The sequence below is a fragment of the Odocoileus virginianus genome, chromosome 21, assembly GCF_023699985.2.
Source record: "Odocoileus virginianus isolate 20LAN1187 ecotype Illinois chromosome 21, Ovbor_1.2, whole genome shotgun sequence".
NCBI classification, from domain to species: Eukaryota; Metazoa; Chordata; class Mammalia; order Artiodactyla; family Cervidae; genus Odocoileus; species Odocoileus virginianus.
This window is the reverse complement of record NC_069694.1, coordinates 16,502,653-16,646,831: the sequence shown is the minus strand read 5'-3', so window position 1 is coordinate 16,646,831 and position 144,179 is coordinate 16,502,653. Positions and strand designations below refer to the sequence as shown.

Here is a 144,179-nt window from a genome sequence, read left to right as displayed (position 1 = left end):
TGTCGCCCACCAGGCTCCTCTGTCCATGGAATTCTTCAGGCAAGAGTACCAGAGTGGGTTGCCATTTCCTTCTCCACATAAAAACAATAAATGGGTATTATTAATTTGATGTTACTTATCATCCTCAAAACAGCCCTTTATTACATGCTCACTCAAACATATTTTTTTTCAAACATATTTTAAATGAACGGTCTTCTAAGTTTTTGGACTAAAAAGAGATTCAGTTACTGTTTTCACCTGCCACCATATTAACAAGCCTTTAAGTAGCAAACTCCCCATCACATAGAATTTAGTAATTTACTAATAATTATGTACCTCAAGGGCAAAACTCTGTATTCTTATTCTTAATATAAAAATTGAGATCTCATTCTTTCTATTCTTTCCCTAAAAACATATAGTACATGCTTGAGTCTTGGTTGAACCCATGTTTGCTCTGTCCAGATGACACCTCCATCAGATATCCTTCATCCTTTGCCCTCCCACTTCTTTTCAAATTCTGTTTAGCATTATTTTCTCAGAAAGACTTTTATGGGTGATGTTATATGTGAAAAATGGGCTTCACGAGTGACTCAGATGGTAAAAAATCCATCTGCAGTGCTGGAGACCTGCGTTGAAACCCTGGGTTGGGGAGATCCCCTGGAGGAAGGCATGGCAACCCACTCCAGTATTCTTGCTTTTGAGAATCCCCATGAACAGAGGAGCCTGCTGGGCTGCAGTCCATGGGGTTGCAAAGAATCAGATAGGTCTGAGTGACTATGCACAGCACACATATGAAAAGCAAAGTAGGTCTCATATTTTTTTTTTAACCACATCTCCCTATATTAATTTTTCCAATACCCCTAATGCTCTCTGAAGATATTTTTCTATTCATTTATTTATATCATCTGTTCATCACTCTTGGGGCTTCCCAGATGACACTAGCGGAAAAGAACCAGCCTACCAATGAAGGTAGACATAACAGGTGCTAGTTCGATCCTTAGGGTTGGGAAGATCACTGGGAGGAGGGCACAGAGACCCACTCCAGTCTTCTTGCCTGAAGTATCCCATGGACAGAGGAACCTGGTAGATACAGTCCACAGGATCACAAAGAGTCAGACACGACTGAAGCAATTTAGCATGCACACATGCATTCATCACTCCCACTCCAAAAATAATAATGTCCTGTAGGGTAAAGATTTTTGTCTGTTTTCATCCTGATATTTCCTTAGTGTATCAAACATTATCTAACACATAGTAGATATTCAATAAATACCTTGTACCCACACTGTCAATCACATAAAATAATATTGAAATATTTTGAATAGGGACTATAACTAGTTGATATTTTACTATTTTTAAATGTTAACTTATTTGCAATTTATGCTATCCATCCTAAGTGCACAGATATGTAAGTAAAACATATTTTAATTTTGCTATTCATTTATAATTATAACTGCTGTTGTTAGCTCTTATTTGAAAGCAGTATCAAAAGTCTGTGTTCTAAATTTTTGCATTATGCATTCATAAGTGACATAAAATATAATCTAATGTTTTTAAAGACTGTTAGGAATTCATTTTCAAAAACTCCTACAAGATACCTGGGAGAGATAACCTCATTCTTTTCAAAAGAATATCAAGACAAACATTGTTTTGCTGTAAACTATCTAATGACAAAACATTAATTACTTTATTGGAGATGTTTATTATTAAATTAACCACTAGAGTTTCAGTATTTATAAGGGAATTGCAAGAATTCTTATTTTGGATTTAAAAAGAATATGTGTGTTTGTTTGTCACCATTCTTTCCCATGCCTCCTCTACCCATCTTTTTATTTTCTAATGAGATGGGACTCTTTAAACACAGAATAGGAAGGAACAGACATATTTAAGAGCTAACTAATATTTTTAATATCTTTTTACCTGGTGACAGAGTCTTTTAGAAAAATGTCTACTTAACTGTGCAGAAGATAGAAGTATTCTAGGACTATGTAAACTACTGCTTTAACTATGGTCATGAGTTGGTTGAATCAGAGTAAGTACCTGAGTCAATGGGATTGCAATCAATTTATTAGATGAGCATCTACCTCAAAAAGTTGTCTTGAGGAGCTATCAGATCTTTCTCTCGAAGAGGTAAAACAGAAAGCATGGAGATATTTAGAACACAGTGATAGATATTAAAGCTTTGAGGTTCATTGATTAAATATATATATATTTTTGAAATCTTACTACATGCCAAACTTTAAATATTGAGAGCATAATAGTGAACAAAACAAAACAGGAATTCTTTGCAGCACCATATTTAGATTCTAATAAAGACAGAACAATTATCAGATTGGTAAATTAAATCATAAGTATGTCAATTGGTTTTAAGAGTCATAGAATTAAGCTGAGCAAGGAAGGGAATTTCATGTGAAGACAGAAGGCATGACCTAAGAGTTAGGACTTTCTTTCATATTTCACAACAACATACAAAAGTGGTCACTTGCTTGGATGTAAAATGGCCAAATGTGTGATTGCATAATGATTTCTGGACTATAGTCAATGATTTGGCTAGATGATCAATGAAGTGGAAGAGGCATGAAAAATATTAGTGACAATGAAATTTAAGAAACAGATATTTGAATATATTAGGTTGGTGCAAATGTAATTGTGATTTTAAACTGTGAATTTTAAATCATTATAACCAGGCTCAAAACATCTTTACTAATCATAATAAGGACATTACAATCAACACATTTTTATCAACAAGAAATAAGTTTGTTCTGAATTCAATGAACTCTTGGAAAGCATTTTCTGCCTCCTGCTGGTTATGGAAGTGCTTTCCCTGAAAAACAAAGTCAAGATGCTTGAAGATGTGGTCGTCTGTTGGTGAAAGGTCAGGTGATAAGTAAAACTTCATAGCCTCATTTGTTCAACTTTTGAAGCTTTGGTTGTGTGACACATGGTCAGGTGTTGTCATGGAGAAGATTTGGGCCCTTTCTGTTGACCAGTGCTAGCTGCAGACACTGCAGTTTTGGGTGCATCTCATCAATTTGCTGAGCATACTTCTCAGATGTAATGGTTTTCTGGGATTCAAAAAGCTGTAGTGGATCAGACCATCAGCAGACCACAAAAGAGTGACCATGACCTTTTTTTTTTTTGGTGCAAGTTTGGGTCTTTCAGAAGAGATCTGGAGCTTCTTCTCGGTCTAACTTCTGAGCTGGTAATCTCCAGGTGTATAAATTCTACTTTTTGTCTCATAACATAATCTCATCAAGAAATGGTTCATTGTTGTTGATTAGGGTAAGAAAAGACAATACTTCAAAACAACTTTTTGATTTGTGGTCTGCTCATGAGGTACCCCTTATCGAGGTTTTTCATATTTCCAATTTGCTTCAAATGCAGAATAACCACAAAATAGTCAATATTGAGTTCTTTTTTGTCAACTTCTCATGTAGTTGTAAGAGGGCCTGCTTCAATGATCTTCTAAATTGGTCATTGTCAACTTCAATAGCTAACTACTGAGCTCCTCACCTTCAAGCCTCTCACTTCATTTGTAAAACTCCTTGATCCACCACTGCACCATACATTCATTAGCAGTTCCTGGGCCAAGTGTATTTTTTGATGTTGTGAACTGTCTGTTTCTTTACAACGCATTTTGAACTTAAATAAGAAAGTCACTTGAAATTATTTTTTTGTCTAACATAATTCCGCTAGTCTAAAATAAAACAAAATAAAATAAACAGCAAGTGATGTCACTAGCATAAAAACAAAGCAAGACATATGCATTAAAATTATGTATAACATAACCACATTTGTTTAAGAATGTATTCCAATATCAAGTGGCAAAATTCAACAATGCAAAGCCATAATTACTTTTGCACCAACCTGGAGATCCAACCAGTCCATCCTAAAGGAGATCAGTCCTGGGTGTTCATTGAAAGGACTGATGCTGAAGCTGAAATTTTAATGCTTTGGCCACCTCATGCGAAGAGTTGACACATTGGAAAAGATCCTGATGCTGGGAGGGGTTGGGGGCAAGAGCAGAAGGGGATGACAGAGGATGAGATGGTTGGATGGCATCACCGACTCAATGGACATGAGTTTGAGTAAACTCTGGGAGTTGGTGATGGACAGGGAGGCCTGGCGTGCTGCGATTCATGGGGTTGCAAAGAGTCAGACACAACTGAGCGACTGAACTGAACTGAACTGAATGTTTCTCTGAATGGGGAAATAAGTGACTATATTTGTATCCCATGTGAATGTTCACCAAAGACTGACCTCAGCAGAGGAGGATTTTAATAATCAAGTGGACAGAGTGACCCGTCTCATGGATACCACTCAGCCTCTTTGCACACTCACCCCATCATCCCAAAATGGACTCATGAATAAATCAGCCGTGGTGGCACCGAGGACTCTTGGGCTTTATTTGCCGCTGAGTGCCCAACCTGCCAGCTTCTGAGAACAACACTGAGTTCCTGAAATTATATATTCTCCAAGGTGGTCAGTTAGCTACCAGGTTGATGACACTGAAGTGTTCGCATCATGGAAGGAACAGTGTTTTGTTCTTGGAAACAGAACTTACTCTGTACATTGACTTGCCTTCTCTGCCTGCAGTATTTCTGCCATTCAACTGTCGGTGGACTTACAGAATGTCTAATCTACTGTGTGATATTCTGATTAGGGAATTAAGTCTTCCATTAGAACATATTCAAATGAGCTCTAGAGGATTAAAAGACAATTCTGATGTTGGAAACTAATGTTTTAAGAAAAAACCTCAAAAGTTTAATGTATAGATGTTGTTGTTTAGTCACTAAGTCATGTCTGACTTGTTGCAACCCCATAGACTGTAGCGCGCTAGGCTCCTCTGTCCATGGGATTTCCCAAGCAAGGATGCTGGAGTGGGCTGCAATTTCCTTCTCCAGGGGATCTTCCCATCCTGGGGATCAGAGCTACATCTCCTGCTTGGCAGACAGATTCTCTACCACAAGGGAAATCCTACAAGTGAGTAAAACTTTATAGATGATTTAAAACACGAATGGACCTTATAAGAGAACTAGGTTTTCAATAAATTGGAAAAATAATTATGCAAGTTGTATATTATTCTACTGTCCTTTATTTTTCTGGTTATTTTATATGATTTTCTAAGCACAGAAAGGCATATTTCTTTGTTCCCATGTCTTAAAGAAATGCTAGAGATATGGATGATGATGAAAAGAAATAGTCTTTGCTTTATATTTTACTTTTCTGTGCTGTCAAATGCTTTGCTGAGTCAAGGAGTTTTTTAAAAAAGTCACTCTCATAGTGGGACATAGGAAGGGGCAACCTGATGAAACAGAAGAGAAATAAAAATCCAATTGCCATATAGTTATGAAATCATGTACAAACTTTTAAAGGTTAATGAGCTCTAGAGAAGATGAATGACAGTTCTAAAATTAATGTCTGCCTACAATCCATTTTCAACATAATCCTTGTTGTGAAGATTTGACATATCACAGGTAATTTGGGGTGAATGTTAACTGTGAAAATGGTAATCTAGGTATTGTGAACCCAACTGATGTTAAAAGAAACATCACTTGGTCTAGAGAAGAAACAAGAGAATTTAGAACTTAGTGCCTAGAAAAACAAAAGCACATCTTAATGATAAAAATAAAAATAAATAACCAAAGAATTATTTTTGAATTTATTAATCTAGGTATAGGCCAAGAGAAACCTACCTTATGATTCTCCTTTTATGTAAATGCTTAAGTATATAATAAGCAAAACCTTTTTTTTTCCTAGTTAAATAACAACACATTAAGAAAGACAACATGAGACAAAGAGAAAGTACTTTGTAAAATACATTTGAAACACTAAGGATGCTTTTATAGCAAAGGAATATAGTATGATGATCTTTTGAGACAGAATTTTCTATTTTATATTTACTATAAGATCACACAGTTTACAAAAAATAAAGATTTTAGCATGGACACTTATGAGCAGTCAGTTCATTAATTTAAATAAAAGTAAAAAAATGTAAAATTAAAGTGGTAAAATTAATAAAATCAATTTTTATTTTGTATTTATAGGCAGATTACTCTAACATTTTTAAATGAAAAAAAATAATAGGTATTGCATATAAGAGAAACCTTGATAAAATACATACATTTCTTATTATATTTATTCTTGTCCTAATGTTGACTTATAGAGAAAGTATCTTAGAATTATAGGAGTAAATATTTACTGAAAATTTCCAAGTTCATTTTATCACTCTAATAATTGTGTTAATCACTTCATATGCATTATTTCATTTAAAAGTGTTAGCAACTTCATAAAGTTTGCATTATTGTTATTATCACTATTATATAATAAAATTACTGAAGTTTATCCAAAATAGACAACCAGTAAGTAGAGAATTTTGGAGAAGGCAATGGCAACCCACTCCAGTGTTCTTGCCTGGCAAATCCCATGGATGGAGGAGCCTGGTGGGCTGCAGTCTATGGGGTCGCTAAGAGTCAGACACGACTGAGCGACTTTACTTCCACTTTTCACTTTCATGCATTGGAGAAGGAAATGGCAACCCACTCCAGTGTTCTTGCCTGGAGAATCCCAGGGACGGGGGAGCCTGGTGGGCTGCCCTCTATGGGGTCGCACAGAGTTGGACACGACTGAAGTGACTTAACAGCAGTAGCAGCAGCAAGTAGATAATTTAGAGTTTAAATTCAAGAAATTTCTTTTTAGAAATTGAATTTTGGACATTATTGCTTTGATAATCTCATTGTATAAAAATTAAAATTAGACACAATATTTTTTTCTCTAAATTTTAATGCTTAATTAAAGTGATCAGAAATAGCTTTGAATTAGTACTCGGGAGCAAGTTATGCTAGATGTGTTTTAGTTCTCAAGAAAAGAAAACAGATAGTAGATATATAGATAAACCTATTCTTCAGTAGGCAGGAAAGTCAGGCAGGGTTTCCATTTTGCAGTCTTGAGAATTTCTTCTGTTTTGAGAATTCTCAGTCTTTGCTCTTGGGACCTTCAACTTATTGGATGAGGCCCACCTATATTATAGAAGACTATCTGTTCTGGTCAAAATCTACCTATTTAAATGGTAATCATATCTAAAACATAATTTCACAGTATCATCTGGAATAGCATTTGACCAAAGAACTGGGTGCTATGGCCTAAACACATAAAATGAGCCATCACAAAAGTTAAATTTGTAAACAAACTAAACTTTATCATCTGAGTAATCGAAAATAAATGAACAGTGATTCAACCAGTGTTCGGTGAGGGGTATTAGAATAAATAAATGAGAGAGAGATAGAGATGTTACTTCATTTCTACAAGTCACATCTCTTCCTTGACCACAGAATCCATGTAATATATCTTATTGTCTCTTAAGATAGGTAGTTTTCTTAGTTTGTTTATTCTGTTCTTTAAGCATCTATCATTGCTCAGTTGTGTCTGACTCTTTGCAACTCCGTGGACTGTAGCTCAGCAAGCTCCTCTGTCCACAGTATTCTCCAGACAATACTGGAGTAGGTATTGATTCCCTTCTCCAGAATATCTTTCCAACCAGGGATCGAACCCAGATCTCTTGCACTGCAGGTGGATTCTTTACCATCTGAGCCACAAGGAAAGCCCATTTATTCTGTTACTTGCCACCAAAGCCTAACCTCTATAGTTTATTAAGTTTGACAAAAAGTAAACAGACAAGTTACTAAAGTCTACAAAGTACAATTATAAACCAATGCATGTCTTCAAAGAACTATCTCAAGGGGGAAGAACTAGACAAAGAAATCCTACTTTTCCTTAAACTTAAACCCAAAGCTAAAATATGAATATGAATTAAAAGTTTTTCTACACCTCACAGAATAAAATCACAGTGCTTGAATGATTATGTTATTAATATGCTTGATTTAACTTAAAGATATCAAGATATGTCTACAGAAGATGTCAAGGCATGAACAATTATTTAATTTCATAATTATAGTGATTTAAATGTTCATGAATTAATTTCATACTCATTCTTACATTAAAATGTGCTGAAATCAATTTGTACCTGAGTTATTTTAAATGATTAGAATATACAAAAATCTGTATTTAATCTATTAAATGCTCTATTTATGATTTTTATGTTTGTATTGCTGTTATACATAGAGGAGGATCACATTGATTTTGTTCAACAGGCTGATTTATGATTTAAATGCTTTCTATTTTTCAAACACTTTAGAGTCCTTTTAAAATGTTAACACTGAAAAGATAAGTTAAGACACTTTCTTTTGGATTTCGGTTTTCTAATATGCAAAATATGAAGTTGTACAAAATTTTCCATAAAATAAACAACAGTTTTGAATTAAATTTGCATTATTACCCTGTAATATAAACATATATACATGCATAGATAAACTTATGCAAGATGAAAAGACTCAAGTTTAGTGAGTGCATGCAAATTTTAGGAAATAAATAGAATTAAAAACAGCAAAATCTTTACATTAAATTTGTTTATATTTGATTAATGCAAAAATTGCTCTGTGGATACTACTTTTATAAAACAAAGAAGAGACTCTAGGCATCCATAGGGCAGTATGAACACAAAAGCTTGTGGTACTGTCTACACTGATAATTGAAAAGGGGAGATATTGTGCACTTTGCTAAAAATGTTTGAGGGTAGAAAGGCTGAAAAATTATCATGAAAGACACTGAGTTTGCAAATGTTCTTCTCAGAGCCATGGGAGAAGTTCTAAGTATAAGGAAGGAAGCACATACTAGAAACATGATCAGAATCCCTGAAAGCCCGGAGGCAAATCTATCAGTGTTTTTGTGTACTTCTATAACAGATATCACATTTCCAGTAAAATGCTGAACTTTCCTGCTGCACTCAGGCATTTGGTATCTTTTCAGTGGTAGGTTAAAAAAAAAAATCAGCATTTCTACTCCAACTTTTGGAAGTCCTTCTGAAAGGGAAAACTTAAATAAAGAACCCATTGTGAATACTCAGGCAAGTAAATTTTCCAAACACTGTATCTTAGAATAGCAGAGCAGACAATGGAATGATGATTCTAAAAGAGTTTTTTTTTTTTTTCCCCCAAATATCTTTGCGCTTGTTTGGTCCATGTCAGATTTCTTCATATATTTGGCTAGCTATAAATATTTAGAACAAGTGATAGCAATCCCTTTTCATAATTTTGAGTGTGAGATTTGAAAGCTAAATTGAAATCTCCATACAAATGGAAGAAGCAAAGTTATTTAAAAGGGACCACAGAGGCAAAAGGAAAATGATGTACTTTTTCATTGGTTAGAAAATATTACAGCAAGCACTATCTTGTGTAAGAGCTTAGTAATAATTTTTCCATCCAAATAAATTCATAGAATACATTACCCATTCCTTCCAAATGTAAGTATGGTGATTTTTCCTAATACTGTTACTAGGATGGAATTGGCAAATGAGAAATGGTTGAAATTGGTAGAGGGCAATCTTGGATATGTCTTCCCATGTGGGTCAGGGGTAAAGAATCTGCCTTCAGTGCAAGAGACTTGCAGGAGACTTGGGCTCGATACCTGAGTTGAACATATCCCCTGGAGGAGGAAATGGCAACCCATTCCAGTATTCTTGCCTGGAAAATCCCATGGACAGAGGAGTCCATGGAGTCACAAAAATGTAAGACTTAGCTGAGTGACTAAGCAACAACAACAAACCTTGGATTAATTTTGGAAATATTTCACTAAAGGTAATAAAGGTCTTCCCTGGTGGTTTGGACGGTGAGGAATCTGCCTGCAATGCAGGAGATCTGGGTTTGATCCCCGGATGGAGAAGATTCCCTGAAGAACGGAATGGCTACCCACTCCAGCATTCCTGCCTGGAGAATTTGATGGACAGAGGAGCCTGGTGGGGTCGCAAAGAGTTAGACATGACTGAGTGACTAACACACACAACCATTAAATACATACTTGTAGTGAGACAGACTGTTCCTTCTTTGTCTATAATGAGCGTTCTTTGCTGTTTCTTTTTCTTTTTTTTTGGTTTTTATTTATTTATTTATTTTTTCATTTATTTTTATTAGTTGGAGGCTAATTACTTTACAATATTGTAGTGGGTTTACAATATTGTAGTGGTTTTTGCCATACATTGACATGAATCAGCCATGGATATACATGTATTCCCCATCCCGATCCCCCCTCCCACCTCCCTCTCGACCCTATTCCTCTGGGTCTTCTCAGTGCACCAGGCCTGTTTCTTGGTAACATCTTTCTTCTACTGATTTCTTCTTTTGAAGACAAGTTAATAGTTTCTCACAAACTTTTGTTGATATTATATGTTCCAGCACACCTCCCAAGAACTGTGAGATTAAAAAAAAATCATAATAAGGGAAAAAATAAACTCTTAGTTCAACTTGGTTATCTAAACATTAGTTTTCATAAAGATAAAATTTGTACATTCTAAACATATTTAAATAAACTTAAAATCAGAGAAAATGTTACCCCAGGATATGCAAGAAGAATGGGCTCTGACTCACAGCCACACTGTGGAAAAGGCTGCATAAACAATCACAAACTTTTTTGCACTAATAGTAGAAGTGAAGTGAAGTGACAGTCACTCGGTCGTGCCCCACTCTTTGCAGTACCATGAACTGTAGTCCGCCAGGCTTCTCTGTCCATGGAATTCTCCAGGCAAGAATACTGGAGTGGGTTGCCATTCCCTTCTCCAGGGGATCTTCCTGACCCAGGATTCGAACCTTAGTTTCCTGCATTGCAGGGAAATTCTCTATCATTTGAGCCACAGGTGAAGCCCACTTATGCGTTTATTTTCTGATTTGACTATGATAACTGTGCTCACTTTTAACTGACACTGTCATATCTTATTATAACTTAGGACACTGCCTTAATTATAGACAAATTGTCATTAATATAAGTCATTGGATAAAGATTACATTTTCCAAGTGACAGAATATATTATTCTCTGTACTTCCCTTTCTCTTTCACACACATGTGTCTGACCAATATAAATAAAATAATTTTAGTTCTACCTTTATGATATATAAATAGCTTATCATTCCTCATTACATTCACTGCTACCACTTGGGTCTAAGATGGGATCAGATTACCTAGTATCCTTGCAATAGCCTCCTAACTGATTTTGCAACAATCTATTTCCAGCACAGTAGCCAGTATAATCCTTTTTAAATGTTTTGGATCATATTATTCCTCTGATACAAGGCCACAATGAATTTTTTTCTGACCATTGTAAGCTAAATGGCATTGCCAAACTCACACTCACTCTGCAAACACCCTTTTTGGTTCTTTAATCTTCTCAAAATCACTCATAACCATGTGGCATCCTACATTTCTATGTATGTATTTGTTACTATTTGTCTTCTGAAATATAAAGGAGGAGTGAAGTCAGGGACTTTATTTTCTTCACTAGGATATCTACAGTGCCTAGAAACTTGTAGGTTCATTATAAGTGCTGAATAAATATCAGTTAAGTAAGTGAATGAAATTAAGAACATAGTACCGAGATTCATTTATCACAAAAATATAATTAGCCTAACAATTGTAAATTGATTAAAAACATAATCTCCTTTGCTGTAGATTCATTTCATCCCTCTTATATGATAATTATATTAATAGCTACATATTTCTTCTGTCTTCTATGTTGCAAAGTACTATGTTAAATCCTATATAAGCATCGTTCTACTTATCTTTGAATAATGCTATGAGGTAGGTGCAACTATGGCGAATTTTACAGATGAGAAAGCCAAGCCTTAGCAAGATTAAATTATCTTTTCAGGTTATGAAAGTGCTTACACAGCAGAGTTGAAGCATGTCAAATTGATTCCAGAACCTGCTTCATGCTGTACTGCCCCAAACACAGTTCAGATGTTTTCAGCTAAGTGGTATTGTATAGATCTGTCTGGAATTATAACCTGCACCAAATAGCATGTGGCAAATCCATGAACTATTTTCCCAAATCCTTTAGTAGTGCTTCATCTGAACCCTTTCAACACTCTCAAGAGCATAGCTTCTACCCATTCTGTTCATTTTTGCTGCATCCATTTTACTATCTGCATATGATCTTGATATTTCCAATGATGAGTCAGACTTTACCCTCGCATTATTTAAATCATCTCAATCAATTGTTCTGTCCTTTTATCCAGAACCTCAGAGATTTCCAACCTGTGATCTTCTTTCTTTGTGGGCAGCATCTCCATTTTGTTCATCTCTGCCTCATATTTAAAAAGACACTATTGTGATACTGACAAAATGTTTTGAGCTTCTTTCTCATTCTATTCAGGTGATTACTTTGTTCTTTTTAATCTGAAACTAGCTCATAAGATATAATATAATTCAGATTAATGTATTACTTAGAATTTATCTTACTAGAATAGCATACTATTTTGGATCTAGAATAACATTCAATTAAAAAAAAACAATAACACATTTAATTCAACTAGTGGTCTTAGTCTAGGCTTGTTGGATACCTAAAAATTCTCTAGATAAGACACTGATGTTCCAAGAAAAAAATCTGTCAAATATATGTGTATGTGTGTGTTTGTAAAACTGTGTGACCTGCAGGAATAGTATTCATAAACTTTATCAGATTGTCAAATGGACTCTTGACATGAAAAATTTTAAGAATTTTTATGTTATTAAATCATTTTCTTTTTAGAGGATGCCATCAAGAGAACATGACTATTGATTGACCCACGAGCTGGACTGAGGTAATCAGATGCTCTTTATACCCTCCCCTGACCTTGGAAAACACATTCTACCCATGCTTTCACAGTAGGAGTCATTTCCAAAGACACAATCTTAAGAGAGCACTCATCTCACATGCTAGTAAAGAAATGCTTAAAATTCTCCAAGCCAAGCTTCAGCAATATGTGAACCGTGAACTTCCAGATGTTCAAGCCGGTTTTAGAAAAGGCAGAGGAAACAGAGATCAAATTGCCAGCATCCACTGGATCATTGAAAAAGCAAAAGAGTTCAAGAAAAACATCTATTTCTGCTTTATTGACTATGCCAAAGTCTTTGACTATGTGGATCACAATAACCTGTAGAAAATTCTGCAAGATATGGGAATACCAGACCACCTGAACTGCCTCTTGAGAAACCTGTATGCAGGTTAGGAAGCAACAGTTAGAACTGGACATGGAATAACAGATTGGTTCCAAATAGGGAAAGGAGTACATCAAGGCTGTATATTGTCACCCTGCTTATTTAACTTATATGCAGAGCACATCATGAGAAACACTGGGTTGGAAAAAGAACAAGCTGGAATCAAGATTGCCAGGAGAAACATCAATAACCTCAGATATGCAGATGACACCACCCTTATGGAAGAAAGTGAAGAGGAACTAAAGAGTCTCTGGATGAAAGTGAAAGAAGAGAGTGAAAAAGTTGGCTTAAAGTTCAACATTCAGAAAACTAAGATCATGGCATCTGGTCCCATCATTTCATGGCAAGTAGATGGGAAACAGTGGAAACTGTTATTTTTCTGGGCTCGAAAATCACTGCAGACGGTGATTGCAGCCTTGAAATTAAAAGATGCTTACTCCTTGAAAGGAAAGTTATGACCAATTTAGACAGCATATTAAAAAGCAGAGATGTTACTTTGTCAACAAAGGTCCTTCTAGTCAAGGCTATGGTTTTTCCAGTGGTCATGTATGGATGTGAGAGTTGGACTATAAAGAAGGCTGAGCACCAAAGAATTGACGCTTTTGAACTGTGGTGTTGGAGAAGACACTTGAGAGTCCCTTGGACTGAAAGAAGATCCAACCAGTCCATCCTAAAGCAGATCAGTCTTGGGTGTTCATTGATAGGACTGATGTTGAAGTTGAAACCCCAATACTTTGGCCACCTGATGCAAAGCGCTGACTCGTTTGAAAAGACCCTGATGCTGGGAAAGACTGAGAGCAGGAGAAGAAGGGGACAGCAGAGGATGAGATGGTTGGATGGCATCACCGACTCAATGGACAGGGGTTTGCGTGGGCTACAGGAGTTGGTGAGGGACAGGGAGGCCTGGCGTGCTGTGGTTCATGGGGTCTCAACAAATCGGACACAACTGAGTGACTGAACTAAACTGATGTTGTTGAGGCCATCTTGTTGGTTACATATGACTGAACAGATATGATTCTGCTGGGAGGGTGGGAAGACACACTCATCTTGTAAGTTTCCTTACTATTTACCTTGAAAAGTGAAAGTGTTAGTTGCTCAGTCGAGTCCAGCTCTTTGCAACCCCATGGACTGTAGCCTTCTAGGTTCCTCTGTTCATGGGATTCTCCAGGCAAGACTACTGAAGTGTGTTGCCATTCACTTCTCTGGGGGATCCTCCCAACATGGAGATTGATCCCAGGTCTCCTGAATTGCAGGCAGAGTTCTTACTGCCTGAGGCACTAGGGAAGCAAACTCTGCCACCTACCAATCTAGATGCTTACCTCTTCCTTCAATATTTCCTTATCCTCTGTGTATTGGGGCTTGTTTGCAAGCCAACAGATGTTGAGCCAGTCAGCGGATCAAGAAATGGGCCTTAAGAAAGAGGCATCCATGAGGGAAATTCCAAGTTGAATGTTGACTGTTATGTGGGGAGAGGAGGCCTGTGTTTTAGATACCTGTGGGCTGCTTTTTGAGCATGAGAGTGTCCCCAAAATGCTGGCTGTTTTGATGCACTTGTCTGAGAAATTGAGCACAACACAGTGCACTTGGGCAAAGAAATGAAAAGAATAGCTGTGCAAGGGATGGCATCTACTGTGGTCAGACCAGGTGCACACCAAGGCCCAATAAGAGATTGAAGTTCCAGCTAGAAAATTGTAGGAAGAGCTGAGGACAGAGAAGGATGTGCACATGTCTACTGCCCTGACTTCAGGCCTGACAGACAATTTGGGAGAGCAGGATAATAAATTGGAGACCCTAGACCTTAGATCATTTGAAAATCCAGGAGGGAAAAAAATGCAATGGATTAAGGTTCGAGTGCTTGCGATAAATTCTGATCAGGACATTAAAGGGTGGAATCCCTGGGAAAGTGAAGCGAGTAAAGGGGAAGATGCTGTGGTGCTTGACAATTAAATGGCAGAAAGCCCCCTGCCATCTGACCACTGATGCAGAGGAAAGCAAAAGCAGAGCAGCAGCAATCCCAGGCAGGGGTGCAGCCCCCGACTCAGGAGACAATCATGAGAGACTACGCACCCACTGAGTTTACTGAAATATCCCCAATGTTCCAGCAAAAGATAGGGAATAGGACCCCTGCATGTTGTCCTGGCTATGCGGTGGGAGGTGAGCAATGACATTTACCTGATTGGGCAAGAAATAGAAAACAATGAGCAACATCACCAACTACTGCGCCCTCCTACAGTATCTACATGGTGTTCTGCGTGTTCAAGGTACTCAGTCCCTTATATACTGGATTATTCTAGACTGCAGGAAAGCTTGACCCAGTGAGGAGAGTTGCCCTGAGGATGTGACGCCCTGGAAATCTATAGGGAAAGTGCAGCACTCTTTTAGGGATTCGGGGGTGAAACAGATCACTAAGGCTTCTGTCTTGGAAGGCTCTGAAGGGACCATATTCAGAGAAGGAATGAGAGCCAAGATACTCTAGTTTGCCCTCATCTTTTACTTATTTGGGGAATCATCTAGATCTGTGTTCCTCTTTCAGGTGCCTATATTGTTGCTATGCAGCTAGACAGATGCCAAAAAAGTCACCTGCAAGTTAATGAACCCCCCTGTCAACCACTCAGGGCACACTGCAGAAGATGGGAGATGTGTAAGATTTTAAGAACCAGTTGGGAGGCATAGGGTGTTGACTTCTGATTGATTTCTGAGCTGGACCTGAGCAATTGGAGGCTTCTCACACTGTGCCATCCTTGGAATGTATGTTCTACTCACTGTTCCCACAGTGGGAAGCATCTTTAAGCAAGAAGCCACGAGAGAGCAAAGTATTGATACTATCTGGACAGTATATGTGATTGAACTCAGTTAAGGCCTCTATGCAAACTTTTAATATTCTGGAGGGCAGGAGAAGAGATCTGTGCATCTTGTAAGTTGCCTTGTTATTAACCCTGTCACCTACCAATCTGGAGTAGCCAGCCTCTTTCTTTAATCTCTCCTTGTCCTTTGTCGCCAAAGCTTTCGACTGTGTGAATCACAATAAGCTGTGGAAAATTCTGCAAGAGATGGGAATACCAGACCACCTGACCTGCCTCTTGAGAAACCTGTATGCAGGTCAGGAAGCAACAGTTAGAACTGGACTTGGAACAACAGACTGCTTCCAAATAGGAAAAGGAGTCCGTCAAGGCTGTGTATTGTCACCCTGCTTATTTAACTTATATGCAAAGTACATCATGAGAAACTCTGGGCTGGAAGAAGCACAAGCTGAAATCAAGATTGCCAGGAGAAGTATCAATAACCTCAGATATGCAGATGACACCACCCTTGAGGCAGAAAGTGAAGAACTAAAGAACCTCTTGATGAAAGTGAAAGAGGAGATGAAAAAGTTGGCTTAAAACTCAACATTCAGAAAACTAAGATCATGGCATCTGGTCCCATCACTTCATGGCAAATAGAGGGGGAATAGTGGAAACAGTGACAGACTTTATTTTTCTGGGCTCCAAAATCACTGCAGATGGTGACTGCAGCCTTGAAATTAAAAGATGCTTACTCCTTGGAAGGAAAGTTATGGCCAACCTAGATAGCATATTGAAAAGCAGAGACATTACTTTGCCAACAAAGGTCAGTCTAGTCAAGGCTATGGTTTTTCCAGTGGTCACGTGTGGATGTGAGAGTTGGACTGTGAAGAAAGCTGAGCTCAGAAAAATTGATGCTTTTGAACTATGGTGTTGGAGAAGACTCTTGAGAGTCCCTTGGCCTGCAAGGAGATCCAACCAGTCCATCCTAAACGAGATCAGTCCTGAATATTCATTGGAAGGACTGATATTGAAGCTGAAACTCCAATACTTTGGCCACCTCATGCGAAGAGTTGATTCATTGGAAAAGATCCTGATGCTGGGAGGGATTGGAGGCAGGAGGAGAAGGGGACGACACAGGATGAGATGGCTGAATGGCATCACCTACTTGATGGACATGAGTTTGAGCAAACTCCGGGAGCTGGTGATGGACAGGGAGGCCTGGCGTGCTGCAGTCCATAGGGTCACAAAGAGTTGGACAGGACTGAGCGACTGAACTGAAATGCCCTTTGTCGGGAGGGGTGAGTTTTCAAAACAAATACATATATGTACACACATACATACATATATGTGTTGTGTGCTCGGTCATGTGACCTCTTTGCAACCCTTTGGACTGTGGCCCTCAAGGTTTCTCTGTCCGAGGAATTTTCTAAGTGAGATTACTAGAGTGGGTTGCCATTTCCTCCTCCAGAGAATCTTCCAAACCCAGGGATCGAACCTGAATCTCCTGTGTCTACTGCATTGTAGCCAGATTCTTTACTACTGAGTCATCAAGAAATATATAAATATGTATATATATGTATATATATATATATGTATATATATATACACACACATGTATATATAAAGAACTTTTGCTTTTACCAATTACCTCCAGTGTCATTAGTAAAAACAAAAGTTTTTGCTTTTTGTTTTTAGTAATTACCTCAGCTAAAAATTATGTATCTTTTTTAAAAAAGTTTTATCCTAATGTGTATAGAGTTGCTATTATTTTCCCTAACTGGCCTCATTCTCATAAAGTTTTGACTCTTGTCTGCCAGGCAAAGCTGAGCCTTTTGTATCGTATTTTGTTTCTTGAGACACGGTTGTTTTCTGTGGAGGAAATAATACATCAAACACACGGAGTGTGCATCTTTGTTAGGGAGGGGTGACAAGACTTGTGAGATGTGAATTCAGTTCTGCCCACAGCTTTGTCAGCCAGCAGAGAGGGGAAAAAATGGATATAAAAATCTATTGCTCTAGAGGAAAAGGAATAGGTAGCAAGTACTGTTACTTAAAAAAAAAAAAAGTGATAGCAATTTTTGTTACAGTTTGCAGCTGTGTTTTTCTGCCAAAATAAACATGGCTGTGTTGTGTCTCATGATTTCTCTTCCTTATCTCTTAGTGAAGACAAAGGACAATGCTCACTTTACTGATGAGTTGAATCATCATTTTCTGAGGCAAAGAGAGGAGGGAAAATGCTCTCAACTATTTCCATGGATGTTAGTCAGCATTTTCTTTTGCTATTAGAAAGTTGATGGACAATATTATTTTTCTTGACGAGCCATGTTATCTCCAATTTGCCAGTTTCTGAATCACAAATCAGCAATTTCACTGGCAATAATTTATCACATTTACAATATTTTCCTCAACATATATGTATGTATTAACATCAAGAACATCTAGCATCTAGAACATTTGGCAAAATTATGTGTGTGTGTGTGTCAGAGAGAGAGAGAGATAGCTGTTTTAAAATATCGATGACCATTCAACTCTGACCAGTAATTCATAACAAAACATCATCAATATAAAGCTGATTATCCTTAAAAGTTATTGTGTTGGTTATTTAAAGTATACTGAATGTTGATAAGTTATTTGGCAAAGGAAAAAGCAGAAAATACTTTTTACTTTTGATAAGCACTTTCAAGGTAACACAGAAGTAAAAAATGCAAAAAAGTGAGGCTTCTAATCGGGATTATATTTACTGACTATTGTTTTAGTACTTTGTTAGCTTCCTGTCTTTGCTGTAACAAAGTACCCCAAACTCAGTGGTTTAAGGGCTTCCCAGGTGGCACTAGTGGCAAAGAAACTGCTTGCCAATGCAGGTAGAAGTAAGAGACCCAGGTTCAATTCCTGGGATGGGAAGATCCCCTGGAGGAGGGCATGGCAACCCACTCCAGTATTTTGCCTGGGAAATCCTGGGGACAGAGGAGTCTGGCAGGCTAAAGTCCATAGGGTCACAAAGAGTTGGACACAACTGAAGTGATTTACCATGCATGCACAGTGATTTGAAACACACAAATTTTTATCTTACATTCCTAGACATCAAACGCATGAAGTGGTTTCATTAGACTAAAGTAGAGGTGTCTGCAATGTTGTGCTCCTTTCTAGAAGCTCTGTGGAAGAATCGTTTTATTGTTTTTTTCGGGTTCTAAAGGCCGCCCAAATTCAACAGCTCATTATCCCCTTCCATCCTCAAAACAGCAATGGCGCAGTAGGTAGATGAGTCTTTCCTCATCAGAGACATGGCAGGGGTTTTTCCCTGGTAGTTCATGGTAGAGAATCCACCTGCCAATGCAGGAGACTGGATGCAATCCCTGATCCAGGAAGACCTCGCACGTGGCAGAGCAACTAAACCCATGCACCACAACTCCTGAGCCAGCACCCTGGAGCCCAGGAGCCACAACTCATGAGCCAGTGCCTTGGAGGCCATGAACCCCAACTGCTGAGCTAAGAGAAGCCACCACAATGGGAAACCCACATGCTGCAACTAAAGAAACTCCATGCAGCAATGAAGACCCAGCACAGCCAAATGAATAAAATTTTTAAAATATCTTTTTTTAAAAAGCAAGAAAACCTGAACCTAAACTTTAAAAACAAATAAACAAACAAAGTCCAATTAAGCACACATCGGTGAAAAACCAGCCAAGCCCAAAATCTGATGATAGAGAGCTAGGTGTGTGTAAGAAAGAAAAAAATAAAAGTACATATGAAAAATATACATATACATAAAGTAGCAAATCATGCTAGTATGCCCTTTTGGCATATGTTCTTCAGCTGATTATTTTTGGGAAACTATAGACACTAGAGAAGCTCTGAAAACAGAGGCATCCTTTTGGAAGAGACATTTGCATTTATGAAGGAAATCACTTTTAGGAGCAGCTCCTCCTCTGTGCCAGGGACAAAATGTTGGGTGAAATGTGTGTGCTCAGTCCTGTCTGACTCTTTGGCACCCCTTGGACTATAGCACACGAGGCTCCTCTGGTCCATGGGATTTCCTCGGCAAGAATACTGGAGTGGGTTGCCATCTGCTTCTGAGAGTATCTTCTAGACCTAGGATTCAAACCCACATTTCCTGCATTGAAGAGGGATTCTTTAAATATTTAATAACTTATATGTTTATTTCACCTGGTGGCTCAGTGGTAACTCTCACTTTATAGGTTTTATAGAGTATAAATATCCCACCAGATACCCCTGACTGAGAGCTTTATCCTCAGTTCAGTTCAGTTGCTCTGTCATGTCCTACTCGTTGTGAACCCATGGACTGCAGCATGCCAGGCCTCTCTGTCCATCACCCAAACTCATGTCCATTGAGCCAGTGATGCCATCCAACCATCTCATCCTCTATCATCCCCTGCTCCTCCTGCCCTCAATCTTTCCCAGCGTGAGGATATTTTCAAATGAGTCAGCTCTTCACATCAGGTGGCCAAAGTATTGGAGTTTCAGCTTCAGCATCATTCCTTCCAATGAACACCCGGGACTGATCTCCTTTAGGATGGATTGGTTGATTCTCCTTGCAGTCCAAGGGACTCTCAAGAGTCTTCTCCAACACCACAGTTCAAAAGCATCAATTCTTCGGTGCTCAGCCTTCTTTATAGTCCAACTCTCATATCCATACATGACCACTGGAAAAACCATGGCTTTGACTAGATGGACCTTTGCTGGCAAAGTAATGTCTCTGCTTTTTAATATCCTTTCTAGGTTGGTCATAACTTTCCTTCCAAGGAGTAAGCATCTTTTAATTTCATGGCTGCAATCACAATCTGCAGTGATTTTGGAGCCCAGAAAAATAAAGTCTGACACTGTTTCCCCATCTATTTGCCATGAAGTGATGGGACCATATGCCATGATCTTAGTTTTCTGAATGTTGAGCTTTAAGCCAACTTTTTCACTCTCCTCTTTCACTTTCATCAAGAGGTTCTTTAGTTCTTCTTCACTTTCTGCCATAAGGGTGGTGTCATCCGCATATATGAGGCTATTGATATTTCTCCCAGAAATCTTGATTCCAGCTTGTGCTTCCTCCAGCCCAGCATTTCTCATGATGTACTCTGCATATAAGTTAAATAAGCAGGGTGACAATATACAGCCTTGACGGACTCCTTTTCCTATTTGGAACCAGCTTGTTGTTCCATGTTCAGCTCTAACTGTTGCTTCCTGACCTGCATACAGGTTTCTCAAGAGGCAGGTCAGGTGGTCTGGTATTCCCATCTCGCAGAATTTTCCACAGTTTATTGTGACCCACACAGTCAAAGCCTTTGTCATAGTCAATAAAGCAGAAAATAGATGTTTTTCTGGAACTCTCTTGCTTTTTCGATGCTTTTTATCCTTATAGCAATCAAATTCTCATTAAGTTTTCGGTATGATTTTATCCCAATAAAAACAGAGAAAAGAGAATCATCCATGTCTTTAAGAAGCTTGAAAGAAGTATTATTTTTATTACCCCTTGACATTTCATAAGTCCCAGGAGGACTTGGAATACCAAATTGTTTTCATGTGGTGTGAATCAGCCTAACTTCATTTTGGAGGAAATGCATTGAAGCATGTATATTACCATATTTAAAATAGGCTACCAGAGCAAGTTGGATGCTTGAAGCGGGGCACTCAAAGCCAGTGCTCTGGGACAACCCAGAGGAGCGGGGTGGGGAGGGCAGTGGGGCGGGGTTTCAGGATGGGGGACCCACGACACCGCGGCTGATTCATGTTAATGCATGGCGAAATCCACCACCGCATTGTAAAGTAATTATCCTCCAATTACAAACAACACTTAAATTTTAAAAAGGAGTAAGATTAATAGAGACCAAAATTCTTTAAAAGGGGTAAAATTAATTTAAGATGAAAATGTTGGGAATACTGGGTTAATGGCATGTGAGCAGAGGGAGTAGAATGAAGAAAAAGCATCCCAAAATTGTAAAAATATCAAGGTGAGGTAAGATTTCTGAAATCTGTACTTTCCAGTGGTGTATCTATAAATGGAATGCAAATAGATTATAAAACATTACTAAATTATTGCTTTGTAAGTAGTCTAGTCAGTAATAAAACTTTAAAAAAATTCTCCATTTATTTACATAGATAATGATGATCTGGAATAGATGAGCAACTTTTATTTTCTCTCTCAGGTAATAATTATACCAGGTAGAGCAACAAAGTATGGAATGGTACCGAAAAATCCTTTGCTATTGATCCATGGCAGTGAAAGGAGACAATACACAAAAACGTGATCAGATGATTTCAGATAAGAAAACTAGCAATGAAAAAAAAATAAAAAAGACAATAAGATATATTGTGACTGATGAAAGGCAGAGGTCTCCTTTGAGTAAGGTTGTTGTAATGAGAAGAATCTAACAATAAAACTAAGGAAAATGTTAACCATTGTAAGGAGAATCATAAAGACCTACAACTACATTAAAATGATAAAATTTAATAATTATACATACAGCAGGTGTATATTTTACTGTTCAAACCAGGATATCTTATGAGTGAAATTTTTTATTAAGCTATTTATTCACTGGCTGAATGATTTGGTCTTATTTTATTGGTGGTCAGCTACCATTCAAAATTCATTTTGAAAATAAAATTATTTCTAAACAACTTTAAATAATATATATTCATGTTAATTATGTATACATTGCTACAAATGTATATCAATTAAAGCAAAAGGTGTCATTTATACTAAAAGTGAAATAAGCATACTTTTTCCTAGTTACATATTAACACACTTCAGTTCCTTAGTATGCCTTGCAACTGTCACTTTTATTCCTGCAAAACACTTTCTAAAATATAATTCTTCTCCTTCTTTTTATAAAATCATCCATAATCTCTCCAAAATTGCTTTTTACTTAATAAAACTGAAAATGCTGGTATATCTAATTGCCAATTTTCTTTATACCAAGAGGCTTTTAATTGAGATAATTATTTCTTTCTCTTTCTATTTTACTCTCTTTTTCTTAGTACCTAGTAAAAAATAACCAAACATTTAAAAAATAATGAGCAGCTTCAATTTCACTTTTTTTTGCAATGGCAGGTGAATAAGCCTCAACAAGTTCATAGGTACTGTCTTATTATCTTCATTCAGAACACTACTGTTTTTAACTAATATAAGACAAAATTGTCTATTGTAACCCCATAAAATGACTTACTTAAATGTTTTTGTTTTGCCTTTTGCCGAACATAAGTGCTTCAAAATCATAAAATATCTTTATTTGATTCCATGCCAGGGTAGAATATAAATTAAATATGAAGTATTCCATCAAAAAGTCTGTCTACATATAGAGATATGCCATAGTACACATGTAGATGTTCAAAATTAAATCTATATACCACATATATTTTTATTGTTTAATTTGTTCAGTACTTCCAAAACACAAGTTTTGTGCCACTCAATTTATTGAAAAATTTTATTAATAGATCCCACTTGAATTAAACAAAATATATTTAAATTTCAGAAGATTTATTGACAAAAAGTCTTCTTATTCTATATGTGGAGGCCCATTGTAAAATATAGTTATTCCAAAGCTGTATCTGATGTCTGATCACAGGCATCAAAAGTCAAAGCATGCACAATCAACAGCAGTTTCATTACTATTTATTTTTAGTTCAAACACTCTAATTTTGTATACATAATATGTTTATAAATATTGAAAGCTACATTTGATTAGTAAAATGCCACAACTTTCTGTGAGTATTTATAAATAATGTTTTTACTCTAATCATTTTGCTTGTGTGTGTGTGTGTGTGTGTGTGTGTGTGGTGGATGATATCGAGTCATAAGTCATAATGTTATTATATATTACCTAATATATGTGATGATAATATCATTTCACCACTGCTGAATCATAGCCACAAACGCATAACACCAGACTAAACAAAAGAAAATGTAGACCAACATATATCAAGAGATATTCAACAAAATACATTACAAGAATGCATCAAAATTTTCAAAGTCATGAAAAGCAAGGGAATGCTGAGATTTCATCACAGATGGGAAGAGATGAAGGGGATATGATGATTAAACACATTATGGTATCCTAGACTGCATGCTTTAATAGTAAAAGTACATTAGTGGATAATATACTAAAATCTGAATAAAGTTATATATATATATATATATATATATATATATATATATATGGACCATTTTTTAGTGTTGGTTCTATTTGTTACAATATCACTTCTGTTTTACGTTTATTTTTTTGACTGCAAAGCATGTGGGATCTTAACTCGCAGATCAGAGATTGAGTCCGCACCACCTGCATTGGAAGGCAAGGTCCCAACCACTGGACCACTAGGGAAGTCCCTGAATAAAGCATTTAAATGCTAAGAAAATGTGAGTAAAGTCTGATAAGTTTATAGTTTAAGTATTTGTCCGCATTGCAGACAGTCTGTAATGAATCTGCCTGCAATGTGGGTAAATCTACCTGCAATGTGGGAGACCTGGGTTTGATCCCTGGATTGGGAAAATCTCCTGGTGATGGAAACTTCTATCCACTCCTGTGATCTGGCCTGGAGAATTCTATGGTCTATATAGTCCATGGGGTCACAAAGAGTCGGACACAACTGAGTGACTTTCACAGACAAGGTTAGCATTAGGGAATGTTGGGTAAAAGTTTTATGGGAACTTATTAAACTATCTTGACAATTATTGAGTGAATTAAAATGATTTCAAAATAATTTTTAGAGGTTGACAACTGGTAGGGCAGTTTAATGGAGAAAACAATTGGCACCTCATTCTCATTTTAGCTCTACTTCAAACAACTTGTGTTTCTTTGATTCTCAGCTTCCTGATTTGTAAAATGCAGAGATAAGGTAATTCCCTTGTGATGATTTCTTCTGTATTCCCTAATGTTATGTATAAAATTTAAACTATGCTAAGCCGTGATTTTGGATTTTTGTCAAGTGGATTGGTAGAAGCAGACATAGGGATTAGTGTGGCAGGCATCCTATAAAATGACCCCCAGTGACTTCCACCTACTGGTAACCCTTCTGCTTGCTTGTTCTGGATTTGGTGTCTCACTACTAGTAATTAAATAGTGCATAAACGAAGCAATAGGGCATTATTTATGTGACTAGCTTATAAAACAGTGCAATTTTCATCTTGAACCCTCCCTCTCTCTTATTCACTTCCTCTCTGTCTCTAACTGGCCTAAAGAGGATCCAGATGTCATGCTGTGTGGCAGCCATATGGATAGTTCCAGCTGATGAGAAAATAAGGGACTGACTATCTGAAATATTGATTTTCATTTCAATGAGGGTTTATAAACTATTATGTTTAGTCTAATGACATTATTAGTGGTAAAAGATAATCAAATATTATAAGGTAAGATGCCTGATCTAAATGTGCATCTTTTAGGAAGTGTGACTTGCCTCTAGCTTCTGATTTCAATATTTATTGGAATAGAGTATGGCTCTGACTGCTTTAGTGGTGGTCATTAACTTCATTACTATAAGCAGATTACTATAAGCAGATTTTTCTACACTTGACTATCAAACAACTTTTTTATGGGTTCCTCAAATTAAAAAAAGCCTCATTTACATAATTTCACACTTTCCCTGCTTTAATCTTACACTAATTTCATCCTTTTTCTTCTTCTTACCCACAAATATTTTTGGCCCAGCCATTAAATATTAAAATATGGTGAAATGAAAAAAAAAATAAATAAATAAATAAAATACGGTGAAATGGAACATTGGCATAATCTAATAATTATACCAATATAAATAGTTAATAACTATTAATAATATTTATTTTTTCTAAGCTGATATGCATCTATTTTAATTATACTTAATCAGTATAAAAATTTCTCTTTAGGTTCATTCTAATGATACAAAATATAATACGATTAACATTGAACAAGAAAAAGTATAAGAATGTTCTATTTTGTATGATGATGAAACATCAAGGTGATTTACAACATTTCATTAAGAAATAGATACATCTAAATCTTGTCAAAAGTATATTCTAAACCTTCTCAGAAAGAGTTAGCTTTTTCTAGGTCAAGTCTGAAACAGTACCTTTTGCTATATATTTTACTTCAAATATTGAGATTGATAGTTTGAAGATAGTAATCTTAAACTTTCAAGAAAATTGTAGTTGAGCTAAAATAAAATATCATGTCATTTTTTGGAATTAGCTATTTAATTAAAATTTTCATTCATCTTCTTGAAAATAGAGATGACTGACAGGCAAATTTTAACCTTCAAGAAATTACTATTTATAATGAAATTATTAAACTTAAATTAAAAAATTTTAATTTTCCATTTGTGGATATTTTAGGTATTTTATTTTCACAGTTGAGATTTAATTGCATGAGAGACAGTTCATATCTATACTCATTTAAAATGAAGTTGACAGTGTTTATTGATTGATTTTAACTAATAATCACAGAGCTTCCCTGGGAGCTTACATGGTAAAGAGTCTGCCTGAAGTGCAAGAGACACAGGTTCTATCCCTGGATCAGGAAGAGACCTTCTCCAAGAGATCTCCTGGAGAAGGAAATGGCAACCCACTCCATTATTCTTGCCTGGAGAATCCCATGGACAGAAGAGCCTGGAGAGTCCCAGTCTATGGGGTCACAAGGAGTTGAACATGACTGAGTGACTAACAACTAGCAATCACAGAGCTAATATTTTAATTTATTCTGGACATTAAAATACGTCTCTATTAAAATTTTCCTTTAAACTTTTTCGACAAGCATAAAACATTTTTTTTAATGCTCACTCAATAATTGGTAATATTTAATACTATTTAATTTTACTGAATTAAGTATCTGACAACAACACATTTGTTCTTTAAAAATCTATAGATTTTTGTCTCATAAATTAACAACTCTAAAACCAACTTTCACATTAACTAGCTCTCAGAAGCATCAGCAAAAATAAAACATTAGGTAACTTTACAAAGTCAAGGGCTTATGATTTATTGGAAATTTTGCTCTTTTAATCATATCATAGGTTGGACTGAATGACTTGTTAAGAAATGAAATAATGAGTCTAAATTGCAGATTCCAAATCCATTCAAACATATAGAATAAGATATTCATTTTTCTACACATATATGAAATGTCCTTTAATATGAAGGAAAATAACTTGAGAAATGAGCAAATATCTATCCGTAACTGCTAATTCTGCCTCCTCCTGCTGTTACAATGATTCTAATAGTGGAGAATATCAAATGAAATCCCTAAGTAATGGAAAGGGTGATTGTGTTAAAAGGGCAAAAGGGCTGAGACATCAGTCAACTGAGACTCACAATGTTATTACCCTTCTTCTTGGCAGTGCCACTGAGATGTGATAGTGACTGCAGAGTTCAGCAGGAAAGAAGAACATGTAATGATGATTCTAATTTTCATGTAGATTTTCTTTGTGCTGGAAGCATATCCTGCATCATACTGCTTCCATTTTGTACTCTGCCACTTGCAAGTGTGAAAGTAGCATTTTAAAGACAAGCATTCAAGTCTGATTTAAATAGTGAATAGAAAACCAGAGTGGAGATAAAGATCAATAGTGTTTTAGTGCTGGATAGTAGATTAGCCAAGAAGTATAAAAGTGTTTTCATTGTTTGAAGTTCCGCTGCTGCTTTTTAGCTGTGATCTTAAACAAGTCATTTAACGTCTCTGTTCCTTAGCTTGTCAACTGCAAAATAATGATAATAATAAAAATGATAGTTCTACTCCATCAAATTATTGTGAGGCGCAGAACATCAAGAGCAAATCACTTAAAATGGCATCTGGGATATAGTGGGCAAAAGTTCTTATTTTTTGGTCTAAAACATTATCCACAAGGCTGTTTTTATGAAATAATAAATGAAATTGTTTCCTGTTTAGGAAAGGTGTACAAGTCAACTGTAGACAATTTAGAAAATTAAAAAAAAAAATAGAGTCAAAGGGTTTTCCCACATGGTTCAGTGAAAAAGAACCCACCTGCCAATGCAGGAAACACAGGAGACGTGGGTTGAGCCTCTGATTCCTGGGTGGGGAGGATCCCCCCGGAGTAGGAAATTGGCCTCCACTTCCAGTGTTTTTGCCTGGAAAATCTCATGGACAGAGAATCCTGACAGGCTATCATCCGCGTGGTCACAAAGAGTCAAACACAAACGAATGATTGATCACAAAGTGTCAAATATTATTCATAATGTCAAAACTCACTAATAGTTACTGTGATTTATTTTAATTATTTATTTACCAATTAGAAATATTTTCAATAAATTAAATATACCCCTATAATGTGATTTTTAGTGACTGCATTGTATTTATTTAATCATGTTTTTGCATAATTTATCACCCTTTGAGGACCTGAATAGGCCTCTCAGTATATGACTTCTAAAGTAAACATAATAATAAATACTGACCACTTAGTTTAATAGGGAGAGTTTGGTTTGACAATATAATAAACAGAGTTAACAAAATTTGAGCACAAAACAAATACTAGCTTTTTTACTATTAAATAAATACAGCTAAAAAAAAAATTCCAGTTTTTTAAACTCCTTTTACATACCTAGTGATGTATTGGAGAAGGTGTGTATGTTGAATTACTGAAGCACACATTATACATGCTATTAAGATTTAAAATCTAGGAATCATTTTTAAATTGCAGTTAAGCACAGCTATCTTAACTAAATTTTCCTTGTTTTTCCCCCAAGCAAATTAAATTCCCAGAATCCCTTCTCATTTTTCTCTCATATCTTAAGGTTCCAATTCAGTAGTTCTCCAAGCAAAGACTTAATACACCCTTTCAATTACATGATTACAATATGCACACAGTCTCATTTATCACCCTTTATAGAGCTAATAGGGTTCTTTTGCCTTGAACCATCTATTAAGATATTTAAAGGTGATTTTATAATGCAAATAATTTCAATTTTATATCTATGACTGTAGGGAGATTATTCTAATTTGCAATGATATTAAATGCAAAATAAGTGTAAAGTATGAGCTAGCAACTCTGCAGAATTATTCAGTTTTAGATTTTTTTCCATAAATATCTCTTCTGAGTTCTTCGTTGGATGAAAATTGCATGGAAAGTTAATATATATCTGCAATTTTAAATTATTGATATATTCTCTAAAGTTGCACTCTCAATTTTGACCAATATGTCATGTTTTCATGTAAGGACAAGGTTAAAAAAATTGAGGGATTTTGGTCATGTACTGCCAGTTTAAAATCTTGGTAATCAGAGCAAAAACTCTGAAATACATTTCTTAGACTATGGCCCTTCAGCATCTGAAGAACTGAGGACATGTTCTCCTGAATGATGGAAAGCCTGTTAGAATTTACTTGGATCTTATAAGTTCCATTGAGTTTTTAATTTATAGCATGTATAAATATATTGCTTCTATTTTAGAATTTGTTAGATATCTTAATAATCCTCTAATATTAAGTAATATTCACATCTATTGTCATAGAACTATGAGAAATTATTTTAACAAATAATAAATGCCTACACATAACTATGACACTTTTAGTCACCAATAAAATAAATCATAATATTCTTCTGATATCCTTATCTTTCTATTGTCCCAAAAGTCTATTTTGTCTATAAACAAATTAATCCTAAGAAAATAAGGAGCAGGCAGTAATGGTAGCTAATTTTCTTTTACTCATGAATATTATCATAACCATGCAAGGAATGGAATAGGTTCCGAATTTTATGCTAAATCTGGAGAATTGCAGTGAGGATCTTAAACTGAACCAAAGTGAAGAAATCAGTTAGCAGTGTTTGCTGAAAGAGTATTAAGGAAACTTAACGATCACCTATGTGCTGTGCTATGCTTAGTCACTCAGGTATGTTCAACTCTTTGGGAGGCCATGCACTGTAGCCCACCAGGCTCCTCTGTCCATGGGGATTCTCCAGGCAAGAATAATGGAGTGGGTTGCCATGCCCTTCTCCAGGGGATCTTCCCAACCCAGGGATCGAACCCTGGTGTCCCATATTGGAGGAGGAGGATTTACCCTCTGAGCCACCAAGGAAGTTCAAGAATATTGGAGTGGGTGGCCTATCCCTTCTCCAGAGGATGTTTCTGACCCAGAAATTGAAGCGGTGTCTCCTGCATTGCAGCTGAGCTGCCAGGGAAGCCCAGTGATACATACATTAATCATACCCAGCGAATTCACATTCTCAGACTAAATTTTTCCTCATTTTCAATCTCTCTTTTGGTTCACAGTTTCATTATTAATCAAGCTTCTTGCAGTTGCACAAAATAGAACCAAATTCAGAATGGTATAAGAAAAACAAATTTATTATTTGGCTAGTTGACGTAACTGGAATTCTCAGTGTCACACGTTCAGCAATGAGCAGAGACGGGAGCATCCTCAAATCTATCTAACCTCTCCTTGAACTCTGTGTTGCTTTCATTTCAATGTGTAACCTGTCTTTGTAGTGGTAAACATGATCATCTATATCATCAGGCTTTTATATTACCAGTTTTTAAACCCCAGCAGAAACAGTTTTCTTCCTTCACTGTTGCAGAATGAAATACATGTTGACTTCTCAACCCATAATGAGGTCTGTAGTGAAGAAGGGTTAATTAGATCCAACAGAGTAACATGGACTTATGGTAGGGAAGAAGTGAAACACCAAAGAAAATTAAGAAAGCCTTCACCGAAAGAAAGCTGAAACAACAAATGGTCACAATAGTAAGAGGTATAAACCACAATGTTACTTTGATAATCTCCACGGTATTAGTTTTCCACTATTGTATTAAAAGTCACTACAAACTTAGTGACTGTCAACAACACCTCTTTATTACTCTATAACATCTATAGGTCAGAAGTCCAGGCATAGTACACAGATATGTAGTGTTCAGGTTCTCATAAATTGGAAACAATGCATCTCTCTGGATGGTAATCCAATAATTACAGGCTTCTTCCAAACTCAGTGATTGTTGATATAAATTCAGTTTCTTTCAGATGTAGGACTGAACCATTCAGCTCTTAATGGCCTCCCATTGTTACCTGCCATGTGACATGTTGCTTTTCTCTCTCTCTCTCTCTCTTTTTAAAATTAATTTATTTTTTATTGAAGGATAATTGCTTTACAGAATTTTGCTGTTCTCTGTCACACCTCAACATGAATCAGCCTTAGGTATACATATATCCCCTCCCTTTTGAAACACCCTCCCATCTCCCTCCCCATCCTACCCCTTTAGGTTGATTCAGGGCCCCTGTTTGAGTTTCCTTAGCCTTACAGCAAATTCCTGTTGGCTATCTATTTCACATACGGTAATGTAACTTTCCATGTTCCTCTTTCCACACATCTCACCCTCTCCTCCCCTCTCCCCATGTCCATAAGTCTATTCTCTATGTCTGTTTCTCCATTGTTGCCCTGTAAATAAATTCTTCAGTACCATTTTTCTAGATTCCATATACATGTGTTAGAATACGGTATTTATCTTTCTCTTTCTGACTCACTTCACTCATAATCTTCATTAGCTACAATCTGTTGAAAACATCAGTATTTGATATTGTCCATCCTCATTATGTAAATCTTCAAAAGAAATCATTTCTAGTTTGACTATTTAAACTTATATAGAAACGCACACATATGTATATACAACCAAAGAATTTCTTTCTGCAAACATTTTAAAACATTTTTAGGGGGTCATGTTAGCTATTGCTATGGTCATACATTTTAAAATCCTGTCCCTAAAAGCAGCTTATAAAGAAGGACAAAATTGATAAAAGACAACAATTTCAATGTCCAGGAAACAGACCATATATTTCTATGAAAGCTATCTAACTTCGATACATACTGAACCTTTAATTAAGCTAACAGGAATCTGTGATGGTCTACCCAGAGGAAGAGGAAATAGAGCAGAAATAATAATAATAATAATAATGATCATGAATTTGATACAAACATGTTAATGTACACTTGAAGAGAGCTCTAAATTAGGACAATTGCAAATAAATCCACATCCAAAGAAATCATAGTTAAACTGTTGAAAGAGAAAAATTTGTATAAAGGAAAGGGAATTATGACTCACTGTGTACCAGGACAATTCAATATAATTAATGAATGACTTCATCTGAAACCATGGAAACCTTCAGAGAGTGGAATGACATATTCAAGGGACAGAAAGAAAAGCAAGCAAACAAAACAGCTTGTCAACACAGAAATACATATACAGAAAAATAGCCTTCAAAAATGAAAGTAAAATTCAGATGCTCTTAGACAAACAATGAAAAACATTGTTACTAGTAGACCTGCCTTACAAAAAAATACAGGGACTTCTTCAGGCTATAGGAAATTATGTGAGAACATACTTCAATCACAAGAAATTGAAAAAAAAAAAAGATAAACTGATCAACTAATATGTTTGATTCTATGAATGTTTTAGTCTCTTAATATCTTAAAATTATTAAATTTTATAAGGCAATGATCATAACAGAATTATTGGGTTGTATTATATCCAAATATATATAGATAATTATATATATATACACATACATATATATATGTATATATATATATACACACACATGGGGAACTGGTCCTAGGTAAGAACAAAGTTTCTATATTATACTGGAATCAAGTTAGCTTTAATATGAAGTGAATCTAATCAATTAAGCTTCATGTCATAATCCCAATAGAAACCATGAGAAAATAACTAATACAAATATAATTTTAAAAAAAGAAATAAATGTAACATTAAAAAACATTTATTTAGTGTAAAAGCCAGTTGTTAAGGAAGCCTGATGTTGTTGTTTAGTCACCAAGTTGTGTCCCATTCTTTTGTAACCCCATGGACTGTAGCCCACCTGGTTGCTCTGTCCATGTGCTTTCCCAGGCAAGAACACTGTGTGGGTTGCCATTTCCTTCTCCAGGGAATCTTCCCAACATGGAGATCAAACCTACATCTGGTAGGTAGTTTCCTTACCACTGAGCCACCAGGAAAGCCCAGTTAATGAAGCCTTTAAAAACACACAAAAAGCAAAAGACATAAATAATGTAAATCTAACTGTATCAATAATTGTTTTAAATGTGAAATTCTATACAATGCAATTCTGTCAGGATAAAAAAATGGAAAAAAAACAAACAAAAGCAACAAGATCTATATATAGGCTGTCTGTAAGAGATAAAACTTAGATTGAGAAAAACCCACAGATTGAAAGCAAAAGGGTGGGAAAAGATATCCCATTTAAAAAAAAAAAAAAGATATCCCTTGTAAATAAAATTAATAAGAGAGCTGAATCAGCTATATCAATATCAGAAAAAAAAAAAAAGAAAGAAAGATTTTAATACTCTTCAGTTCATTTGCTCAGTCATGTCTGACTCTTTGTGACCCCCAGGAATGCAGCACGCCAGGCTTCCCTGTCCATCACCAACTCCTGGAGCTTGCTCAAACTCACATCCATCGAGTTAGTGATGCCATCCAACCATCTCATCCTCTGTGGTTCCCCTTATCTCTTGCCTTCAATCTTTCTCAGCATCAGGATCTTTTCCAGTGAATCAGTTCTTCCCATCAGGAGGACAAAGTATTGAAGTTTCAGCTTCAGCATCAGTCCTCCCAATGAACATTCAGGACTGATTTCCTTTAGGATTGACTGGTTTGGTCTACTTGTTGGACTCTCAAGAGTCTTCTCCAACACCACAGTTCAAAAGTATCAATTATGCAGTTCTCAGCTCTCTTTATGGCCTAAATCTCACATCCATGCATGACTAATGGAAAAATCATAGCTTTTGCTAGACATACTTGACATACTGCTTTCCCAATTTTGAACAAGTCCATTGTTCCATGTCTGGTTCTAACTGTTGCTTCTTGACCTGCATACAGGTTTCTCAGGAGGCAACAAGGTGGTCTGGTAGTCCCATCTCTTGAAGAATTTTCCAGTTTTTTGTGATCCACCCAGTCAAAGGCTTTAACGCAGTCCATGAAGCCGAAGTAGATATTTTTCTGGAATTCTCTAGCAGTTTCTATGATCTAGCAGTGCTGGTAATAGTAGTAGTAATTTTTTAAGTCATATTTTAATTTTATTATGGACATTTGCACTTTTACATATTTTCTACATGGGGTATTCCAAATAGCAAGTCCTAAATGCTCAGTTCATTTTCATCTTGCTTTTTCTGGATCTGATTGTGATTATCATGGTAAGTATCCATCTAAAGGGGAGGTTGCACATTCTTAGAAGAAGTTGCCACAAAACATTATTTTATGAATCTTGTGATTCTCAAAATCTATGCTATATGGTCATAAAGAAACTCAAAATTCTGTTTATCAAAAATTGATGTTATGAATTATATATTTATATTTAATAATTATCACTTCAATGAGTATCATAAATATCTGATTTCTTGCTTATTTACATTTAGCTGATAATTTTGCATTCTTCATTCTAGAGATCTGATATTCCTTACATGAGACACAAATCTGATGAAAAAAAAGAACCTGTAAAAATTTGTGGCTCAATTAAGGAGAGTTTACAAGGCAGAAAGAGAGAGAGAGGGAGACAGAGAGAAAGAAAGAGAGCTTCTAAAGCGAATGATGAAAGGCAAACAAACCCCACACCTCTTTGAGGGAATTGGTTAATTTTACAGAAAAGAAATCCCAATAAGAAGAAATGAAGTATGAGATGAGTGTATAATTGCAATTATACTCTGGGTTTTCACCAAAAATCTTTGTTTAACAGCAGCAAAGTAAATTGGTTTTACATGAACAGTGAAACTTTTATTGTAAAATTTTTAAAATATGTGATTAATGGAATAACATACTCTACTCAATTGGATGTACTGAAAAAAATTTTCCACACAAACTAAGTTAATAAATTAAGATACTTTATGTGGATGGTGAAGGGTTTAATTAATGAAGGCTAAGCAAGAAGCCTAGGCTTAAATTACTCTGCTCTAGAGATGCAATCTTTTAGATTACTATAAAAAGTTAGTATGTCAAGCCGCTTCCTTTTCTGCAATCATTTTCTTTCAAAATAAAATAATGTATTTCTTCTTCTTTTTTTTTTTTTTTTAGCCTATTCATTTTGCAAAACCAAGTCTATGGCAAAAGCAAAATTCCTTACTTCACATTTTATGGGCAGTCTCTTTAATCTTCCTACATTTTGTACCTTTCGGCACAAGACACTTAGTTCATGCTTTTCCAGAGAACTAATTCCAATTAATGTCAGTAATGCTGTGAGGAGATTTCAAGTGATGGATGTACTCATATTAGAAACTATCATGCTTTTTTTCATAGAAGCACAAAATCTTCATATTAAATGACAAGACTTAATCTTTTATTTGCTTTCTAAATAAGTAAACTTTTGCATATTGACAGAGAATCAAATTTTATTAGTGATATCAGCTGATCTGATACTGTCAGGGAAGAACTGTAGTTGTTTTTATAATTTTAATTGAAATTAAAATTTTATTTTTTTTAATATTTTATTTGCATACATCAACATCAACTTTTTCCTTTTCATGTCTATTTGCAAATTTTATTTTTCACAATTTTTTCTATTTAGAATACTGAAGGCAGTTTTCATTGTGTGCATTTCATTTTAATTGGATAAATTTGTCATTATATGAATATATTTCAATTTCTGCCTAATATGTGTCCAAGTATAATTCTTTAAAAATCACTGATATAGATTTAGTATCATAATGATTCATATTTTACAATAAAAGAAATACATAAGAAAACTCAAGCAATAAAAACACTTCATAAAAAGAATGTTAATAATGTTTACATTTTTGTCACCACTTGTCCTTTCATCCCTTCAGCCATTTCCACTATGAGTCTCTACAATGAAAAATTGTATTTATATAATTTCAGATCTTCTTCCACAAACACACATATACACACAGAGTTTAAATGATAATTTTAGGCTTATAGATCAGTTAGCCACTTCACTCTATAACTCATCAAGCTAGCACAACAAATGGCATATCTTTTTTTAGCTCCTGTATACTGTCCCATATGACAAATATACCGTAAGACCCTTATGAAGGTCTTAGACTATAATCCATGGGGTCGCAAAGAGTCAGACATGACTGAGCAACTTCACCTTCACCTTCTTATGAAGGAACATTTAGGTAGTTAGGTAATTAAGCAATACATTAGGTAATACATTACTAGTATTTTTCACTATTGTAAATAGTATTGCAATAAAAATAATTTATATGTATGCATTGCACTTATGTAAATAAGTGCTTAGGATAGATCTCTAGGATTAAACTTGGTCAAAATTATGCACATTTCTATTTTTCATAAGTATTTTCAAATTGATCTCCAAAAACTATGTAAATACAGTAACTATTTTCCCTTACTTTTATTCATTTAAAAAATTATAAGGACATTTTATAAATAAAAGAGAGTGTCAACACCCTAACTTTTGTTAACATTTTAGTACAATGTTAACCGGGGCTGGGGGGAGATGCAAGGTTAGGACAGTTGCTAAACCTACCAGCCTGTCTTGAGAGCAGGGTTTATCTTTTTTACTGGAGACATCAGTCTACCCTCTTAACTTCACTTCTCACACTATATACATATAACTTGACCTATAATCTACCTAACTTGTTCTCGGTTAGATTGTTCAGGACCACTTTTATCTGCAATGGACATAAATACCTAGAATTATAACACTTAATGCCAAATTAAATAACTTTAATGAACTGTAGGTATTTGTCCACTCTGCCCATAATTTTACCTTATCAAATGCATGTCCATTGATTTTTATAATAACACCATTGAGTTTAGAATCATAGGTTATTCATTTTTATTTTGCCATTGTGCTGTTTCTTTGGGGCACTACTTCGGGTCTCCCAGGTCGACTCATTAAGTTATTTCTATCCTGCCACTGTAATCACTATAGCTTTGCCCCTACAGGTGTCCATGTGCTTACTTAACTTGTTGATTATTCACTTTCAAAAGTCATTAATAAAGGTGCAATACAAGGTCATTTCACCTCATTCAGAAGAAATCAGTAGTGTCCCTGCTCAGTGCTACCTCTCTAAAATGAAAGAGGCTGTCACTCCTGATCTCTAACCTCCCTCCTGCTGGGTTTTTTTTTTTCCATTACTAACTTCTCAGGCTCAGCTGTGTTTGCCTCCATTTCCAAAAGCACTTTTATGCCATGAGAGGTTTGTGTTTCTATGAACGTTTCATTAGAAAGCAGTTCAAAACACTTTTCTGTCATCATTTCAGTTAATTTCTCATAGTTCTCTGTAATGTCTCCAAGTAATCAGTTCTATAGTGATAGCCTCATTTTACACTAAATCCAAGGAATAAAGAAGTCAAGTATATTGAAAAGGGCATCACAAAAAATGTCAAAAATACGTACTCATCTCACACATTAACAAAGTAATGCTCAATATTCTCCAAGCCTGACTTCAATAGTATGTAAACCGAGAACTTTCAGATATTCAAGCTGTATTTAGAAAAGAGAGAGGAACCAGAGGTCAAATTGCCAACATCTGCTGGATCATTAAACAAGCAAGAGAGTTCCAGAAAAATATCTACTTTTGCTTTATTGACTACACCAAAGCCTTTGACAATATGGATCACAACAAACTGTGGAAGATTCAAGAGATGGGAATACCAGACCACCTGACCTGCTTCCTGAAAAATCTGTATGCAGGTCAAGAAGCAACAGTTGGAGCTGGACTTGGAACAACAGACTGGTTCCAAATCGAGAAAGTAGTACGTCAAGGCTGTTAATTGTCACCCTGCTTATTTAACTTGTATGCAGGGTACATCATGTGAAACACCAGGCTGGATGAAGCACAAGCTGGGATCAAGATTTCCAGGAGAAATATAAATAACCTCAGATATGCAGATGACACCATCCTTATGGCAGAAAGCAAAGAAAAACTAAAGAACTTCTTGATGAAAGTGAAAGAGGAAGAGTGAAAAAATTGGCTTAAAGCTCTACATTCAGAAAATTAAGATCACGGAATCAGGTCCCATCACTTCCTGCCAAATAGATGGGGAAACAATGGAAGCAGTGACAGAGTTTCTTTTCTTGGGCTCCAAAATCACTGCAGATGGTGACTGCAGCCATGAAATTAAAAGATGCTTGCTCCTTGGAAGAAAAGCTATGACCAACCTACACAGCATGTTAAAAAGCAGAGTCATTACTTTACCAACAGTGGTCCATCTAGTCAAAGCTATGGTTTTTCCAGTAGTCATGCATGAATGTGAGAATTGGATTATAAAGAAAGCTAAGTGCTGAAGAATTTATGTTTTTGAATTATGGCATTGGAGAAGACTCTTGAGAGTCCCTTGGACTGCGAGGAGTTCCAACCAGTCCATCCTAAAGGAAATCAATCATTGACTATTCACTGGGAGGACTGATGATGAAGCTGAAACTCCAATACTTTAGCCACATAATGTGGAGAATTAACTCACTGGAAAAAAAACCCTGATGGTGGGAAAGATTGAAGACAGGAGTAGAGGGGGACAGCAGAGGCTGACGTGGTTGGATGGCATCATTGACATGATGGCCATGAGTTTGAATACGCTCCAGGAGTTGGTGATGGACAGGGTAGTCTGGCATGCTGCAGTCCATGGGGTCACAAAGAGTCGGACACGACTGAGCAACTGAACTGGACTGAAGCTTGTAATTTTGAACTGATTCTTCAATAGCTATTTGCTGAGTGTCTCCTTTGTCAGGGCTCAAATATGAAAAAAAAAATTTCCTTTATTTTTCCCAAATAAAGACATGGTATATTTGTAATCACATACAGAGACATCAAGTATTAATAGCATAGTTTTATTTTTATTTATGATGAAAGACATTTACTTGGGCATGTTTTTCCTTCTATATCTATTTCTAATTAGCAATAAAATATGTTTAAAATTCACTTGAGAGAACATTTGCTTATATTTTGCCACAATTTTCTTGTCAGGGAACTCTGACAGGGTGAGACCAAAAAAAGAAATATATTATATCAATAAAATTACATGCTGTTACTGAGTTTCTACCAACACTTAATGAATTTAAACAATTCTTTAAAAAACTTTAATACTCAAGGAATATAAATTATACTTAAAATTTTCATAATTTTAGAGTTTATAAGATATTTTCATATGTAGTATTCTATTCACCTCAGTAGCACTTTAAAATGCAGTGTGTGCTAAGTCGCTTCAGTCAGGTCCAACTCTTTACAACCCTAAGGACTGTAGCCTGCCAGGCTGCTCTGCCATGGGATTTCCAAGGCAAGAATATACTGGAGAGCATTACCTTGCCCTCCTCCAGGGAGTGTTCCTGACCCAGTGATCAAACTCATGTCGCTTACATCTCCTGCATTCGCAGGTGGATTCTTTACAACTAACGCCAGGTGGGAGTCACCTTAAAATGCATATAATTATTCACATTTTATAACAGAAGACATTAGGATCAAAAGACTTAAAATACTTTTAAAGGATTAAGGGTATTTTAATCCTTGGGTAGAATAGCAGAAATTAAAATCCAAGTTTTCTTTTTCCAAACTCAGTAGCATTAACTCATAATACAAATAATATTTAAGGGTTTATCATATGCCAGGAGCTAGGGATTTTATAGGTTTTGCCTCATTTAACCATCACAAACACTAAATTAAATAACTTTTAATGGTATTATAGGCTTACAGAAGAGGAATCATAAGCATGAATCCCACAGCTAGTTAAGAGTGAAGATGGGACTCAAATCCAAATGTCTGATTGTGTAGTCAAAACCCATAACCATGACATCCACTTTCTGTCACTTTTTGCCATTAATTGAAACCAAAAGGACTCAGCATTAGTATATCCTTTATTCATGTAACTGTAACCACCATAGAGCAGTAGTTTTTCTCTCCTTGAAAACTCTTGAATATTACGTCCTGATTGAATTCAAGGGTGTGCCTTTAGTGAGTGGCTCACCAAGATGAGACCAGCACTATAGGAAAAACAGTTTTACCTAAACATCTTGGGTGGAAATTAGCACCTGGGTTCCCACCAAGAAGATATACTGCATCACAATCTTTCTTTGACTAAGATTCTTGTGACAGTTTGGAAAACACTGCCTTGGTGAAATGGCAATGACCAAAAACAATTTTGAAAACTGAAGATATATTAAAGAATATATTTTAAAATTATTTTATTTTAATCAATTTTGTGAATATTATTTATAAAGGTAAATAATACTTTCCACATAATGTTTTTGAAATTGGTGGTGTTTTGTGATTTCATGAATAACATTTAAGAAGGCATTTTCTCTATTTAGTTTTATCAAACTTTTTTTTTTGTTGTTCGATCCAGCCCTTTATATGTGTTTGTTTGTTTTCAGTTTCATGCAGATCTAGGTACTTTGTGTATTTCTGTGATATAGACTACATGTTGGAAAAAGAATGAAGGGAATGTTAACTTAGAAAATGAAGTATAAATCAGAAGCATGTCTCCTAAGGAACATTCAATAATATCCAAGTAAATCATTGAAAACAAATATGCATACTGCAGGTCTTTTTTTATTTAAATACTATAAAGTAACAGTACTACACTGTTCTATAGAGTGTCGTGGATTTTTAAAAATTTCATAATATCCTTACTCTGCATCTGTCTCAGTTGAAACAGTCAAAAGAAATTTTGTCTGTATATATGTGACCTGTATCTCTTTAGAAAATAAAACCAAAAAAGTATCACATATACATTTTATGGACTTCCCAGGTGGCACTTGTGGTAAAGAATCCGCTTGTCAACACAGGAGATGTAAGAGACACAAGTTCAACCCCTGGGTCGTGAAGATCCCAAACAGGAGAACAAAGCAACCCGCTCAAGTATTCTTGGCTGGAAAATCCCATGGACACAGGCGTTTGATGGGCTATAGTCCATAGGGTCTCAAAGAGTTGGGCGCGACAGAAGCAACTCAGCACAGCACATACATTTATACCTTCATAAAGCTTGCACACCTAAAGGAAAAAAAAAAAATTAAGGGGAAAAATATGGCAGTAATATCAATTCAGTTGATTGTAATGAATCTTCCTAATCCACTCTATTATCAAGGTTATGTCTCTAAGTGTGAAGTGGTTTACCTTGATACATTATGTCCTTTAATTTCTCTGTTTGGTATCATTTTGAAGGATTATGAAATGTGAAGGAGTGTATTACCTGTTGAAGTAAGACTAGTTTTCTGTCTACATTTTTATCCTTAGGCAACAAGTTGACAAATGGACATGAATTTTGCCTCTAAGTGTTCCATAAGCTGGTATTGTCCTGACATTTCAAGTGTTTACCGCGAAAATCCTCTACATTCATCACCCAGGGCCAGCCTTTGCTTGATCCTAATTCCAGTGACATTGAAATCTGAAGCTCCCTGCGAGTCATTTATCACACTTATTAACATGTTCCACTGTGGATTAGAGTAGCAATCCACTATTATTTCAGAGAGCTGCCCAAGGGGCAGATTCTATGCAGAAATCTTAATGCTTTATTGAAATAGTACTTTGGTTTTAATAGATGACTCTTCACAAAGGTACTCTGCTTTCAATTATGAAAGGTTATGTTGGCTTTTGAAATCTGGCATCTGTGCCTAAGATTATGTAAATCCCTTAGTTTAATATTTCATTTTTCTGCTCTCTGTATTCCACCTTAATATTTCAACATGGCTATGTCAATTGGATTAATTAGACTATTGTATAAAGAATCTCTTTTTAAATTCCCTTTTTGAAATGGGGTCAGATAATCAGCATATAATGACAACTTCAAAATAATAAGTATATTTTATATGAAAAAAAAAATACAGTTTTGTTCATAAAAAATAAGGTATTTGCACAATAGATAAATCATTTCTGAGTAGAACCTATTATTATGTTAGCAGATTTCTCTCAAACCAAGATGTTTTACTTTTTTTTCAGAAAATTTTGAATATATTGTAGTCCAATTCATGGTTCTCTCTTTCTCCTTTTCTCTCGTCATTTTTTCTTTCTATGTTTCTCTTTCGCACTCTCATTCTCTAGCTGGGAATGACATTATCTCTTTGATGTCTGAGCAGGAAAGAGATAATTTTGTACAAATTCTAATTCTCTGCTCCTCCTTGAAGATACAGTTACTGTGACTCTGAAGAAACAGTCTTTTGTTTGGGGGAGAAAAGATTAACTTATAATTTTAAAATATTTGAATAACATATAAAATTATAGACTATAAATTTATGTTGCATTTTCTTTTTTATTTTTCTTTTCCATTATGGTTTATTAGAGGGTGCTGAATATAGTTCTTTGGCTCTACAATGTTGTTTCCTTAACAGTTGAAATACACTAGGATGGTATATATTTCCTCCTTAGATGTATTTCTTCTTCAGCCAATAAAAGTGATGAATCTTCAGGGTAAGCTATTCAGCCAAAGCTACATGAAATGAGAGAAAGATACAGAAGCATAGCTTTAAGCTGAGAAATCATAAAAAAATTCTCTCAATTCTGGATTATGCCTACTTCTTAATTTTACACATCCTCTTAAATACTTGAATATAATTGTTTTTTTCTTAAATGAGGATAATTAAGTTGGAAATTAAATGTATTTATATTTATATCTTTATGTAAGTATGTGCTCAGTTGTGTCCAGCTCTTTGCAATCCTATGGACTGTAACATGCCAGGCTCCTCTGTCATGGAATTTTCCAGGCAAGAATATGGGAGTGGGTTGCCATTTCCTACTCCAGGAGATTTTCCCAATCAGGGATCAAAATTCAAGTCTCTTACATCTCCTGAGTTGGCAGGCAGATTCTTTAGCAGTGTGCCACATTTATATAATAAAATATATATATATATTTTTTTTTCTAAATTCAACTCTGACTCAGTAACTTCATAGCAATTTATCATACTGAACCAATGAAAATTTAAGCTTAATGGGGACTTTACTTCTTTTACTCTGCAGTCTGATAAATTTTAAAAATCTTGATGAAAAGTTCAGAGGTGAATATGATCCCCATTTATTTCAATAACCAAGAAAAATGGCATAGAATCAGATTTCTTATGTTAGGAGGGGAAAACACTAGACAGCAAAAGTTAAAACAGATCTTAAGAAGACAATAGAGTGAATAGTGTGTATAGAGAGGTAAAACAGAGAAGCAGGTGGAAACAAGAACATTTGTGTCTGGATGAAAGTGATCCAGTTTTCTAAAACCATTAAATTCTGGCTATGTCCCCCATTGTTATCCTGTCTTTTGTCTTCAGAGTGGAAATTACTGGATTCTGTTTCAGAAGATTGTTCCATCTAGAAAACATGATTCTAATTTGGTCCCATAACTCACTTAAGGAACTTCTGCTTCAAAGTAAACACAGAGCAATGGAGTTTGCCCTAAAGATTTCGTACATTCACCCTAGTTTCACAAGAGAATATCCAGAAATTCCACAACTAAATTTAAAAAATAATCTGAAGAAAAGACAAGTATAAACAGCTCATAACATTGCTTTTGTGATGTTTATCAGTATGAACTGAAGTTTTCATTTCCATATTCTGAATTTGGACTTCTGAGAAACAGAGAGTTTTCAAAAAGTTTTACACAGTTCTGACACCTATACCATCTCCTAGTTGTGAAAATTAAAATAATGATACATTTGATACCATATGTATGTAAAAACCTGACCATAAATAACAGGAGTAATTACATACAATTTATTAGAGAGGAGGTTGAATAGACAACTAATCACAGTTCAAATAGCAATTATAAAAGTAGACAGGATACTGTTCTCTTTTCTGAACGGGCTAGTTGTATCTAGAAGCTGTGTTTATTAAAAATTATTTTCCTATAATTACATTATTTTATTTTGTCTATAATTATATAATTTCCTATAAGTTCTACCTTTACAGGATGAATGAATTCACTACTTCCCACTCCCAGATAAGGTGGCTGCAACATGCATTTTAATTTACACTATGTTAAAACTGTCAAGTTGAAACTTTTTCTATCTGTGCATATTCAAGGTCCTCTGAGAGCATTTGAATGGTGATAACTCCAATTATAGCTAATTAGATACCCGAAAGAAAATGGAGATTTAAATAAGAAAACCTGATAAAATGGGAAAAAATTGCCAAACTGAACTCAAAGTTTGATATATGGTGTCTTTCATGCAACTTCCAATTATACATGTAATTATTAAACCCAGCAACACTTTCCTTTTAAATAACTAATCAATGAAAATTATAGTTAGAAATGTCTGCCAGTCTTAATAAGAAAACATGAATTTAGCCATACAGTGCTAACATATTTTTCCATCTCAGCTGCCAACATAATGCCCATAAAAATATGGAATTTCCTTCTTTTGTTAAGTATCAGCCTGAAGTTGTAAGAAATGATTTAATTGATTGTAAATACCAATCTGGGCTTCCCAGGTGGCTCTGCTGATAAAGAACCTGCCTGCCAATGCAGGAGATGCAGAAGACGCAGGTTCGGTGTCCTGGTTCAGAAAGATTCCCTGGAGGAGGGGATGGCAACCCATTCCAGTATTCTTGCCTGGAGAATCCCATGGACAGAGGAGGCTGGAGGGCTATGGTCCATAGGATTGCAAAAAGTGGATAGGACTGAAGTGATTTAGTATGTCCACATGCAAATACCAATCTGGATGAATTTTTGGATGTTTTTCATGCTTCTGTTTCACAATTCAGTTCAGTTCAGTTCAGTTGCTCAGTCGTTTCCGACCCCATGAACTGCAGCACCCCAGGCCTCCCTGTCCATCAACAAGTCCCAGAGTCCACCCAGACCCATGTCCATTGTGTTGGTGATGCCATCCAACCATTTCATCCTCTGTTGTCCCCTTCTCCTTCCCTCAATCTTTCCCAGCATCAGGGTCTTTTCAGATGAGTCAGTTCTTCACATCAGGTGGCCAAAGTACTGTAGTTTCAGCTTCAACATCAGTCCCTCCAATGAACACACTGGACTGATCTTTAGGATGGACTGGTTGGATCCCCTTGCAGTTCAAGGGACTCTCAAGAGTCTCCTCCAACACCACAGTTCAAAAGCATCGATTCTTCAGCAAGCAGCTTTCTTTATAGTCCAACTCTCACATCCATACATGACTACTGGAAAAACCATAGCCTTGACTAGACGGACCTTTGTTTCAAAATAAATATGTCCATAAAAAAATTCACTTACCAGACACCCAATTGCCTCTGCAAGAGAATAAAATAAATAAATTGGCTTCCAGACCATTCAAATCGTGCAATATGTAGGGACAAAAGGCCAGAAATATAGTATTGCAATTACACCACAATACAAAGATGGACTTCTGAATAAAGCTCTCAGATTTTTGTCTATACTCTACCACACATTAAATATGATGGGAGATCTACTTGGTCATTTTCAAGATTTATTGATATTTATAGACATTTATGATTTATAGACATTAGCACATGGAGAACTACTAAATCTTTGCTTCATGCTTCTACTTATTTGGAAACCTCTCAAGAGATATATTCCAAAGAAATTGTAATCACTAATTGTTAAATTGGAAATTTCATAAAGTCATATTATAAATAATAAGAAAAGCATGCAGCATAAAGATATAGCAGTGCTAACTGGAAAATTTATAGCTTGGATTTTAATTTTAATAAAAAAAATGAAAAATTTTTTTTCACTATTAGATTGGAAAAGTTAAAAAATAACATATTGTATCAGTATTCTCTTACTTTGAAGGTACTGAATCAGTAAACTTCTACAACAATTCAATTTTTTTTAATTTACCATTTCTCCTCAACCTCTCTTGTCAGGAAAATATTAGAGTGAAATTTCTTTATACCTTACATGTAGTATCCTGTTAGAAATGACATCTCAATATCCAACACATTTATGTTTAAATTACATATGCTAAGAAATACCTCATCCTAAAAGAAACTTGTGTATTTATGAAAATAAATTAAAAAAAAAAAAACTAAGTAGAACTTTTTCAGGTACTGTTTTAGAGTAAAGATATGCTAGGAGTAACTTACTGAAAAAATGACTCAAACTCAAAACCCTCTGTATTTTTTTCTTTAAGAGTGTGTAAGTTAATATGTTTTATCTTTATCCTTGTGAGTAAAATGAATTTCTTTGCTTTACTCCATCCAAAGGCAAGACAGAGGATTGTGGGCAATTGACTGAGATAACCCCGATTGGTGTCCATACTATACCACTTATTAAGAATGTTGAGACTTATTAAGAATTTTGAGTAATTTACATAATTTCTATAAACCTCAATTACCTCTTAGGTTTGTTTAGAATTTAAAATATGGTACAAAGTTGTGTCCAATGCATGGTAGCTTCTCAGAATTTAGAATGTGAAAGGGTATACATTTGTTTTTATGCTATTTATATCTTCTCAGCACTTTCTGTTCTTTTTTTTTCTATACTTCCTCATATTCCTACAAGGTTTAATTTAAAAAATATTATGTTGCATATTTCCTTCCATGCTCATTCACGTCAGTTGTGTCCGATTCTTTATGACAGCCCACAAGGCTCCTCTGTCCATGGGATTTTCCAGGCAAGAATTCTGGAGTGGGTTGCCATTTCCTTCCCAACCAGTGTCTCTTGCATCTCCTGAATTGGCAGGCAGATTTTTTAACAGTGAGTCATCTGGGAAGACTAAATATAAAGTCTTTTTCTTACCCTTTCTTTTACCCTTCCCTCTTTCTTTTTTTCATTTTTCTTCTTTTCTTTCTTTTTTTCTTTTTATGTTTGTGTGTGTATTCCTATAGAGGTATTTTTGTAGGTATTTCTCTGTTCTCTTTAATTGAATTCTTTCTGGGTTAATTGCTGTTAAACACACATCTATTTTAGTAACAATAAGCATAACCTTAAAGACAAAAAAAGGCCCTTAGCAACAAATTAGTAGATTTGGCTATGAACGTTTGAAAATTGAAAGAAAAAATGAATCAGAAAATATATTCAACATGTATGATATATTCATAAGAAAATGATTAATCACAGCAGCAGAAAAAAGAGATTAAAATATATATCAAAACAATTTATGAAAATTGGAAAGTGTCTAATTTGGATGTACGGCTATATGCTGACACTCAATTTTATGAGCACTTACACAATTTGTATAAAAAATGACAATGAATTGTGATTTTTAAAAAATCTTGTCCAATATTCAAGGGTACCATGTACACATTTTTATTGGAATAATCACATTGAGTCAATTTATCAATACTCCTCAATGTTTAAAATTATTTATACAATTTACTGAATCTTTTAACATTTAGAATCTTAGTCATCAAAAATATTTGGTTTGTTTCAGATAGGATATTGAGAGACTGTCTCTCTGAATTTCAAATCATAATCATTCTTTCTCAAAAGGCCAGTTGCTCTCAGTAGCTTTCAAAAAGTGGGAAGTCCTTTGGAAATATTCTGGGTTCTTCATAATGTACTATCAGTATCAGACACTATCATTCCACATGTATTATGTGTTTCTGACATAACATCTCACTTAAATTTTAAAATAAGTTGTATTTTTAATCTTTCCTACCATGCTACCATTTAGTCCATATTTACTCTATTTTTCTCTTTGCCTAGAATCTTCTTTTCTGTATCCATTCCTTTCTTCCCCTTCTGATTTTCTTTTTTTTTTTTTTTTTTAGTCAATTGAAACAAGCTTCCCACAGTTTGTACATCTGTTATTGACCCTTCCATCCTTTTAACATCTCAGATTAAAAACTCTTGAAAGTACTCTTCACTCTTCTTCTGTCAATAAGTAAATACAATCTATCAGTAAATCCTGTCACCCTGACTTCAAAGTGAATTCTCTATCTGACCACAGCTCACAGCCACCACTTCTAATAATGCTGGTCTAAGCTACCATCATCTCTTAACTATACTATTAAATATACCTCTTAATGTGTCTTTTTTTTTAACTCTTCAATTTAGCCCTTGGTGGCAGTAAGAATAAAACTGATAAAACATAGATTAGAGCATGCTATTCTTTTAAAGCCTTCAAATACATTCCTACTTCACCCAACAACAACAAAAACAAAAACCAATGTTTGAATAAGGCTTGAGAGTGAAAGTGTTAGTCATTCAGTCATGTCCCACTCTTTGAGACTCCATGGACTGTAGCCCATCAGGCTCCTGTGTCCAAGGAATGCTCTAGGCAAGAATACTGGAGCGGGCAACTGCACCCTTTCCTAGGACATCTTTCCTACCCAGGGATCAAACCAGGATCTCCTTCACTGCAAGTGAATTCTTTACCATCTCATCCCCAATACGAACTGATGCTATTCTCTTTGACCCTCCCATCAACCCCTTGTCTTCCTTCCTCTCTTACATTTAGTAACACTGCATTTCTTGCACATTTGTACTCAGGCTGGTGTGGTCCCACTTTAGGGACTTTGAGGCCTAAGTTGCTGCTTTTTCTATACTCTAGTATTCAGTCAGTTCAGTTGCTCAGTCATGTCCGACTCTTTGTGACAACATGAACCACAGCATGCCAGGCCTCCCTGTCCATCACCAACTCCCGGAGTCCACCCAAACCCATGTCCATTGAATCATTAATTGCATCCAACCATCTCATCCTCTGTTGTCCCTTTCTCCTCCTGCCCTCAATCTTTCCTAGCATCATGGTCTTTTCAAATGAGTTAGCTCTTTGCATCAGGTGGCTAAAGTCTTGGAGTTTCAGCTTCAACATCAGTCCATCCCATGAACACCCAGGACTGATCTCCTTTAGGATGGGCTGGTTGGATATCCTTGCAGCCCAAGGGACTCTAAAGAGTCTTCTCCAACACCACAGTTCAAACACATCAATTCTTCTGTGCTCAGCTTTCTTTATAGTCCAACTTTCATATCCATACATGACCACTGGAAAATCCATAGCTTTGACTATACAGACCTTTGTTGACAATGTAATGTCTCTGCTTTTTAAAATGCTGCCTAGGTTTATCACAACTTTCCTTCCAAGGAGTAATTTAATTTCATGGCTGCAATTACCACCTGCAGTGATTTTGGAGCCCAGAAAAATAAAGTCAGCCATTGTTTCCACTGTTTCCCCATCTATTTGTCATGAAGTGATGGGACCAGATGCCATGATCTTAGTTTTTTGAATGTAGAGCTTTAAGCCAAATTTTTCACTCTCTTCTTCACTTTCATCAAGAGGTTCTTTAGTTTTTCTTCACTTTCTGCCATAAGGGTGGTGTCATCTGCATATCTGAGGTTATTGATATTTCTTCTGGCAATCTTGATTCCAGCTTGTGCTTCCTCCAGCCCAGAGTTTCTCATGATGTACTCTGCATATAAGTTAAATAAGCAGGGTGACAATATACAGCCTTGACGTATTCCTTTTCCTATTTGGAACCCGTTTGTTGTTCCATGTCCAGTTCTAAGTGTTGCTTCCTAACCTGCATACAGGTTTCTCAAGAGGCAGGTCAGGTGGTCTGGTATTCTCATCCCTTTCAGAATTTTCCACAGTTTATTGTGATCCATACAGTAAAGGGTTTGGCATAGTCAATAACGCATAAATAGATGTTTTTCTGGAACTCTCTAACTTTTTCGATAATCCAGCAGATGTTGGCAATTTGATCTCTGGTTCTTCTGCCTTTTCTAAAACCAGTTTGAACATCTGGAAGTCTACAGTTCATGTATTGCTAAAGCTTGGCTTGGAGAATTTTAAGCATTACTTTACTAGTGTGTGAGATGAGTGCAGTTGTGCAGTAGTTTGAGCACTGTTTGGCATTGCTTTTCTTTTGGATTGGAATGAAAACTGATCTTTTCCAGTCCTGTGGCCACTGCTGAGTTTTCCAAATTTGCTGACATATTGAGTGCAGCACTTTCACGGCATCATCTTTCAGGGTTTGAAATAGCTCAACTGGAATTCCATCACATCCACTAGCTTTGTTCATAGTGATGCTTCCTAAGTCCCACTTGACTTCACATTCCAGGATGTCTGGCTCTAGGTGAGTGACCATACCATTGTGATTATCTGGGTCACAAAGATCTTTTTTGCACAGTTCTTCTGTGTATTCTTGCCACCTTTTCTTAATAACTTCTGCTTCTGTTAGGTCCATGCCCTTCCTGTCCTTTATCAAACCCATCTTTGCAAGAAATGTTCCCTTGGTATCTCTAATTTTCTTGAAGAGATCTCTAGTCTTTCCCATTGTGTTGTTTTCCTCTATTTCTTTGCATTGATCGCTGAGGAAGGCTTTCTTCTCTCGCCTTGCTCTTCTTCGGAACTCTGTATTCATATGGGTATATCTTTCCTTTTCTCCTTTCCTTTTCACTTCCCTTATTTTCACAGCTTTTTGCAAGACCTCCTCAGACAGCCATTTTGCAGTTTTGTATTTCTTTTTATTGGGGATGGTCTTGATCCCTTTCTCTGGTACACTGTCATGAACCTCTGTCCATAGTTCCTCAGACACTCTATCACTTCTATTCCCTTAAATCTATTTGTGACTTCCACTGTATAGTCATAAGGGATTTGATTTAGGTCATACCTGAATAGTCTAGTGCTTTTCCCTACTTTCTTAAATTTAAGTCTGAATTTGACAATAAGGAGTTCATGATCTGAGCCACAGTCAACTCCCAGTCTTGTTTTTGCTGACTGTGTAGAGCTTCTCCATCTTTGGCTGCAAAGAACATAATCAGTCTTATTTCAGTGTTGACCACCTGGTGATGTTCATGTGTAGAGTCTTCTCTTGTGTTGTTGGAAGAGGGTGTTTGCTATGACCAGTACATTCTCTTGGCAGAACTCTATTAACCTTTGCCCTCCTTCATTCTGTACTCCAAGGCCAAATTTGCCTGTTCCTCCAGGTGTTTCTTCCCTTCCTACTTTTGCATTCCAGTCCCTGATAATATAAAGGACATCTTTTTTTGGTGTTAGTTCTAGAATTTCTTGTAGGTCTTCATAGTGCTATTCAACTTCAGCTTCTTCAGCGTTACTGGTTGGGGCATCAACATAGAATAATATTTTTATTACTGTGTACCTATTTTTCATGTCTACCCTCCTAATTGGCAGGGACTGAGTCCTGTTTCCAAGTATCCCTCACAGAAGCAATGACCACTATATATAATTTCTAACCTTAACATAAAATATCAAATTCACTTTAAGTGAAATAGGGTTCAAAGTAGCTAATGTGTAACCAAAGATCCCACACAGAACTAATAGTAGAGAGACAAATGTGTCTTGATCACTTGATTGCAAGTCAAGCAGCTGACCTGTTCTTTCACCCCTTGTAGGAATTCATATATGGAAGAACTGAGTCAGATTTACCGAGTGGTTCTCATCCAGCTGATTATTCTTTTCTTTGTAGAGGGGTACATATATATATATATATATATATATATATATATATATATATATATATATATATATGTTACTATAGGTTTGCACACAATTTGGTATGTATCCCAATATATTTAAGAGAGAAACATGTTTAAAATATTAGTTTTTTCTTGAAGACAAAAACTATAGAGTGAACTACCTATGTGGAATTTCAAAATCTACCACCATTCCTCCATCCCATTTTTTTTCCCCTGGTTCTCTCTCTTTAGATATTTCATTTATTTTTTGCTTTATTTTTAACCTTATCTTAATTTTTTTTTCTACATTTAGTTCATCAGAATCCCTTTTGGTAATATCATCAAGATAGTTAAATATTATAGAAAAATATTTCAGACTATTTTTTTATTATCGAGGAAAACACACTGAGTAAGAGATGTTCATCATATCATCATCATAATGGTAAAGCGTTGAGAAAAGTCTAAATGTCAGGGAGTTAACTAACTATGTCACTGCTTTATTGAATGGGCATAATAAGAAAATGAAGTTTTTCTAGAATTATTCAAGCATGATCTATCAGATTCCTCTTGCTGTTACATAAAGATACTTTGAGAAAGTGGAATAAATTTTATTTTTAACTTTTAAAATTTTTCATATGTGGAAAGAAACAATTTGCTTAAATTTCAACTTTAAATTCAAATTCAGTATTAAGTTTTTGCCTTTCCTCAAATTTAAGTCTGATCATGGATTCAAGATAAGCCAACAAGAGAAGAAAAGGATGTCACCTGATGTCTGTCTATTCCTGACATTACTCTTTTTCAAAACCCTTCAATTCTGTTTCTTTTAGGGTGAAGATAGTTGGAGTTAGGAAAGCAAGAATGAGAGTGAAAATGTCAACCAGGTGTTTTATTTCATTTTGATTTTTACTTAGTAGAGGTCAGTAGCATTTCTCTCCTGCCTATCACATGCAATCTGTCCAATCTGTCCACGCTGGTATCTGAATGTTGACTGTCTAGTAGGGTTCATAAGTGAGTTCTTCAGAGAGCCTTCAGAAGATCTCTCTCTACAGTGCACAAGTTCCTGCTTTGAACCATGACTTATTACATCTTATTTCCCTACACCTTTATAACAAAATATTTCAACTTTGCTTCTATTTGGCCAATTATCAGCCGAGATTGTGCCTTGATGGACTCAGGGGGAGGGAGGAACCTGGCTGTTCTTCCACTCATTTCATTTCTCAGTCTCCACTCGAGTGTAAGGAGCAGAGAGCAAGAATAAAGGAAAAGGGGCAACTGACAGCCTTTTCACAATCAGGACTTAACAATTAGGGCAACTGTCCCGTGCCTTCATACCATACAAAATACACACAGAATAATTTAAAAATGCAACAAACATATTAAAGAATATATACAGCCTGCTTATTCAAGATCTGGCTTCAATATTGACTTGGCAAAACCTGTATCTCAAGGCATTTACACTTCTAACACTGCTGAGAACTCAAGGAAACACTTTTCCATCTCTCTTGCTGTGTATCTTTCAAGGGAAAGGTACCTACATCCCAGTGCCTTGAAAGTTTGTATATTCTATTTCAGTGTCAGAGTCATTCAATGAATAGTTTGAATTTCAGATATTTGCATAATGGAAATGCTTCAGTAAGCAAAAAAGACTTATTAAATTGTCACACTCTTTGTTGCAAATAGCATGAGTGCAATAAATTATTGCTTAATGAATCCTTCCCCAAGAGTGAAAAATGTCTGTTTTCTAGGTTTTCTTGGTGTTTCTATTTGTGATTTCAGAATTAATAAAAATACACTCAAAGATAACAAATAAAGAGTAAGAAACATTTTAGTATTAAAAATACATATTGCCCTTTACATTTGTTTATATTATATGTGTATGTCTAAAAATAAGCATTATTTCTAAAACATCAACTTATTAAACCTGGCAATGCATTGCTAATTTGATATATGTTTTAATTGTTTGAAATATGTCAGAGAAATTTTTTTAATTTATAGTTAATGTCTTAAAATAAAACATTTTTATATTCATTACTGATATTTAGTTTTTTAACATTAATAGAAAACTGTGAACAATTTAAAAGAAAAACAACCTTTTGAAACCTATACATGTGATTTAATTACTCACTTTAAGCCTAATTTTCATTTGTATGCTTATTCACATTTTATACTCCATACAATCACATCTTATTTTTAAATTATTTTAAACTTTTATTAGTATTTTAAAATAAGTGGGAAATTTTTGATTATAATATGTATTTACTGTTTTTATGAAAAGAGGCAAACAAGACAGAACATGTGAAATAAATATAAAAATTATGAATTATGTGTGTAACTTATTATATTAATCACTTACACATAACTTGCCATCTATAGACTATTTAGACAGGCACAGTTCAGTTCAGTTCAGTTCAGTCCCTCAGTCGTGTCCGACTCTTTGAAACCCCATGAATTGCAGCATGCCAGGCCTCCCTGTCCATCACAAACTCCCGGAGTTTACTCAAACTCATGTCCATCGAGTCGGTGATGCCATCCAGCCATCTCAGCTTCTGTCGTCCCCTTCCCCTCCTGCCCCCAATCCCTCCAAGCATTAGGGTCTTTTCCAATGAGTCAACTCTTCTCATGAGGTGGCCAAAGTACTGGAGTTTCAGCTTCAGCATCAGTCCTTCCAATGAACACCCAGGACTGATCTCCTTTAGGATGGACTGGTTGGATGTCCTTGCAGTCCAAGGGACCCTCAAGAGTCTTCTCCAACACCACCATTCTAGACAGGTTCAATAATCATTAAGTTCAGTTTCTTTTGTGAAATACATAGCGTCATCCATATTTAAAATTTTTATCATTATGAATGTATACTTATCAAGTAGAAAAATAGAACAAATGTTATTTAACAATTTATTACCCTGGCTTGGCATGCTTCAGTCCATGGGGTCATGAAGAGTCAGACATAACTTCATGACTGAACAGCAACAACCCTGATTTATGACTTGATAACACTTATATGTGTTTTATTTGGCTGTTTATTTTTGACCTTGTCCCCTACTTGAAGACGAGGGGGCACTTATAGGGGCACTATTTCTTTATTTAACTAGAAAAGCTTGCAATTCTCTCATTCTTTTTTTTTTTTTTTCTGAATCTCTGGTTAATAATGATTCACTGTCAGAGCCCTCTATGAGGCAAGCATCCAAATGCTGGAACATTTTTAGAAGTGCGCATAAGTTCTTCAAGGCTTTCCCACTCTCGATGTCTTTGTCAAGGTCTGATTTATGCCTCCAATCAGTGTTACTGTCTCAGCTACAAGTGTCATCTTTGTATATGTATGTATTTTTCTCTTGGGCAAGTAGGCAGTGGTCCTGAGACAGGTGCGGATAAAAGTTTCCAACTAAGTCAAAGAACTGATGCTTTTGAACTGTGGTGTTGGAAAAGACTTTTGAGAGTCCCTTGAACTACAAAGAGATCAAATCAGTTAGTCCTGAATATTCATCAGAAGGACTGATGCTGAGACTGAAGCTCCAATACTCTGGCCACCTGATTCGAAAAGCCGACTCATTTGAAAAGACCCCGATGCTGGGAAAGATTGAAGGTAGGAGAAGGGAACGACAGGGAGGAGGTGGTTGGATAGCATCACTGACTCAATGGACATGAGTTTAAGCAAGCTCCAGGAGATGGTGAAGAATAAGGAAGCCTGGCGTGCTGCAGTCCATGAAGTAACAAATGACTCCATGGATATGACTTAGTGACTGAATAACAACAAAAAAAAACAAGATTCTGCAGTAATAACTATTGATTCACAGAATTTCCACACATTCTTGGTATATCTCAAACGGAGGGAGAGCAACCTGTCAGGCTCAGACAGTTACATTCAGTTTGCTATTTCTCTCCAGTTCATAGGTGAGTACAAGCATAGATCATCGTGTCGACTGCCTTTCAGAGCCACCCACCTCCAGTTGGATGGGGAAAGAGTGAACTCTTGCTACAGAACTGCCCTTCCCTTTTGTATTTCTCTGTATGAACAGGGAGGGTGGGCATTGAATTGGTGACCAATGACAGTCTCTTCATACACATGTTGTTAATTCTTAGAGAAAGTCGTGTCCTTGATGTTGGCAAGTCTGTATAGACTCAATTTGGAAGACTATTATTTTCCTTTTTTCTTTTTAAGTAATAGTCAAAATTAGTGTCAAACCATCTAATATCTTTTCATAATGGTAAAGTGTGAGATTACTTGTAATGCAAATTACCTTAAAGGAAAATGTGGCTTATATAATCAGTTGATTTATCACATTATAATCTCACAAATTTAACAAACAACTATACATTTTTTATCATTGGGAGCTGCTTGTGAAAAAGAAAGTTCTGTTACAAGGGAAGAATAAAAATCTTAATAAATGAATATTATAAATGACAGAAACATAAATACTAACAATTCAAAATGCCAATACTAAGAAAATCACCAGGGCATGACTTGGGCTCTGAAAAGATCTTTCACTTTAAGAAAAAATAAATTTATTTTGCACTCAGAAAGCAATTTCCTATTTTTAAAACTGCGTGTCTAGCTTTGACATTAAACTAATATGTATTGATTCCTATCTTTCTGTTGTACTAGAGAATATTGATTCATGTGGTAAAAAATTATTGACACCCTTATCATAGTGTTTCTGAAATTAATATTTTAACATTTTCATGAAAGCACTAATCTATTAAATCAGTAGATTAATATTCTGATGTCAGAATTCACATTTGTGAGGAAAGGATAAGGAAAGAAGACCTCTAGTATATTGTAGAATTTTGTCTACTTCTTAACTTTTCCTCTTTCTGGTTAATCATTTGTCCTTTGGACTCTTTTTACTGTGAATCATCAATGATATGTAGAATAAGTCAAATAAGTCAAATATGTGGGTATTTGACTTTGACTTACATGTTCAGAAACATAAAATCCTTTCCTAACTGTTTATATAGGCATGGTAAAGCATTTTTTGTAAATATGATATGCAGTCTCTAAATGTCTACTCTCTATTAACATTAATTCTCACAACAACCTTATTATATAGATATCATTTAGAGTTGGATAACCATAGTATGGAGATATTAGCAAAATTTCCTAAGTAAGAGCAAACAACTAATAGAGGCAGCTTCTGTATCCAGGGATTTGGGTTCAGAATCTTTTTCTCATCACAAAATAGTCTCTGTTCTAGTGAACAAATGTTAAAGTATTAGATAAATACTTTTGTCATGGTGTGGTGATGATTATGGATTTTTATTTTCTAATTAAAAGAGAAATTGTTTTAAATAATTTATTTGGCTAGGATTTAGAAAAATCATTAGACAAGGGGAAGTGTAGGAGGAAGAAGAGGAGGAGGAAGAAAGAGGAGGGGAGAGGAGGGGGAAAAGAAAGGGAAGCAGAGGGAGGAGGTGGGTAGAGGGGAAAGTAAAGGCGGGGGTGGGGGGATGAGACCGTCCTGTTAACTAAAGCTAAGCAGTGCGTGTTCCCAGTTACATCTTCTTTCAAGACTCAAACCGACTGTGCCTGCTGTATTCGATTTACAGAGAAACTGGCAAATGTATACACTATTTAAAAAGCAGACAGAAATCTGTTTAGCTAATAAGTCTCAGAATTGGAGACCCTCAGATTCTTATGAAACCACTGTACTTCTCCTTTCATGATGGCTGATTGCTTTGATAATATATATATATTTATAATATATTATATATATATATTTCACTGATGATGGAGGAGAGTAAGACACCTTGCCTTGATTAACTGAATTCTGACAGTAGACATTTGTAACATATTAGATAATTTGGGTCAGTTATAGTTTTGCTGAGCATAAACTTATTTCAATCTCAAAGGGTTAGGTAGCTTTGAGCAAAAGAAAATTTTGTTCTCGGTATACAGACTTACCCTCAGTCACTTTATATGCAGTATAGTGGTCCTGAATTGGGCAGAGCTATATTATAAATGTTTCATCAAAAGGCATACTCTGACAAAAATGAGAACAATTAGCAAGGTTATCTCAAGAACTAAAATATAGTGCCTCAGAAATACATATAATTTGGACATAAAAAATGTAGAGAGAGGAGTATAGATATATGTTGTACTCTTGGCATATTACTTTTTCTGTGTAGCTTCACCACAAAGAATCTAGAGGCTAAGTTGACACGTTAAAGTCATTTTTTAAAAGAAAGATAATTATAAGACCATGTCTTTTACTTGGCTTATTGGACTAGCTCATTGAATAAACCATTTTTGAGTTGAACTTCTTTATGTTTATCTAGCACAGGATCTTTCAGCTTTCCTTATCACCACATACAGTATGTGTATCTCAAAGTTTCTACTCCCTACTGGGATACTAGCCTCCTAAGAGCAGGGAAAGTATCTATTTAGTTCTATATCCTTAGTATGTAAGGATTTAATATCACATATAGTGAGTACTCATTAAATACACACTTAATCTATTTGAATTATTTGAATATTACTTACTGTCAAAATATACTAATGAGAAAATGTGAAAAATACAAGCACATATATGCTTTACTATAGCAATATCCAACAATTATTTATTCATCCATTTGACATATACTTATTAAGACAAATTACCATTTGTCAGATGCTATTCTTTGCAGCTAAAGATGGAGAAGCTCTATATAATCAGCAAAAACAAGACCAGGAGATGACTGTGGCTCAGATCATGAACTCCTTATTGCCAAATTCAGACTTAAACTGAAGAAAGTAGGGAAAACCACTAGACCATTCAGGTATTACCTAAATCAAATTCCTTATGACTATACAGTGGAGGTGAGAAATAGATTTAAGGGACTAAATCTGATAGACAGAGAGCCTGATGAACTATGGACGGAGGTTCGTGACATTGTACAGGAGACAGGGATCAAGACCATCCCCATGGAAAAGAAATGCAAAAAGGCAAAATGGTTGTCTGAGGAGGCCTTACAAATAGCTGTGAAAAGAAGAGAAGTGAAAAGCAAAGGAGAAAAGGAAAGATATTTCCATTTGAATGCAGAGTTCCAAAAAATAGCAAGGAGAGATAAGAAAACCTTCCTCAGTGATCAATGCAAAGAAATAGAGGGAAACAACACAATGGGAAAGACTAGAGATCTCTTCAAGAAAATTAGAGATACCAAAGGAAAATTTCAGGCAAAGATGGCCTTGATAAAGAACAGGAATGGTATGGACCTAACAGAAGCAGAAGATATTAAGAAGAGGTGGCAAGAATACACAGAAGAACTGTGCAAAAAAGATCTTCATGACCCAGATAACCACGATGGTGTGATCACTCACGTAGAGCCAGACATCCTGGAATGTGAAGTCAAGTGGGCCTTAGAAAGCATCATTATGAATAAAGCTAGTGGATGTGATGGAATTCCAGATGAGCTATTTCAAATCCTGAATGATGATGCTGTGAAAGTGCTGCATTCAATATGCCAGCAAATTTGGAAAACTCAGCAGTGGCCATAGGACTGGAAAAAGTCAGTTTTCATTCCAATCTCTAAGAAAGGCAATCCCAAAGAATGCTCACACTACTGCACAATTGCACTCATCTCACACGCTAGTAAAGTAATGCTCAAAATTCTCCAAGGCAAGCTTCAGCAATATGTGAACCATGAACTTCCAGATGTTCAAGCTGGTTTTAGAAAAGGCAGAAGAACCAGAGATCTAATTGCCAACATCTGCTGGATCATCCAAAAAGCAAGCGAGTTCCAGAAAAACATCTATTTCTGCGTTATTGACTATGCCAAAGCCTTTGACTGTTTGGATCACCATAAATTGTGTAAAATTCTGAAAGAGATGGGAATAACAGACCACCTGACCTGCCTCTTGAGAAACCTGCATGCAGGTCAGGAAGCAGCAGTTAGAACTGGACATGGAACAACAGACTGGTTCCAAATAGGAAAAGGAGTACATCAAGGCTGTATATTGTCACCCTGCTTATTTAACTTATATGCAGAGTACATCATGAGAAATGCTGGGCTGGAAGAAGCACAAGATGGAATCAAGATTGCCGGGAGAAATATCAATAACCTCAGATATGCAGATGACACCACCCTTATGGCAGAGAGTGAAGAGGAACTAAAAAGCGCCTTGATGAAAGTGAAAGAAGAGTGGGGACAAGTTGGCTTAAAGCTCAACATTCAGAAAACAAAGATCATGGCATCCGGTCCCATCACTTTATGGCAAATAGATGGGGAAACAATGGAAACAATGGCTGACTTTATTTTTCTGGACTCCAAAATCACTGCAGATGGTGATTGCAGTTATGAAATTAAAAGACACTTCCTCCTTGTAAGGAAGGTTATGACCAACCTAGATAGCATATTAAAAAGCAGAGACATTACATTGTCAACAAAGGTCCGTCTAGTCAAGGCTATGGTTTTTCCAGTAGTCACGTATGGATGTGAGAGTTGGACTATAAAGAAAGCTGAGGGCATAAGAGTTGATGCTTTTGAACTGTGGTTTTGGAGGAGACTCTTGAGAGTCCCTTGGACTGCAAGGAGATCCAACCAGTCCATCCTAAAGGAGATCAGTCGTAGGTGTTCATTGGAAGGACTGATGCTGAAGCTGAAACTCCAATACTTTGGCTACCTGATGTGGAAGGTTGACTCATCTGAAAAGACCCTGATGTTTGGAGAGATTGGGGGCAGGAGGAGAAGGGGATGACAGAGGATGAGATGATTGGATGGCATCACCGACTCAATGGATATGAGTTTGGTTAAACTCTGGGAGTTAGTGATGAACAGGGAGGCCTGGCATGCTGCGATTCATGGGGTCGCAAAGAGCTGGACACAACTGAGTGATTGAACTGAACTGAACTGAACTGAGTTTCAGCATAACTTCTTCTCTGCAAGTAGAGTGTCGAAGACAGAGAAACTGAAACATTGTCCACAGGCTCTTCATTATCTCAGCAGAAACACATATGTCTGTTCATGGTCCCAAGTCTGGCCCCACCACCTGGGAGGAGTACAGTGATTGGTTGTTTCTCATGCTGCAGCATAAGGTCTGCAAACTATACCCACTGGTCAAATTCGGCCTGGCATCTGGTTTTTAAAATAATTTTTCATCAAAACCAGCAATGCAATATATTTACATATATTTTATGATGCTTTGTGCTATAAAAGCAGAGTTGAGTCATTGAGACAGCTACCTTATAACTGATCCTTCACAGAAAATGTTTGCTGAGCCCTGCCTTATGAGTATCTTTACAATTATTGTTACTTTGTAACTTGTTTAATAATGTATGACCACATAAATCAATATATTTAAAAAGGAAAATAAAATAAGGACTTTTAATTTCAGTCTCTGAAATTTAAAGAGAAAAATAAATGGCTACTTTGCATAATTAATAATTTGATATTTTTTCACTTTTGTATAATACACTGCAAACTTTAGTAGTTCTTGGTAAAATTTAAATGTAAAGTCAGTTATAAAACATTGGCTCAGTCTTTATCATATGTGCATTCTCATTGTATGATTAAATAGTAAAGTCTTCAAAAGGGTTTTAAAACTCAAATATGGTTGACTATACATTTCCTCATTTCTTTCAACTTAGATAATATAGTTTAATATTTGACCAGTATAAATATATGACAATATGACTTTGTGGAAATAGAATTAGACAGCATTCATAACAAATAATACATTATTGTCTTTCCATTAGTTTGGTTGTGTCTAACAGATCACATTAAAACTCTCCATTTTAACTTATTAAATTAACATAGTAAAACTTGCTTGGAAAAATAGATCAGTATGCATGGAATTATTTGAAATATTAGGTATTACATGAATTTGCATGTCGATTTACCAGCTGTGACTACTAAGTACTATGTTTTGTGTGTGTTTGTATAATATGTGTGGTTTGCATGTGATAATATGGGTATAGTCTTAACAACCTACATTTTATCCATATCAGTTTTAAATTTTGAAAGATACATCTCACTTTTAGTCCAATAATAAAGGAAAACTTTTTAAAAATGTAAGCCAGATTGTTTGATCCCTTTGATCAAAACCCTCTTCTGGCTTTCATGGAGCAAACATCATGGTGGCAAAATTCTCCCGTAACCTCATCTTTTATTAACCTCCCAATTGTTTATTCTGTTCCAACCATAATCTTTCATAAACTCATCTTAAGGCTTTTGTATTGGCTAGGTTCCAATGCCTAGAGTACTCTTCCCAAGATGTTTGCATGACTCACTTCCTGATTTGTTCAGATGTTTGATTTAAAAATAAATTTGTCTCAATATTTCTGTAGGTGAAGCTTTGCAGGTAAGTGATTCCCTAAGTTTGTGTTTACATACATACATGCATCCTTATTTTGACTTCACTTTTCAGTATTATTTGCTACAGATGTAAAATTTTAGTTTGATACACATTTTCTTTCCATATTTAAAACATTTTACTCTATCATTTGCCCATTTTCATTATTTCTATTGATGTCAGTTATTAATTTTACTGATTCTTCTTGGTAATAAAATGTCTTTTATGATTTTTCCCTCTGCTTTTGATTTTTGGCATAATGATGAGCTTACATGGCATTCACAGTACTTCAAGTCTGAAGTGTTCCAACAGACTAATACCCCAAGGAAGGATGAAGTTGTGACCAATTGAGAATTGGGAGATGAATGCAGTGGCTGGTGATGGAAATCTAGATAGGGTACCAGTTGTTTTTACTCCAAGCTTGCTATATACAATATTTTTTGAAGCAGGGTTGCACACTGTGCCACATGGATCAAATATGGCTTACAGCTTGTTTTACATAGTTTGCAATATAGTTTGCAAAGTCGAAGTATTCATTATCTCACCCTCTATAGGAAAAGTCTGCAGAACTCTAATTTAGAAGAAGAGTATAATCTTTCAAGTCAGGCCATTATGGTTAAAAAACAAAGCAAAAAATTTGGTTTTAATAATACTAAAACCCTTTATATTTTATTTAACTTTTCTGAACTTTGCTTGATCTCTGTATACAGTGGGAATAAGATTATCTAACAGAATTATTATGAACACTAAATAAGAGAATGCGTGCCAGAATCCAAACACCACAATGTGGTACATAATAGGCACTTAGAAAGTGTTATTTAATTAACTTAATATTCCTTTGTATTGTTCACAACAGACAATCTCATGGCTCAAATACCTCAAGTCTAGAACTTTGTAACAACTAACTAGATATCCTTTTATTTTTCCATTCTCTTTCCTCTTCTAGCTAACTTTGGTGTTCAGTCACTGCAACCTGTCTGACTCTTCATGACCCCATGGACTGCAGCAGGCCAGACTTCCCTGTCCCTCACCAACTTCAAGAGTTTGCCCAAGCTCATGCCAAAGCTAACTTTATATGACTGTATTTAATTATGCTATGTGCTTTTATTATCCAAAGTATGAAGAGCCATTATGTTTTTTTAATTGGAAGTTTAGTTCATATACAATGCTGTGTTAGTTTCAGGCAGACAACAAAGTAAGATATATATATATACACACACACATATATAAATATATATATATATATATATATATATGTAACTTTTTGGATTATTTTCCCTTATGGGTTATTACAAAATATTGACGATAGCCCTCTGTGCTGTACAGTAGATCTCCAAGAACATCCTGCATACTACATATCTATTTTATATATAGTAATGCATATAAAACTACTTTCGCACACACTATTATATATATTTTTAAAAAGACACTTTTCCTTTTCCTTTGTTTCATTCAAAAGAGTGACTTTGCCCAATTTAGAATGAAAGTGACTTTTTCTAGTGCAGAATGAATCCACACTGAATAACCAAATGTGTAATATGAAGACTTAATACTTCCAATAATACATGAAGGGAAATATAGTTTTTTTGTTTGTTTGTTTTGGCTGTTTTTAATAACTTGGTGCATTAAAATGCCCTGATTTTAGCGGGCCATTAAGGAGTTCTTTGACTGAACATGAAGGGCTTTTGTGACAGATGTATATAATGAAAATTATAGTTATTCAAGGGATAATTAAAAAAGAAATGACCTGCCCCAATATTAGGAGATCTCAGCCTGGGATATCATCCAGTTAAGATGCCAAGAAGAGTAACCACTGCTTGAATCTTGCTGGCTCAGCATCCATTCCAGCTGATCTTCTTATACACAAAAACATGGAAAATTAAACTTGCCTGGAATCTAAGAGTGACACTAAATGCCTATTCTTTTTGTGAGTGGAAAATTCATTTTTTTAGTCAAAGTGTTCTTTGACCCAGTCATCTGCTCAATGGAAGTGATGCCTAACCTATGTCATGATTTACTTATTTACTTTTAATAATGTTACCTTTGGGGTATTTTATAAAGATTCTACCCAAAATCCTCTTTCTGTAGGAAGTTTTAAGAACCCTTGTTACTGAGGAGGAGCTCCTTAATTTAAATCTGCTAAAAGCCATGAACTAGAGCATTATGGAAGGGCAGTACCATTATGTTTGTTGCAGGCTACTTTATGTGATACTGCACGTTTTGCATCAAGCTTCTTTATAATATTTTTTGGGGCATTAGTACATCCCAAACTATTTTATAAGGCTTTGGTTTCCAATTGTAGCATGTGTCAAAATCATCAGAAGTGTTCATTAAACCCCAGATCACTGGACCTTGACCACAGAGTTACTGATTTAGCAGTACCAGAGTGAATCCTGATATTTATATATCTAACAATTCCCCAGGTGTTGCTGTTGCTGGTGGTGGCACAATTGGAGAAACATTGATATAATACAGAAAACACAGAAAGATTATTTTATTATGCAATAATTCTGTGGGATGATATGCTTGAGTTTTCCATTCTGAGTACCACAGTCTTTGGTGCAATGGCCTCAACTAGTGTACTTCATTCAAATATCTATATAATGTCTTTTGCAGACATTTTTAAAAGTTAAAATGGGTTCTTCACATATTGTCAAATCCTCACAATCAAGTTAGAATGTATGATTTATCTGTTTAAGGGCTTATTTATATATATACACACACATATATATATGTATGTGTGTATGCATACATGTGTATATATATCATATTTATAATATTTTGTACACATGCATGTTTTTCAAAAATTACCAAATGTAAAATTAGTACAATTTATTTCAATTGTAAGCTCAGTTAGATGTGATTTAAATTGTGTCTAATCAGTTTTCATTTTCTCATCTGGTTCTGGATAATACATTGATGCCATGATCTGAATAGCTACTTAAAAATGTAATGATCTCTTTATCCTTTTTCCTGCCTCATTCCCTTCTTATTTTTATAAAACACTTTTTTATTTGATTGCAGAGAAATCTTCCTCTTTCTTCAGTTGTTATTCTTTTCTATTTCAAATGTGAATCTTGTTTTGATAGTTCTAATCATTCATCTTTTGTATTAACACAGCTATTAACCGTGCTAAAATTTTCAGTTTGCACTCTTCAAAACGCCAACTTCAGAGTGTTTTTGCATCTTTTTCAAAAATATTTTTCCGGTCTGAAGTATGATTTGAAGGAATTGATCTTTGTAGTGCTGTACTGGTGGGAGGGGTTTATAGCCCATGAAATTTTGGTGGAAGGCAAACTTCTTCAAGTTTTATATGAATTGAAAAATCTTTCAATCTAGTCATAAATAATTGACTGATATTTTTTCTTCTAAGATGAGCAACCATCCCCTCTTGTTGAGGTCTCTTATGATTAGTTATGTTAATAGCAAAAATACATGACCATACTAGACACTGTTCTTATTGTTGAAGAATTCTTCAAGTCATAACCAAGTTGAACTGTCATTAGTTTTGTCAAAGGCTTATATAAAGTATTTTTTTTTTGAAGGTCTAACCAGAGAAGAAAATATTGAAGAATTGACTTGACATGTGGCTTGAATAAAAGAAATAAGAAATCAGTACATGGATTATAAATTCTTTGGAAAGGATTTTGCTGTCTTTTCTCCACTTTCTTTGAACTTTTTACAGTTAGAGAAATAGATTATCTTTTGAATAGTTCTATTCAAAAAATTTACTTGCTGATGAATATCATATATGAAACAAGAATCCATTTTCCTTGACACTTTGTAATGTCAATCCATTAAAACTATTTGTTGTTAGTTAAAAAAAAAAGCAGATAAACAAGGCTTGCATTGCTTTTTTAAGAAAAACTTTTTTTTTTTTAGAATGGAAATGCTATCTTGGCTATATAAACATATATATGTATATCTGAAATTAATAATATATGTTCAATCTCTGTTAACTGGATTGGTCATTATATTGGCTGGGAATGGAAAAATCCTTAAAAATGTTGTAAATAATAACTTACAGTGTCTTCCTCACCAGGTCCCTCAGAAATGAACTTCTTCCCAAGCTGTCCATAAACATGAACTCTCTCAACATATAATTTATTGATTTTTTTTAGTCCAAATTTGTAATTATAAACAAGCTTTTCTTCATGGTTTTTATGTCATTAGAATAATTGTTGTTTAACTACTGCCCTCTTTATAAAGTAGAAAATAAATGGTTTCAAACAAGACTCATCATTCAATTTGTGGTTAATTGATATAATTAGAGTATATTTTGTCATTTATCTTTCTAAACTGATAATACTGTGAAAAATGTGTAGCTTCTTTGCATTCTCTTTCTTGAAATATTTGACAAGTTCATTTATATTTTTGAGAAAACACATTCTCTGGGTTTTAAAATTTACTTACAGAAGTTTTTCAGCTTTTCATATATGCTAGTGGAACATTCACACAAATTTGAAAATTTTTATTGTAGTGTTTTTCAGAAATTTTTGGCAGGCTCTATGTGGATGTTACATGGTGTTCAATTGTGTCCCAGTCTCTTGCAACCCCATGGACTACAGCCTGCCAGGCCCCTCTATCCATGGGATTTTCCAGGTATGAATATTGGTGTAGGTTGCCATTTCCTCTTCCAGGGAATCTTTGAGACTCAGGCATCAAACTCATCAAACTCATGTCTCCTGCGTCTCTTGCATTGCATAAGTCCATGGCAGACTTAGACCTGTATATTAATTGTCTCAATAAATAATGATTGTTGAAGAAGTGTGTATCATATCTGTTTTCTGACAAATCTAACACAGCATTAATTTCATCATAATTTCATATTTAATGATACCATGAATTTCATAGTGTTACGATTAATCCTTAGTCACATGGCTTAGCTTTTAAGATTAATTTTGGAATTATTCTAAGGCAGTGGTTCTACAATGGATTAATTTTCCCCCTAGGGTTAGTTTAGTGATGTATACAGAAAATTTTGGTTGTTATAACAAGTGTGGAGGGAGGAAAGGGGTGGTTGCTATTGCCATCTTTGAGTGGAGGCCAGGGATGCTGCTAAACATCTTATAATGTACAGGACATTCCCCCATACTAAAGAAATATCTATCTCTAAATATCAATAGTGCTGATGTTTAAGGCCTTATCAAGAGTATCTAACTCAACACAGTCCATAAGCATGATAAAACTTGAAATTTCATTTGAAACTGTCCTTTCTGTATATTCTTGCATTAGCATCAATTTATGATGAGCTGATTAGTCATTCTACTTTACCCTTTCTAATTTCCTTGATCATTATGATACATGTAATGATCCTGGATCTTAGCTGTGAAGACAACCTGAAGAATGGAAATAAGACCTCACCCTTTTGGAATAAGTATTTACTTTCTGTGGGTCCCTAGTGACTCAGATGGTAAAGAAACTGCCTGCCATGCAAGAGACTGGGTTCAATCCCTGGGTCAGGAAAATGCCCCAGAGAAGGGAATGGCAACCCACTCCAATATTCTTGCCAGGAGAATTCCGTGAACAGAGGAGCTTGATGGGCTAGAGTCCATGGAGTTGCAAAGAATTGGACATGACTGAGTGACTAATATTTTCTTTCTGTGGGTTGGTAATGCATAATTGTGCTGTCTGCTACCACTGTTGGCATTTTTTATTTGCTTTTCTTTTCTGTGTGATTACATGGTATGTGTGATTTTTAACTTTTATAGGCTAGATGATTTATTTAAAGCACAAGAAACATCAAGTTGCCCTCTCTTTTATTAAAATCCAATTTATGAATAAGGATGTAATTACTTGGAAAAAATCAAGATTAGTCTTAATTTATTTACAAAAATGCAATTCATTTTCCTTCTATCTCCTCTTTGAGTGAACAGGAAAAAAAAAGGAGAACAAGATTAAGCTGACAATTCAAAATTACACAGAAATATATAATTAATAGAGGGGAAATATGTCTTGTTTGCATGAAGAGAGAGAAAGAGCAATTGATTATTCTATTCTGAGATAAAGTCTGATGATAAAGTCATAGTCCTGATCTGGAATCCAGGCTTGGGACTTTGCCATGGACAATAGAAATGCATAACTACCTAGACTTTTATTTAAAATGAAGCTTAATGTCACTGGTATTGTGTTGTTATACTACACTGAATTTTTTCCTTACCTGTCTTCAATATTAAATTTGAAGTGGTATAACCTTCACTCATTTCCTATGACAATTAGATTTGTTTGGCATGGAAAGAGGTAAAGGTTTTGAAGGACAGGAAGTTTTCAGCTCAGGAGCTTTCAGTGTCTATACTACTAATGAAAAAATAATATATGTCTTTGAGTACTTTATGCATCTATCTCATCTGCTTAAATGACCCCCACAAACACCCTAAGCAGGAGGCCGCCGTAGCTCTTATTCAAGGATTAAAATTTTAAGCCAAATAGGGCCAATCAGTGCTTCTTAATTGAGAGTTTGTAGTTGTGACTCAGAATAACCAAGAAATGTGTCTAGGAGCTGAGAAAATACCCAAAGAGAAAAGACTGAAGAAGATGCTAGGGGATAAACAGAAAAACACAATAGAGGAGAATGTCCTTAATACTTGTGGGTTCTTCGGGTTTCTGAAGCCAGATGAGCACACCTGCTTTGTTTTCAATGAAATCCTTTAAATCTTTATAACAATGTTACTTCACTGTTTAAGTTAGACCATGATACTTTATGTTACTTTCTAACAAAAAAAAATTAATAAAGTCTACAATAACAAAGTTAATGATAATATTTAACGAATGATAATATTGCATGAATGATAATATTTAATGGCAGCTGTGCAGCGCTGGAGGGGCAAGCTCCCAAGAGGAGAAACCCCAGGTCCAAGGTCAGGAGCAGTGCCTGTTCTTCACTGGACTGGCCATGAGGAGACACCCCACGTCCAAGGGCAAAGGAGAAGCCCCAGAAAGATGCCTTTAGAATCAATCCGCATTCCCACCGGAGACCCTCAGAGGGTTCAAACAAACCTTGTGTGCACTGGGACCCAGGGGCCCCACAGAGACTGAGACAGAACTGTGTCTGAGCATCTCCTGTGAGGTACAGGTCAGCAGTGGTCTGCTGCAGGGACAGGGGCTCTGGGTGTGGGTATGGCATAAGTCCTCTTGGAGGAGATCGCCATTCACCCCACTATAGAGCTGCCAGAACGTACATAGGGCTGGGAAATAGACTGTTGGAGGGCACAACAGCACCTTGTGCACCAGGACCCAGGAGAAAGGAACAGTGACCCCACAGGAGATTTGCCTGTGGGGGTCCAGGAGTCTCTGGTGAAGGCATGGGTCCATGGTGGCCTGCTACAGGGTTTGGGGCATGGACTGTAGCAGAACATGCCTGGGATCTTTTGAGGGGTATCATCATTTTCATTGTCTCCACCGTAGTTTGGCTCCAGGTAAATAGCATGGAGGGAACACATCTCCACCCATCAACAGAAAATTGGATTAAACATTTACTGAGCATGGCCCCAACCATCAGAACAAGACCCAGTATCTCCCTCAGTCTATCCCATGAGGAAGCTTTCATAAGCCTCTTATCCTTCTCCATCAGAGGGCAGATAGACTGAAAATGACCATCACAGAAAACTAACCTATCTAATCACATAGACCACAGCCTTGTCTAAGACCACAGCCACTCAAGACAGTCTGGTCATGGTGGAGAGTTCTGAAAAAATGTGGTCCACTGGAGAAGGGAATGTCAAACCACTTCAGTATTCCTGCCTTGAGAACCCCATGAACAGTATGAAAAAGCGAAAAGATAGGACACTGAAAGGTGAACTCCCAAGGTTGGTAGGTACCCAATATGATACTGGAGATCAGCAGAGAAATAACTCCAGAAAGAATGAAAAATGGACCCAAAGCAAAATCAACACCCAGTTGTGGATGTGACTGGTGATAGAAGCAAGGTCCGATGCTGTAAAGACCAATATTGCATGGGAACCTGGAATGTTAGGTCCATGAATCAAGGCAAATTGGAAGTGGTCAAACAGGAGATGGCAAGAGCTAACGTTGACATTTTAGGAATCAGCGAACTAAGATGGACTGGAATGGGTGAATTTAACTCAGATGACCATTATATCTACTACTCTGGGCAAGAATCCCTTAGAAGAAATGGAATAGCCATCATAGTCAACAAGAGTCCGAAATGCAGTACTTGGATGTAGTCGCAAAAACGTTTCCAAGAAAAATCATTCAGTATCATGGTAAGTCAAGTCTATTCCCCGACCAATAATGCTGAAGAAGCTTAGTTGAATGGTTCTATGAAGACCTAGAAGACTTCTAGAACTAACAACCAAAGAAGATATCCTTTTCATTATAGGGGACTGGAATGCAAAAGTAGGAAGTCAAGAAAAACCTGGAGTAACAGGCAAATTTGGCCTTGGAGTACAGAATGAAGCAGGGCAAAGGCTAACAGACTTCTGCCAAGAGAACGCACTGGTCATAGCAAACACCCTCTCCCAACAACACAAGAAAATACTCTACACATGGACATCATGAGGTGGTCGACACCGAAATCAGATTGATTATATTCTTTGCAGCCAAAGATGGAGAAGCTCTATACAGTCAGCAAAAACAAGACAAGGAGATAACTGTGGCTCAGATCATGAACTCTTTATTGCCAAGTTCAGACTTAAATTGAAGAAAGTAGGGAAAACCACTAGACCATTAAGGTATTACCTAAATAAAATTCCTAACGATTATACAGTGGAAGTGACAAATAGATTTAAAGACTAGATCTGATAGACAGAGGGCCTGATGAACTGTGGATGGAGGTTCTTGACAGTATATAGGAACAGGGAGCAAGACCATCCCCAAGAAAAAGAAATGCAAAAATGCAAAATGGCTGTCTGAGAAGGCCTTACAAATAGCTGTGAAAAGAAGAAAAGCCAAAAGCAAAGGAGATAAAGAAAGATATACCCACTTGAATGCAGAGTTCCAAAGAAGAGCAAGGAGAGATAAGAAAGCCTTCCTCAGTGATCAGGGCAAAGAAACAGAGGAAAACAATAGAATGGGAAAGACTAGATATCTCTTCAAGAAAATTAGAGATACCAAGGGAACATTTCATGTAAAGATGGGCTCAATAAAGGACAGAAATGGTATGGACCTAACAGAAGCAGAATATAGTAAAAAGAGGTGGCAAGAATAAAAAAAAGAACTATACAAAGAAGATTTTCATAACCCAGATAATCACAATGGTGTGATCACTCACTTAGAGCCAGACATCCTGGAATGTGAAGTCAAGTGGGCCTTAGAAAGCATCACTATGAACAAAGGTAGTGGAGGTGATGGAATTCCAGTTCAATTATTTCAAATCCTAAAAGATGATGCTGTGAAAGTGCTGCACTCACTATGCCAGCAACTCTGGAAAACTCAGCAGTGGCCACAGGACTGGAAAAGATCAGTTTTCATTCCAATCCCAAAGAAAGGCAATGCCAAAGAATGCTCAAACTACTGTATAATTGCCCTCATCTCACATGCTAGTAAAGTAGTGCTAAAAATTCTCCAAGCCAGGCTTCAACAATATGTGAACCGTGAAATTCCAGACATTCAAACTGGTTTTAGAAAAGGCAGAGGAACCAGAGATCAAAATGCCAACATCTGCTGGATCATCGAAAAAGCAAGAGAGTTCCAGAAAAACTATTTCTGCCTTATTGACTATGCCAAAGCCTTTGATTGTGTGGGTCACAATAAACTCTGGAAAATTCTTCAAGAGATGGGCATACCAGACCACATGATCTGCCTCTTGAGAAATCGGTATGCAGGTCAGGAAGCAACCGTTAGAACTGGACGTGGAAAAACAGACTTGTTCCAAATAGGAAAAGGAGTATGTCAAGGCTGTATATTGTCACCCTGCTTATTTAACTTATATGTAGAGCACATCATGAGAAACACTGGGCTGGATGAAGCACAAGCTGGAATCAAGATTACCGACAGAAACATTCATAACCTCAGATATGCAGATGAAACCACCCTCATGGCAGAAAGTGAAGAAGAATTAAAGAGCCTCTTGATGAAAGTGAAAGAGGAGAGTGAAAAAGTTGGCTTAAAGCTCTACATTCAGAAAACTAAGATCATGACACGTGGTCCCATCACTTCATGGGAAATAGATGGGGAAACAGTGGAAACAGTGGTTGACTTTATTTTTGGGGGCTCCAAAATCACTGCAGATGGTAACTGCAGACATGAAATTAAAAGGCCCCTACTCTTTGGAAGGAAAGTTATGACCAACCTAGACAGCATATTGAAAAGCAGAGACATTACTTTGTCAACAAAGGTCCATCTAGTCAAGGCTATGGTTTTTCCAGTGGTCATGTATGGATGTGAGAGTTGGATTATAAAGAAAGTTGAGCACTAAAGAATTGATGCTTCTAAACTCCGGTGTTGGAGAGGACTCTTGAGAGTCCCTTGGACTGCAAGGGGATCCAATCAGCTTATCCTAAAGGAAATCAGTCCTAAAGTTCATTGGAAGGACTGATGCTGAAGCTGAAACTCAAATACTTTGGCCACCTGATGTGAAGAGCTGACTCATTTGAAAAGGCCCGTATGCTGGGAAAGATTGAGAGCAGGAGGAGAAGGGGATGACAGAAGATGATATGGTTAGATGGCATCACCGATCAAAGGACATGAACTTGAGTAAACTCCAGGAGTTGGTGATGGACAGGACACCTGGCGTGCTGCAATCCATGGGGTCATAAAGAGTCGGATATGGCTGAGTGACTGAACTGAACTAAACTGAACGAATACTAACTGAATGACCAGCAGCAGTCTAACATATTTCCAAGATTTTTTTCTCATTTATTGATCTCCAAACTAATGTAATAGAAAAGTCTCTATTTCAGCAAGGTATTAAATACTTGTATCATTAGGAAAGGAAATGAAATGTACCTCTAAATCTTGGTATTTATACTAATTTTATTTTTTGCCTAGGCCAGAGATAGATAAATATCAGTGCTTATAGCTGGAATGTTCAAAAGTTATTAATAGGTTTGCATGAAATGTAAAATCACAAGAACTTTATCAGCAGCTTTAAAAATTTTTTTGTTTTATATTAGAATATAGTAGATTAACAATGTTGTGTTAGTTTCAGGTAGGTGTATAGCAAAGTTATTCAGTTATATATATATAATATGTGTATATATATATATGTATATATATATTCTTTTTCATATTATTTTTCCTTTTAGGTTATTATAGAATATTAAACAGATTTTTCTGTCCTTGTTAGTTATCCATTTTAAATACAGCAATGTGTGCTGTAGTCACTATAGTATTATGTATTTAAAATTAGAGTAAAATCAATGTGAATTCAGGCACAAGCATTTCTTTAGCTCTTCTAAGGAACATACATTCATCTCCTGGCAGTAAAAACAGATATATTTTATATAATGTACATATATGTGCACATATATTAGAAGTTGTATATATAATATTTATAATATAAACATAATGTTTGTAATATAGAAATAAGATTGCATTATATATATATGTAATATACACAATAAAAATTGGAGCTTGGGAGATATTTCAAAATTAAAATGAAGAGAATTGCTCTTAAAAAGACAGAACTTTTTTCACTCTCCCAATTCTTTTTTTCAAATAATTATCCTATGATTCAAAACATTACTTAGAGGAAATTGTTCATAATGAAAGGCCGCAGCAAAGTTTTAAAGTACATCCTGTTCCCAAAACATAGTAAATAGTGCCTCATGTGGCTTCAGTTTACACTTGAAAGGCTAAGGAAATTGGCTTTTGAAAAAGGATTCAAACTGATGCTACTGCATAATTTTGATACAAGTTTTTAAAATAAAAAGCAATGTTATAATAATTCAGTAGCAAAGGTACACAAATGATTCAGAATTCAGGTAAACCACAAAATAGTCACCCGGAAATGTACTGAGCATTCATTCTGAGGTATGAGTACTCTTGAGTTGGAGTTGTATCTAAGAAAGGCAAAAGCCTGGTCTTCATTAGGCTCATGGTGTGTCCTCTGGTCAAGATACAGTTAAAGCAACAGTGATTAGAAACCTAGGAGGGGAGACCACGTGTAAGGCATATGTAAATCCAAGTGTGAGAAAGTAGAATTTGGGAATCAAATTGAAGAAATAACCACGACTTTTTACAGCTCATAGTGGAAACTTTCTTTGAATTACTGACTACTCTGAGGCTCACAGAGAGAGTTGAGTTGAACTAGTTGACTCAAATTATGGGTGAATTATTAGATACATTGGCTGTATTAAGCTGTATAAGTCAGGAAATGTTATTTTAAATCTTAGATCTTTTAAATTTTAATGGCCATGATGGTTAAGTTGTCAGCTTAGCTAGGCTAGGTGCTCAGTTGTTTGATCAAATACTAGTCTGGATGTTGCTTTGAAGTTAGTTTTTGGTTAGAATTAGCATTTCAAACACTACTACCAAAAAAAAAAAAAAAGCTAGAGAAGATGATGGAATTCCAGCTGAGCTATTTGAAATCCTAAAAGATGATGCTGTTAAAGTGCTTCGCCCAATATGGCAACAAATTTGGAATACTCAGCAGTGGCCACAGGACTGGAAAATGTCATTCCAGTTCCAAAGAAAGGCAATGCCAAAGAATTTTCAAATTGCCACACAATTGCACTCATTTCACAAGACAGCAAGATAATGCTCAAAATCCTTTAATCTAGGCTTCAGTAGTACATGAACTGAGAACTTCCAGATGTTCAAGCTGGATTTAGAAAAGGCAGAGAAACCAGAGATAAAATTGCCAATATTATTTGATTCATAGAAAAAGCAAGAGAATTCCAGAAAAACATCTACTTCTGCTTCTTTGACCTTGCTAAAGCCTTTGACTGTGTAGATCACAACAAACTGTGGAAAAGTCTTCAAGAGATGGGAAAACCAGACCACCTTACCTGACTCCTGAGAAACCTGTATGCAGGTCAAGAAGCAACAGTTAGAACTGGACATGGAACAATGAACTGGTTCAAAATTGAGAAAGGAGTATGTCAAGACTGTATATTGTCAACCTGCTTATTTAAATTCTATGCAAAGTACATCATGCAAAATGCCGGGCTGGATTAAGCTCAAGCTGGAATCAGGATTGCCAGGAGAAATATCAATATTCTCAGGTATGCAAATGAGACCACCCTAATAACAGAAAGCAAACAGCTAAATAACCTCTTGATGAAGGTGAAAGAAAAGAGTGAAAAAAGCTGGCATAAACTCAACATTCAAAAAACTAAGATCATGGCATATGGTTCCATCATTTCATGGAAAATAGATGGGGGGAAAAAAGGAAACAGTGACAGACTTTATTTTCTTGGGCTCCAAAATGACTGCAGATGGTGACTGCAGTCCTGAAATTAAAAGGTACTTTCTCCTTGGAAGAAAAGCTGTGACCAACCCTGAGAGCATACTAAAAGCAGAGACATCACTTTGCCAACAAAAGTCCATATAATCAAAGCTATGGTTTTTCCAGTAGTCATGTGCAAGTTGGACCATAAAGAAGGCTGAGCACCAAAGAACTGATGCTTTTGAACTGTGGTGTTGAAGACTCTTGAGAGGCCCTTGGACAGCAAGGAGGTCAAACCATTCAATCCTGATTTCAAAGGAAATCAGTCCTGAATATTCATTGGAAGGACTGATGCTGAGACTGAATCTCCAATATTTTGGCTGCCTGATGCGAAGAAGCGACTCACTGCAGAAGACCCTGATGCTGGGAAAGATTGAAGGCAGTAGGAGACGGGGATGGCAGAGGACGAGATGGTTGGATGGTATAACTGACTCAAAGGCCATGAGTTTGAGGAAACTCTGGGAGATAGTGAAAGACAGGGAAGCCTGGTGTGCTAGAGTCCATGTACTTGCAAAGAGTGGACTTATTGAGCGACTGAACAACAACAACATTTCAATAGTGGTCTTTGAGTAAATCAGCTTATACTCCATAATATTGGTGGGTCTCATCCACTCAGTCAAAAACCTTAAGAATAAAGACAGGTTTCCTAAAGAAGGAATTTTCCCAAGACTGGAACATAGGAGCCCTCCCCGAGTTTCCAGACTGGCACCCTCTGGATTCATATTTAAGAATGCAGCATTAATAATTTCCTGAATATCCAACCTGTGTTGGAAATATGCCTTCCCTATCTATTTCAGACTTGCCAGTCCCCATAATTACTGAGACAATATATTAAAATAAGTTCCCTCTCTCCATTATGTATAATTTTTTTCCTGTAGGTTCTGTTTCTATCATATTTCTGTTTATCTGGAGAACCTTGAATAATGCAATTGCATGTGTTGCTACAGTCCAGTATGTTCATGATAAAAATCACTGTATCAGTGTCCACACTTTCTCTTCCCTGTGCCTTCCAGCAAGGTGAGATATAATATTTCTAGTCCTTTGTGCCTTTAGCAAAGAACTTCTCACTAGTCTTCGTCTCCCCCTGGGTCTTGATTAAGAAGATCCTCTTGCACACAATTTTGTGCCTATAAAACTGTATCCCCAGTTGCTCTCAAAATACTTTTTTGATAACTTATAGAGCCATTTTTGAAGAGTTGGATCAGCTAGTGTTGTGAAGGTTTCTAGTCCCATCCCCAGTGACTACCCTCCAGCAAATGCTATCACTTTTATACCAAAAACTTCTGTGACTTGCAAGAGCTCAACAAAAGATCCTTTAGCTCAATGATTTTAAAGAGGTAAAACCATTTGATCTAAAAAATACAGAACATTTAAGTTTACCAAAAAGAAAAAAAAAAAGAAAAAAAGAACAAACTGCTAATACCCTTTGCTATTTTGAATGTCTTTGTGTTGTTAATATGACAGTAGCATTAGATTGGAAGGGGAAAGAAGGGAAGAGAAAGAGAAAAGTCTTTACTCTGTAATATTATTTATGTATTTTTCAGTGGAAATACTGTTTCAGGTTTTTATATCCTACTCTCAGTAATTGTTCTCTACTGCTTAACTTTTACAAATAGTAGAAAATGTTCAGAACATTCATATGTGGACATATACTGATATTTGTGTGGCACATTCCTTGATGTTTGGGCAGTATGCTAAACAGTTTGCACAATAAATAAGTTGAAATTGGTTCCAGTATATGATTTATTTTCTTAACTCAAGATGGCTGTTTCTGGATTTGAGTCTGCAATTCTTAAAGAGTATAATTTTATATGAAATATCATTGCTCAAACATCTCCATTCTTTGTTGACAGAAAACAGAATAGAAAAATATGTTGCTTGGTTGACAGTTGTCAGCAGTTATTAAGTTTTTGTTCAGAGAAATAATTATATGTTTATGGAGAAAAGAAAAGGATTTATAATTAAGAGTACTCAAAATTCAACCTTTAATATTACTTCTAAAGCTGTAAAAAGAAAAAAGTAAAGTCTTGCAGAGTTTTATAGTAGATTCACTTCCCATTTAGGTAATCTTGGTCCCAATTTTCTCTCTCCTCGTATGTGAATACGCATGCCAATATGTACCCAATAGATATAGCCCATCTTTAAGCTATATTGACCTCTCTGTTCAATGATTATTGCACTCTCAGATTGTTTTCTCTCAAAATGCTTTCGGCCCTCTTTTGTAACTAATATATTTTAACAATGAATTTCCTAATGTGTAAGCTTACATAAAACAATTCTGTCGCTTTTGATACTGCAACAGAATATGCCCACATTGTAAGAGTGCCTATTTCACACGAGGCTTCTATTCAAAGCACCTCCCTCCAATGAATTATAATGTCTTTGAGGAAAGGGAACAAATCTTCCTTGTCATTATTTATGTCTGAAATAGTATATGCTCATCAAACTTATATCACCTTGATATATTGAATTATCTCACAGAAAATATATAAAGTAAGCATATTAAGTAAAATATCAGTAATAAAAGTATTAAGTAAGAAAGTCTACACAAACTACTTTCCTATATCTTTATTGCTAGTTTATCAGTCGTGTCTGACTCTTTGTGATCTCATGGACTGTAGCCTGTCAGGCTCCTCTGCGTATTGGATTTTCCAAGCAAGAATACTGGAGTGGGTTGCCATTCCCTTCTCTGGGGGATCTTCCCAACACAGGTCTCCTGGTCTCCTGCCTTGCAGGCAGATTCTTTACCATCTGAGCCATCAGGGAAGTCTCCTTTTCTATATTTTTTATCTTAAATTTTTGTGAATTTTCTTTCTAATTATAAGTTTCACTGATATTCTTGTCCAAACATGTATGTTTATTTCTCTAATAGAAATTCCAAAGTACTTTTTTGATATGTGTACGTGTAAAATATAGCAGGTTAAAGAGGAAATCACCTTAGGATTTGACAATTAAAAGAACTAATTAACCTGAGTTTACTATAGAATCACTTATGAAGCTTTAAAAGAAAACACATTTCTCTGAGTATTGCTCCTGTGTAGCTTGAATCATTGGAGATTTACATCAAAGAATGGTTCAAATGTTAGAAGAAGCTACAACTGTGTATTAAAAAGTACAAATATTTTTAATAAGGAGAAACAAAATGAAATGGCATGCCACTATAAGTCCCATGGTAACAGTGAGCAATCTGTTAACTTATACACATATTAAAAATATACTCTATATGAAACATTGTTCTTTGGGGGCATATGCCAGTAAAATAAAATTGATCCTCCCTCTAATGGAAATTTTACTCTGCTAGTGGAAATTAGATGATTCACAATTAAAATAACAAAGATATCAATTTTCAGTTGCTAGAAATTGGAAAGAATGGTGGGATAAAGGTGAAGAAAGAAGTGCTAGATGAATCGTATATGCTATATCAGGAAAGGAATTTCAGATTTAAATATGATGCTGTAGGTTGATATCATCATATAGTGACAGTTGGGTCAAGGCTTTCGTAAGTGAGGGTGTCTTTCAGGTGGATAGCTGGGGTCAGTAAATTCTGAACAGAAGAGTATAAAATTAAAACTCTAAATCAAGGATGTGCCTGAAATGAAGGATCAGCAAGGACAGTTGTGTAGCTAAGAATGAAATGAGTGGAATGAATGGGGAGAGGGGTAAGAAAGGCGATCAGAGTTCTGGGATGAGAAGAGGATTATGTTGGATTTGTGGACCACTGTAGTGACTTTGTTTTTATACTCATTAGGAAGAGGAGTTCTTGCAGACTTTTAATTAGTATATTGCCACAACCTGCCTTAAGAATTTAAAGGATGACTTTGTGTATTAGAATTGAATGCCTCTAAAAAAGAATTACTGCAGATGGTGATTGCAGACATGAAATTAAAAGAAGCTTACTCCTTGGAAGAAAAGTTATGACCAACCTAGATAGCATATTAAAAAGCAGAGACATTACTTTGCCAACAAAGGTCCGTCTAGTCAGGTTATGGTTTTTCCAGTGGTCATGTATGGATGTGAGAGTTGGACTGTGAAGAAAGCTGAATGCCAAAAACTTGATGCTTTTGAACTGTGGTGTTGGAGAAGACTCTTGAGAGCCCCTTGGACTGCAAGGAGATCCAACCAGTCCATCCTAAAGGAAATCAGTCCTGAGTGTTCATTGGAAGGACTGATGCTGAAGCTGAAACTCCAATACTTTGGCCACCTCATGCGAAGAGCTGACTCATTGGAAAAGACCCTGATGCTGGGAGGGATTGGAGGCAGGAGGAGAAGGGGACGACAGAGGATGAGATGGCTGGATGGCATTACTGACTCAATGGTCATGAGTTTGAGTAATCTCTGGGAGTTGGTGGTGGACAGGGAAGCCAGGCATGCTGCGATTCATGGGGTCGCAAAGAGTCAGACACGACTGAGTGACTGAACTGAACTGAAACAAGAATACAAGCAGAAAGATCAGTTAAGAAGCTGCTGCACTAATCCAGGTAAATATTGATAGTGGCTTAAACCAGTGCAGTAGAGGACTGGAATTATTTTGAAGGTAGAGCCAAAATAATTTGCCAACACACTAAATGTGGAACATGAGAGACAGGGAAACCAAAGATGATTCCAGCGACTCTAGTCTTAAATTTGGTGACTGGAGTTTCTATCAACTGGAACTATAAATGTCAGCATATATAAGGAAAAGGTTTTGTACATTTTGCATATTCCATTAAGAATCTTGAGATGGGAAAATTATCCTGGTTTTTCTGGATGAGACCTAAAGGCATCTATCATTAAAATGGGGGGGTGGGTGATGGGGAGAGTTTTACACACAAACACACAGAGAGGAAGTGAAGATGAAACAGAGAGATATTTGAAGATGCTAGCCTTGAAAGACTGCAGAGATTCACCTACAAGCCCAGGAATGCTGGCAGTCACAGAAGCTAAAAGACCTAGAAATGGTTTTCTCTGAGAGTCTCTAGAGGGTATATTTCCCTACCAATATGAATCACATGTGCTATGCTGGAAAAGGAATTTCAGATTCCCTCATTTGGGGGCCTTGATTTTGCCCAGTGATGTTTATTTTGGACTTCTAGCATCCAGACCTGTGAGATAATTTCTGTTGTTTTAAGGCACCAAGTTCCTGGTAATTTGTGACAGCAGCATAGAAAATATAGGTACGAATAGATTGTACTCCAAATTGGTAAAAATTGAAAATTACAAGCAGTATATGAAAGTTCACATTTTTCTACACTGTTGTCAGCATCTGACATCATCACATTTAAAAATATTTGCTAATCTGACTAGTGAAAAATTCCAATTACTTTAGTTTTAATTACACTTTCTCTGTTAATATTTAGCTTGAACTTATTTTCATATCATTACTGGTCATTAGGGGCTTCCCCCCTAGGTCAGTGGGTAAAGAATCTGCCTGAAGTGAAGGAAACCTGGGTTTGATCCTTGGGTTGGGAAGTTCCTCTGGAGAAAAAAATGAAAACCCATTCCTGCATCCTTGCCTGGAAAATCCCACTGACAGAGGAGCCTGGTGGGCTGCAGTCCATGGGGTGGCAGAGTCGGGCATGACTGAGCTACTAACATTCACTCACTCACTGGTCATTTGCATTTCCTCTTACGACATGCTTTTCAAACATCTTCCAATTTATATTTTGATTTATAAGAATTTTTTATGTATTCTGCCTGATATATAATTCAAACATTTTCTCCAAAATTGGGTTGTTTCAAGATTGAAGCTTTGATTTATTAAATGTTGTTGTTTCCTTTCTAGCTTTTGAATTTATTGTTTTCTTTTGTTTGTTTTAGATGGCCTGCCCAAAAAATATATTTATATATATATATATATTTTTATAATTTTTTAAATGTTGAGATCTTACAAAATTATTTTTTTGGAAAATAATATGAGCTACTGATGTGAATTTTTTACATCAGAAATACAGTAATAAAAAAAGTTTACTGGATAGTATACTCCTTCTGCACTAATTTAAGATACCAACTTTATCATATAAAATTGATATATATATATTTTTAAGATTGCTTCACTGGTCTTCATATTTATCCTATCACCAGAATAACAATATGTAATTTTATATAGATGCATGATGCATTTATGCAAGTCCTTGCTCTTGTTTCCCCTCTTAAAAGAATTGTATTTGACTACAATTTTGTTATTTACTCTTGCATAGAAATATTTCTCATACATAAAAATTTTAAAGTGTTATAAGAAGCACAGGAGTTCTAGAGAAAATTATTTGGAGGTACTATTGATGAAGCATTTAATTTGTATATTAACTGGACAGGAAAAAAAGTTTATTTAGCCTGTTATAGTCTAAATTAGAATATTTAATGTATTTTTAAAGATTCATATTTTTAAAATTTTTTTAAATATTTTTAAAAATTCATTTTATAAAAAATAAACATGCTGATTTTGTTATAATTTGTACATTTTATTGCCTCTAAAGTAAACATTAACTTTAATGGCCAATATTATTTTAAAAACAACTGAATAAAGGGAAAAGTTCTGCCAACTAAACTATGAGATAGTTTCTTTTATCACATATTTTATTTTCTGAAAGAATTCTTTTCAACTTAATTAATTACATTGATACCATATAGTGGAGCAACGGTAAAGAATCTGCCTGCCGATGCAGTAAACACATGGAGATATAGGTTCAATACCTGTGTTAGGAAGATCCCCTGGAGTAGGAGATAGCAAACCACTCAGGTATTCTTGCCTGGAAAATCCCATGGGCAGAGGAGCTCGATGGGCTTGCAGTTCATGGGGTCGCAAAGAGTAGGACATGACTGAACACACCGCACCATACCATATAAGACTGTTGCATTAGCTTTAAAAAGGCAATGTAAGCAAGTTAACTTAGTTAAGATTTCTGAAAACTCTCACCTTCAAAGTACAAATTTCTGAAAATCTTTAACTCATGCACTTCATATCCATACTTTTAAACACAATGCCATCCTGAATGCTATCAAGACCACTAGGATAAAGCTTTTCTTAAAATAATCCGTAAAAGGGCTGCCGCCATTGATCCTGTGTCCTTAGATAATTTTGTCTTTAAGGAGATCTCATTATCCTTTGGTTCCAACCTTGACATGTTTCTAAATAGGTCTGATTTATCACCTCCAGAAACCAATGATTCCTATGTGATAAAAGACAATTCCACCATTAACCATATAATTTTTTTGAAACCATTAGAATGTAATTTGAATATTTGGGTACAGATGGTTTTGATATTCATACACTCACACACCCACTTATATTCGACTGCCACCAGGGCAGAGCCATTGTATATCATAAATTGCAAAATGTGCATCTTAGAATAAATAAAATGTAGAATTTATTTTATTTTGTTTAATGTATCCTGAACTCTAAGAGATCAAACTGACAATGGGCACTTTTCATAAACATTTTAAGGCAAAACATTATAGTACTTGAAATATAACCATTCAGTGTGAATTCAAAGAGATTCAGGGATTTAAAAAAAAAAAAATGAGATGGAAATGCAAGGAATGCATAGCAGCAAAATTAAATCATCAGCAGAGGCAGAAAAAAAAAAGTAATTTCTTGCTGCAGAAATTCAAATCAGCAACATGTAGAACAAATTTAGAAGTTCCCCAAACAGAAAAAAAAAAAAAAAAAAAAAAGCCATTAATTGGAACTTGACCATTAATGAGTCTTTTGGGTTCTGATTCTTGCTTCTTTCCTTTCCAAAAATAAGTGTCTTTCTTCCTTTTATATTACAGACCAGCTTCTTTAATACAGAAGGATGCAAAAGCACTTGGCTGTTGATTTGTCAGGGTTTGCTTTTTCTATTTGCAAGTTACTTGCTGTGTCAGCTTCACTACTTAAATTTTAAAAATTTCTCTCTATGGATTGATGCTAAGGGATTTGAACTACATCATTTTCCTAAATCTGGGCCACATACTCCTGGTTCTACAATATATTAAGCCTCCTTTAAGACAACAAATGTTGTGATTAAATTAGTTAAGAAACTTTATCTTAAATGTCTCTCTTAGAGATTTAAAGAGTGTGTTAAATACACAGAGAAATTCCACAGTGAAAATGAAACCTATTTAAGACTGTGGTTCATTTCTTAAACAAGAAAGATATTTCTGCTAAGAAAGGCTTATTTATTTACATGGCAATTAACAATGTCCCTTAAATCTGGTCTAGTTCTTGCTTCTCCAGCAAAAAGAGACAATTCCTTTCTAATTCATGCTATGTTAAACAAGGATTAAAATAACTGGGAAAGAATTATTTAAATGATGGAGGAAGTTCAATTGTCTGGTTTACTTATACAAGCACCGCTATGTAGTCTCTAGCAGACAAGTAATCCCTATATAAGAAGACACTTTATATAATGTTCGTGTGTGTCTGTGCATGTGCACGTGCTCCGTCGTTTCTGACTCTTTGCAAACCCATGAGCTCTAGCCTGTTGAGCTCCTCTGTTGGTGGAATTTTTCAGGCAAGAATTACTGGAGTAGGTTGCCATTTCTTACTCCAGGGGATCTTCCTGACCCAGGAATTGAACTTGCTCTCTCACGGCTCCTACATTGGCAGGTGAATTCTCTACCACTTGCGCCATGTGAGAAGCCCACTTTACATAACTGTAACTGGAAATCCATGATTTGAAAAAAAGAAAAAATCAGCTATGCTGAGCATAATTCACCTTACACAATCAAATATTAATAGAAGAGCATAGAACAGTGTGATTTACTATACAAATTCCAGGCCTGTCTAGCTTATGACTGTGAAATAACTTGGTTTTCTTTTTGTCTGGTTTAATTGTTGGATTGTTAGTAATTCTCTGCCCTACTTATTCCTGAAAGTACCCAAAGAGTGTTTCACTGTAAGTCTAAAAGATTGTCTGTCAACACAAGGTCCTAGAGTATATTCATAACTCTTCTCTCTCTCCTAATATGGCCTCAACTTGTGAGTGGTCTCTACCAGCGACCAGCAAAGCTACCAGCAGAATCTTAGACAATGGTCTACACCAATAATACTGGTTATAATTCCTGAATGTTCCCCTTGATGTAATTAAAACTGGGATAGCTTTCTTCCTGATTCAAAGTCTTAACCTCTATTTTCACAGTGTTTTCTCTAGTAAATTGTCATTGTAAATTCCCTTCCCCCTCTTCAAGAGACCTCTTTTTAAAGATCTCTTAGAGTTTTACAATCCCTACATGTCTTCCATGAGGATCTGAGATACATTTCTTTGAATGTAAATATTAAGGGAAAGTGGAAGTCACTTAGTCATGTCCCACACTTTGCGACCCCATGGACTATACTGGAGTGGGTAGCCTTCCCTTTCTCCAGTGGATCTTCCCGACCCAGGAATCAAACAGGGATCTCCTGCATTGCAGGTGAATTCTTTACCAACTGAGTTACCAGGGAAGCCTAAATATTAAGGGAGATAACCTCTTAATCTTTCAGTTTGTGTTGAAATGTAGGAGCCTAAATTTTGTGGGCATCTTGCTCCAAACTGTACAGCAAACTACCTCCTGTCACAAAGACACAAGAAAATTTACCTTTTCTGTACAGAATGTTAATTAACAAACAGGTGGCTTGTGTTTCTGCTCATCCCAGGACCTTAAAACTTCTCCCAGTCTCTGTTTCAACTGAGTTCCAACTGAGATAGCTTCTCTCTCCCAGATTTCGATATTCTGTTTAACTTTATCCAGTTTAACTTTTGCTTTAATGACACCATCTCTGGATTCTCCAAACTATTTACTGGATCCCCTGGAGGAGGAAATGGCTACCCAACTCAGTATTCTTGTCTGGAGAATCCTATGAATACTCTTAAAAGTATTTTCATTATTACCCAAATTGCAAATAATAACAATGAAAAAATAAAATGACACAAATGCTATCTTCTATTGAGAGACATGGCTAATAAGGAAGGTACCTTTTAAAATGCCAAAATATATCTAAACTTGTTCCCGATTCCAGGTGTTTGGACCTTTGCTCTAGTGCTCCTTTTTCCCCCTCTACATTTCATGAGCACTCATTCTAAAAGGTAAAAACATTTTTGCACAATACTGCATACAATTGCATATAAGTCTATTTTGAATAAATCAAATTTGTCACAACAGAATGCTTTAAAGCTTTTAATATATGCTGTCACTGAAAATTTGGCATATATGTGTGTATGTAATATATACAATGTATATAATAAATATAACATGCATTTAACATTTACAAGCAAACTTTGTATATACGCCTCTTCTCTGTATAATAATTTGCTGTTTTTAACGTGTGAAAAAATCTGTTGAAATAGAAGTCAATTCTTTAGCCTAAGTCTTTTTATTAGTTTTCATAAATTCTGCATCTCTGAACTATGAAGTAAAGTTTTATTTTTCAAAATTGAGTCTATTCATAATGTACTTAACTCCTATAGATTTTAATAAAATCTACATCTGTTACTTTGCTAGATATGATAGTGATAGATAGTTAAGTTAGGTAACTCAGGAAATTACTGAAGAAGTAATATTACAATTTGAGGTTAAAATGAAACAAACAAACAAAAAATACTTTAATGTAGTGTTACACTAAGATAACTAGACATTCAAGTAAAAAGATATTTATCTAGCCAGAATTGTTTTTCTCTCACTCCAGTTTGACCTGCTGGAATTACTGAAATCAACTTCATAGAAACCAGAAACTCTCATATAATTTTGAAAAAAAAAAAAAAAAAAGAAAAGACTTTCAGTCAATGCTTGAATCCCATTCACTTTTTCACTTGTCATTATTTTACCTTTGATCCAATCATGTCTTTGTAAATCATTATGTCCTAAGCCTCAAGCTCTTATAGGCAGTAACAGCAATTCTTGCTATGAACTGTTCTACTCCATAGTTTCAGTAAAGTCAATAAACTTTTTAGACAATAATTTAAAAGTGTAGGTAAAAATGAAGTAAAGGAATAAAATTATTTGCTCTTTCCAGTTGGACAGCATCCTAAATAAGCAGGAAGAAAAGACTGTGCTTGATTCTGTTTTTGATTAGGCATTTATATATACTATTTATATTAGACACAATTCTGTATTAAAAAAGAGAAGCACTAAGACTCATGGGAAAACAATGAGTAGAATTATTCTGTTAGTCTCTCAATCATGTCTGACTCTTTGCAACGCCATGGACTATAGCCCACCAGGCTTCTCTATCCATGGGATTCTCCAGTCAAGAATTCTGGAGGGGGTTGCCGTTTCCTTTTCCAGGGGATCTTCCCAACCCAGGGATCAAATCCAGGTTTCCTGAATTGCAAGCAGATTCTTTACTGTCTGAGGCACCAGGGAAGCCCTGGATTTCCACACATAGTTGCATCCCTCTGAAAGTCACTTCCACTAGTTTATTTATTTATTTATTTATTTGCACAGTTTTAGACTTTATTCAAGTTGTTCTCTTTTTTTTTTCATTTATTTTTATTAGTTGGAGGCTAATTACTTTACAGTAGTGTAGTGGTTTTTGCCATTGACATGAATCAGCCATGAATTTACATGTGTTCCCCATCCCGATCCCCCCTCCCACCTCCCTCTCCATCCCATCCCTCTGGGTCTTCCCCGTGCACCAGCCCCGAGCACTTGTCTCATGCAACCAACCTGGGCTGGTGATCTGTTTCACCCTTGATAGTATATAGTTTCAATGCTATTCTCTCAGAACATCCCACCCTGGCCTTCTCCTACAGAGTCTAAAAGTCTGTTCTGTACATTTGTGTCTCTTTTTCTGTTTTGCATATAGGGTTATCATTACCATCTTTTTAAATTCCATATGTGTTAGTATACTGTATTGGTCTTTATATATCTGGCTTACTTCACTCTGTATAATGAGCTCCAGGTTCATCCATCTCATTAGAGCTGATTCAAATGAATTATTTTTAATGGCTGAGTAATATTCCATGGTGTATATGTACCACAGCTTCCTTATCCATTCGTCTGCTGATGGGAATCTAGGTTGCTTCCATGTCCTGGCTATTATAAACAGTGCTGCGATGAACATTGGGGTGCACGTGTCTCTTTCAGGTCTGGTTTCCTCGGTGTGTATGCCCAGGAGTGGGATTGCTGGGTCATATGGCAGTTCTATTTCCAGCTTTTTAAGAAATCTCCACACTGTTCTCCATAGCGGCTGTACTAGTTTGCATTCCCACCAACAGTGTAAGAGGGTTCCCTTTTCTCCACACCCTCTCCAGCATTTATTGCTTGTAGACTTTTGGATAGCAGACATCCTGACTGGCGTGTAATGGTACCTCACTGAGGTTTTGATTTGCATTTCTCTGATAATGAGTGATGTTGAGCATCTTTTCATGTGTTTCTTAGCCATCTGTATGTCTTCTTTGGAGAAATGTCTGTTTAGTTCTTTGGCCCGTTTTTTTATTGGGTCACTTATTTTTCTGGAATTGAGCTGCAGGTGTTGCTTATATATTTTTGAGATTAACACTTTCAGTAGTTTAATGGTAACAAACTCAGCTCCATGTTCCCTGTCAAGCACATCACAGGCAGTTACCTCAAAATATCCAGTACTCATTCTCCCATTGTATAGTTAAAGAAAACTAAAACTAAGAAAGGAAATCTCAGGCTTTATGACTGTAAAAACCAAGCTTAAAACCTTGCCTTAGAAAAACTGTCTATATATCAACACACACTTACTAAGTAGATAACTGTGTCTTAGGAAACAAATTTAGGAAAATTAGAAGACATGGATTCAACTTAGGACCACTGGAATCTATTTTTTGCCTTCAACTGAACAATAATAACAGTACTAAATTATCTAGTCTTTGCAGAGAAGGCCAATCTTCTCATTTTCATTTATTTCTTTTAGAAGCTAAGTGTATCATAATGCAGTATTTTCACATTAGCTAGGTAATAACAACATGTACCCTCTGTTGCTGTTAAGTCGCTTCAGTTGTGTCTGACTCTCTGTGACCCCATAGACAGCAGCCCACTGGGCTCCTCTGTCCCTGGGATTCCCCAGGCAAGAACACTGGAGTGGTTCCCCCAGAAATATTAGCTGGTTAAGGGATTATAAAAGTGGGTAGAACACAAATAAAAACTTGTGAATGCTGATTTCTTCTGTGTATAAAATTTGCTTATACAAAATAATGTAATTCTCTTTCAGATTTCTATAAAGCCCTGAACTATGATCAATAATCTTATATACTAACAAAAGAAAAGTTTCTAAATGTCAGCATTGTCTGTTGCAGAGTCCCTGCATTTTAGACCATTGGAGACTTCATAAGAACATACATACTTAAAGGTGATTCATCTTTCACAAAATTTTGACATGTCTGACTAGTTTGTTTTCAAGTCAAAAGCAAATTGCACATAGGAAAAGGAAAGAGGTTTGAGATTTGAAGAGTTGTTAGATCTATATTAGGTTTCCCCAGTGCCTCATAGGATAAAGAATCTACCTGCAAAGCAGAAGACCTGGGTTCCATCCATGGGTCAGGAAGATCCCCTGGGAAAGGGAATGGCTACCCATTCCAGTATTGTTACCTGGAGGATCTCATGGAAAAGGAGCCTGAAATGCTGCAGTCCATGGGATCACAAAGAGTTGGACATGACTGAGTGGCTAACACTTTCACTTTCTATAGATCTGTAATAGTCATGCTAAAAAAAAAAAATAGTAGACAAGTATGGAATAAACTGTTCAAAAAATACACAAGTACTTCAATAATCTTAGAGCATTTAACCTAAATCCAAGTAAACTTATATACTTTAACATCTTAATGTAAAGGGGGCTTCTCAGTGGTAAATAATCTGCCTTCCAATGCAGGAGATGCCAGTTGGATCCATTCCTGGGTCAGGAAAATCTCTTGGAGAAGAAAATGGCGACGCAATCCAGTATTCTTGCCTGGGAAATCCCATGGACAGAGGAGCCTGCTGGGCCACAGTAGGCTAACTCAAAGAGTTAGACAAAACTGAGCAATTGAGCACACATGCATATGCACTTAATGTAAAAGTCAGTCCTATCACATTTTAAAATAAATTATGGTGTTAATGGGGAGCTTATATGACTGAATTATCACTTTTAATCAATTTTTTATTGAAGTATAGTTGATTTGAATCACATTTAATATGTCTCCTTTACATTTAAGATGGCTCACATTGTGAAATATATTTTCATCATAGCTTGACTTTTAAGAATCTTTTAAATTAATTTGTTGATCCCTGAAGAAAGTTGAATTCATTAAAAATGAAATGTAGAAGAATAAATGGATTAATGTTAGTCAATTAAAACATTTCCAAGTAGTGAAATTATTATTCTTTAATATTCAAATTTATAATAGCCCTGGAAAAAATGAGTCTGTATTTCCACACATTCTTACTTTTATGTGGTGTTTTTTTACTATTTTGTAAAATACAGATTTTCATCTGGTATTGCTTTTCTCCCATATGAAGGATTTCTCTAACTTGTACTTTAAAGATATTTGTTCCACTGACTTCTGGCATGTATTTTCTCTAATGAAAAGTCAGGTGTCCTTCTAATCTATTATTATTATTTTTTAACCTGCTCTGTCTATTTTCTATGGTTTCATGTGTGAGGGCAGAGGTTATTTGGGACATCTCCATACCTTCATCTGAATTTTATAGGAAACTTAAAATGATGTAAAAATCCTAGTTTTAATGAAAATAGCAACCAATATCTCAGAATTCAAAATAATACATTTGCTAACTTATCTTGCTATGTTGTTGTTTAGTTGCTAAATCATGTCTGACTCTTTCGCAACCCCATCGATGGTAGCCCACCAGGCTCCTCTGTCCATGGGATTTCCCAGACAAGAATACTGTGAGCTGCCATTTTGTTCTCCAGAAGACCTTTTGACCCAGGGATTGAACCTGAGTCTCCTGCATTGCAGACAGGTTCTTTAATGGTGCCAAACACATAGTGCTGTCTTCCCCATCAACTTCAAGTAAACAGCTGGGCTCAGATCATCTCCCTAAAGTACAGTGTAATATGACAAGCAGACATTATCAAACACTCATTGTCAATGCTATGGTAGGCACAATAATGGCCCTCTAGAAACGTGCACATCCAAATTCCCAGACCATATGAATATATTACCTTACACTGAGAAGGAGACTTCAGTTTGCAGATCAAATTAAATTTGCTAAGTGGCTAACCTAAGAAATAGAGAGTATCCTGGATTATGCAGATCTGCCCAATAAGATCAGAATAATGTGGTAAGAGATGACTCAGGCTGCTGGTGCTGTCCTTGAAGAAAGAAAGGGCCATGAGGCAAGGAATACAGATGGATTCCAGAAATAAGAAGGACCACAAAACAGAATCTCCTAGAATTAATGGATAAGTAGGAAGAATGACCCACTGGGAGAAAGAAAGCTGGGAAACTTCAAGCTCCTTCCCACATACCTTGCCTTGTGCATGTCTTCCATTTGGCTTTTCCTGAGTTATATTATTTTATAACAAACTGGTATAATTCAGTTCAGTCACTCAGTCATGTCTGACTCTGCCATCTCATGGACTGCAGCAAGCCAGGCTACCCTATCCATGATCAACTCCTGTAGCATGCTCAACTTCATGGCCATGGAGTCGGTGATGCCCTCCAACCATCTCATCCTCTGTTCTCCTTCTCCTCCTGCTTTCAATCTTTCCAATGAGTCAGTTCTTCACATAAGGTGGCCAAAGTATTGGAATTTCAGCTTCAGCATCAGTCCTTCCAATGAATATTCAGGACTAATTTCCTTTAAGATTGACTGCTTTGATCTCCTTGCAGTCTAAGGGACTCTCAAGAGTCTTCTCCAACACCACAAACTGGTTATCTAGTAAGTAACACATTTTTCTGAGTTCTCTGAGAAAATTAATTGAATCTGAAAAAAAAAAAATGCTTATTCAGTTGGATAGAAGCATGGATGAGAACCTGGATTTGCAACTGGTGTATGAAGTGGGAATTTGGTGGAACTTAGCCGTTAACTTGTAGGATGTGATGCTATCTCCAAGTAGAGAGTGTTAGAATCAAGGTAAATGCTTGGTGAATTTGAAAAAAAGAAAAAGAAAAAAAAAAAAAACACATGTATGATCATAGAAAAGTAAAAGAAAAAAACTTGGAGCTAAAACACTATTGGAGATCAGATGGAGATCAGTTAGAAGCAAGGCTGTTAGAAGCAATATAAATCATTAGGGAGATGCAAATTGATATATAGTTATTTGACATAGACACATATTTTCAGCAATCTTTGCTAAGAGGACTGTTCTTCTTTAAATTGCTATTAAATACATCACTCTGTGTTCTGACTGATATCCAGAACACTGCAGACAGAAAGAACTTTTGAAGACTTATTGTGTACAGTGCTTATGTGCTTTGAAAGAATGCTAAGTTCTCTTTCAGTTCAGTTCAGTCACTCAGTCGTGTCCGACTCTTTGCACCCCATGGACTGCAGCACACCAGGCTTTCCTGTACATCACCAACTCCTGGAGCCTACTCAAATTCATGCACATCGAGTCAGTGATGCCATCCAACCATCTCACCCTCTGTCGTTCCCTTCTCCTCCCACCTTCAATCTTTCCCAGCATGAGGGTCTTTTCCAATGAGTCAGTTCTTTGCATCAGGTGGCCAAAGTATTGGAGTTTCAGCTTCAGCATCAGCCTTTCCAATCAACACCCAGGACTGATCTCCTTTAGGATGGACTGGTTTGATCTCCTTGCAGTCCAAGAGACTCTCAAGAGTCTTCTCCAACACCACAGTTCAAAAGCATCAATTCTTCAGTACCCAGCTTTCCTTACAGTCCTACTCTCACATTCATACATGACTACTGGAGAAAATATAGCTTTGACTAGACAGACCTTCGTTAGTAAGGTAATGTCTCTGTTTTTAATATGCTGTCTAGGTTGGTCATAACTTTTCTTCCAAGGAGGAAACGTCTTTTAAATTTATGGCTGCAGTTACCATCTGCAGTGATTTTAGAGCCCCCCAAAATAAAATCTCTCACTGTTTCCATTGTCTCCCTATCTATTTGCCATAAAGTGATGGACCTGGATTCCATGATCTTAGTTGTAGTTGACAAGTAATTGGACTATTTTCTTCTCCATTTATAATAAATAAATAAATAAGATTTGAGAAAACTAGAAATTATTTCTAAAATTTTAGCAAAAAATTAAACTGCCTTCAGCCAGTACCCATATAAAAAAGAAATACTCTATTTTGTATTTTTGTGACCTCACTATGTTATTTCTATGACTTACAATGATGTGATTTCAAGGCATGTAAAACTCACAAAAGCACTCTAAATCTTCACTACAATCATTAACAAATAAGCAAACAAACAAACAAACAACAAAAAACTAAAGTGACATGAAAGGTTGCCTATAAACCAAAGGAGTGTCTATCTGCTCAATTTATTATTATTCATTTTATTTTCCATTATCCCCATTTATAGTTCTTGTGTCATACTGGCAGAGAGTATTGATTTTTTTATGCATCGCTTTATTTAACAAAACACAGTATTTTGATGACTAAAAATAATTTTTAAATGTTAGGTTTTATTCTAGACCAATTATACTTCCTATAGGACTTTTTTTTTTTCATATCATTATACGTTTTGTTTGCTGCCAGCACTTTTAAGAGTCAAATGGTCTATCATGTCTCTTTTCATTTACCCAATAGTTCATCACTTTAGGTTGGCCATCATTTATTTATAAAAGAAAAAATCATATCCTGAGGCACTACACCACAAAAAGCTTTAAAGTTTAAATGATAAAAATGGTAAGAAAAAGAGGAGATACATAGCCATTGAAAGAGATTTTCATTACATGAATATATTAAACTGTTATATTTTCAAGCCTCTTTAATGTTCACTATCATTTACCATCCACATTATCAATATGAAAATTTTATTTAGTGACTACCAAATGACTATTTTTAACATGTCATGCATGAAATTTTAAAGAAATAAATTAAAATTTTCACTATACACTTTATAATCAAATGCAAATCCTTTAACAAGAGAAGAATATAGACTCTTCTCTATAATATCATGTGTGTGAGGGGGTAGTGTGTTGTTCATAACACTAGCTTAATCAATATGGAAACTATTTCTTCCTATATTCATAGCACATTCCTTTTTGAGTGAACCTCAAATCAATATGCTTTATCTAAAACAATCTTAAATAGCAAATGAAGTATTTGGAGTCAGACAATATTAAATAGCTATCATAACAGTCTTTCATTCAATCAACTCCTAAGCTTTATTGAAATTCCCCCCCTTTTTTTTTTCATCTGTACAATTTTCCTCCTCTAAACAAATATATTTTGACTGTTCTAGATGCTTGGGATATGGAATAAAAAAAAGTAAAGGTTTTGCTTCATGGGTTTTCTACCCCAGTTGTGGAGGAAATTGCATAGGGTAGATATATTGGCAGGTAGGTAGATAATTAAATACATAGATGGATAGAGAGACAATTTTTCCCATATGGTAAATAAAATATGAAAGAGGGAAGAGTAATATTTAGGGAAGTCAGGTAAAGCTTATTCAAGGAGAAACTGATGTAGGCTGGAAAAATGAGGACCAAGTAGGCACAAAAAAACTATGGAAAATGAGCTTTCAAGAAGCAGGGAGCAGGGAGTAAGATCTTTGAGGCAGAAAAATACTCTCTGTGATAATTAGACAAAAAAGAGGAAAAAAAATTGGCAGTTGAGCTCATACATGTTCAGTGTTTACATTTAATGTCAAGTGTGATTTGAGTTATTAACAGAATCATCCTAATTTGAGAGTTTTTTGAGAGTATTAAATTACAAATGTAAATAGATATCTGAAATATTGGTTTTCAATAAGCTTTTGACACTCTTTTATTCTTCAAGAATTAATGTTTAAAGATTTTGCCTAGGCAGTTTGGAATTACAAGAAGAGCATTGTATGCATCAAAGACAAACAAACTTGTGTTTGACTACTTTCTCAGACCCCAGCTGGACTTTCTAAGTGGTGTGGTGGTTAGGAATCTGCCTATCAATGCAGGAGCTGCAAAAGACACTAGTTTGAACACTGGGTTAGGAAGATCCCCTGGAGAAGGGGATGGCGCCCAGTACAGTATTCTTGTCAGGACAACTTCGTGGACAGAGGAGCCTGGCAGGCTATAGTCCATGGTGTCACCAAGAGTTGGACACAACTGAGCATGCACATGCATACACACACACACACACACACACACTGATACCTACTAAATATGATGTGATTGTGAGCCTAAAGGGATTGAAAACCACTTTAAGCAACTTCCATATCTCTTCAAAAACACTGATAATCTCATTTGCCTTCATTAGGAGTATGTATCACCTTTACCTTACAAAAAAGAGGGTTATATGCAAAAAAAAAAAAAAAAAAAAAAAACAACACAGGAATATTAAGCATATAAATAAACATAAATATAGAACAATATCACAACATTAATATATTGTGATAAGAAACACTGTAACTGCATTATCATATACAAGTATTCAGAACTTTATTTAAGAGATTTCTAAAGCCAAAGGCATGGTGGCAAAATTTATCCACTGAAAAAACTGATTCCCATACTCCATTTGTTCAGAAGAAACTTGGAAAAAGCCAGAAAAAGGTTAGTCTCTTTAAAAGATTTCTAATTTTATGAATTTCATAAAGATATATAGTTAGTTTAATTTGTATTGATCCCACATATCCAGGTTACTTTTATATTATATTTGACATACTACCCATAATATTAGCAAGTTTTGTATGTAGTTATTTGTGTGATGTGAATAATATTGACCACCTAATATCAGCCTGCAAGGACTCAAAATGAATCAAAATAGATTAAAAGAAGTAGAAAAAAAAACATATTTTTACATTCACAAGTGGAAGATTTTTTAAGCTTCCATAACCATGTTTATCTCCAAAATAGCTGTTATATTAAGCAACATTTTATAGTCTAATATATTTTTAATACAAGTATTCCATAGCGGCTGTACTAATTTGCATTCCCACCAACAGTGTAAGAGGGTTCCCTTCTCTCCACACCCTTTCCAGCATTTATTGCTTGTAGACTTTTGGATAGCAGCCATCCTGACTGGCGTATAATGGTACCTCATTGTGGACTCTGGGAGAAGGCGAGGGTGGGATGTTTCAAGAGAACAGCATCGAAACATGTATATTATCTAGGTTGAAACAGATCACCAGCCCAGGTTGGGTGCATGAGACAAGTGCTCGGGCCTGGTGCACTGGGAAGACCCAGAGGGATCGGGTGGAGAGGGAGGTGGGAGGGGGGACCGGGATGGGGAATACATGTAAATCCATGGCTAATTCATTTCAATGTATGACAAAAACCACTGCAATGATGTAAAGTAATTAGCCTCCAACTAATAAAAATAAATGGAAAAAAAATAAAAATAAAAAATAAAAAAATCTCTAAATAAATAGTATTTAAATAAACCCATTACAAAAAAAAAAAAAAATAAAAGTATTCTAGCTAATTTTCCCCATAAAAGTTATATCAAAGGTTTTAAATAGCCAATAATAGGTGGAAAAAATTGCTTTCCCTATGTTCCATATAAATGTGGGTCAGGTCAGATCAGTCGCTCAGTCGTGTCCAATTCTTTGTGACCCCATGAACTGCAGCATGCCAGGCCTCCCTGTCCATCACCAATTCCCAGAGTTTACCCAAACTCATGTCCATTGAGTCGGTGATGCCATCCAACAATCTCATCCTCTGTCATCCCCTTCTCCTCCTGCCCTCAATCTTTCCCAGCATCAGGGTCTTTTCCAATGAGTCAGCTCTTCACATCAGGTGGCCCAATTATTGGAGTTTCAGCTTCAGCATCAGTCTTTCCAATGAACACCCAAGGCTGTTCTTCTTTAGGATGGACTGGTTGGATCTCCTTGACCAACCTAGACAACATATTAAAAAACAGAGACATTGCTTTGCCAACGAAGGTCCATCTAGTCAAGGCTATGGTTTTTCCAGTGGTCATGTATGGGTGTGAAAGTTGGACCACGAAGAAAGCTGAGTGCTGAAGAATTGATGCTTTTGAACTGTGGTGTTGGAGAGGACTCTTGAGAGTCCTTTGGACTGCAAGAAGATCCAAGCAGTCCATCCTAATGGAGATCCATCCTGGGTGTTCATTGGAAGGACTGATGTTGAAGCTGAAACTCCAATACTTTGGCCACCTGATGATAAGAGGTGGCTCATTTGAAAAGACCCTGATGCTGAGAAAGATTGAGAGCAGGAGGAGAAGGGGACGACAGAGGATGAGATGGTTGAATGGCATCACCGACTCAATGGACATGAGTTTGGGTAGACTCGGGAGTTGATGATGGACAGGGAGGCCTGGCATGCTGCATTTCATGGGGTCACAAAGAGTTGGACACGACTCACCAACTAAACTGAACTAAACTGAATGGTTTATTATATTTAAGTCCCTTGGACAGCAAGAAGATCAAAGTGGTCAATCCTAAAGGTAATAAACCCTGAATGTTCCTTAGAAAAACTGATGCTGAAGCTTCAGTACTTCAGCCACATGATGCAAAGATCTGATTTATTGGAAAAGACCCTGATGTTGGGAAAGGTTGAGAACAGGAGAAGATGGCAGTAACAGAGGATGATATGGTTAGATGGCATCACCAACTCAATGGACAGGCTTTGGGAGTTGGTGAAGGACAGAGAAGCCTAGCATGTTGCAATCCGTGAGGTTACTAAGAGCTGTCCACAACTTAGAGACTGAACAACAACAACAAATATCGGTGGCACAGTGGTAAAGAATCCACCTGCTCAAGCACGAGGCAAAAGAAATGTGAGTTCTAACTCCTGGTTGGGAAGATCCCCTTGAGGGGGAAATGACAACCTGCTCCAGTATTCTTGCCTGGAAAATTCCATGAACAGAGAAGCCAGCCCATGGGGTCTCAAATGGTTGGACACAACTGAGCATGCACACATCAGGCATTAGCAGTTTATTATATTTAATGAAATTCATAAAGTCATAATCAAGAATTCTCATAGGAAGCCACAGATTTCTACAGGACACATCAATCTAATGTTATCGATTTCCATTCTTGAACAGACTGAAAAAGTGAAGAAGATAAAAAATGTAAGTTCGGCTGCAAATTAATTTGAACCTATTTGGAGTTTCTCTGTATTATGCAGGATCAATGTAGTAATGAATTTTCCATCTGTTATTTGTTATCTTACCTATCTACTATATATGCATGCCCTTAAAACAGCTGAAATAATTTTTTGCTGGAGACTGCAGTGTGCTTTTGTAATGCAGGGGATGATTTTGAGATATTTTCAGTTTCTATTGTAACAGTCTAGAAGTGTCTGGAGTGACATCAGATTTCACATTCACCCTTGTTCACTCAGAAATCCATTTAGCTTTTGGCAAATGGGACATATTCTTTCACATTGCTGACACTATCAAAAAGTCAAATGATGAAAGATCCTACAGCTTTTGTTCTTCAGTTCCCCAAACCCCATGTTTAGATCCTTGCCTCCCCCCCCCAACCCCCACTGAAGAAAGGTTGATTGCATTAAAAAAAAAAAAAAAAAGCCCTCAGATTTCCTATCACTACCACTTCCTGATGCAAATCCCTTGAGTTTGCAAGCTGAAATCTATCATGATTTTTGTTTATCCTTTTCAGCGCTTTAAAATTTTCTTTTCTAAACAAGCAAAACCAAAATGTAACTAATACTTTGTTATCTATCCATTGGTAAATTGAAGCTTTCAGTGACAGAAAAAAAAAAAAAGTTGAGTATACCTCAGAACTCTTTTCCCCTCTCTTTTAACCACTTTTAATTTAAGTTCCAACTACCCAATGTTTGTAATAATTGGCATCATGTTCCTTTTGATTATGACCATGATCATCTAACTATCTCTTTCAATGCTACTATTAAGACCACACATTTAAGGCTATATCAATAATTTCAACTGAAGAGTGCTCTTATCTTATCCTCTTAAGGATTCAATGTTATCCTTGTTGACATTCAAGGTCTAAAGAAATAACAGAGGTGTAAACCAACTTATTTACTTATTATTTACTTATTTACTTATTATTCACTTTCACTGAAAGTGACGTAAGAGTTAAATATTAACTGAGCAAAGTTTCCAGAGAGCTTTCAGGCAGGAATTTTTCAAAGGACAAACAACCTCCAAGTGAGTGAGACCACAATAAATAAGAATGAGAAAATATCATCTGACTTCTGGCTGCAGTCTCCTACTCCAAGCAAAGCAGATTCCCAAGGTCAAATCTAGAGAAAAACAACATTTGAGCTCACTGGCCAGATTCTCCACTGGAAAGCAAAGGTTCAAGCCTATTGCTGGCAGAAACATAGGGAGAATGCAAAATAATCAGTGCCAAGGGCAAAGAATAAAATACAAGGTAGAAAATGAGCATCTTAATCATATCAGGTAATAGGGGCTACAAAAACTCACCGAATTGAAAAACAGGTTTTGAAAGCATGTTGAAAGGACAGATTCACTGAACTGTATGTATGCATGCTAAGTTACCTCAGTTATGTCTAGTCTTTGCAACCCTATGGACGGCAGACTGCCAGACTGCTATGTCTATCAGATTCTCCAGGGAAGAATGCTACAGAGGGTTTCCATGCCATCCTCCAGGAAATCTTTCTGGCCCAGGGATCTAACCTATGACTGTTCAATCTCCTGCATTGGCAGGCAGGTTCTTTACCACTAGCACCACCTGGGAAGTCCACTGAACTCTATAAACTCCATGATTTCCAGTTCATGTTTGTCTTGGTTCTTGGATTCCCCTGAGGAAGAGCTCAAAATAAAAACATTTTTAATATTCATCTAAATTATTCCTTTTGAATTATCTTATTCCATACATTCTACATTGTTTCCAATTTTTCATCTTTTGACAAGTTGGAAACTGTCTTAATTTATTAGACTTTTGGCCTACAATAGATTAAGGCATTGATCTTTTGTTTATACAAATCTGGCTAATCCAGTCATTACTTAAACTTCAAGAAACTATAGGATCCTTATGAAAAATGTGATGTAATGTTTTGGAAAATAATACAAAGCTTATAAAAATGATGATTGCCACTCTTCTTTCCCAAGTCTTTGAAAATTATATTAACGTAAATGTACTTTTTCCAGTGAAATTTGAACTCAGCCACAATTCACACACTACCACAGCGTGTACATTGGCACTGAGCTTGAAATCTTTGGCTTGTATCTGTATCTGTTAAAAGCATGACTGTGTCATCTTAAGGTATTGGCGGACTATTCTCCCTATCTTCTGGGAAGATCAAAATATGTAGCAAATCTACAAGCACAAACTACAGCCTATTTCCTCAGTTTCTCATAAAATTTTTTTTTTTTCTAAACTTATTCCCATGTGTTAAATTCCTTTCTGTTTAAATATTTAAATCAATTGTACTGAGTACCATAGGACATTAACGCGGGCTCCACTGAGAGGATGGCTTGTGATCAAAGACTGTGCTGATGTATGAGATAGTGCTTTCCAAGAAGATGGAAGGGTTAGGACTAAGAGCCTGAGGTAAGAGCGCACATCACATGTTCAGCACCCAACAGAGAGTCTGAGGAACCAGAGCACAGTGAGCAAAAAAATAAAAATTATAGAGGAGATGAACAAAATTGTTCATGGAGAAGAATGCTAAATATTGCCAAGCTGTTAAGTCCTTCTCTGGTTTATTTATAGATTCATACAACCCTAATCAAAATCCTAGCAAGTTATTTTATGGATATCAACAAATTGGTTCAAAAGTTTAATATAAAGAGGCAAAAGATCCAATATTGAAAGAAAAGAATAAAGTTGGAGAGCTAATGCTACCCCACTTTAAGATGAACCGCAAAGTTACAGTGATTGAGATAGTATGTTATTAGTGAAAGTTATTATTAGAGAAGTATGTTATTAGTATGTTATTAGAAAGTATGTTATTAGTGAAAGAGTAGGCAAATAGATCAGTGGAACAGAATAGACAGCCCAGAATAGAGTCATATCAATTTATTTCACTTGTCTTTGACAAATATTATATGGAACAAAGATAGTCTTCAATAAATGTAACCACTGGACATGGACATACCAAAAAAAAAAAAAAATTAGACACAGACTTTCTACTCTTCACAAAAATTGGCTCAAAATGGACCTAAATGTAAAATGCAATGGAATAAAATAACAAAGGGGAAAACCAGCATACTCTTGGGTTTGGTGATGACATTTTAGATAGACCACATTTCACAGAACAATCCATGAAAAGACTAATTGATAAGGTAGACTTTATTAAAATAAAAAACTGCTCTGAGCAAAACACTGTAAAGAAAATGAAAAGACAGGCATAGATTGGGAAAAAAATATTTGCAAAGACACAACTGAAAGAGAATAATTATCCAACATATACAAAAGACTTTTAAAACTCATCAATAAGAAAATACATGACCCAATTAAAAAATGGACCAAAAACCTTAACAGACAGTTCATCAAAGGAGATACACAGGTGGAAAATAAATATATGAAAAGACGTTCACATCATATGTCATCAGAGAAACGGAAATTGAAATGAGGCACCACTACACACCTACTAGAATAGCAAAATCTGGAACACTGACAACACAAAATGCTGATGAGGTGTGGAGCAACAAGAACTCTCATTCTTTGCTAGTGAGAATACAAAAAGGTACAGCCACTCTGAAAGGCAGTTTCTTAAAAAGTAAAACGTACTCCTATCCTGCAATCCAGCAATCATACTCCTTGATATTTACCCAAGTGAGCTAAAAATTCATGTTAAAATTTGCACATGGCTATTTATAGCAATTTTATTCATAATTAGCAAAACTTGGAAACAACCTAAATATGCCTCAGTAGATTAATAAACTGTGATACAATCAGATAATGGAATATTATTCAATGATAAAAACCATTAAATCATTAAAAGGAAATAAATGTATATTACTAAGTGAAATATATCTATGTGAGAAGGCTAAGCATTTTAATTCAAACCATGTGACATTCTGGAAAAAAAAAAAACACCTGGGAAAGACAGAAAAAAAAATAGGAAAGTCAGTAAAAATCTGAGATTGCCAGAGTTTGAAGCTTGAGACCTGAATAGGGAGGATACTGAGAGATTTTAGGGCAATGAAAATACTCTGTGTAATACTATACCACATGTCATTATACATTTGTTGAAATGCATTGAATATACAACAATGAGTAAAACCTAAGCTAAACTTTGGATTTTGAATGATTATAATATGTTCATATAGGTTCATCAATTGTAATATATATAACTCTGATGTGGTATGTTGATATTGTCAGAGTCAGCTGGAGTCTTGGAGTACACTGAAAATCTCTGTAACTTTCCCTTAAATTTGGTACTTAAGACCTCTCAAAGCCACAATAATAGTATTTGCTTTTACCTGAGTGAAATAGCAAGCCATTAAAAGGGTTTAAGCACAGAAATATTGTGACCTTTTACATTAATAGGAATGTCCCAACATCATTGCTGTGATGAGGAAAGACTAGTAAAAGATAAACTTGAGAGTGGGAGACTAGTATGAAAGCTATTGCATGTTCGCATGCTAAGTTGCTTCAGTCATGTCCTATTCTTTGTGACCCTATGGGCTGTAGCTTCCAGGCTCCTCTGTCCATGGCGATTCTCCAGGCAAGAATACCAGAGTAGGTTGCCATGACCTCCTCCAGGGGGATCTTACCTACCCAGGGACTGAACTCGCATCTCTTCTATCTCCTGCATAGGTATATATGTCCTTTACCACTAGTGCCACCTGGGAAGCTCACAACAGTCATTACTGTCATTCAAATGAAAAGCAAAAGTGGCTTGGGCCCAAGTGATGACAATGGGCCAGTGAGAAGCAAAAGGATTCTGAGCGGGCTTCCCATGGGGCTCAGTGGTAAAGATTCTGTCTACCAATGCCTGAGATGTGGGTTTGATCCCTGGGTCAGGAAGATCTGCTGGAGAATGAAGTGACAACACTCCAGAGTTCTTGCGTGGAAAATCTCATGGACAGAGGAGCCTGGCAGGCTACATTCCATGGGTCACAAAAGAGCCAGACACAACTTAGTGACTAAATAACAACAATAAACAGATTCTGAACAAAAAATTGATAGGATTAAGAGCTGTGAAACTAAGTCAAAGTAGGCTCCAAAATTTGGGCTTGAGTGCTTGGAAGGATAGATGCTCCCATCTACTGATACAGGGATGGGATATCTACTGATATGCAGATGCTCCCATCTACATATACAAATGAGGATTATGGGGAAAGATCGGAGAAGCAGCACACTGCACATGCACTCTGGCGCCTACTTGCGCCAGACATTGATTACAAGCTGTCTAACCTTGGGTGATGTATTCAACTTTGTATCTCGATTTCTTCATTTATAATAGCAAATGCTTCATAGGGATAAGTCAACTAATATATGTAAAATCATTGCAGTTTATTTTTAGTATCTAGTAAGCATTATATGGTGGAGAAGGAAATGGCAACCCACTCCAGTGTTCTTGCCTGGAGAATCCCTGGGATGGCGGAGCCTGGTGGGCTGCCGTCTACGGGGTTGCACAGAGTCGGACATGACTGAAGTGACTTAGCAAGCATTATATGGATGGGAACTATCATTGTTATCAAGCGCTAGGCTTTGGGTGTTTAAATTTGAGATGTTTACTACATATACTATTGGAGATATTTAATAGGAAACTGGACAATCAAATTTAGAATCCATGAGAAAGGTCAATGACAGAGCTCTAAGTTGAGAATCAATAATTGAAATTAACAAAGGTGAGAATTTCTACTTTTAAAGACATATAACTTAGTACATGCTGAAGTTTCACAAATACCATCTAGTCATGTATTTATTGGAGAAGGAAATGGCAGCCCACTCCAGTACTCTTGCCTGGAGAATTCCATGGGCAGAGGAGCCTGACAGGCTACAGTCCCTGGGGTCACAAAGAGTCAGACATGACTGAGCAACTCTCACTCCCTCACTCACATATTTTTATGGGCATGGAGATAGCCCCTGGAAACCTGCTGTTTAGCAGAGGGAGCTTGGCTCGGTGTTCTGCAGGGACCTAGATGGGTGGAACGGGGGGACGGGAAGGAGGTCCAGGATGGAGGGGACACATGTATACATATAGCTTAATTCCTTGTAGTTCAGTCGGTAAGGAATCTTCCTGTAATGCCGGAGACATGGGTTTGATTCCTGGGTCAAAAATATCCCCTGGAGAAGGAAAGGGCAACCCACTCCAGTATTCTTGCCTGGAGAATCCCACAGATGGAGGAGCCTGGCAGGCTTCAGTTCATGGGGTTGCACAGAGTTGGAAGTGACTGAGCAACTAAATCACCACCATAGTTGATTGACTTCGCTAGCACAACATTGTAAAGCAACTGTACCCTGTTTAAAAAAAAAAAGAAAAAAATGCATGAACCTGGAGGAAATAACCAAAGAAATAATGATATGTAGAAAGACAAGTGGTTCAAATACTGATTCTCAGAGCATTACAATGTCAATTCATTCAAGAAGAAACATCAAAGGAAACTGAATGAAGATAATTTGCCAATAAAATAGAAGAAAAAGAAAAAAAACTGAAACATACTGGAGCCACATGAAGAAAACATTTCAAGGATGAAAGCATGATCAACTATGCAAGTAGGGCTGAAAGTCAAATAAGATGAAGGTCATTTTGTGTCATTAAATAGATCAGGTTTTGTTGAATAGATGAGGGTGAAACCTAGTTGGCACAGGTTCAAGAGAAAATGAGAGAAGATAAAATGGAGACAATCACTTTAAAGAATTCTGTCATAAAAAGAGATAGGATGATAGCTCATCGGGGACTTGGTGCCAAGAGAGAAATTCTATTTTGTGTTGTTTTCTTTAACAAAGGAGAAATTATACCATAGTTTCTTGTGTATAAAATATAAGCAGAAGATGAAGAAAAGAATTTTTATAGGCTGAATCCAAAATGAGTGATTTAGGATGTGCTTTAGTTCACTGAAGGCAGGATTAGCACTAGTTAAGAAAATGAGTGGTGTCCTGCTGACCACAAAAGGGTCAGAGATGCAGCTGAGTTGGTAGGTGTGTCCTAATAACACCAGCAAGATTTCTTCTGCATGCTTCAGTGAATTATCACACCAATTTACTACACGTGAGAAAGGATGAGGAAGTATAGGGAGTCTGAATGAAGTCTGGATATCATGAAGCAGCCTACTGGGAAAGTGGGGGCGAGAAAGACAGGGAAATCCAGTATTATCACTGAACATCCCACTGCTGTTAGTGATTCACTATTTAGCTGAGCCTGGTCAGTGTGTCTGTGTCTTTTTGTTTTTTGTTTTTTTTTTTTTTCCTCCAAATATCTGCATCTGCACAGCTGAAGATGCATAATAGAAAAGAGTTTGGTTTGACCAGGATTATGACTTTGCTAAGCAAAAAAATGTCAAAAAAAAAAAAAAAAAAAAAGATGGGAACAAAGAACTGAGTGAATACTCACAGGAATTATTTAATATGAAATCCACGAAAGGCAAAGCTAGAGAGGACACAATATGGTTAAAAAGTGGTTCGATCAATTGATGTGATATTTTTGAGCAGAGGATTATGGATTGAAGTTCTGAGAGAGTGAGATAAACTATAGGAGATAGTCTCAGAAATATAAGGCTTGAAGTTGAGATATCACTTTTATGAATGATCACCAGGCTTATGGTACAGCATGGGAATCAGTGACTAAACTGGGATAGAGGACAAAATATAAGGCGAGGAGGAGATTCTGGGACTAGAGATCTAGACGTTGATTACTGAAAAAACGGTATTGGTGAGGGGGCTTCCCAGGTGGCGCTGATGGTAAAGAACCCACCTACCAATGCAAGAGGCGTAAGAGATGTAGGTTCAATCCCTGAGTCTGGAAGATCCCCTGGAGGAGGGCATGGCAGCCCACTCCAGCATTCTTGCCTGGAGAATCCCATGGACAGAGGAGCCTGGCAGACTACACTTTATAGGGTTGCAAAGAGTCAGACACAACTGAAGCGACTATGCATGCATGGTATTGGAGAGGAAACATGATTGAGCCAGGAGATAAAATCTTAAAGTAAGGTAGAGTACCCTAAGATTTAAAAGATGACAGATAAGGGAGAGGGAAGGAGATAGTTTGTAACATGAGATTAAAAGGTCTGGGGACATAAGGAGAATGGAAATAACATATTTGTTGTGGAAGTCCTCAAAGCCTATAGCACCCAGTATTTTCAGGCAGTCTCCCATCCAAGTACTAACCAGACCCGATCTTGCTTAGTTTCTGAGATCAGATGAGATTGAGTGCATTCAGGGTGGTGTGGCCACAGACCCAAAGGGCATAGGTAGTTCGTAAAAGAAGCGACACTTGCACTAAAATGCCCTCTCATTCCAGTGCTGTAAATGTTTCAGTTTGTTCCTTACTATCATAAACTAATCTGAATGGCTCATTTGTTTGTTTGTTCTATAAGTAATCCATAAAATGAACAAATGCCTTTCAGTAGAAATTATCATATAATAGTCATATAATTGTAAAACTACAGTCTTGGCTTAATCTCCCCCTATAATTATAAAATAAAATGACATAGGACTAGCAAGTCTATTTAAAGAATTAAAACTATGGAATCAGGCATGGCAAGGAAAGAAAGAGAATAAAATATGAAGATTTCATGTAAAATGATGTGAACATTTCTGCTTCATGCTTACCTAAAGCTCTGGCAGAATGAAAATATGCTTCCTCCTTTAAGGAGAGACCCTGGGACTGAAGCCATCATTTTTCCCGTAATTGACAGATCTTGCCTTACTCACAGTAATTGAGGTATCGGGATGAACTCACCCTATGAGCACAATAGAACTGCTTGAGAACCTGCACATCATGGAATCTTGAAGAGAGTCAATTGGTCTTTCTATCTCAGGAAGCATCACAGACACCTAGTTTCCCAAGATAGAAACTTCAGTGCTAACCTTGACTCCTGAAGTCTCTCCCATCTCACATATCCACTTATTCACTTACTATTCCTTCTTCATAAGTATCTCTTGAATCTGGCTTTTCCTCTCCATTTCCACTGCCAGTGCCCTAGTTCAGTCCTTCATTATCTCTTCTTAGGAACTTTCCACCAGTCTGCTTTATAAGAAGGTATGTCTCTTCTACAATTTTTTTTTCTTTCTGTCAGTCCATACTCTACACTACTATAAAGTTATAGTATCAGAAAATTACTTTGGAGCACACTGATGTTTGTTTTCTTGCAACTAATGCTGAACTATTCAGGATGATATAAGTGAGGCTAGTTATTGAATATGCATTATGTTTCCTGAATTCAATTTTAAACATCTCAATGGAGAGCTTCATTTTTTTCCCCCAGTTTTGCTTACTGTGCTCAGTGCAATGGTGAATGCAATTAAATATATGCTTAATGCAGAGCTGGATGATTAATTGCTTTATTCCAGGCAGGGTTTCAGCATTTTGAGGAAATGTCAAAGTTATTTTTTTGTTGGCAGCCTTCTCCTACCTCTCCTTTGGCAAAGGTCTTGTGCTTGCATTACTGTGGAAGATGCCAAGGACATTCTCCACTTCTTGCCAATGTTTTTATCTATATAATTCATAAGATAGATATACAGTGTTACACTGAAAATTCCTGAGGGGTAAACTAGACACACAAACTATAAATAACTGAATGGTTCATCTCAGTGATGCAATCATTATTCAGATATACTAGTGAAGAAGAGTTCCAAAGGCATATTTTATTTTCTGAAACTTGGATAAGTGCAAGCAGCCTGCCCAGCATCCAGACAACCTGGAAAAATAATCCCATCACTATAAGAGCCAAGACTGTGAGCCATGTGACAGAGCAGTCTTCCTGGGTTCCCTTACCTTCCTACTCTCCACCTGGTTGCCCCTTCTTCATAAAGTCTCTTGTTTTGTAGAGCCTAATTGTAAGCACTCATTAGGGCTGTGGATAAATGTACTGATTCATGATACTGAACAGGAAGGGGTCATAGTATTACATTCATGTGAAATAACAAGTTTTTTCTGTGTTATAGAAAGTCACCATGATAGAATATATTTTGCACAATTTAAGTACTATTTTCATATTAGATATTAATTGTTGGCTTAGCCCTTTATACTAATAGGAAATACAAGTTGATGAATTGAGGTTACATTATAGTGGCCAATACACAGCTTGGATAGGATAGAGAAAAGAGAGAAAAAAAAATAAAAAAAAAATTTACTCTGTCCTGAATATTTGACTCTTGGAGTTTGAGTAATAATTAATTTGCATAATTTGGACTAAGATGATCATAACAAGTTTCAATTAAGTAATAAGAGAAGTAAAAATTTCAAACTAAAGTTTGCTGTTGTTCAGTCGCAAAGTCATGTCCAACTCTATATGACCCGATGATCACACCGGTCCTTCACTATTTCCCAATTCAGTTCAGCCTCTCAGTAGTGTCCAACTCTGCAACCCCAGGGACTGCAGAACACCAGGCTTCCCTGTCCATCATCAACTCCTGGAGCTTTCTCAAACCCATGTCCATTGAGTCGGTGATGCCATCCAACCGTCTCATCCTCTGTTGTCCCCTTCTCCTCCTGCCTTCACTATTCCCAGCTTAAGGGTCTTTTCCAATAAGTCAGTTCACATCAGGTAGCCAAATTATTGGAGTTTCAGGTTCAGCATCAGTCCTTCCAATGAATATTCAGGACTGATTTCCTTTAGGAGTGACTGGCTTGATCTCCTTACAGTCCAAAGGACTCTCAAGAGTTTTCTACAACACCTCAACCCAAAAGCATCAGTTCTTCAGCACTGAGGTTTCTTTATGATCCAATTCTCACAACTGGAAAAGCCATAGCTTTGACTATGGACCTTGGTCAACAAAGTAATGTCTTTGCTTTTTAATAAACTTTCCAGATTTGTCATAGTTTTTCTTCCAAGGAGCAAGAGTATTTTAATATCATGACTGTGGTGAGCATTTGCAGTGATTTGAGAGCCCAAGAAAATAAACTCAGTGCTATTCAGTATGTCTTTATTAGTTACCCATTTTATATATAGTACTGTGTATCAAAAAGTAACAATTAGAACTGGGGAGCATGGAACAATGGACTGATTCTAAACTGGGAAAGGAGTACATCAAGGTTGTATATTGTCAACCTGCTTATTTAAATTATATGCAATGTACATTATACAAAATGCCAGGCTGGATGAAGCACAGTTGGAATCAAGATTGCCTGGAGAAATATCAATAACATCAGATATGCAGATGAAACCACCCTTATGACAGGAAGCGAAGAGGAACTAAAGAATCTCTTATGAACGTGAAAGATGAGAATGAAAAAGCTGGCTTGAAACTCAGCATTCAAAAAATGATCATGGCATCCAGTCCCATCTCGTCATGGCAAATAGATGGGGAAACAATGGAAACGTTGGTAGACCTTATTTTCTTGCGCTCCAAAATCACTGCAGATGGTGACTGCAACCACAAAATTAAAAGATGCTTGCTCCTTGCAAGAAAAGCTATGACAAAACTGGACAGCATATTAAAAAGCAGAGACATTATTTCCTAACAAAGGTCTGTATAGTCAAAGCTATGTTTTTTTCCCAGTAGTCATGTATGGATGTGAGAGTTGAACCATAAAGAAGGCTGAGTGCCAAAGAATTGATGCTTTTGAACTGTGGTATTGGGAGAGGACTCTTGAGAGTCACTTGGACAGCAAGGAGATCAATCCTAAAGGAGTCAATCCTAAAGGAAATCAGTCCTGAATATTCACTAGAAGAAATGATGCTGAAGCTGAAGCTCCAAAACATTTTCCACCTGATGCAAAGAGCTGATCGTTAGAAAAGACAGTGATGTTGGGCAAGAATGAAGGCAGGAGGAGAAGGGGACAACAGAGGAGGGATGGTTAGATGGCATCACTGACTCAATGGACATGAGTTTGAACAAGCTCAAGGAGTTGTTGGACAGGGAAGCCTGGCTTGCTGCAGTCCATGGGGTTGTGGAGTCAGACACAACTGAGCAACTGGCCAACAACAATTGTATATATGTCCATCTCCCAATTTATCTCTTTCCCCCTTCCTCCTTGGTAACTATAAGATTGTTTTCTTTATATGTGACTCTAGTTATGTTTTGTATATATGTTCATTTATACTATCTTTTTAGATCCCACATATAAGCAATAGCATATATTTGTCCTCTCTGTCTGATTTCCTTCCTTCACTATGGCAGTCTCTAGATCCATCACTGCTATGGAGAGTTGTGAATAGCTGGGATGGGGTGGAATGAGCAAACCTTAAGCCATTCTGTGTGTGCTACCGAGAATTTCTCAGAGGAAAAACAAACTCTTTCAGAACAAGAAGCAGCTTTACAACTTAGAGTGCTCATTCTGTTTGAGTCCTAGTTCCCACCACTGAACCCACACAGAAACTTAGCATTATATGCACTATCACCCTTGATGATTCCATTTCAGAGGAATAGCTCCAAGTTCAGTTCAGTCACTCAGTCGTGTCAGACTCTTTGCGACCCCATGGACTACAGGATGCCAGGCTTCCCTGTCCATTACTAACTCCTGGAGCTTACCCAAACTCATATCCATCGAGTTGGTGATGCCATCCAACCATTTCATCCTCTGTCATCCCCTTCTACTCCTGCCTTCAATCTTGCCCAGCCTCAGGGTCTTTTCCAATGAGTTGCCTCTTCACGTGAGGTGGCCAAAGTATTGGAGCTTCAGCTTCAGCATCAGTCCTTCCAATGAATATTCAGGGCTGATTTCCTTTAGCACTGACTGGTTTGATCTCCTTGCAGTCCAAGGGACTCTCAAATGTCTTCTCCAACACCACAGTTCAAAAGCATCGGTTCTTTGGTGCTCAACTTTCTTTATAATCCAACTCTCACATCCATACATGACTACTGGAAAACCACAGCTTTAACTAGATGGACCTTTGTTGACAAAGTAATGTCTTTGCTATTTAATATGCTATCTAGATTGGTCATAGCTTTTCTTCCAAGGAGCAAGCATCTTTTGATTTCATGGCTGCAGTCACCATCTGCAGTGATTTTGGAGCCCCCAAAATAAAGTCTGCCACTGTTTCCATTGTTTCTCCATCTATTTGCCATGAAGTGATGGGACCAGATGCTATGATCTTAGCTTTTTGAATGTTGATTAGGCTAGGCTTTTTACTCTCCTCTTTCACTTTCATTGAAGAGGTTCTTCGGTTCCTCTTCACTTTCCGGCATAAGGGTGGTGTCATCTGCATATCTGGAGTTATTGATATTTCTCCCACCAATTTTGATTCCAGCTTGTGTTTCATCCCGTCCAGCATTTTGCATGATGTACTCTGCACAAAAGTTAAATAAGTTCAGTGACAATATACAGCCTTGACATACTCCTTCTCCAATTTGGAACCAGTCTGTTACTCCACGTCCAGTTCTAACTGTTACTTCTTGACATGCATACAGATTTCCTAGGAGGCAGATAAGGTGGTCTTTTATTCCCATCTCTTGAAGAATTTTCCACAGTTTGCTGTGATCCAAACCATCAAAGGCTTTGGCATAGTCAATAAAGCAGAAGTAGGTGTTTATCTGGAACTCTCTCGCTTTTTCAGTGGTCCAATGGATGTTGGCAATTAGATCTCTGGTTCCTCTGCCTTTTCTAAATCCAGCTTGAACATTTGGAAGTTCACTGTTCTTGTATTGCAAGATGGCCCTTGACAAAACCTTCCTTGGGTGGTAAAACTGGCCTCAGGCTTCTAAGAAGATTTACATCGTAAAGAGGGAAAGAAAGAATTTACAAATTTTGTAGAGTAAATGCTCTCAAAAGAGGTAAGCTGAGATCTACAGGCAGAAAGAAGTTTATCTAAAATTTAGTAGGAGTGAAGAAAACCTTGAGGACAAGGCTGTCTTGGAATGTATATATATATACATATTCAGAGAGCATGAAGAAGTTAATCATAAGATTCTTTCTTATGCTATGTTGCATTAATTTTGTGGATTTTCTTGCTCCCAGAAGCTTTCATAATTAGTGCATATTACAGAAAATAAGTATTTGGTGAAGAAACCGAGACAAATTGTTGCTGTTTTTTTAGTCTCTAAGTTGTATCCAATTCTTTTGTGACCCCATGGACTGTAGCCTGTGAGATTCCTCTGTCCGTGGGATATCCCAGACAGGAACACTGGAGTGGTTTGCCATTTCCTTCTTAACGGGATCTTCCCCACTCAAGGACTGAATCTGAGTCTCCTGCATTGGCAGTTGGGTTCTTTATCACTGAGCCACCTGGGAAGCCCAGAGATAAATTACTATGATTTATTTTAGTGATCCTTGTTCAAAAATGTAATACATCAGAGTAAAATTGAACAAAACAAAAATCAGTTTATTTACAAATGGACCTGAGTCCTCTACAAAATGTATTATTTGGCAACATTGTGAGATAAGTTTCTCCCCAAATTAGTTATTATTATCAGTTATTATTATTATTGGAGTGATTATAATGCAAGACTTTTTTTTTAAGACTATCTAATCTTGTTTAAAGAAAGCAAAGTTTACTAGGAGATGAAATTTACAGGAAATATTAGGTAAGTAAATCATAGCTTTTAATAAACCGAACTCACAGAATGTATTAGAGAATTTGTTTTTGTTGTTGTTTTAGTCGCTCAGTCATGTCCATCTCTTTTCAACCCCATGGACTGTAGCCCCCCAGGTTCCTATGTCCATGGTATTTCCCAGGCAAGGATACTGAAGTGGGTTGCATTTCCTTGTCAAGGGGATCTTCCAACCCAGGGATTAAATATGGGTCTCCAGCATTGGCAGGTAGATTCTTTACCACTGAACCACCTGAGAAGCCCATTGAAAGGTATAGATAATAAAAAATCAAATAGCTGGTGAAAAGCCCAGATAATAAGTTAGCCATTGGTAAACCATGCTAAAGAGAAAATAAAATTATGATAAGACAAGCAACTGTGTAACTTTTAGACAGAAAGCAACAGAAAGAGCAATATGTTATAATGACAGTTCTGAGATACTAGCTACATTTTCTTAAATTGATCACCTATTGGTGACACCCAGTATAGTTTAATGGTATCCATAAATACTCTGTTCAGACAATGCAGGAAAACCCCATAACTCTTTAGCAGCTAACTAGTCAGCTATGTCTGTAGTAACCTGCCTTTCCCATATAGTACTTTCTATTTATTAACACCCATGATCAAGCCTGAACCATAATCCTACTAACTACTTCATCAGTAGAGAAGGTTGATATATGGAAGAAATAAGGATAGTACCTAAGAACTTTTCATGATCTTGGATTCAGGTCTGCATACTTGGGCCTCATATTAATACATTCTACGTCAATATACATATTTATTTGAAAGTAATTTTGAAACAATATGCCTTATGCAATTACCTTGTAGCTGTTTAAGATGCTAAGGTACCAAATGATCACTATAGTGGAACTATATGACAAAAATTTAAATTCACCACTGACTATTATGAAAAATATAAAAAACCACAGAACCTGATCAGTCCTCTGCTCTCAACCTATTTTCAAATACTATTAGCTATGGCTCAAAAAATTGTCTTTATTAACCTAAATGCTTTGAAAATATTACCATAAAGAAGTATTTCTTAAGAGTTAGGGCTCTGGTGAAGCCAGGGATCTTCTATTGCTCAGAACAAGAAAGTCAGCAGTTTATCTGTGTTATACTAATTGGCCAAAGATAGTCTAAAAGTTAAGATTTAGTAGGAAATAAAAAATAATTGCCAGATTTTGTTCACCTACAGATAAGATTTTTATCTTCATAGCCAAGTTTATCTTCTCAGTACTTAAAAAGTAGCTTGAGGAAAAAAAAGGAAAATTTTAATTGTTCACTTGATATAATAGGATTACACAATTTTAAAGGGGGGACATCTCCTCATTTACTTTCATCCATTTCTACCTTTATTTTCCAATTCTTTTGATTACATTTATATCTTATATTTAGAAAAACACAACACTTTTATGAATGTAGCATGTTATGTGCTTTTGTGAGGTGGGTAGCAAAATTTTTCTAAAGTTTGGGTTCTTAGAGACAGCAGATGAAGAGATAATAGAATACATAAAGCAAAACTGAAGGTTTGCTTTCCAGTTTCTTTTCTGTGGATATCTGCCCTGGTCAACACACAGAATCAATTTATCCATCCATCTGTCTGTCATCTGGATGCATGTGTGTGTGCTCATTCACTTTAGTCATGTCCAGCTCTTTGTGACTGTATAGGCTATGGCCCACCAGTCTCCTCTGTCCATGAGATTCTTCAGACAAGAGCACTGGAGTGGGTTGCCATGCCCTCCTCCAGGGGATCTTGCGGACCCAGAATCAAACTCGCATCTGCCTGCATTTCCTGCATTGCAGGCAAATTCTTTACCCACTGAGCCACCTGGGAATCTCAGAGACTATATGCAGGGCCATATAGAAGATGAGTTTGTTGGGGGCAAATGGGTTAAGAGATTCACAAGCTGTCTCCCTATGGCAAATACTTCACACAATATTCCCAGCAGTTCAGTTAGTCTCTGTCCTCATCAGACTAGATAGAACACAAAACAAGATTAAAAAAAAAAATTCAATAAAGCTAGTATTTTCTGATATTTTAAAATAATGAGTAGAGCTATGATCATAATGTTCCCCAAGAAGTGTTATAGAGTTAGTATTTATGAAATTGTTTATACTTCATATAACAGGTGAGAAAGGGTCAGATTGATAAATAAGTTATATTAGTCCTTCTACTGACACAGCAACATCATTTTATCTTTTCCTTTTAAGACTAGAGCTTATTCCCACTTCATTATGCTACCCTAACTCTTTGTGGTGCTTCATCCCAAACCCAATTCATGCCACATTTCACTTCATTTCAGTGTCCCTCTTCTTTCTATCACATGTTATCAATTCTTCAAGACTTAACTCAGACTGTCTTGATGGCTATGGTACAGCTTTGCTCAGATGGATTTTTCCTTTTCTAAGCTACCAAAGAACATTGGTTTGAACCACTCACACTCTTAAAATTTTAAACAAACTATATACTTTTCTTTCTTACTAGATAGTATATTCCCTAGGAGGAGAAGGAAAAATAGGACAAGATGGTTAGGTGCAAGCTCCAGGAGATGGTGAAAGACAGGGAAGCCTGCCTTGCTGCAGTCCATGGGGTCTAAAGAGTTGGACATGAAGGAGTGACTGAACCACAACAAATACTCCCTAGCATGAGCCAGACTGCATACCATAAAATGTTTGATTGCTCTGTTTCTAATATTAAAGATTCTCAGTAATATAATCCTTCACATAGTTCAACAAGATTGTGTGGATTAACTGAGACTAATATATGTGAATGTACCTCACCTGATGCTTGCCACAAAGTGCATGCGAATGCAAGAAATATTCATGTGTATGAATATGTGAAACAGATGAGAGAGAGAGAGCACAAGAGGAAAATGGAGTGAGGCACATGGAGAAATCCCTTGGTAGAGTTGGAGAGAGAAAGAGAAATGGAGATAGACAGAGAGAGGACTTGTTCCATCATTCAAAAGGGAAATATTTTAGTCCTTTTAAGGTTCCCAGGAGGCACAGTGGTAAAGAATCACCTTATAATATAGAAGACTAAGAAATACAGGTTCAATCCCTGGGTCAGGAAGATCTCCTGAAGTAGGAAATGGAAATCTACTGCAGTATTCTTGCCAGAAAAATTCCATGGACAGAGGAGCCTGGCGGTCTACAGTCCATGGGGTTGCAAAGAGTCAGACACAAAAATTGGAAAGGGGAAAAGAAGCAAAAAGCAATTATTTCTCCTTAGGCAAGAACAGCCTTTCTAAATTATTTTCTTCTTCAAGAGGGAAAGTGAGAGCTGGTGGGGTCTGCTCTTCTTGTGGGGAGAGTGGGGAAAGAAGAGACTCTCTCCCACCACAGAGTACAGAGAAATTCCACCAAGTAAATAAAAAGCTAGGATGGCACAACAATGGCAGGGGTTTCAGTGAAGACCCAGGAAAGAAAGTGGCCACATGGGAAAGAGTGGCGTTGTGAACTCAAGGTGACTCCAGTGGTGATTTCAATCATTAACTGTGCTGACCACTACAGAATAAGTTGGAGAGTCTGCCAAAATTCTCATGGGGAAAAATAATGGATCTCGGAGTGTCTTAGGTTTCAGCAATTACTTTTATGTGTTTGGCCAAATAATACATCATTGAGGGATGACTCATAGCCCATTGACCATCCATCCCCAGGCTGAATGCCAAGAAAGCATTTATACTATATGAAAGCTAGAGTTGTACAATAATAATTATATCCAACTTTTCATACTCACATGTGAATTACTTGAAAGACTTTAATGTATACTTGTGCTGCCTTATGTCTTTTGCCCATCTTTCTTTAAAAGTCTTTATTGAATTTGTTACAGTATTGTTTTTGCTGTTTTTATATTCTGTTTTTTTGGCCATGAGGCATGTGGGATCTTCATTCCCCAAACAGGGATTGAACTGGCATCCCCTGCATTAAAAGGTAAAGTCCTAATCACTGGACTGCAAAAGAAATCCTTACCCAGCTTTTTTGAATCCTCATATCAATATTTAAAGTGACTTTGTGTAAAAGAACATGCGCTTCGGTATAGTCTTCATTCATTTCCATTAGTCTTGATTAATAGTTAACATCAGTAACTGCACTCCTTTCATGTTATCTACGGTAGTAGTACTTGGAAAAAATTAACTACTGCGAAGAAGTAGTTATGCATTCATGCTCAGTCATGTCAGAGTCTTAATGACCTCATGGACTGTGGCCCCAGGCTTCTCTATCCATGGGATTCTCCAGGAAAGAATACCGAAGATTGTTGCCATTTTCTCCTCCAGGGGATCTTCCCGATCCAGGAGACAAACTCACTTCTCCTGTATCTCCGGCATTGACAGACATATTCTTTTTTTTTTTTTTGACAAACATATTCTTTACCACTGAGCCACCTGGAAGCCCCAGAGTAGTTATGTGTGTGCTTAGTCACTCAGTCGTGTCTGACTCTGCGAGCCCATGGACTGTAGCTCACCAGGCTCCTCTGTCCATGGGGGTTCTCCAGGCAAGAATACTGGTGTGGGTTGCCATGCCCTCCTTCAGGGGATCTTCCTAACCCAGGAATCGAACCCAGGTCTCCCACATTGCAGGTGGATTCTTTACTGTCTTAGCCACCAGGAGTTATAAAGACATGTAAAGCCATCATCAAACAAATTTTCCCACCCTCATTTAAGATTCTACATCTACTCTGGCAATCTGGAATATTGAGAATCTATGAAAAAGTCATGTGATGATGGCTCACTGGTTTAGGAAATATTAGGCTAAGTATTGAAATTTTTTGTGGGTATATATATGATGCAATACTCACATCTGAATTTCCTTTTGAATACAAATCTGGACAAACATATATAAATTCTCAGTAAATATTTGCTAGTTTGGATGGAAGTCGAGAATTGACTCTAACAAGAAAACATTACACTAGGAAGTTTGTTCCTATGAAATGATGGGAATCAAGTCAGAACTGTTGAGTCTGGTTTAATCTGGGCTTATTCTGCATATAAATCAAATAATAGTGTTTTTCTGTCTATAATTGCAAGAAGGCATGGGGAAAAGTAAAGACAGCCATGTCAAAATCAAATGTCCCCCCTTCCCTCCCTTTCTCCTTTTCAACCCACATAGTGTCTAAATTAGACATGCTTGTTGTTTATGCCAAAAACACTGTTAAAATGAACTCTATTACAGAGAGAAGGAAATTGAGTGGTTAGCTAAGTGTCCCACTTATACACTAGTGAGTGTAGCATAATTGTATTAATGCAAAAAAATTTGGTAATTTGATAAAATTATGAAAAAGATTGTTTAAATTGTAAGGGTATATTTGTTATAAAGTAATTGGGAAGATATTAAGATCCTAAGAGGGCAAATATGAGTTTTGGATTTATGGCAGCTATGTATTGAGACTGTCTCAAAGTGAAGTGATTGACTAAACTTGGAAGGGATCAGTGAGTGAATTTCTTATTGATTCAGCTGGGTGGCAGCTGAAGATGGAGTCATCTGGAGGCTCCTTTGGGCCACTTGAACACTCGGCAGCTGGTCCTCTCCCCCTTTCTATGTAGCATCATAGCCTCTTCATGTCACCCCTTTATGTATGGCAGCTAAACTATTTGCATGGTAACTCAGAGATTCCAATAGCACAAAAACAAAAGGGTCTAGATTTTAAGATTTAAAAACAAAAACTGACAAAATGTTTAATCACCACTTTAAAATTTAAATAATATTAAAATAAGTCACAGAATCATGCAACAATCATCATGAAAGAGGATGATGCAATTGGATGTGAAAGTGTGAAAGTATTAGTCTCTCAGCTGTGTCAGAAACTTTGTGACCCTGGGGACTGTAGCCCACTAGTCTCTTCTGCATGGAATTCTCCAGGCAAGAATATTGGAATGGGATGCCATTTTCTTCTCCAGGGGATCTTCTCAACCCAAGGATTGAACCCAGGTCTTCCACAATGCAGACAGATTCTTTACTGTATGAGCTACTAGGAAAGCTGCCACCAAAAAGGTGAAAGCAGTGACAGATCTCCTTTTCTTGGACTCTAAAATCACTGTTGATGGGGGCTTCAGCCATGAAATTAGAAGAGGATTGCTTCTTGGGAGGAAACCTATAACAAATAGCATGTGTGTATGCTCAGTCACTTCAGTTGTGTACAAATTTCTTGCAACATTATGGGCTGACAAATATAGATAGTATATTAAAAAGCAAAGATATCACTTTGCTGACAAAGGTCTATATAGTCAAGGCTATGGTCTTTTCAGTTCAGTTCAGTTCAGTCGCTCAGTTGTGTCCAACTCTTTGTGATCCCATGAACTACAGCACACCAGGCCTCCCTATCCATGAACAACTGCTGGAATCTACTCAAACTCATGCCCATTGAGTTGGTGATGCCATCCAATCATCTCATCCTCTGTCGTCTGCTTCTCCTCCTGCCCTCAATCTTTCCCAGCATCAGGGTCTTTTCCAATGAGTCAGCTCTTCGCATCAGGTGGCCAAATATTGGAGTTTCAGCTTCAACATCAGTCCTTCCAATGAACACCCAGGACTGGCCTCTTTTAGGATGGACTGGGGGATCTCCTTGCAGTCCAAGGGACTCCCAAGAGTCTTCTACAACACCACAGTTCAAAAGCATCAAGTTTTTGGTGCTCAGCTTTCTTTATAGTCCAGCTCTCACATCCATACATGACTACTGGAGAAACCATAGCCTTGACTAGATGCACCTTTGTTGACAAAGTAATGTCTCTGCTTTTTAGTATGCTCTCTAGGTTGGTCATAACTTTCCTTCCAAGGAGTAAGCATCTTTTCATTTCATGGCTGCAATCACCATCTGCAGTGATTTTGGAGTCTTTCCAGTAGATGTGAGACATGAGCTGAACTGTAAAGAAGGCTGGGCACCAAAGAATTGACCCTTTTGAAATGTGGTGCTGGAAAAGACTCTTGAGAATCCCTTGGACAGCATGAAGATCAAACCAGTAAATCCTAAAGGAAATCAATCCTGAATATTCATTGGAAGGACTGATGCTGAAGCTGAAACTCCAATACTTTGGCCACCTGATACGAGGAGGCAACTCACTGGAAAAGACCTTGTTGCTGTGAAAGACTAAAGGCAGGAGGAGAAGGGGGTGACACAGGATAAGATGGTGGAATGGCATCACCAATTCAATGGACACAAACTTGGGCAAACTCCAGGAGATGGTGTGGGACAGGAAGGCCTGGCGTGCTGCAGTCCATGGGGTTGCAAAGGTTCAGCTATGACTTGGTGACTAAACAACAACAACAACAGCACCAGTGGTGATTATTTCATTGGGAACTAGCTACTGTAGTAACTATTTGGTACTCTTTTAATTGTGTAGCTGCAAGAGGGCAATGTGTTGAAAGGAGAAAAAGAATAGCATATGGTTTAAACAGTGAGACAATTAGCTACACATATGTTATTACTTTCTTTGCACAGATTCCATTCCCCTTATAGTTCAGGGTATTTTAGCTTTCATGAAATTAAAATAATGAATGTTTCATGAAATTAAAATTATGTATTCCATTCCAAAGCAAATTTTCCATTGACTTCTTCCTCATAATTGTTATTCATGGAAATATTGATACCTAGTAAATTTCCTTTTTCTTAGTCCTGAAACAAACATGATAGGGTAACATTTGCACTGCCACTCTGCATGGTTTACTGTTGACCCTAAAACACAGGGACATTAAGTTGAGGACATGTGTCCCTGTATAGAGAACACTAAATAGAAGCCACATTGTTAGCCTATATCAGAAGATAACATTGAAATAAAATTGGTTTTCATGTATATGTAAAAAAAAAAAAAAGATTAGATTTTTCTTCCATGGCTGAGAAGACAGCATTTTCAAAGGGAATTGAGAAGCAACATGAAGCCATGCATGAGACACTCATAATAAATGTGGTACAGGCAAGAGCTGTGGACTTGATAAAGTTAAAGCAAAACCACCTAAGAATACAGAAAATGTATACCATCTTCCCTGTCTAGAATTATTACTTTGAGAGTCATATTCCCACATATGTGTGCAACTACAGGAAGGCACGAGAGAGTTGTAGAGCTGGTGATGGAACTTTCAGTTTCTTTAAAGAAGACTTCTCTGCCTTGCTTTCATTGTTATCTGTGTGTGCATGTATGCATGTTTGTGTGTACAAGTTGGTATATATTTAGCTGCATTCTGAAAGTACACTGAAGAGCAAGGAGGTTATGTTTCCTTCATTTAAATAGGCAGTGTTTCTTAATCCTCTTGGGTTTCCCTGATGGCTCAGGTGATTCCGATGGTAAAGGATGTGATTGCAGTTCAGAAGACCTGGGTACAGTCTGTGAGTTAGGAACATCCCCTGGAGAAGGTAATGGCTACCCGCTACAGTATTTTTGCATGGACAATTCCATGGACAGAGGAGCCTGTCAGGCTACAGTCCATGGGGTCACGAAGAAGCAGACACAACTAAGCAACTAACATTTTTACTCATCTGAATCTCCTGCCTTTCAACCCCATGCCTCTTTGTAAACTTCTGCTGGAAAAGTTTGGCTGTGCCACTCTGGCTCACTTTCTCTAAAGAATGTGCCTCTGGTCTGTGTCTGGGAAGTTAGGAAGTGACTTGAGTGTGTGGGGAGGGGTAACAGTGGTGGTCTGGTTGCATGATATAAAAAAAGCAGCAGATCATGGTTTTCTGCAGCTGAGCTGATTTTCCCACCGTTGAGAATACCTAGTTTCAGCTGATCTTTCTACTTGAAACCCGATATCCTTCCTCTGCCCTCTGTGGGGCCTGGTTTGTCTAAAAGTTGAGCTTCTAAAAAGGTTTGGTGGGACAATTTGATTGAATTCACAATAGTTTCTTCCTCTGTAAACTAAATTATATCTTCCCCTACACACCTAAGTCAGTTCTCATTCATGTCTGTGCTACTTATTTAATTTATATATATATATATACACACACACACACACACACACACACACACACATACATACATATGTGTGTATCTTTTGGCCATGCTGCATGGTTTGTGGGATCTTAGTTACCTGAACAGGGATCCAACCTGCATCCCTTGCACTGGAAGTTTGGAGTCTCAATCAATGGAGCACCAGGGAAGTCCTGAATTACTTATTTTTAAAAAAGTACAAAATACTTTGTCTGATGTGATTATTGCTATTGATGCCTAATGCCTTTTTCATCTTTGAGTACATTTTCAGTGTTTTTTTTGAAAACATAAATGATCAGTATGTATATTCAAGTGAGATGTTTTAGATGTTATTGTTCTTTTTTGCTAGGTGCTCTTGAGGATTTTAAATAAATTTGAACAGTTAACTCTAGTAAACCAAAACAGCAAAAACTTGATCTTCCTGGTTGAACATTCATTCAAACTTATTTGGTAAGTTTCTTCTGAGAGTGTTTCCAGTTATGTTTTTCTTCTGTAAAATCTTTTAAAGGAACAAGCAGGCTACTAGAAAAAAAAAAAAATCTAATATTTGTCATTGCTCAGTATGTTTTATTTAATATAAAAGCTACCAATAACAATGTAAGAATTTTCTCATAATATTTTTATCACTCACTATCTTTTAATTAAATGAAAAGTAAGATGCTGACCTAGAAACCAATATAGTTATACTCTAAAAATACTGCCAAATAATAGTCTTGAAAAGTATCTAATAATTCTTAATCTCTGTTTATTTATGTTTATTTCAGGTCTCAGATTAGTTTAGTAATACATGCCATATCGTGTGTTTTAAAATTATGCTATTTTTGCTGATTACAGAAAATTTTGCTTCAGAAGTCATCATATAAAGAGCTAAGAATTGTTTGAGTATCATAAGAAAAAAGGTAGCTTTAATATTGATTAACAAAAACTGAAAATTATTGGGATGAGATACTTGTATTAAAATGAACATTACCAAATATTTTTTAATGTAATAATTATCTTTACTTATCTATTCAATATGTAGTTATTTTAACAAAAAAAAACTGACCACAAAACTTTTGCACTTTTGGAACTTTTGGCAAAATAAGCAATATTTGTGTAAGTTCAGGTAATTGAGCTATTTCAAATTTTCTCTCCATTCCAAGATATTGTGACCCTAGTTCACTTGCACTTAAATTCCTCATACATAGTGTAGAAAGTATAATCACCTTTGTATTAGGCCAGAATTTATTCATGTTTATACAAAATATCACTATTGTTGCCTTTTATCTATTCTTTTAAATCAAACTGGTTCAAAATTGAATTTTTGGAAATAAATAGCATATTTTAAAATAAGAATATCCATATCAGAACAAGAAATGAATTTTGTCAACATTTAATATCAAATAGAGAAAAGTGGCAAAAAATTAAACATGCAAGAGTTCTATCCTGGTAAGGAAGGAAATCACGGCATCTGGTCCCATCGCCTCATGGGAAATAGATCAGGAGACAGCAGAAACAGTGTCAGACTTTATTTTTGGGGGGCTCCAAAATCACTGCTGATGGTGACTGCAGCCATGAAATTAAAAGACACTTACTCCTCGGAAGGAAAGTGATGACCAACCTAGATAGCATATTAAAAAGCAGAGACATTACTTTGTCAACAAAGGTCCATCTGGTCAAGGCTATGGTTTTTCCAGTGGTCATGTATGGATGTGAGAGTTGGACTGTGAAGAAAGTTGAGCACCAAAAAATTGATGCTTTTGAACTATAGCATTGGCGAAGACTCTTGAGAGTCCCTTGGACTGCAAGGAGATTCAACCAGTTCATCCTGAAGGAGATCAGTCTTGGGTAATCATTGGAAGGACTGATGCTGAGGCTGAAGCTCCAATACTTTGGCCATCTCATGCGAAGAGTTGACTCATTGGAAAAGACCCTGATGCTGGGAGTGGTTGGGGGCAGGAGGAGAAGGGGACGACAGAGGATGAGATGGCTGGATGGCATCACCAACTCGATGGGTATGAGTTTGAGTAAACTCTGGGAGTTGGTGATGGACAGGGAGGCCTGGCGTGCTGCGATTCATGGGGTCGTAAAGAGTCGGACACGACTGAGTGATTGAACTGAACTGAACTGAACTGAAGGAAGGAAATAGAATGATATAAATGTTATACCATGTAACTCTCAGTTTACGTAATTCAGTATTTTCAGCAAATTCACAGGATTATTCAAACATTACCACAATCAAGTTTTATAACATTTCATTTCTATAAAGAAATCCTGGGCTACTTAGCAGTCAATTTCCATTTCTGTTCCACTCTAAACTTTGGCCTGCATAAGCACTAATATATCTCCCATATCTACAAATGTCCCTATTTTAAGCAAGTTGAAAGATCTTTTAAAATTATAATTTCACTGATTAAATTGCTGCTTTGCTGTGGAGAGAGTTACGGAGCTATTTACACTGCCAATCTATAAATCCTGTTCCCTCAGTTGTTCTGACTCATTTTTATTAAATATTTTCATTCAAATCATGGTATATTTAAAATAATTTTAGTATAAAGCTTGAATATGTATTTTAGAAGATAGCAAAACAAACATTTTCTTCTGTTGTTTTCTTCTGCTTTTTAATACGATGTCTAGGTTTCTTCTGTTAGAGGCAGAATAAAAGGCATCCCAAAGCTATTCATGTTTTAATTTCCAGACAGCATATTAAAAAGGAGAGACATTACTTTGCCATCAAAGGTCCATCTCACCAAGGCTATGGTTTTTCCAGTAGTCGTGTATGGATGTGAGAGTTGGACTATAAAGAAAGCTGAGTGCCAGAGAATTGATGCTTTTGAACTGTGGTGTTGGAGAAGACTCTTGAAAGTCCCTTGGACTGCAAGGAGTTCAGACCAGTCCATCCTAGAGGAGATCAGTCCTGAGTGTTCACTGATAGGACTGATACTGAAGCTGGAACTCCAATACTTTCACCACCTGATCCAAAGAGCTGACTCATTTGAAAAGACCCTGATGCTGGGAATGATTGAAGGTTATGGACATTTGTCAGTAAAGCGGTGTGTCTGTTTTTTTAAAATACACTATCTAGGTTTCTCATAGCTTTTCTTTCAAGGAGCAAGCATCTTTTAATTTCATGGCTGCAGTCACTGTCCACAGTGATTTTTGAGTCCAAGAAAATAAAGTCTTACTGTTTCTGTTTTCCCCCATCTATTTATCATGAAGTGATGGAACCAGGTGCCATGATCTTAATTTCTTTTTTTTTTAAACGTTAAATTTTAAGCCCTCTTTTTCATTCTCCTTTTTCACCTTTATCAAGAGGCTCTTCAGATCATCTTCACTTTCTGCCATTAAGGTGGTATCATCTGCATATTAGAGGTTATTGATATTTCTCCCAGAAATCTTGACCCCAGCTTGTGATTCATCAAGCCCAGCATTTTGGATGATATATTCTGCATATAAGTTAAATAGGCAGAGTGCTATAAAGCCTTGGCATACTCTTTTTCCAATTTGCATACAGGTTTCTGGTGGTCCGGTATTCTCATCTCTGAGAATTTTCCAGTTTGTTGTGATCCACAGACTCAAAAGCCTTAGCACACTTAATTAAGCAGTAGTAGATTTCTTTTTGGGATTCTCTTGCTTTTTCTATGATCCAACAGATGTTGGCAATTTGATCTCTGGTTCCTCTGCATTTTCTACAGTCAGCTTGTACATCTGGAAGTTTTCAGTTTATGTACTGTTGAAGCCTGGTTTGAATGATTTGAGCATTACCTTGCTAGCATGTAAAAGGAGCATAATTGTGTGGTAGTTTTAGCATTTTTTTCCAATTGCCCTTCTTTGAGATTGGAATGAAAACTAACCTTTCACGGTCCTGTGGCCACTGCTGAATTTTCCAAATTTGCTAGCATATTGAGTGCAGAACTTTAACAGCATCATCTTTTAGGATTTGAAATAGCTCAGCTGGAATTCAATAACCTCCACTAGCTTTGTTCATAGTAATGCTTCCTAAAGCCCACTTGATGTCCAGACGACTTCACTTTCGTCTGGCTCTAGGTGATTACCATCATGGTTATTTAGGTCATTAAGACCTTTTTGTACATTTCTTCTGTATATTCTTGCCACCTCTTCTTAATTTTTTCTGCTTCTGTTAGCTCCTTATTATTTCTGTCCTTTATTGTGTCCATCTTTGCATGAAATATTCCCTTACTATCTCTAATTTTCTTGAAGAAAGATCTCTAGTCTTTCCCATTCTATTGTTTTCTTCTATTTCTTTACATTGTTCACTTAAGAAGCTTTCTTGTCTCTCCTTGCTATTCTATGGAAATCTGCATTCAGATGAGTATATCTTTCCTTTTCTCTTTTGCCTTTCACTTCTCCTTTTCTCAGCCATTTGTAAGTTCTCCTCAGACAACCATTTTACATTTTTGCATTTCTTTTTCTTGGGGATAGCTTTGGTCAACACCTCCTGTACAATGTTATGGACCTCTGTCCATAGTTTTTCAGACATAATGAAATTATCCCAGATAATCTGGGTTGGTCCAATATAATGGCAGAATCCTTAAATGTAGAAGAGGGAAGCTAAAAAGAGTCTGCTTAGGAGTAATATGATAGGGCTTCCCTTGTGGCTCAGCTGGTAAAGAATCCACCTTGAATGTGGGAGACCTATGTTTGATTCCTGGGTTGGGGAGATCCCCTGGAGAAGGGGAAGACTACCCACTACAGTATTCTGGCTTAGAGAATTCCATGGACTGTATCGTCCATGGCTTCACAAAGATTCAGACACAACTAAACTACTTTCACTTTCACTTTCAATGTGATAGGAGAAAAATTTATCAATAAATGATCCTTGTTAGCTTTGAAGATGAAATGAGATCATGAATTAAGGAATGTGGGAAATCTCTGGAAACTAAAAGACAAGGAAACAGAGTATCTTCTAGAGCCTCCAAAAAGAAATGAGACCCTAGTGAAATCTTCATTTTAGCATCATGAAACCTATTTTTGAAAGCTTGAAAGCCAGATCTATGTTACTGTAAGCTATCAAGTTTTTGCTAATATGTCACAGTCACAGTAGTAATTTAATATATATTCCATCTCCTGAAAATACTAGTTCATTTTGGAATAAAATTTTAAAAACAGAAACCATAAAATATAACAGCTCAAAATCATCAAATTTTGATGTAAAGATATAAAGAAAAGACTTTTGGACTCTGTGGGAGAAGGCAAGGGTGAGATGATTTGAGAGAATAGCATTGAAACATATATATTGTCATATGTGAAACAGATACCCGGTCCAAGTTAGATGCATGAAAGAGGGCACTCAAAGCCAGTGCACTAGGACAACCCAGAGGGATGAGATGGGCAGGAGGATGGGAGGGGCTTTCGGGATGGGGGCCACATGTGCACCCCTGGCTGATTCGTGCCAATGTATGACCAAAGCCACCACAGCAGTGTAAAGTAATTAGTCTCCTGTTATAATAAATAAATTTAAAAAAAGAGGAACTCTATTCAACAATATGATAACTATACATACATACATATATATATATATATATATATATATATATATATATAGAGAGAGAGAGAGAGAGATCACAAAATCCAATAGCTAATACTTCTAAAGAAACATTTATATGTGTATAGACATATGGGAAAGGCAAAGATTCTAGATATCACATCATTTGCCAAATTCTTGAAATATGTTCAGACAATGCTAATTGTTCATGAGCTGTAACCTAATAATTGTATAAAATATCTGACATAAAATGAAAACTAAATAAAGTTGAATATATGATTGACAAAAATTAGCAGGAAGCTGAAACCAAAAGAAATATATAATGTATTATTTTGGTGTTGCACTTGAAACGGAATGTATATGGAACCTGAGAACTACTGCTAAATATATATTTATTTTTAAAGTCCCAGGGAGTAAGCAGTTATTTTTAGATTATCATTATTTTCTCACATGAAAATTTAGCATAAGAAAGCCAGAAATAAAAACTCAAATTTCAAGAAAAATTATTGTATTCCATATATACTTTATATTTGTGAAATATACAGATTCTTTACAGATAAATGAGGAAGGCTACTTCAACAACAGGTACAGAAATTTTAAGGGATTTTAGGGACTTTGTTGCTGCTGCTGCTAAGTCGCTTCAGTCGTGTCCGACTTTGTGTGACCCCATAGACGACAGCTCACGGCAGCTCACCAGGCTCCCCTGTCCCTGGGGATTTTAAAAGGAAGTAATTGACCTGTATCTACAAGGCAATAAGCTCACTGGCTGTGACTTTCCTAGCCCTGAGACAACTTTTAAAAAATCATTCTAAGATTCCTTACAGGGGAGAGTAACACAGAAACATATACACTTACCATATGTAGAAGAGATAGCTAGTGGGAGTTTGCCGTATAACTCAGGTAACCCAAACCAGGGCTCTGTAACAACCTAGAGGAGTGGGAAGTGGTGGGAGGTGGGAAGGAAGTTCAAGAGGGAGGCGACATATGTGTACCTATGACTGATTCATGTTGATGTATGGTAGAAACCAACTAACCAAAGGATGAAGCAATTATACTTTAATTAAAAATAAATTCACTTAAAAAATATAGTAAAGCAAAAGCCCTTATAATTAGTTATATCCAAATTAACAAGGTCAAGTTTATTGAGACCAGACTTATTCTGCAACAAATTAGTCTTAATTTGGATCTATTTGGTAGAAATGAGGATAATTTTAAAGAAAAAAAAAAAAGATTCATTTTCAAGGAATGTTAAATCCAAAATTTGTTAATGGAGGTCTGCATTTACTGACTCATTCCTGGATAACTCCTTACTGTTATACTATATTAATGTAAAGTTTCATCAAATTATTAAAAAGACACTTTTGTTTCTGAAGTTTGTCTCATTAATCTTTGGATGAAGATCAGATGCTCCATGACCTCAGTTTAGTTCAGTTCAGTCGTTCAGTTGTGTCTGACTGTTTGCGACCCCATGAATCGCAGGATGCCAGGCCTCCCTGTCCATCACCAACTCCCAGAGATTACTCAAACTCAGGTCCATCGAGTCGGTGATGCCATCCAGCCATCTCATCCTCTGTCGTCCCCTTCTCCTCCTGCCTCCAACCACTCCCAGCATCAGGGTCTTTTCCAATGAGTCAACTCTTTGCATCAGGTAGCCAAAGTATTGGAGTTTCAGCTTCAGCATCAGTCCTTCCAATGAACACCCAGGACTGATCTCCTTTAGGATGGACTAGTTGGATCTCCTTGCAGTGCAAGGGACTCTCCAGAGTCTTCGCCAACACCACAGTTCAAAAGCATCAATTTTTTGGTGCTTAGACTTCTTTATGGTCCAACTCTCACATCCATACATTGCTACTGGAAAAACCATAGTTTGACTATATGGACCTTGTTGGCAAAGTAATGTCTCTGCTTTTTAATATGCTATCTAGGTTGGTCATAACTTTCCTTCCAAGGAATAAGTGTCTTTTAATCACCATCTGCAGTGATTTTGGAGCCCAAAAAAACAAAGTCTGACACTGCTTCCACTGTTTCCCCATCTATTTCCCATGAAGTGATGGGACCAGATGCTATGATCTTAGTTTCCTGAATGTTGAGCTTTAAGCCAAATTTTTCACTCTCTTCTTTCACTTTCATCAAGAGGCTTTTTAGTTCCTCTTCACTTTCTGCCATAAGGGTGATGTCATCTGCATATCTGAGGTTATTGATATTTCTCCCAGCAATCTTGATTCCAGCTTGTGTTTCCTCCAGCCCAGCATTTTTCATGATGGAATTATGTGTTCTAGGAAAAGCATAATTTAAAGAACTCAGTCCAATCTGATGGAAGGACCTTTATTAGGTACTCTTAACTACTCACTCACAGTAAAACTGAAGGGAAAGTTGACTCTTGGATTAATTCCCACTTCCAAAGTCACCTACACAGTACTGGTCTATAGAGAGAACTACCAACCTCAAACTCGCCTTAAAATAATGCTTAAACAGAGGAACCTACACATATACCAGGATGAGAAGAAGATGACATTGGAATAGACAACTTACCCAAGATGCTGGACCTGATTCCTGTGATCATTGTTTTCTTGACTTCTTGGACTTTTGCATATAAATTAAATGTTTTTCTATCATGTACACAATCCTATGCTAGTTTTAAAAATCAATCCAATTATTGTGTTTGTGGGCACTTACCTGTATCTGGGCACTTCTAGATTACTTGATCCACTTCAAGGCTCTAATTGGATGGTCCCTAGGGAATTTGTTTTAGAAAAAAGAAAGTTCAGTCTTATTCCAGCTACTCTTGATATTACTAGGTGGGATCTTCTCACTTGGCCAATTAATAATACTTATTCTGTCCCTGGGCAAAAATGAAAATTTTCCTCTGAAGTTAAGTTCAATCAGAGTAACAAGAAAAAATTCAGCCAGGGAATAAAATCTCCCATGGTTATGGGATGGATTTACATGGTTAACACCAGGCTGTGGTCATTTAAGTTTTAAGTCTCCCCTTTATCTTGAAAATAATTATACTAAGGATAAAAAGACTAGTAACACTAGAAAATTGAGTTGGGAGCCTTATGAACAGTGCCAATGTATAATTTCCCTGAAAGATAAAGATTAGTACAGAATAGATTAAGTTAGATGACATGAGGAAATACCAGGTTGCACCTGATGAGATGTTTTGGCTTAGTTCTCAATTATGGCATTGATAATACTGCTATATGTGTGTATGTGTGTGTATGTATATGTATATATATATATATGTATGTATGTATATGTATATATATATATATATATATATATGCAAAAATATTCCCTGCAGCACAGTTTGTAATAGTGAGAAGCTGATAACACTCCAAGTGTCTTTTAACAGAAGGCTGGCTTTATTAATCATGTGTCATATATACAGTAGAATCATACCCAAGCTCTTAAATCATAAATCCATTAAATAATAATGTATATGCTACTAGCACCCTGGTCTTGGTTTCCAAATACCCTTTTCTGCTAAAAACACCAGCACCAACAACCAAACATCATAGAACTCCAATCCTAACCCACGAAAGCTATAACATGATCCTTATCATTGAACTGCACCAGATGTTAAGGAAGTGCTCAAATAATCTTGGGGTCACATCAAAAGACAGAGAAGCAAGCTTAAAGTGCCTTTCACTGGGTATCTGGGCCAATCTGAGTATGAAAACCAAGAGTAATAGCATTGTATTTTAATACATATAAGATAAGAAGCTATGAGTTTATACAAGCATAGATAGATAGAGAATTTTTTTAATAGCCAAATCATGGAACTGATAAACTAATAATGAGCTTGTCAAGGCAGGACTTCATAAAGTAGAGGCTGTACAAAGGGGAAAGGTGTCCATGGAGTTTGGTATGGGAGGTTATAAATAATGTATTCATTATTAGTTTATAATTTTTTTACATGAACCCATACTTTGTCTATCTGAATGATATGATGTTGGTTTATTGGAAGCCTTATTATATCATCTTATCAACTCTTGAGTCTCCACATATATTTTCAAGTGCCTCTTGACATCAAACAGATCATTCAAATCAGATATGCACCACACCACACTCATCATATTTCCTATATTGAACTCTCAAGATTATCACCAGGGAATATGTTAATAAAACAAGATTTATTAATACCTCAAACTTGTCCTAGCAATAGAGAACATAACCTTGACAGAGTTTTAGCTTGGTAGGTAACTGGGAATATACAAAATATGTAGAAAGTCTTTTGTTTAGTAAATGGGCTTCTTGCTCAGGTGAACCGACTCTTCCTTTAATAAATTTATCTCTAGGAATTTCTTCAAATATTTTGTGGAAATTCCTACAGATCCCTAGTTCCTTATTCCTTTCTTTATTTTTTTTTATGATGAATATGGGGAAAGTTGCTAGAAAATGAACCCTCAGCTAGAACAAATAAGAAATCTGATATTTGGAACACATGGGTACTTTCAGCTATTAAAGTTTACATGATATATCTCATATAGACCTAGAATTACAGAATTGGATACAAACACCAGAACTGCTGAATCAGACTCAGCCTGAATTGAGACATACAGAAGAATTTTAACAGGAATAGGGCAAGAACTTATGTCCATTCATAAATGACCATATACAATATACTGTTCATTTTATAAATGCTTATGGCCTTATTGGGGCTTCTCAGGTGGTGCAGTGGTAAATAATCTGCCTGCCAATGCAGGAGATGCAAGAGATGTGAGTTCAATCCTTGGGTCAGGAAAATCCCCTAGAGTAGAAAATGGCAACCCACTCCAGTATTCTTCACTGGAGAATTCTTTACTGGAAAATTCCAGGAATAGAGGAGGTTGGCAGGCTACAGTCCATGGGGTCACAAAGAGTTGGACATGACTGAGCATGCATGCACACATGGTTAGATTATTGTGGATAGTTTTACTCCCAGCATAATAAATGATATATGTCACATTTCTGTAAATTTCTTATAATAAAGTTAGAGTCATAAATCTGCCCCAAAATACTGTTAAGTTAGAAGGTTTCAATCTAAAATATCTAATTTAATTTTTATATATCTAATTGCATTTCCATATGAAAATGAGGACTTTGATATATGAAATTAATATGCAAATGTTGAGTGTTAAAAGCATCTTTATTAACACACTTATGATTTCCTTTAGTCTTTCATATGTTTCTAACTCTTCTGTCCAACTCCTCTCACATTCTTGATGCTCAAACACCTTCATCCTTTAAATCTCTTAATTTCCCTCCAATAAGACATTTCTTCATTATTCCGTAACTAATTATATCCTTTTACTCTTCCATATGTGTATTAAATCCAATGCAGAGTGCCACTGCAGAATTATTACACATACTATAGTTACTGGGTTTCATACGCACAAACTTTGCAACCTGGGACTATATCATTTCATCTTTACATTTCCATAGACTAACACAACAGAAACTAGTACAGACATGAATAAGGCAAACTTATGGTTAAATCAAATAGCGTGATGATATAATTTAATTTAGTACAAAATAAACTACAAACTATGAGAACAAGTTAACTATCCTCACCTGTTTAGAAACTCGGACAAGGTACATTACAGGATAAGATGCAAGAAAAATTTCAGAGGGGTAATATTTATCTATCATTTTCACAAACATCTAAAAAACAAAGCCATCTGGAGTAAAGAAGAATTACAACCAAAACATGACAAAAAAAAAAAAAAAAAAGAAAAGAAAAGAAAAAGAAAGAAGAAAAAGGAAAAAAACTAGTTCGATGACTTTGACCTGAGAGCTATGTATTCCCAATGTCAATTTCTCACATCTTGCCAGTTCAAAATCACATCTCTCTGAGAATGGCATATAGTCTTATTGGAATGTGATTTAAAAAACAGATCATTTTATCACATCAGAGATTAATGTGAGTATATTTATTCAAGGTGCCAAACTGTATCACAGACCAGTCCACAGTACAACTTGCCAAATGGATGTGGATGATAAAAGTGAATAAATAGGAAAGAGTATCAACTAGTAGAATCTGTGACTCAGGCACAGGGCAAATAGCACCAGCTGACACTAGGAATTAATCAGCATTCAGTATCTTAATGAGGATGCTGTTATTATTTCCTGTCAAAAAATTATTTTCTTTTTTCATGATGACTTAGAGGAGTTAGAAAAGAAGCTTTCCTGAGACAGGAAAGCTGTGTGGCCTACTTTATGCTACCTAAGAACATAACTCTCATAGAGCTGGCAATTGAAAATGACTAAACCATTCTGCATTATTTCACAGATATCATTTGACATCTTTCTAATAATAACACTGTGATATAAATCATTGGCACTGATAGTTCTTCAATGCAAAAATCAATGACCTTATTTTTGCATTTTTCCTTTATACTCATGATGAATGAAGTCTAAAATAGAAAAGAAAGCAATTACTTCTTGTTTTAAAAGGAAAATGCTTCATTCTATGACTTCCACATCCTTGACACACATAACAATAGCAATCTAGGAGTAGTAAAGAAAATGTAGACAAGGATGCTCAGGGCTACATAGAGGCAGATTCCAAGAGAATGGAAATATTAACCTTTCAGATGTATAAATTTTCCCACTCATCTGCAAAAGGAGTCACTATTCTCTGTTCTGCATTAAGCATCTAGAAATAATGGTTCCTAGAACAGAACAAAATAAATCAAGTATAGCTCTTTTTTTAGGGCATTTGTTATTCATTGACCTCTGGTCAGTCAAAAAGCTGCATGTTCTGGTTCAAATATACTTAAAATTTTAGCTATAATTATGAAAGTTCTCACATTTTTTCAGATATTTGTATGCTCGAGAATACTTCCATATAATTTATGTGAAGCTATCAAACTTGAAATGAATTCCTTTTACTATTGAACTAAAGTATAATTTATTTTACTGACTTGGGATACAGAATAATTCTGTTGTCTGGGTTAATTTGATATTAAATATTTAAAGGCAATATTTGTTATTTTCTTCACTTTATCCCAGTAAAATTAAATCATTTAAAAATAGAAATCCAATAACTAGTGAATACAGCTTTAAAAAATTGTGACTCACTATATTGTACACCTGTAAGCTATAAAATATTGCATATCAACTATACTTCAATTTAAAAAGAAAGTAAATATATACATAAACTAATCTCAATATAAATGTGAAAATAAACTCATTGAGTGTTCCCTAGTCCCAGGCATTGTGCCAGATATGTGCCTTCTTTATTTTCAACACCAAATCTTTAAGATCACTAACACACAGGGAGATAGAGGTTTAAAAAAGTTGTCATGTCTAAGAATATATACCTACTAAGTGCCAAACATAAGATTTGCACATTCATTTTTCTTAATGACCATCTTGACACTTAATAAACACCTTATGCTGACAGTTCATATTTAAGTATCAGTTCACTGAGAATTTCTACTTTAAGCTGAATTTATGCAAGATTTTGTCATCCAGAAGTTAAATAAACATGTATATGACCCATAAGTAGCTTTATACATAAACAAATATATTTATAGAATTAATTATTAATCTACTCAAGTTTCAATGAGTATTAACAATAAAAGTACTCAATATATTGTCTGAATTCTAAAAGTCTATTTCCTTAAATTGATTTTTTCCTTTACAAGAGAACTGATTAAATTCATAAAATTTAAGAAAATTAGATCTGACTCAAGTAAAATAAACTCTTGAAATTAAAATACTGGATTATTTTTATCATACTTGAAAGAATGTGTGATTGAGTGACAAGTTACTTCAGTAACATCCAACTCTTTGCGACTCACTGCACTGCAGTCTGCCAGACTCCTCTGTCCATGGAATTCTCCAGACAAGAATACTGGAGTGGGTTGCCCGTGCTCCCCTCCAGGGTATCTTCTGACCCAGGGATGGAACCCGTGTCTCTTATGTCTCCTGCACTGGCAAGAAGTTTCTTTACCACTAGCGCCACCTGGGAAACCCCACTTGAAAGAATGCAGTCAGTCAGTCAGTCAGTTCAGTTCAGTTGCTCAGTCATCTCCAACTCTTTGTGACCCCAAGAACCACACCACGCCAGGCCTCCCTATCCATCACCAACACCCGGAGTCCACCCAAACCCATGTCCATAGAGTCGGTGATGTCATTCAACCATTTCGTCCTCCATCATTCCCTTCTCCTCCTGCGCTCAATCTTTCCCAGCATCAGGGTCTTTTCCAGTTATTTTTCTGGACTCCAAAATCACTGCAGATGGTGATTGCAGCCATGAAACTAAAAGATGTTTACTCCTTGGAAGGAAAGTTATGACCAACCTAGATAGCATATTAAAAAGCAGAGACATTACTTTGCCAACAAAGGTCCATCTAGTCAAGACTATGGTTTTTTCAGTGGTCATGTATGGATGTGAGAGTTGGACTGTGAAGAAAGCTGAGGGCAGAAGAATTGATGCTTTTGAACTATGGTGTTGGAGAAGACTCAAGAGTCCCTTGGACTGCAAGAAGATCCAGCCAGTCCATCCTAAAGGAGATCAGTCCTGGGTGTTCATTGGAAGGACTGATGTTGAAGCTGAAATCCAATAATTTGGCCACCTGATGTGAAGAGCTGACTCATTGGAAAATACAGGACAGGAATAATTTGTTATTACCCACTTTGGTAAGCTTTTTAGAACGTATTTCTAAGGTATATCAGGGACGATCACCTTCAGCTTTTTTATTTACACGTCCTCCTAGATTGAAGATGTAATTAAATTGAAAACACAAATATAAGAAGTTCTTCATTGCCTAGGCATTGCTGAGTTAGTGGCATGCATCTATAGCATAATATTGATAATATTCCCCTGTTTATCAAATATCCAAAAACTAAAAGCTCCAAAAATTTCAAACTTCATGAATTTTTTTTAATTTTTCTCTAACATTTCAATGCCTATATGAACTATTTGAGTCATTTACCTCTAAATATTTTTATAACAGCATACCTCTCATTGGGGGATATTAGTGAGCTTATTATATGAAAATGTAAATAAAGTTCAGTTGCAGTGTTCAGTACTCATGTTATTCCTGAGAGAATAATTACCACACATAAATATATATGCAACTACCTTGCAGAATGAATTTATACAGTAGGTAAAAATAACAATATTTAGAATTCTTGCCTGAACTCTTTTTCAATTATTAGATTTAAAAGCAAAAATAGTGAGTCATTTTTGGATAGTTGTGTGAATTTAATTTTCATAATTTGTCTCTGCTTTTGAAGTCTATACACTTAAAGCTTATGCATTAGTCCTTGTAGCCTTAAGATCAGTCCTCTGACTTTCTGGGGTACATACAGTAGACTGAACCTCAATATTCTTCGTGGTTTCCTTTGGGTATCTTAAGGGAAGTAAAAAGATGTTTAGCTTTGGAGTTATTGATATCTGGCTTTAAATCTCAGCTCTATAATTACTAACTCTACACTCTGCGTGTGTGCGTGCTTAATCGCTTCAGTTGTGTCTGACCCTTTGTGTTCCGACCCTATGTACTGTAGCCCACCAGAATCCTCCGCCCACAAGATTCTTCAACCACTATTCGGAGAAGGGTGTAGGGAGGGGTGCTCCATTTTCCAAACTCCAGGGCAAGGTAGTTAGCCATCTGAAGTTTAATATGCAAAAGGAAGGGACTGTAACTTTTTTGTACCCAGCTATATACCCTTAAAAATGCGTGACACAAGTAAAGGCTCAACTATTTGTTGAATATCTGCAAACAAAGAAAATCTTCACACCTACTTGGAGAGCTATAGTGAAGATTAGCAGAAATCAAGTGTGAGAAATAAAGTAACATACTGCATGGCAATTTGAAGCTGCCACTAACTCTTAGTTTCTCTCCTGTTCTTCTTCCTTCTGTCACAAATATTCTTCAAATACCTGATTTCCCTGGTGGGTCAGACAGTAAAGCGTCTGCCTACAATGCAGGAGACCCAAGTTCGATCCCTGTTCCCTGGGTCGGGAACATCCTCTGGAGAAGAAAATGGCAACCCACTCCAGTACTCTTGCCTGGAAAATCCCATAGATGGAGGCGCGTGGTAGGCTACAGCCCATGGGGTCCCAAAGAGTCCATGACTGAGCAACTTCACTTTCACTTTAACCATGTTTCTAATGCTAATTCATCTACATGAGTTACTTATATTTTTGGCTTTTTGGTCATTTTTTTGATTCAAATGATTGGGTCACTAGAGGAATAGTTCATAATGTTGTCCAAAATTGTGCTCTTTTGCAAGAGGTGGAGAAACTTTAAACAGGTATACAAAATCTGTATTTGGGTTCTTTTTTTCAGGGCAAATCGAGACATGGTCAATAATATTAATTGAAAGTTTAGGTATCTTTGGGTATATAAGATATTAATATATCTTTTTCATATCTAATGATTAACTATTTTCCTTTTCTCATCAGTTATTCCATGTCAAATATTTCTGCTTGCAGATATCAGAAACTACTTTCAAATCAGTTTTTTAAAATAATAAAAACAATATATAAAACAAATTTTAAAATTTAATTACTACTTAGGTCAAACAATGTGATCAGGCATGAGTCTTAGCTATGTTTCCTCAGTCAACAGCTTAAAAAATTTATTGAAGCTTCATTGACTTACAATGCTTTATTAGCTTCAGGTGTAAAACATAGTGATTCCATATTTATACAGATCATATTCCTTTCAAAGTTATTATAAAGTATAGTATTCCTTGTGCTGAATATTACATCCCTGTAACATATTTACTAGTAGTTTGTACCTCTTAATCCTCTTGCCCTCTCTTGTCCCTCTCTACACCCCTCTACCAACTGGTAACCATTAGTTTGTTCTCTATGAGTGCTTCTGTTTTGCTTTCATTAATTTGCTTTATATTTTAGATCACACATATAAGTGGAAACATACAGTGTTTTATTTTCTCTGTCTGACTTTTTACATTAAGCACAGTGGCCTCTAGGTCCATTCATGCTGTTGCAAATGGCAAAATTTCATTCTTTCATTTCCTTCTTTATATATATATATATATATATATATATCTTCTTTATCCATTCATCTGTTGATAAACATGTAGATTGCTGCCTTCTTGTTTATCATAAATAATGCGCTATGAACACTGAGATGCATGCATGCATTTTTTTAATCATTTTTTTTACTTTGGATATATATATATATATACTGGAATAGAAGTTGGGTTGTGTAGCCTGTGATATACTCCTCCTGTTCTGTGTCCCTCTCTAGGGTTGCAGGTCCCAATCAGATTGCTTCTGCTTGTTTTCAGTCAGATTCTATGTCGATCATTCTTTACAGCCTTGGTTGTAGAAGATCTGTTCTGCTAGTCCCCAGGTAGATTTTAGCAAGATTCACTCTACACATTTAGTTGTGGTTTTGATGTGTTTGTGAGTGGAAGTGAGCCCAGAGTCCTCCTATTCAACATCTTGATATCTTTTCAACAACTGATTTTGGATCCATTCTTGGAAAATGCCCATCTTACTTCTCATAGGCATCTTTCTAATATTTCCTAAGGCTGCATTCTCACATATTCAAATCTAGCAGTAAAGAAATACTGAAGTTTCATAAATCTTATTGGATTTGTAATCATGGGATGGGGTATTTCAATTAGATTATGCCAACCAGTCATATATATGAACATGGTGGGAGGGATTAATTTCAGTAAAACTCCATGGTTGTAAAATATGATTATGAAGAGAAAGGCAACCAATAAGTATTAATCTCAGTCTGATTCTTTAATCACCCAATTAAAAATAATACTTCTCATTAGTGACTGTTAACAATATGTAAATAGATATAAATATGTATCCTGGAGAAGGAAATGGCAATGTACTCCAGTATTCTTGCCTAGGAAATCCTATAGATAGAGGAGCCTGGCAGGCTACAGTCTAAGGGGTCACAAAGAGTTGAACATAACTTAGCAACTAAACCACCATAAATATATACACTTAACTTCTTCTAAAATTTGATCTGCTATTTGATTCAATTTCATACCTATGATATCTGGATGATAGGGAGGATCCTTTGTAAAATCTGACTACAATTTCCCAAAAGCTGATAACTTATCATTAAGTGATAAACTAAGCCTAGAATATCCAATATATTTATATGGACACCGTATAAGGCAAGTGTAATAAAAAAGCTCCCATTTTTAAACACATAATAGCCACTAGTTCATAGCAGGTATCATTGTGTGTTGGAATGGAAAAACAAGTTATTTCTGAGTTGTTATTTAAGCCTTTTTTTTTTTTTTTTTTTTTTAAATTTGGGGATTTTAGTGTTTTGGGAAAGAATCTGCCTCTCCCATTGCACTTCATTCTCAGTGATTCTTGTTTCCTAAATAAGTTTTTTGAATAACTGTCCCAATCTCCATGCCATTGTGGGTTTTTTTTTCCCCTCTTGCTGTTTCATAGGCCTATTCTTGTTTGTTTAAACTTTAACGATTAGGGATTGTTTTAAGAATTAAGAAATCACATACTCTAACAGCCTGAACTGAGCTGTCTCTGACAATAAAACCTTCTGAAAAACTGAATATGTTTCTGTTCTATTCATTTCTAATCAATTTCTGAGGTATTCAATTGCAATTTTTAGCCAAGATGAGACATTTGAATTTATATCTTTTAAGCATTAGGTTTCTGTTCTTTGCCTATTCCTTAAGACTTCATTTTTCTGGAACTTGCTATTTTAATCTCTGCCCAGATAAAATTTGAATTAAGTGCCCTCTGTCCCTACATGGCATTCAGGTTGCATTGTCAAAAGGAACCTGTTTACTGTAAAAAGTTGGTATTTATCAAGCAGAAAGCATTATTAGGTGATTGTGAATGATTTATGGTGCTAAGCTTCTCCTGGAATCCTGAGCTATCCCTTTATAAATTCCCACTTTCTACAGTTTTCCGACTTTGAAAGCTTCCACATTAATTCATTCAGTTGCTTTTGTTTACAGTCCCAAGTAGAAAAAAATTCATTGACAAAACCATATTTTCTTTACTGATGATTTCAGTGTACAGTTCTTTAGTATAACATTTTTTTAATCTTAAGAAGTTGCTAAAAGATTCAATAAGTAGCTAGCAAACTCCACTAGGTGTGAAATTGTCTTGTAAGACTCCTAATAGTGTAGTCTGGGGATGTACATGATCTGTGGTACGAGATACATTAATTCACAACTTATGAGTGGAAAAGGTTTGCTGAGTCTTCTGCTTAGGAATAGCATCACTGCTTCTACCAGTGAGGATAAAAGCAGTGTATGAGGATATCATTTCAGCTTAAACAAGCTCAATTCAAATATTCCTTTAGAGTAAGGAGGAAGATAAATTAATTAATATAAAACCATAAATAAACTCATATGATGGAATCTACTAGCAAAATCGCCTGGTCTAACCCAAGATAAAAAGGTTCAGAAGAAACTGACTGCCTCAAGTACAAGATTGCAATTATCATAGGACAAAATTAGAGGGAAGAAGAGAATGCAGAAAATGGAATAGTAGACTGATCAATTATGACCTTATACCAGAGCAGGAAAAGGCTGGTAAGAGCTATTTGATAGGTGATATGAAAATGGAAAAAAGAAGTGTTGAATTGACCTAGGTTTTCCCTAAACAGGATCTTTGTAATTGAGATTAAAAAAAAAAAAGTGCAACTGTTAGTTATTCAGTCATGTGTGTCTCTTTTTGACCCCATGGACTGTAGCACCCCAGGCTTCTCTGTTCATGGGGTTTCCCAGGCAAGAATACTGGAGTGGGTAGCCCTTCTCTTCTCCAGGGGGTCTCTCTGACCTAGGGATCCAACACAGGTTTCCTGCATTGCAGGCAAATTCTTTACCATCTGAGCCACCTAACTGAGATTAATAATTATCAAACCTGTCTTGTCTTTGTGGACAAACCATTTGACTAGACTTCTCAAGCCCTCTTGAAGTTTGGTGTGACCATGTACTCCTGGTCTTGTCAATGAAAAATAAAAGTTGACTGACTCCTCTCTCCCTTTCCCCCAAATAAACTTCCCATTAAACTTCTTGCTACTTCGTCTTTCTTCTAAATGGGCAGAGAAACTGATGGTGAAGTAAGAAGTCACTTGTTGAAGATGATAAAACTGTCTTTATCCTGAGTCTCTGAATATGTAAAGCAGAACACTTCATTACCTGAATACTGCCCAAGATTCTTACATAATCAGGAAATACATTTTTATTGCATAGAACCATTATAAATTTGAATCTGATTGGTGTTACCTAGCCTACACTAATTAATATTTAAATCAATATTTAAGTATTTGTTGTTTTATGGCAGGCAATTATTAACATGATACCAAAGACTAGAAGGAAATCTCCTGGCATACACTGATTTAAAACACTTTGTAAAACTATGATTTCAGCAACTCAGAGTCTACGATTTCTGTAGTTCAGGGTAAGAGATCAGATAGCACCCATACAGATAAAATTTTAGTGTATGTTGACTCAATTGCTGCATTTAGCAGGGTTTTAATAAAGACAGATTAACCAGGTAAGAATTGGTTGTTTCAGAGCAGAGCTATAGGAAATAAGAATCATGGAATTAACAGTTTTGCAAAAGTGGAAAAGTTAACTACTCTTGGATCCCCAAAGATAGGATAGAAAGTTTTCTATCCAGTCATATTGTTTTATATGGTGTCATAGTTGAATGACTCCTCTTAAAGTGAAACAGGCAAGAGGAAAAAGAGGCAAATACAAGAATGATTCTAAAAACTCCTTCCCAGAAACAAATGCAAAGAAAATTGCTGGCATACGATACTAAAAGTAAGCAAAGAAGATCAGAAACCTCCTGAGATGTTTTTGAGACAAACCATGAGCCTGATTTTTGAAATTTTGTGATTGCAAAAACCTGCATTTTAGATAGAGTAAAACTAGCATAAATTATTCCCTAATGACTACTTCAAATGTGATCCTACAAACAATGGACACGAAAGAACTACCCAGAGCATGGAGCCAGTGCCACATAAAAGCATGAACAAGCAACTTCCATATAAGGAGAAGATCCAGGGTATAAAAAAAATCTGGGCCACATAATGTTTTCTGTTTCTCAGCATTATTTTGTCACTTCTATGGGTGAATGGCTGTAATGTATTTATTTTTATTCCCTTTATAAATAAGATTTTTAAATTATATACTATTTTTTTTTCTTGGTCTGCCATTATACATCAGAAGTGGGAAATTTGCAGAGAAAGATAATCTGCATTTTTTACCTTATATGTTTTCCTACTATATAAACCATATCATGACAATATGTAAAGAACATGCTAGTACCAGAAGATTCTGCTTTGCTTTTCTTTATTTTAGATTAATGCAGTAATTGGATGGAACTGGTGAGAAGACTGAGTTCATCTTATATGAATGCATAAAAAGAAGGGTACAAATGGATATTTGATGAATAAGAGTTTGCATTGTGGCAGGCTGCTTACTTCATCTAAATGAGAGTTTCTTTGTCCTTAGCACACAATTAAAATATATACATTTTAACTTCATTTGTAGTTAGGTGGAACTGAGTCCTAAATAATAGAATATGTATTAGTTAGCTTTTGGTATGCAACCACCCACTCCTAAATTTAGTGGCCTAAGACAACCATTTGTATAGCTCATGATTCTATAATCTAATGAATTAGATAAGACTCAACTGTGAATTTTTCTTGATTTTTCTGGGTTCACTCATTGCTCTTTGAATCTCCTTCTGAAGGTTTTATAGCTGTCTTCTGGTATAATGGGAAATTCTAAGTCACCTTTCTCTTAGAATCCAACTGATTATCTGGGACTTCAGATAACAGTGGAAGCAGAGTCTTCCAAGAGAAGCAAGAGAAGATAAACCTCAAAGCTCAATCAGGTTTTCAGGTTTCTCCTTGTGTCCCTTGTTCAAAAAAATATAATACAACCCAATGAAGATTGTTAGTCACTCAGACATATCAGACTGTTTGAAACTCCATGGACTGTAGTCCACCAGGCTCCTCTGTCCATGGAATTCTCCAGGCAAGAATACTGGAGTGGGTTGCCATTTCTTCCTCCAGGGGATCTTCCTGACCCAGGGGTTGAACCTGGGTCTCCTGTATTACAGGTGGATTCTTTACCACCTGAGCCACCAGGGAAGCCTCATAAAATAATCCAGTAACCAAATCCAAATTTAAGATATATAGAAATATAATTGACCTCACCATGGAATAAACTGATAATCTTCATTGCCAATGTGACATGCAGACAATAGTGGGAAGGATCTGTGGCCACAGAATATGAATAGAAATAATTTGTGCCACTTCTACTTAAAACTCATTATGTTCTTCTCATCGTTATCCATTCAGTTAGCAGGGTAGAGACAGCTGCTCTGGGTATTAAATCTGGTCACAGATTTCTTGCCACTCTTTCCATCAGGATGAACACTTCTGCTGGGCATGTGAGTTGCCTGGGCAAATAAAATATCACTGCTGTGTTGTGTCCCATTTCAAGATTTAGCCTCTAGAAATCCCATTAACTTCAACGTTTACCCCCTTGGAATCTGCATCTGTGTAAATTTTCATCTGCCCTTTTGGAGAGACAGTGTGAAGAAAGCGAAGTTCCTGGCCATCCTTCAACTGGTCCAGCAAGCCCATCTGAGCTGTTAGACATATGAGTGCAGCCATCATGGGCTTCTGGCCAGCCTTGAGCTACCCTAGCCTTTCCATCTCAGCTACTGCGAATGTGAATGAAGCCCAAACTGACACTACAAATGGCAGCAGTCACATAAGTGAGCTCAGATGAAACCAGCAGAAGAACCGACCAGGTGACTCCAAAGGCTATCGGTATATTGTGAACTTGCTTTTGTTTATTTCTTTTTTCAACCCCTAAGTTTTGAGATAGTGTTTTATGTAGTAGTAGATAACCAGAGCAAACATGGTTACCTTGAAAGATCATTGAAGATGGATGAACCTCTATCTACCTGCTTACCTAAATGAATTGATGATGAGTTCTAGCCCCACCCCAATTCATATAGACATAGACATCCCCCAAGACACTTATGAAAGCAAAACTAAAATATTGTCCTATTGAGCCACGATATACGTAGTTCTATTTTATTTTCTTGAAACTTAGTCTACTCTAAATGATACAAGCTTCCTCTATTGATGATCAGTTTCTATCACAGATTTTGCTCAGCCATTGTCCATTCCATTCCAATATGCAGTTTGCTTTCTGGTGATTTAGAACATCTCAAAATTTTCTTCCATTCAATAATATAGGTTATGAACCTTTGAACACATGTGTTACTACTATTATAAAGAAAAGTCTTGCCTGTGGTCAAAGTGGAAGAAAGAGAATCATTGTGAAATTACCTACTTAAATGTTACAGTGACAGAACATTTTTGCCACTGTCACATCAAAATGGGATAGAAAAAAAATTTAGTTTGATTTGATACCAGAAAGATTGAAAATGTTTATGAAGAAAAATAGGAATTCTGATGCCTTAATATCCATGAGAATAAGTCACTTTGGTTTCCTCAGGCAATCTTCTGTATAAAAGTTGTCAATCAAGCTGCACATGAGCACGAAACATTCAAGGTAAACACCAGCAAGTGGTCAAATCTACAAATATTAGTTTATTCACAAAAAGACAATATATAATTTTTCTATGAAATGTCTGCAAACATTTTAAAGTCCCGTTAGAAAGACGATGATATTACATTACCAGCACAATTCTGTCCATGAAGAAAGACCCTATTTCTCATAGAACAATGAAGAAATGAAGTAGTAGCAAATACATGAAAGATCAAGGTGCAAGGTAGGAAATCAATGTAAAATCCTAGTACTGTAGAGTGTACCAGCACAGACATAGACAAGGACATACTTAAGAATTAATCACTGTAAAATCCCCAATGTAAATCTCCATGAGAGCTGGGAAGGTCTGTGTCATTTCTCTGCTAAAACAGGGCAAGTCTAGGGGAAATCGGGACAAGTTGGTCATCCTACGGATGAGTGAACAAAGAAATGGGTAAAAGAATTTCCTATAGGCTATAATGGAGCACACCTACATAAGATTTGTTGTTGTTGTTCAGTTGCTAAGTCCTGTCTGATTCTTTGTGACCCCATGGACTGCAGCATGCCAGGCTTCCCTGTCCCACACTATCTCCCAGAATTTGCTCAAACTCATGTCCATTGTCTCTATCATTCCATCCAACTGTCTCATCCTGTAGCATCTTCACCTGCCCTCAATTTTCCCAGCTGCTGTTGCTGCTAAGTCGCTTCAGTCGTGTCCGACTCTGTGCGATCCCATAGATGTCAGCCCACCAGGCTCTCCTGTCCCTGGGATTCTCCAGGCAATAATACTGGAGTGGGTTGCCATTTCCTTCTCCAATGCATGAAAATGAAAAGTGAAAGTGAAGTCGTGCAGTCCTGTCCGAATCTTCGCGACCCCAATGAACTGCAGCCTACCAGGCTCCTCCGTCCATGGGATTTTCCAGGCAAGAGTACTGGAGTGGGGTGTCATTGCCTTCTCTACAGTTTTCCCAGCATCAGAGTCGTTTTCAGTCAGCTCTTCATATCAGGTGGCCAAACTATTGGAGCTCCAGGGTCAGCATCAGTCCTTCCAATGACCATTCAGGGTTGATTTCCTTTAGGATTGACTGGTTTGATCTCCTTGCTGTCCAAGGAACTTGCAGGAGTCTTCTCCAGCAT

The 144,179-nt window shown here is 36.3% G+C and overlaps 1 pseudogene; it reads right to left on the bottom strand.

Moving 5' to 3' along the window:
• Nucleotides 1–104,776: 104,776 nt before the first annotated feature.
• Nucleotides 104,777–104,895, bottom strand: LOC139030275 (5S ribosomal RNA; annotated as a pseudogene).
• Nucleotides 104,896–144,179: the final 39,284 nt, after the last annotated feature.